Here is a 101,791-nt window from a genome sequence, read left to right on the forward strand (position 1 = left end):
TCTGGTCACCAGCAGGTGCCCCCCAGAGCTTTGCTGAAACACAACCAAATGACTCAGACCAGTTAATATCCTGGTCCTAGGAACGGGCCTTTGTGTTCCTACTGAACATGAGAGTGTTTTTCTCTTTCCTAGATTCTGGGGAATGTGGGAGTAGGGAGGCTGCTATGATGACAATGGGAGCATTGATTTTAGTCACAAGATTCCTGTGGGAAAAAAAAAAGAAGAAATGAAAATAAACTTTGGTGAAATCACATCCTGAGAAACTTGTATCAAAGGCCTTTGCTTTCAAGGAAGAGAGATAAAACCCAGGCCCAGATAACAAGGAGACCAACTGGGCACAGGGAAACTGGAAGGAAATATTCCTACAGAATTCCTCCAGGGCTTTCCCAGCAGATGCTGTTTCTGCTGTGGCCCCCTCCTCTGCAACATCACGAGTCACCAGCCCCCGACCCCTTAAACCCAAGTGGACCCAGGGATGGGCACAAGAACAAGGACCTCGCTGAGACCCCAATCAGCTGAGTAAGAAATGATGTGATGTCTGGAAACTCAAAGAAAAGAGAGACAGACAAGAGGCTTATGACAAGGTGGTCTGGTACCAGAAGACAGAGATGTTGTGTACAATCTAAGAAGATTTTTTTTAATACAGCAGGTTCTTATTAATCTATTTTATACATATTAGTGTATACATGTCAGTCCCAATCTCCCAATTCATCCCACCACCACCACCACCACCCTTCCCCCATAGTGTCCATATGTTCGTTCTCTCCATCTGTGTCTCTATTTCTGCCTTGCAAACTGGTTCATCTGTACCATTTTTTCTAGATTCCACATATATGCGTTAATATATGATATTTGTTTTTCTCTTTCTGACTTACTCCACTCTGTATGACAGTCTCTAGGTCCATCTGCGTCTCTACAAATGACCCAGTTTCGTTCCTTTTTATGGCTGAGTAATATTCCATTGTATATATGTACCACATCTTCTTTATCCATTCGTCTGTCAACGGGCATTTAGGTTGCTTCCATGACCTGGCTATTGTAAATAGTGCTGCAATGGACATTGGGGTGCAAGTGTCTTTTTGAATTATGGTTTTCTCTGGGTATATGCCCAGTAGCGGGATTGCTGGGTCATATGGTAGTTCTATTTTTAGTTTTTTGAGGAACCTCCATACTGTTCTCTATAGTGACTCTAACAATTTACATTCCCACCAACAGTGCAAGAGGATTCCCTTTCCTCACACCCTCTCCAGCATTTGTTGTTTGTAGATTTTCTGATGATGCCCATTCTAACTGGTGTGAGGTGATACCTCATTGTAGTTTTGATTTGCATTTCTCTAATAATTAGTGATGTTGAGCAGCTTTTCATGTGCCTCTTGGCCATCTGTATGTCTTCTTTGGAGAAATGTCTATTTCGGTCTTCTGCCTGTGTTTTGATTGTGTTGTTTGTTCTTTCAATATTGAGCTGCATGAGCTGTCTATATATTTTGGAGATTAAGGCTTTGTCTGTTGATTCGCTTGTAAATATTTTCTCCCATTCTGAGAGTTGTCTCTTCCTCTTGTTTATAGTTTCCTTTGCTGTGTAAAAGCTTTTAAGTTTCATTAGGTTCCATTTGTTTATTTTTCTTTTTATTTCCGTTACTCTAGGAGATGGGTCAAAAAAGATCTTGCTGTGATTTATGTCAAAGAGTGTTCTTCCTATGTTTTCCACTAAGAGTTTTATAGTGTCCGGTATTAAATGTAGGTCTTTAATCCATTTTGAGTTTATTTTTGTGTATGGTGTGAGGAAATGTTCTAATTTCATTCTTTTACACATAGCTGTCCAGTTTTCCCAGCACCACATATTAAAGAGACTGTCTTTTGTCTATTGTATATTCTTACCTCCTTTGTCGTAAATTAGTTGACCATAGGTGCGTAGGTTCACCACTGGGCTTTCTATCCTGTTCCATTGATCTATATTTCTGTCTTTGTGCCAGTACCATATTGTCTTGATTACTGTAGCTTTGTAGTATAGTCTGAAGGTAGGGAGTCTGATTCCTCCAGCTCCATTTTTTTCCCTCAAGATAGCTCTGGCTATTCAGGGTCTTTTGTGTCTCCATACAAATTTGAAGATTTTTTTGTGCTGGTTCTGTAAAAAATGCCATTGGGCATTTGATAGGGATTGCAGTGAATCTGTAGATTGCTTTGGGTAGTATAGTCATTTTCACAATGTTGATTCTTCTAGTCCAAGAACATGGTATATTTCTCCATCTGTTTGTGTCATCTTTGATTTCTTTTATCAGTGTCTTATAGTTTTCTGCATGCAGGTCTTTTGTCTCCCTAAGTAGGTATATTCCTAGGTATTTTATTCTTTTTGTTGCAATGGTAAACGAGAGTGTTTCCTTAATTTCGCTTTCAGATTTTTCATCATTAGTGTATAGGAATGCAAGAGATTTCTGTGCATTAATTTTGTATCCTTCAACTTTACCAAATTCATTGATTAGCTCTAGTAGTTTTCTGGTAGCATCTTTAGGATTCTCTACGTATAGTATCATGGCGTCTGCAAACAGTGACAGTTTTACTTCTTCTTTTCCAATTTGTATTCCTTTTATTTCTTTTTCTTCTCTGATTGCCGTGGCTAGGACTTCCAAAACTATGTTGAATAATAGTGGTGAGAGTGCACATTCTTGTCTTCTTCCTGATCTTAGAGGAAATGCTTTCAGTTTTTCACCATTGAGAATGGTGTTTACTATGGGTTTGTCATATATAGCCTTTATTATGTTGAGGTAGGTTCCCTCTATGCCTACTTTCTGGAGAGTTTTTATCATAAATGGGTGTTGAATTTTGTCAAAAGCTTTTTCTGCATCTATTGAGATGATCAGAAGAATAAAAAATATGGATTTATTCTTCAATTTGTTAATATGGTGTATCATATTGATTGATTTGCATATATTGAAGAATCCTTGCATCTCTGGGATAAGTCCCACTTGATCATGGCATATGATCCCTTTAATGTGTGTTGGATTCTGTTTGCTATTATTTTGTTGAGGATTTTTGCATGATGTGCAATTTTCTTTTTTTGTAGTATCTTTGTCTGCTTTTGGTATCAAGGTGATGGTGGCCTTGTAGAATGAATTTGGAGTAGCAATACTCAGAATTCCTTCCTCTGCAATTTTTTGGAAGAGTTTGAGAAGGATGGATGTTAGCTCTTCTCTAACTGTTTGATAGAATTCCCCTGTGAAGCCATCTGGTTTTGGACTTTTGTTTGTTAGAAGATTTTTAATCATAGTTTCAATTTCATTACTTGTGATTAGTCTGTTCATATTTTCTATTTCTTCCTGGTTCAGTCTTGGAAGGTTAAACCTTTCTAAGAATTGTCCATTTCTTCCAGGTTGTCCATTTTATTGGCATAGAGTTGCTTGTAGTAGTCTCTTATGATGCTTTGTATTTCTGTGGTGTCTGTTGTAACTTCTCCTTTTTCATTTCTTATTTTATTGATTTGAGTCCTCTCCCTCTTTTTCTTGATGAGTCTGGCTAAGGGTTTATCAATTTTGTTTATCTTCTCAAAAAACCAGCTTTTAGTTTTATTGATCTTTGCTACTGTTTTCTTTGTTTCTATTTCATTTATTTCTGCTCTGATCTTTATGATTTCTTTCCTTCTACTAACTTTGGGTTTTGATTGTTCTTCTTCCTCTTGTTCCCTTAGGTGTAAAGTTAGGCTGTTTATTTAAGATTTTTCTTGTTTCTTGAGGTAGGATTGTATTGCTATAAATTTCCCTCTTAGAACTGCTTTTGCTGCATCCCATAGGTTTTGGGTTGTCATGGTTTCATTGTCATTTGTTTCTAGGTATTTTTTTATTTCCTCTTTGATTTCTTCAGTGGTCTCTTGGGTTTTTTTTTTAATTTTTATTTATTTTATTTTTGGCTGTTTTGGGTCTTTGTTGCTGTGTGTGGGCTTTCCTCTGGTCACGGCAAGCAGGGGCTACTCATGTGGTGGCTTCTTGTTGCAGAGAACGGGCTCTAGGCGCACGGGCTTCAGTATTTGTGGCACGTGGGCTCAGTATTTGTGGTTCACGGGCTCTTGAGTGCAGGCTCAGTAGTTGTGGCGTACGGGCTTCATTGCTCCGCAGCATGTGGGATCTTCCCGGACCAGGGCTTGAACCCACGTCCCCTGCCTTGGCAGGCGGATTCTTAACCACTGTGCCACCAGGGAAGCCCTCTCTTTGTTATTTAGTAGCATATTGTTTAGCCTCCATGTGCTTGTGATTTTTACATTTTTTCCCTGTAATTGATTTCTAATCTCATAGTGTTTTGGTCAGAAAAGGTGCTCGATATGATTTCAATTTTCTTAAATTTACCAAGGCTTGATTTGTGACTCAAGATATGATCTATCCTGGAGAATGTTCCATGTGCACTTGAGAAGAAAGTGTAATCTGCTGTTTTTGAATGGAATGTCCTATAAATATCAATTAAATCTATCTGGTCTATTGTGTCATTTTAAGCTTGTGCTGTTTCCTTATTAATTTTCTGTCTGGATGATCTGTCCATTGGTGTAAGTGAGGTGTTCAAATCCCCCACTATTATTGTGTTACTGTTGATTTCCTCTTTTATAGCTGTTAGCATTTGACTTATGTATTGAGGTGCTCCTATATGGGTGCATATATATTTATAACTTTTCTATCTTCTTCTTGGATTGATCCCTTGATCATTATGTAGTGTCCTTCCTTGTCTCTTGTAACAGTCTTTATTTTAAAGTCTATTTTATCTGATATGAGTATTGCTACTCCAGCTTTCTTTTGATTTCCATCTGCACGGAATATCTTTTTCCATCCCCTGTCTCTCAGTCTGTATGTGTCCTTAGGTCTGAAGTGGGTGTCTTGTAAACAGCATATAGATGGGTCTTGTTTTTGTATCCATTCAGCAAGTCTGTGTCTTTCGGTTGGAGCATTTAATCCCTTCACATTTAAGTTAGTTATCAATATGTATGTTCCTATTACCATTTTCTTAATTGTTTGGGGTTTATTTTTGTAGGTCCTTTTCTTCTCTTGTGTTTCCCACTTAGAGAAATTACTTTAGCATTTGTTGTAGAGCTGGTTTGGTGGTGCTGAATTCTCTTAGCTTTTGCTTGTCTGTAAAGCTTTTGATTTCTCCATCGAATCGGAATGAGATCCTCCCAGGTAGAGTAATCTTGGCTGTAGGTTCTTCCCTTTCACCACTTTAAATATATCGTGCCACTCCCTTCTGGCTTGTAGAGTTTCTGCTGAGAAATCAGCTATTAACCTTATGGGAGTTCCCTTGTATGTTATTTGTCATTTTTCCCTTTTTGCTTTTAATAATTTGTCTTTAATTTTTGTCATTTTGATTACTGTGTGTCTAGGCATGTTTCTCCTTGGGTTTATCCTGCCTGGGACTCTCTGTGCTTCCTGAACTTGGGTGGCTATTTCCTTTCCCATGTTAGGGATGTTTTCGACTATAATCTCTTCAAATATTTTCTCAGGTCCTTTCTCTCACTCTTCTCCTTCTGGTACCCCTATAATGCAAATGTTGGTGTGTTTAATGTTGTCCCAGAGGTCTCTTAGGCTGTCTTCATTTCTTTTCATTCTTTTTTCTTTATTCTGTTCCACGGCAGTGAATTCCACTGTTCTGTCTTCCAGGTCACTTATCTGTTCTTCTGCCTCAGTTATTCTGCTTGTGATTCCTTCTAGTGTATTTTTCACTTCAGTTATTGTATTGTTCATCTCTGTTTGTTTGTTCTGTAATTCTTCTAGGTGTTTGTTCTTTAATTCTTCTAGGCCTTTGTTAAACATTTCTTGCATCGTCTCGATCTTTGCCTCCATTCTTTTTCTGAGGTCCTGGATCATCTTCACTATCATTATTTTTAATTCTTTTTCAGGAAGCTTGCCTTTCTCCACTTCATTTAGTTGTTTTTCTGGGGTTTATCTTGTTCCTTCATCTGGTACATAGTCCTCTGCATTTTCATTTTGTCTATCTTTCTGTGAATGTGGTTTTCGTTTCACAGGCTGCAGGATTGTAGTTCTTCTTGCTTCTGCTGTCTGCCCTCTGGTGGATGAGGTTATCCCTAAGAAGGTTTAATTTGGGTAGCCATCCGGTTTTTCAGGGTTGGGGTAAAAATCACAATGGATTTGACATGATATCATTGGATGTGTCCTTTTTATGCCTTCATCCAGACCAGACTCTCACATTGGTCAGCTGTCCTGGTGACCTGCTGAATAGGACAGGCCGAATGCCTGGAAAGTGCCCTTAAAAATGGTTGCTCTTGTTAAGAATCATTCACCAGGTTGCAAGTTCTTTGACCTACTCTTGCAACTTTTCTGTAAGTTTGAAATTACTTCAAAATAAATAGGTAAAAACTGAGTTATTCTCTTGGAGTAATAATTCTACTTCTGAATATTTAGCCCAATGAAATAAAAAATTTAAATTCCCATATAAGAAAATAATATGTGCAAGACATTATCCTGAGTATCTAAACACTGAAAATGATATATGTCCAAAAATAAGGGAAGAGTCCTATATAATATGTCAGTATAATGCAACACTGTGTAGCCATTATGATGATTATCGTGTAATTGTATAGAATATCAAAATCGATCATAAATTACCTTACCCAAAAAAGTAGAAAACAAATTTGTATGTGAACTGTGATATAAACTATGTAAGCACCACATGAGTGTCATAAAGATTGGAGAGAAAGTCAAAAGAGGAGTGTTGTTATTCCTTTCTTTTTACCTTTTAAAAAATAAACTTTACTTTTAGAACAGTGTTAAATTTACAGAAAAAATGAGAATGTATCATATTCCCTGCACCTACTGTCCCTATTAGTGTATTAAATTAGTATGGTACATTTGTAACAATGAATGAACCAAAATTGATGCATTATTTTTTTTTAAATTTTTTAATTTATTTTTTTTATTGAGGTATATTTGTTTTACAATGTTGTGTTCGTTTCTACTATACAGCGAAGTGGAGTTCCCTGTGCTATACAGCAGGTTCTCATTATGGAGTGCTGTTATTATTATTATTAATTTATTTATTTTTGGTTGCTTTGGGTCTTCATTACTGTGCTCAGGCTTTCTCTTGCTGTGAGCAGGGGTTACTCATTGTTGCGGTGCACGGGCTTCTCATTGCGGTGGCTTCTCTTGTTGTGGAGCACAAGCTCTAGGAGTGTGGGCTTCAGTAGTTGTGGCACACGTGCTCAGTATTTGTGGCTTGTGGGCTGTAGAATACAGGCTCAGTAGTTGTGGCGCACGGGCTTAGTTGCTCTGAAGCATGTGGGATCTTTCTGGACCAGGGCTCAAACCCATGTCCCCTGCATTGGCGAGCGGATTCTTTTTTTTTTTTTTTTTTTGGCTGTGCTGGGTCTGCCTTGCTGAGCACTAGCTTTTCTCTGGTTGCGGCGAGTAGGGGCCACTCCTCATTGTGGTGTGCAGGCTTCCCATTGCAGTGGCTTCTCTTGTTGTGGAGCACGGCCTCTAGGCATGTGGTCTTCAGTAGTTGTGGCACACGAGCTCAGTTGTTGTGGCTCACGGGCTCTAGAGCGCAGGCTCAGTAGTTGTGGCGCATGGGCTTAGTTGCTCTGCGGCATGTGGGATCTTCCCGGACGAGGGATCGAACCCATGTCCCCTGCATTGGCAGGCGGATTCTTAACCACTGCGCCACCAGGGAAGTCCCTGGAGTGCTGTAATTTTTGATGCATTTTTTTAATACTTTGAAATTGCTTTAATAAAAAGAGACTTACTGACTTTGCACTGGATCCAGGCTAGTCTGAGTGCGACCAGCAGTTTCTCTCTGACTCAGGCAATGAATGGAAGGGCAGGCCTGGTCAAGAGGAGGCAGGCTTGTGTGCCGGAGGGTTAGGAATTTTCCTTAATCTGTTATGGAAAGTTATGGAGTTACCCATGAATGTGTTCAAACACTCCTAGAATACATCTCTTGTTTAATCAATTCCTTCCTGGAGGGAATCGACTTGCTCAGGTTAGCCTCTTGATTCTCTAAAACAGAACTTTCTATCCCATCAGAAAGAGAAAGAAAATACCATGATATCACTTATACGTGGAATCTAAAATATGACACAAATGAACTTACCTATGAAACAGAAACAGACTCACAGACATAGAAAACAGACTTGTGGTTGCCAAGGGGGAGGGGGGTGGGGGGATGGATTGGGAGTTTGGGATTAGCAGATGCAAACTATTATACAGAGACTGGATTGACAACAAGGTCCTACGGTATAGCACAGGGAACTATATTCAGTATCCTGTAATAAACCATACTGGAAAAGAATACACAAAAGAATGTATGTATATGTATAACTGAGTCACTTTGATGTACAGCAGAAAATAACCTACCACTGTACATCAACCCTACTTCAATTTTAAAAAAAGACCGGGGCTTCCCTGGTGGCGCAGTGGTTGAGAGTCCGCATGCCGATGCAGGGGACGCGGGTTCGTGCCCCGGTCCGGGAAGATCCCACATGCCGCGGAGCGGCTGGGCCCATGAGCCATGGCCGCTGAGCCTGTGCTCCACAACGGGAGAGGCCACAACAGTGAGAGGCCTGCGTACCGCAAAAAAAAAAAAAAAAAAGACCTTTCCATCCCTAAAAAATTGAGTTTGAAACATAACCCCTAGTTTTGACCTTTCAGGAGTCTTTTTTTTGTTTTTTGTTTTGGCAGTACGCGGGCCTCTCACTGTTGTGGCCTCTCCCGCTGCGGAGCACAGGCCCCGGACTCGCAGGCCCAGTGGCCATGGCTCATGGGCCCAGCCGCTCCGTGGCATGTGGGATCCTCCCGGACCGGGGCACGAACCTGCGTCCCCTGCATCGACAGGCGGACTCTCAACCACTGCGCCACGAGGGAAGCCCTCAGGACTCTTTAAATAAGCATGTGTCCACTGTGCCCCTGTGAGCTGTCCACCCTGTGACATATGACCTGTGCCTCTGTGGAGAGAACCTGTGGGTGTAAATCAGAAAATTCACCCTTTTTCCTCTGAAATCAGTTACACCACTGTGGCCAGTTTGCCTGAGCTTTAGCTTCTTTCTGTTTCAGATGAGAGCTGTAAATTCACAGGGTTGTTATTTGACTCAAATAAGACAGCACGGGAAAGAAAAAGCTCTCAGGCCGATGACATGCTATGGGTGATTTCATAAGCCATTTCATAAACTTTTTTTTGCAGCTTCGTCCCTCTTATATCTTTCCTCAAATGGAAAACGCTTTGTAGGGGAAAACCTCTCCTACTTTTTTCTACCTCAAATTTTCTCAAACTGTCTTTGAAGCAGTAGGAGTGTCACACTTATGAAAAAAATCAATGCTAATGATGTTTTTCTTTTAAAAACAATATTACCACACTAAATGTAAGATAATAATGCAGGAAGAGAAGAGTATATGGGAAAACTATTTTCTGCTTAATTTTTCTGTAAATAAAACTTTTCTAAAAATGTTTATTAATTTTAGAAATATTTACTTGAAACTGCAAAAGATGGCCATTTCTGATATAAAATTATATAATAATATTATATGCATTTATACACTTTTGACAAATTGTAAACAAGAAATTTTAGCTCTAAGATTACTTTTTAAATTGATTTTAAATACGGCAAGATTACATCTGAAAGAGATGGATATAAAGTCTATGTTTTATCAGTTGATTTCAGTTCACCTGTAGTAATCTCTAACATTTGAATATTTTCCTCAAATGACACTAAGAATCCAGTTTTTATGGTTTTTTGGCAGAGATTAACTGGTCTGTGAAACCATCCACCGCCGTCTACTTATATGCACATCTATCCCATCTAATCCATATCTGTAAGGATTCTATCAGCATTTTAGGATTGTAAGGGTGTCTGTGGTCCATTAAGTTTACCTAAAGGAGCTTAACTTTAAACCTGAGGACACTCAGAAGTGACCGTTGGAGTCGCTGTGTAGGTGCTGCTGGGCGGTGACTTGTCCTACTATATCCAGTGCCACCCAAACCTGAGGCCTCATTGGAAGCCTACATTTGATTTGTTTCCTTTCAGCCTTTCTGGTTATTTCCTTTCATTTGGAAATAACAAAGCAGCTATAACCAAACTAAGTGGATAGTGATCTGCCCACGAGCTGACCCCATAGTGTCGGGTCCTTGTGATGTCTGGGACAGGCCCGCGGAGGGGGCCAATGCCCTCCTCACCTCCCAGGCACTCACATGACACAGTTACATGGGCGAGGCAGTCCACGTCAGTTCTGATCATCGTGGGGGAACTGCATGTGTCCAGCGAGACAGGAACCCACTGTTTCCGCTGGACCCCTCCCCCTGAAGCATCACAGGATTCCCTGCCCACGGCCTCTTCCTGAGTCGAGCATTTTTGCCTGGTGAATTCAGCTCTGGTGTGGCCTCCAGTGCCCGTCTCCTCCACCCCAGGGAAGTGATGTGTTTTCTAGGAGATGCTCTTTTAACTCATCCTGACTGACTGTACGTTTCTTTCCCCTGTGAGGCGTTAGCACCAATCCCAACAAACCTGACATCAGATTTTTTTCCCAGCTCCCCTTTATCAGTGGGGTACAGGGTTTCCTGTTTGATTTTAGACTGATGGCTTTAATCACATCCCAAATGTCACTTGTCCTATCTCACTGTGTGGTTCAGGCATGGCTTAGTCCACAGCTTTTATTAGAAATTGAGGGAAGCTGCCAGAACACAGAACACTGAACACGCACTTGTTGATTGGAATAATCTGACCTATCCTCCAATTCGGAAGAAAGACCTTTGTGAGCAGCGATCCGCCTACCTGTCATCACATCACAACTGCAACAGGTCAAGGGCAGAGACCCACCCATTCTCAAGGTACTAGCTGATGTGTTTGGGCTAACAGGGAAATTACTTTGGAAAGTGAAGAAATAATCAGGTTATAGATGTCTATCGACAGGTGAATGGATAAAGACCATGTTGTATATATATATAATGGAATATTACTCAGTCAACAAAAGAATGAAATAATGCCATTTGCAGCAACATGGATGGACCTAGAGATGATCCTACTAAGTGAAGTAAGTCAGACACTGATGCCACTTATATGTGGAATCTAAAATATGACACAAATGAACTTATCTATGAAAGAGAAACAGACTCACAGACATCGAGAACAGACTTGTGGTTGCCAAGGGGGAGGCGGGTGTGGCAGAGAATGGATTGGGAGTTTGGGATTAGCAGATGCGAACTGTTGTATAGAGAATGGATACACAACAAGGTCCTACTGTAGAGCACAGGGAACTATATTCAATATCCTGTGATAAACCATAATGGAAAAGAATACGAAAAAGAATGTATATATATGTATAACTGAATCCCTTTGCTGTACAGCAGAAATTAACACAACACTGTAAATCAACTACACGTCAACAAAAAAAATAAAGAATTTTTTAAAATTAAAAACTTTTAAAAAGAGAAATAATCAGGTTACCAAGCATTCTGATGCCAACTTTTAAAAAACACCCCCCCCAAAAGGGTTCACAGGAGAGGAGAGGTTGTAGCTGAAGAAATAATATTTGAAACCAAGTGAGTAAGTGAACCCCTCCGAGGGAGTGTTGAGATGGTCAGGTCCAAGCTTGGAGTTAGAATAAGAGCATAAGAGTTTCTAGCACATTCGTGGGCACCGTGTTTAATGGGCTGTTGGGTCCAGGCTGGTAGAGGGCAAAGGAGTCAGGGGTTGGGATAGGTGGAGCTGGAGAGGAGAGGAGACTTGAGGACCGTGAGGCGGGGAACGGGGATGGCTATGGGGCAGCATGAAGCTGGGAGGGAAGACACCTTCTCTAGCCCTAACCTTGCTGGGAAATGAAAGGTAATCTGAGTCCTGAAGGAAAGGAGAAGCTACTCCTGCAGGGTGGTGCCAGCAGTGTGGTCCCCCGCCTCACCGTTCCTGGCTGTGGTACCCAGGGGATGCTGAGTGTTTGGAGGAGAGATAGAGGGAGGAAGGAAGCTCAAACAGGGAGATGCCAAGTGCTTCCAGGGTGAGCCGGCCTTGCAGACACCACGGGATTGTGGTAATAACTAATTTTATACTGTGCCTTGTCTCTTACAAAGCTCGTTCAGGTACACGATCACTTCTGTTCACAAATGTGATCGCCTAGCAGCAAGACAGAGATGGTGTTAGATCCAATTTGCAGAGCAGCAGACAGAGGCCCAGAGAGGACTTGCCTGTGGCCACAGAATTGTTCACTGATACTGGAGGAAGCCCAGTGAGGTCAACCGAAATAGAATCTGGACTCAGCCAGGACGGTACACAGCAGAGGGCTCCAGCCACCTGTCAGTGGGCAGGCAGAGAGTCCACAGCAGCCGCCTATAGGCGGCAACTCAAGCGAGGATTGTTTGCTGATGATTTGGTCTGTCGTGCCCCCAGCAGAACCCACACCACATCAGAAGCCAACGTGCTGGCTAGAGGGATGCTCTTGTGGTAGGTGTGCCCATCAAGTGGCTTCCTGGAACCAATGCTACCTGGCGCTTTCCACGTCCTCAAGGCAGAGCTGCTCAGCTGGCTCTTGTCACCATGGAACGTTCCTGAGGCTGTGTGTTGTGTTTCCTCCTGTCCCACACGGATGGGAACAGAAGACCGCTTTCCCGCATCCTGTGACCGCCCATGTCTCCCCCTGGGCCTCTTGGCTCCCGGGAATCCCCTGGGTCTGAAGTGGCCCCAGCCTCCCGGTCAGGAGGAGGGCATGGATGCCAAAAAGCTGAGGCTGCCGCATGACTTTGCCCTTCCCATCTGCCTCCACCCTGCCAGGCCTGGGACGGGTCACTCTTTTTCCATCCCCAGAGATGCCAAAGGCGTGCCCTTGCCAGCGTCATTAAACTTGTCCCCATAGCCTGACCTCCCACTGGGCTGGGAGTCCCGCTTTGGTGGTGGTGGTGATGGTGGTGGTGATGAGTCCCCCGGCCGTGCTCTGCCAGCCAGGATGTGCTCCACCTGGGGGGATGGGGCAGCCCCGCCTGGCACTTTCTCCCTGAGAGAAGCAGCAGGACGCAGGTGGGACGGACAGGCTCACACCTGGAACACACCTGCCCAGAGGGTCTCTGACTACCTCTATTAGCAGACACGGTCCAGAGATGAAACTAAGCCCCAGGCCATTCACCAGGTGCCACTTAAGCTCTTGGACCAGTTTCCTCATCTGTAAAATGGGAATGAAATCCATCCACCAATGATCATTGGTGAGACCTTGCTATGCAAAAATAAGTTCAGTTATGACTCCCTATGAAATACCTTCATAAAGGGTACGGGTCAGAAAGGAGGGTGGGGGCAGGGCAGGCGCAGGGGGCAGTGCAGCTACCTCTGCACACCCCACCTGGCTACCCAGCTCCTGGATCTTTCTCAGGCCACCCTGGGGTCATCCAGCTGTGCGGGGGGTGGACGCCAAAGGGGGCGGATGGCTGGAACGGCTAACCCGCACCGTTTCACTTAAGCACTCTGCGTGTCCTAAACAGGAAATTGTGCCCTGCCGAATTCCTTTTAAGTGATTCAAGGTAAAGCAATAAACAAAAATGCATCTGAAGTGGTCCTATCTGGCCGGGGTTGGACAAAAAGTTAAACACAGTTGTTGATGCACGCACTCCCAGCCTGCCACGCCGAAGGGAGAACGGGTTTCCATCAAGGGTCTAAACTTCCTTGGTTGCGACAGAGATAGCCTGAGTTCCCAGGGAGAATATTAATAGCCATGTCTTACATGGCACCTCCACGGTCAGGCCCTTCACAGGCGTTCAGCCCTGTGAGGGAGATGCTGTGATCGCGCCCATTTTTCAGATGAGAAAACAGAGGCACCAAGAGTTGTGTATCACACAACTAGTAAGTGACAAACCAGGATTTAGTCCAGCCTGACTCCAGAGTACCCCTGTGCAGCCACAACACAACACTACCCAGCGAAGACTCTCCCAGAGAGAGCAGTAAGGGCATCGGGGAGGGGGCCCCGTGGGGCCCTGAGCTGCCTGAAGCGCTGTGAGAAGGCCAGGACTATGCTGTGTGCTCGGGAGGTCTGGTCCCATGCGCGGCATTGAACACAGAGGGGATTTATTGGCATAGTAGCCGGTAAACTGGCCTGTTGGGCAGCAGACACTGGTCTTTGCTCACCGTCTCTCCCCTTCTCTCTGTGGGACAGGGCCTCTCAGACTGGTGTGCCACGCGTCCAGGGGATGCAGACAGTCCTTATAGCCCGTCACCACAGAAAGATCCTGGGGACAGGCCGAGCCTGGGTCGTGTGTCCATCACTATGGCCTGAAGAGAAGCAGAGAGGGTGCAGGAAGACAGGAGCAGTGGCCAGCACGCTGCCTTGGAGATCACACACCAGCGCCCATCTGCACTGAGACCCTGGCATCGTAGTCCCATGGACGGGAAGGGACTCTTGTACTCCCAAGCCAAAGGGAGAATAAATAGGATTTGCAGAATTATGGAACTAGAAGCAGCCCTGGATTCCACTTGACTTAGCCTACACTCCACACTTCCACGTCCCTGGACCAGTGGTGGTAGGACTGGGTCCCCAGCGCTCCTTGACCGGGTCCAGGGCTCTCTCTAGAACACCACGAAATCCACCTTGCCACTCCAAAGAAACAACTAAGACAAAGTTAAATGTGGCTACAGGGTGAGGATGCCACCCCTCTGGAGAAAGGCTCAGTTATGAGCCTCCCCGGAAGTAGGTATAGACAGCCCAGGGCAGCTTCATGCGTGAAGCCATTACCACTTCACAACACGCTGATCTGATCTCCAGTTTTCCCTCTTTGCAAAATCTGACTGTGGCCTCTTCCTCGGACGGAAGCAGAGCTCCCGCCCAGCTTCCCTGCTGTCCTCCTGTCCAGGGACTCTGTTCTGCAGTCCCAGGGCACCCTGGGAGCATCCTCAGAAGCACTGGCAGAGATGGAGTTTTTGTCATCCAGATAAGCTACTTTATGTCACCATTTCATTCGGATATGCTCACTGCGGTCCAGGAGACTTCATCTCAAGCACAAAAATCCTTTGCCTCGGGCTTCCCTGGTGGTGCAGTGGTTAAGAATCCACCTGCCAATACAGGGGACATGGGTTTGAGCCCTGGCCTGGGAAGATCCCACATGCCGCGGAGGAACTAAGCCTGTGCACCACAGCTACTGAGCTTGCGCTCTAGAGCCCATGAGCCACAGCTACTGAGCCCGTGTGCCACAAGTACTGAAGCCCACGCCCCTAGAGCCCGTGCTCCACAACAAGAGAAGCCCCCGCAATGAGAAGCCCACGCACCACAACGAAGAGTAACCCCCACTCGCCGCAAGTAGAGAAAGCCTGCGCGCAGCAAGGAAGACCCAACGCAGCCAAAAATAAATAAATAAATAAATAATAAAAAAACCCCTCTGCCTCTACTTTCAAGCCACACGATGGGTCCCCAGTCCACGGGGCGATAAGGATGACAGAGGCTCACAATTCCAGTACTTATGTGCTCGCTCTTCCATCTCTCGGACACTGGCTAGAATCTTGCTACGTGCCAGGCAGGGTGCGACGTGCTGGGGATACAGAGGCAGGTGACACTCGCCCTGCCCTCAGGTAGCTGACAGTCCAGAGAGAGGAGACAAAGATGTACTAGAGAAGATGCTGGCAGATTTCTCTGCAACGTGCCAAATGGTCCAGGGCCATAGGGTCTCCACGGTGACTATGCAACACTGTCACGGCAGCATGAAAGCAGCCACATGGTCCTCACAGGAGTGTGGCTGGGTTCGGATACAACTTTATGGACCAAGCCGGGTGGTGAGCTGGATTTGGCCCATGGGCTGCGGTTTGACGATCCTGCCCCAGAGGGTGGCGCGGCAGCTAGACATGACTACCCAGTGTGGGGAGGCTCACAGGGGGGTCGGCACTTTTACTGAGGAGACATCAGGACCGAGCAGGCCTTGTGAAGGAGACCTTGCAGGGTTGAGCTGACCGAAGAGTTGAAGCTACCATGTGGGCTGGGCTGGGGGTAGCGTGGCTGGAAAAGGGAGGCATGTGGCGAGCAAAGGCCCTGCGGTCAGCGCTGCACAGGATGTCAGGCCGCCACAACCCAGGAATGTGATTAGACTGGAGGGAACGGGAGCCAGAGAGGAGGCCGGAGAAGCAGCAGGCAGCTCAGGGGGGCTCCGTCCTCAGGGCCGAGGGGAAGAGGAACAAGCAGGCCCGAGGCATCTGTGTTCAGCACACTTCCAGATAGTTTACATAAACAATCTCAGTTTCATTCTCGCAAAACACAGAGAGATAGGCGTTGTTAAGCCCGTTCTGTGATGGGAACCCTTGCCCAAAAGTCACTGCCTCCCCTGAGTGGCAGACGTGTTTGGTGCCAGACCCCTGGCTCTCTCCACGCTGCCCCTCGTGGGTCCCAGTCCAGAGGACCCCCTTCCCTTGTCCCACCCCTGTGGCCTCCCCTGCCAGCAGGGAAAGGATGCCAAGATTCCTCAGAGTTGGAAGAAAGTTAAACCGTGGGCAGTGCAGGGAGGGGATCTTAAGAAGGGGTGCTGGCCGGTCACCCCATTGGTCAGGCTGGAGCACCCCAGGTGGCTGGCAGGGAGCCAGGGGAATCCAGTGCCCTGGGGGGAGGGCAATGCCTTTGTGGTCGAGGGTCTCCTGCTCTGTGGCATCACCCTGGCCGGGGCCCACCTGGAGCCCACTCCTGGCAGCAGGCTGTGGTGCCCGAGGCCAGAGAGCAAGAAGAATTCCAGAGATTCCCACACAGCTCCTCCCTGGGCCCCGTCTACGTGGTTGCTTAGCTGCTGGACACTTTGGCTCTTTTTCGAGTCCAGCCTCTGAAATTGAGAGTAATTCTCAGGAATTTTGTCTTCTATATCTGCCAGGTGTTTGGTGGGTACCCCAGCGGACACTTGGTGAATTAAATAATTAACATCAAAGTGTATCATTTATCCAAATAACTTTTATTTGGTTCTTCACATTGGCTTCACACCAAGACCTCTGTGGCCACTTTACAGAGGTTTGACCTTTACAGAAGTCTGGCTCCTGTTTACCCAGGTATGAACTTGGACTGGAACCCCAGGCCCTTCCCTGGACCTGCTAAATCAGAATATTTATTGTAATAAGATCCCGGGTGATTCATATGTACATTTAAGTTTGAGAAACTCCGGGAATGTGATTATGCACCAGTACCCAGAAATGGTCACTAATCCCATTTCAATCCTTAAATCACCTCTGAAGAGATACTCTTTATATATTCTGAATCCAGCTATATTCTGAGTTCAGAAAACATGATCAACTGCCCCCCTGCCCAGGTTTCTTCCTCTTCCCATTTCTGTCCCTTGTGTGCCCCTGCCCCGTCCCTGCTTCTAGTGGCACTGGTGGTTGACTAGGTACATTTCCAACAGCGATGGCGGTTGGACAGGTAAGAAGGAAGTGAGAGTAGAAAACCTGTAAAGTGACACATTTGAGAGTCAGCGCCAAATACCTCAGCCCTGAATTACCATCTTACGTCTATCTTGTGTCTTACTTCTTCATTCCTTTGCCCAGCCTTCAGAGGGTTAGAGTGAGGGCAAGGCGACTTTCCCATTGGAGCACGTGGAGAAGAATCCCCTGGTGTCAGTACTAACCCTGGAAAGAGGGCAGAAACCCCACGGCCCCCGGCCCCGGGCCCGGGACGCAGCCCGCGCTCTCCTTTGCACAGAAGACAGGTCTCTGCATTGCTGGCCAGGCCCGTGCTTTCTCCACCGTCACTGCCTGGGACAGAGGAAAGCATCCAGCTTCAGAGTCAACACACTTGTTTTGAATCTTAGTTCCACAATTTGCCAGCAGCATGGCCTTGGGCAAGATACACGCTCTCTGAGCAGTTTCCTCATTTGTAAACGGGGACAGTGTTCACTCTGCAGACTGGCTGTGGGGCTGAGACGGAGAATATCCACCGGGCCTGTGCACAGCCTGGCACTTATGGGATGCCTGCAAACTAGCCGTTATCACTTCTCAAAGAGTTGTTCCCGGTCATCGCTCAACAATGCCTGCCTCACGTAGTCACCTGGCTCTAAAACATTCCCTGGCTCCCTGCTACCCACGGGAGAATGTGCAGACCCTTCAGGAAAAGCCTCCCCTGTCTGGTCCCCCCTTCACCTTCCCAGCCTTCCGTCCTTCTTATTCTTTTAAATGGACGTATGCCAAGAAATCTGATTTTCATATTTCTAACTACTATTATTTCTAATAATAAGTATTATTTCTTCTAAAATATATAGAATAAAATATATAGATAAGGGGCTTCCCTGGTGGCGCAGTGGTTGAGAGTCCGCCTGCCGATGCAGGGGACACGGGTTCGTGCCCCGGTCCGGGAAGATCCCACATGCCGCGGAGCGGCTGGGCCCATGAGCCATGGCCGCTGAGCCTGCGCGTCCGGAGCCTGTGCTCCACGACGGGAGAGGCCACAACAGGGAGAGGCCCACGTACCGCAAAAATAAATAAATAAAAATAAAATAAAATAAAATAAAATATATAGATTAGTTCAATAGTTTGTCAGGACTACTGGTTGATTACGGGAATTAAGCCACTTAAACTGATACCTTCTCTTATGCCTGCAACGAATTTTTGGTATTTTCATTGCTCAACAGAAAATATTTTCAATTTCAAAAGACCTGGGCCTCCCTGGTGGCGCAAGTGGTTGAGAGTCCGCCTGCCGATGCAGGGGATACGGGTTCGTGCCCCGGTCTGGGAGGATCCCATATGCCGCGGAGCAGCTGGGCCCGTGAGCCATGGCCGCTGAGCCTGCGCGTCCGGAGCCTGCGCGTCCGGAGCCTGTGCTCCGCAACGGGAGAGGCCACAACAGTGAGAGGCCCGCATACCGCAAAAAAAAAAAAAAAAAAAAAAAAAGACCTGTACCTTCTTTTTCTATTAAAATAAGCTTGAGGTTATTACCGCTAAAAGCATATTTAAAGTTTAACCTAAATTCCATTTTCCATAACTGACTATCTGGGTGGAGTTGGCCTCTCCCCTTTCCTAATAAATCTTTTCAAAATATTGCAACATAGATGACTTCATTCTGTTAATTGTTCATGAGTTGTTCATTTAGTTACATTTAGGATTTGAAACCCATCTTGTGCGTCTAGTGCTGGTTAATTTTTCATGCCGAAGACGTAAGTTTTGACCTTAGCTAACTTTGACTGTTTACCATTTTCTTACAGCACTTGCTTAAGATCCCCAGCGTTTCTTCCCTTCTTTAAGTGAACATGAATGTTTTAAGAAATGTGGAACAGAGTTTAATTCGACTTAGGAGAGGATTAGAGTGGGTTCAGTGTAATCAGGTGTCCCCCAAACCACCCCCAATTTGCTTGGATTGAGCTACAGTTGATTCATCCAAGTGTACCTGTCAGTCTGCTCACCATGTTCTGACCCATCTGCTCTGTGGGTTCCAATAAAATACATCATATTATGAATTACAGATCTTTCATTGAAGTTGGGTATGAGTGCTTCATAGATTTTTTTTATTAATTATTAAATCCTCTTCTGGACTATTTAAGCATGAAAACATTCACAAGCCACATACTCTATAAACTAGAGTAGCTAGTTTATGTAGCTCCTTTGTTCTTAACCCAGATGCTGCACCTTTTCTGACAGTTTTATGACCGTCCTGTGCCTTCTCTTCTACAATGCCGAGGCTCTGCTGATCGCAAGGGTAAGGAAGCTGAGTTTTACAGGAGAGTATCAGTTACAGAACAGACTCCCAGAGGGATACAACCACCACATATTATTTGGCTTTTAAGCCATTACTAGCAGTCCTCTGGCAAAAAAAAAAAAATGCTTTGTCTGTGTTAGTTTAGGATGAAGCATGGGAAAGTATCTAATTCTTGTCAGGGTCTTGACTTATATAGTCTCCAAAAATCATTTTCTTAAAATCACCAATTTGCAGTCCCACATATTCATTCAGTCAATGATCATCAACAGATGCTGAAACCATTAGGTGAAAGATCGTAGTGAACAGCATATGTTCATGGCACCAAAGTACCATCCACAGATTCATTGTGAATTGTAAAGAGAAGACACACCTTTATAACGGAGCAATCTGATAATCACCCCTTTAATCAGGTGATCAACATTAGCCTCACAGATAGTGGGACAACCTGAGTATATGTGCCTCCCACTGGGATGCAAAAAGCACCCACCATCCCCCATGAAGGACTGTCCAGAATGTCTTACTTGCATCTACCAAAGCTGTAAACCTAACCTCCAGTCCACAGGAAGTACAGGGGAGGGAGAAAAAGTTAAGTGACAAATCTAGGCAAATCCAGGCTGTGGAGCATTCCACAGGATAACAGTCCTGGACTCATCAAAAAGTCAAGGTCGGGCTTCCCTGGTGGTGCAGTGGTTGAGAATCTGCCTGCCAATGCACGGGACATGGGTTCGAGCCCTGGTCTGGGAAGATCCCACATGCCGCGGAGCAACTGGGCCCGTGAGCCACAATTACTGAGCCTGCACGTCTGGAGCCTGTGCTCCACAACAAGAGAGGCCGTGATAGTGAGAGGCCCGCGCACCGCGATGAAGAGTGGCCCCCGCTTGCCGCAACTAGAGAAAAGCCCTTGCACAGAAACGAAGACCCAACACAGCCATAAATAAATAAATTTTTTTAAAAAATTTAAAAGTCAAGGTAAAAAAGGAGTGGAAAAAAGGAGTGGGTAGACTGAAGAACATGTAACGAGCAAGTCCAAGGCAATAAAAGGTATAAAAGCGTTCTGGACACAATTTAGGAAATTTGAATATGGAGTGTATATAAACGCTATTCAGGAATGATTGTTAGTTTTTTCAGGTGTGATAATAGGACTGTGGTTACACAGGAGATTGTCCTTATTCTTAGAAGACTCATGCCGGAATATTTAGGATGACCTGTCCTCCTATCATAAGGTCTGCAACTTTACTTTCAAATGACATAACCAAACATAAACATAAATTATATAACGGTACATCTATCTATCAAACAATCTATCTACCTAGAGAGACAGAAGCAGAGAGAGTTTGGGAGAGAGAGAGAGAGAGAGGGTACACATATGGCAAAATGTTTAATCTGCATGGAAGGTATAAGGGTTTTCATTGTACCATTTCTTCAACTTTTCTGTATGTTTGAAACCCACTCCACTCCAACCGAAAAAAAAGGGAAAAAATTAAGTATCTTCATTTTTATTTCAGCTGGAATTATCCACAATGCAGTTGAATTTGAACTTCACTTTTCAATTCTTAGACATGCTTTACACGGGGGAATGCTGGTTTGGATCAACTATATGCACTCAACTGCTAGGATGAAATTTACCATTCTCAGGACAGCTTAGTCAAACCGCCATTTATTGTTCGATCATTTAAAATTATTTATTGACAATTTGATTCCGTGGGGACTTGGTCAAACAAGATGTGATGAGCTGCCTTATGGTATTCTCGGTGCTGCAGCCTTTCAGTTTTCGTAGACAAGAGCCCCTGCCCTTTGGTGTGCCAATGCTGCACGTGCAATTCTGCTGACCGCTATCGATAAAGCCAGGCCCCGCCTTTAGGTTTATGGGCCTGTAAAAGCCCACCTGGGTGTTTCCGTTGCCCAGCTTTAATATAAGCAAGATCAGCTCAGGAAGCGTTTGTGTGCTATGTCCGTACTGAAGCATAAAATCAGGTAGTTTACATAAATGCAAAACCAAGGTAAAAATTCTGTAGGCTACATTAGTAATTTTAACATTATTTATACCTAAAAATTAGTCTTTTAATACAGGATAGTAGCTATTGCTGTTGTATATACTAATCTTACTTTAGAGGTCTAACAAGATATTAAAAGTAATAGGGCTAGGTAATTCAGGAGGTAAACTAATTAATTTTGTATTTATTTCTAGCTTATGCTTAACTACCTCATGTACATTTGTGCTCATGTACAGATCTTTATTACACACTGCTTTTGATAAAATAAAGATTTATTTTATGGCTCAAACATTAAGAAGATAGCATTCATAGATCACACGCTATAAGGTTTTAGACTGTATTTAGGTTTTCATGTCATATCTGGATTATAGCATCTCCCTCACTTAATAAGATACCATGTGATCTGAGTGATGTCAAGCTGCAGGCTTACAGTTTACATACTTTTCTGTATGGATGTTAAGGTTACATTAAAACAAAATAAAACAAAAGATACCCAACTGAAGAAACGACAGTTATGTGTGACTATGGACATGAGTTCATTGTCATGATGTTTCATTTAAGAGGAATTAAGGTCAGTTTTAGATTGCATGATCTTGAAGGAAGGACCAGCCATAGTTCAGCTTAGAAATTACTTTGAACAGCAGGCCAGGCCAAGAAGAATCTTCTCCAACAGGGTTGCTGGGTTCTCATGAGTTTGCTGATCAAGGAAAAAATGTAGAGATGACATGCATGGAGATAAAGTTACAAACAGTATGTGATGTGGAAAGTGTAATGCACCTTGTCTTGTAAAGATGTTAATGAAGCAAGTATGGCAAAGTGCTAATATCCATTTTTGAAATTAATGGTGGATGTGTGGTTGTCTGTTATATTATTTCTCTACTCTCCTGAAGTTGAAATATTTCGCAATTTATAATTTAAAAATATACTAGAAAAAGCATTCGACTAAAGTGAGGCTTAAAAAAAGAGAAAACAAAAGAAAAACAAAAGAATGGGAAAAAAGGAAAAAAAATTAAGTGAGGCTGTCAGTTGCTAAAGATGCCACAGTAAAAAGGAAGGATGAGACTAGGTTTCCTGTCTCACCAACATCTGTTCATCCATAAAGCTGCGATTAATAGAGCCACGAATAAAATTGCTTTAAAAAAAAGCATGTGCTTATTGCAAAGGATTTTTAAGTACATTGGCTTCATTCCAATTGGTATATTATTACTCCTAATTGGCAGAAAGCTGAAAAAGCAACAATTTTTTAAATGTTTAAAAAGTCTTTATTTTTAGAGCAGTTTTAGGTTCACAGCAAAATTGAACAGATATGGAAAGTTCCCATGTACTCCCCTCCACCATCAATGTCCCCCACCAGATGGTACATTTGTTACAATTAATGAACCTACATGGACCCATCATTATTACCCAAAGTCTGTTGTCTACATTGGGGTTCACACTTGGTGTTGTACGTTCTATGGATTTGGACCAATATATCCACCATTATAATATCATACACAGTAGTTCACTGCCCTCAAAAACCTCTGTGCCCTACCTATTCACTCTTCCCTCCCCCCAGCCCCTGCCAACCACTGATCTTTTTACCATCTCCATAGTTTTGCCGTTTCCAGTATGTCATATAGTTGGAATCATATAGTATGTGGCCTTTTTAGATTGGCTTCTTTTACTTAGGAATACACACTTTAGGTTTCTCCATGTCTTTTCATGACTTGATAGCTCATTTCTTTTTGGTGCTGAATAAATGTCCATGTTTAGATATACCACTGGTTACTTACCCATTCACCCGCTGAAGGACATCTTCGTTGCTTCCACATTTCGGCAATTCTGAATAAAGCTGCTATAAACGTCCATGCACAGGTTTTTGTGTGGACGTTAAGTTTTCAGCTCAGTTGAGTAAATACTAAGGAGCATGACTGCTGAGTCATATAAAAAGAGTATGTTTCGTTTTGTAGGAAACTGCCAAACTGCCTTCTCAAGGGGCTGCACCATTTTCCATTCCTACCAGCAATGAAGGAAAGATTTCCTGTTGCTCCATGTCCTCACCTGCATTTGGTGTTGTCAGTGTTCTGGATTTGGGCCATTCTAACAGGTATGTAGTGGTATCTCATTGTAATTCCTTAATGACATGTGATGTACAGCATCTTTTCATATGCGTGTTTGCCATCTGTATGTCTTCTTTTTAAGTGGGTTTGAATACTTTCAATTGGTATTGTTACTGACCAAGGTTCTTGGCCTCCTTAATCAATAGAAGTTGATTAGAGTCCAGACAAGAAATTCAGGCAATCTGTATATCTTCTTTGGAGAAGTCAGAATGGCCATCACCAAAAAATCTACAAACAATAAATGCTGGAGAGGGTGTGGAGAAAAGGGAACCCTCTTGCACTGTGGTGGGAATGTAAACAACATTGATACATTGATACAGCCACTATGGAGAACAGTATGGAAGTTCCTTAAAAAACCAAAAATAGAACTACCATATGACCCAGCAATCCCACTACTGGTCATATACCCTGAGAAAACCATAATTCAAAAAGAGTCATGTACCACAATGTTCATTGCAGCTCTATTTACAATAGCCAGGACATGGAAGCAACCTAAGTGTCCATCGACAGATGAATGGATAAAGAAGATGTGGCACATATATACAGTGGAACGTTACTCAGCCATAAAAAGAAACGAAATTGAGTTATTTGTAGTGAGGTGGATGGACCTAGAGTCTGTCATACAGAGTAAAGTAAGTCAGAAAGAGAAAAACAAATACCACATGTTAACACATATATATGGAATCTAAAAAAAAATTTAAAAATTGTTCTGAAGAACCTAGGGGCAGGACAGGAATAAAGACGCAGACGTAGAGAATGGACTTGAGGACACGGGGAGGGGGAAGGGTAAGCTGGGACAAAGTGAGAGAGTGGCATGGACATATATACACTACCAAATGTAAAATAGATAGCTAGTGGGAAGCAGCCACATAGCACAGGGAGATCAGCTGGTGCTTTGTGACCATCTAGAGGGGTGGGATAGGGAGGCTGGGAGGGAGACGCAAGAGGGAGGAGATATGGGGATATATGTGTATGTATAGCTGATTCACTTTGTTATAAAGCAGAAACTAACACACCACTGTAAAGCAATTATACTCCAATAAAGATGTTAAAAGAAAAAAGAAAAGAAATTCAGGCAAGGCTTTACTGGGGTCCCTGTTGCAGCAGCGGGGAGCAAAAACAAGTAACAGGTTCCCTTACTTGCGCCCCGAGCAGGGTGGGAGGGGAGGGGGGGTGGTGCGAGCTGGTTCCTTATATGAGGTGAGGGTAGGGGTGTGTCCCGGGGTCGGGCTGGAGGCGTGGCTTAGGTGGTCTGCCCACCCCTTAGGTGGGGTTGAGAGCAGGGGGCGTGCACAGGACCCTGCTTTTGCTCCCGGCTCTTCAGAAGTGGCTGTTGGGTTTTTGGTCTTTTTGTATCTTGTTGTCCATAATTTGCTGCAACTGCCCACATACGCAGTGATTTTTAGCCCCTTATAGTTTCTTTGTGTTTTGTTGCTAGAGGAGATGAAGCCCTGCAGCAAGGACTCCCAGGTCTCAGGTCCCAGCCTGTCTCTGTTATTAGTACTCTTAGTAGGTCAAAGGTTGAAAAGCAACAATTTAAAAATCTAATGTTTTCGTGAAAATTAGATTGCTATCTGGGCTCATAAACAGAGCGTTCTGTTTTGTTTTGTTTTCTCTAAGTGATATTAGACTCAGATTAGTATAAACAAATCCTGTTCCGCTCTTGTCCTGTAATGAGGTCGGGCCGTTAGGGTGGAAGATTTCTACTGGATGAGGCAGTCATGGCCAGACCCAAATTGCGGTGGCTCCTCAGGTCTTTCAAGGAAGCCAAGTAGGGTTGATTATAAAAATTAGTTATAAGCTTATGAAGTAGAGTGAATTATAAATTTTTCAAAACCTGATTCAAAGCTGACAATTTCAACACAGTTGCTGAGAACTGCTTGGAGGGCGGCTGTGTTGGCAACTGTTTGACCATATTATTAACGAGTTAATAACATGACATGACCACTGTGCCTTCTTACTCAATAAAAAGTTGGAGGGGCCTCCCTGGTGGCGCAGTGGTTGAGAGTCCGCCTGCCAATGCAGGGGACGCGGGTTCGTGCCCCGGTCCGGGAGGATCCCACGTGCCGCGGAGCGGCTGGGCCTGTGAGCCATGGCCACTGAGCCTGCGCGTCCGGAGCCTGTGCTCCGCAACGGGAGAGGCCACAACAGTGAGAGGCCCGCGTAGCACAAAAAAAAAAAAAAAAAAAAAGTTGGAAAATATCGTTAGGCGTAAGAGTCATAGTGATCATAAATCAGGGTAAATGTTTTGAGTAACTGATTAATATTTGAGTCAATATGTACCCATTTTTTAAAATTTCAGAATTGAACATGTTCTTAAAAGGCAGGGGGAATAAAGATTACTGAAATATAATCAAATTGAACATTTATGAAGAGCCTAAATATTTGCATAGTTGGTCAATGTGGGTTTGAAATGGTAGTCATCTGACCTGCATTACTAAATGTAAGACCAAGAAGAGGACAGGTTAAAAACGCATGTGGAAGAGCTATTTGAATATTGATATGACTCGTGCAAATGTGTGGATAACGTAGGAAAAGTGACCATCAGGTTTATTACTGTTAAAATATTAGTATATTAATACTTTTTAATTTGGAGCATTACCAAGTTTTTGGCTCCTGAGCAAATGAACAAACTAAAAATTATTATCTAAAATCTTTAAAAATCCACTCTTACATAAAGTAACAGGAATTCGAAATTCTTAAAATTTTTCTTAGTAAATGAGAACTAATGAGCTTCTCTTCATAGAATCATGATCCAAGGTTTAATTTAAATTGTATTTACAGTACGTGAACCCATGAATAATTTTAGGATTAAGTTATAGGAGTGGAAGAGAGATTACATATAAGTTTATGTGAGCATGTCTATATACAAAAGATGGTTTAGTGCAATTGAAATGATAAATACATATGCTACTTTCTATTATAAAGACTGTATAATTAGAACGAGCTGTCATTACTAAATTTAGACCTATCTGTAAAGCAGTAATGTTCGATTAAAAGAAAGAATCATTAGTTACAAGTTTGCCCCAATTAGATTAATAGGCAGGGGGAAAGCTAGGCTCGTTAAGTCAGCTGACAATAATGTTTATAATCCTCACACAAATAAATAGCACTACTATAGCACTACTATAAATCTCCTAATAATTTGAATTACCAGTTAAGTAATATAGAGGTTAAATCGTGAGCGATCGTAAGAGGTTTTGCCCCTATAAACATTCATATGCTTGAATTAGTGCTACCGTTACTGTTGCTGATGCAGAAGCCATTTGTGATTTTTTAAAATCTTTTTAAAAATATACCCCCGGGACTTCTCTTGTGGTCCAGTGGTAAAGAACCTGCCTTCCAGTGCAGGGGACGCAGGTTCGATCCTTGGTCGGGGAATTAGGATCCCACATGCCGTGGGGCCACTAAGCCTGTGCACCACAACTAGAGAGAGAAAACCTGCTTGCCACAAGTAGAGAGAAGCCCGAGTGCCGCAATGAAGAGCCTGTGCACCACAACAAAAGATCCTGCGTGCCGCAACTAACACCCAGTGCAGCCAAATAAAAAAATTTAAATATATATATATACACACACACGTGTGTGTGTGTGTGTGTGTGTGTGTGTGTCCCCAAAAGGCAGTATTTTAATTTTTAACGGGTAGGTTCTTCTGCTCTGGGATGAAGGAATAAACAGATTTTCTGTATTCTTCCTGCTAAATACCACTGGAAAACCTGGACATTACACATAAAACAAACTTAAGAAGAGCCTGGAAGGTGGAAAGAAGGCAGACTGGCTAGGGGTCACAAGTCCCAGGTGGTGAAGGGGGGTGAGTTCTCTGGGTTTTCTTTTTGCCTCGTCTATTTCCCAGACTTGGAGGTGGAGAAGTGAGCCCCCTGGAAACGCCAATAGGTGCAAAAAACAAGCAAAACAAAACCCTCGAGAAAAGGCTGCTCCCTCTACCAAAGGAGCATGGAAGCGTCAGCCTAGCAAGAGAGGAAGCCTGTAGACAATACCTCTACCCTAGCCAAACATCAAAGGAAAGCCCTGGACCTACAAGCCGCCCACACCAGCCAAGGCCGAGGCAGGTCCTGGGCCTCCACCCTCCCCTGGCTGGAACCACGTGCCCCTGTCTCCCTCCTGGGGGCTGTCAGAGGAGCAGAGGGAAGAGCCAGAACTTTCTCCACCGCCCAGTGGTAACAAGGTCACCCCACACTGGGTGTCATGGAAAGCACGTGGGGAGCAGGAACTCCCCCCCCACCAACAGCAGTAACGACACCCCCCTCAGGGATCATCTCTGGCTGTGGGGGAACCTGGACTCCTACCCCTCCTGGCTGTAATGAGGTGGCACCTCCCCCCATCGCCAGCCAACTGCCCTGCCAGTGTCGTGTCAGAGGCAGCATGCTAAAACACAAGGTTTGAAAAAGATCCAGAGCCTAATAACATAATACCCCAAATGTCCAGGGTTCAACCAAAAATCACTCATCATGCCAAGAACCAGGAAGATCTCAAAGAATCAGTAGATTGAGTGAAAAAAGACCATCCATAGATGCCAAGACGGAGTGACAGAGGTGTCAGAATTATCTGATGAAGACTTGAGAGTGCTGTCATAAAAATGCTTCAGTGAGTGATCACAAACACACTCCAAACAAATGAAAAAAGAAATAGAGGGCTTCCCTGGTGGCGCAGTGGTTGAGAGTCCGCCTGACGATGCAGGGGACACGGGTTCGTGCCCCAGTCCGGGAGGATCCCACAAGCCGTGGAGCGGCTGGGCCCGTGAGCCATGGCCGCTGAGCCTGTACGTCCGGAGCCTGTGCTCCGCAACGGGAGAGGCCACAACAGTGAGAGGCCCGCGTAACGCAAAAAAAAAAAAAAAAAAGAAATAGAAAGTTAATATGGAAATCTAAGCTCGCATGCTTATAAGCGATAGTGGTCAAAGCCCTGCTGCTAACAGTGGAGGAGAAGAGAGAGAGCACGGGTGGCAGTGGTGAGTGTGGGATGTGAGCTCAGATCAGATCCCTGATGTACTTACAGCGCAGTAGAGAGGCGCATTAATATGACAAAGCAAAGAGCATCCGTTTACAGTAGGGCTGGTTTAGAGCATCAGCCCTGTGGTTGGGAGAAAATTTTCTAGGATGGGTAAACAGCCAAGATTTTGAATAGAATCAATACTGCGGATGTTAGATGCTGTTTTTAGCAAGCCTCATCTTAGAGCAGCACTGGGCAGTGAAAAGACTAGAAGAATCCGAAAGATTAGGGTAGATGTTGAGGGGACGTGTAAAGGACCCCTGTAAGAAATAATAAAGGTATAAGGAAAACTCCATACTGGTGGTTGGTCAGTGAACTCTGGCTGAGCTCTGTAGCAGGTAGGGGAGCCCTCTGGTCCATGCTGTTTTTGGCCACCCTCCACAGATGTCAACCCATTTTGCCTGGTCATTGGTCACTGTCCTCACTCTTTGCAGCATTTGTCACTGCCCACAATCCTTCCATAGCCTCTAGCATAGCATAGAAAGCCCATGCCACATCTGCGAATGCTGTCCCCCCATCCCTGCCGAGAGGCTCCTGCCGGTCATTGGACCCTCTCCCAGTCACTCCTAGTGCTGTCCAGGAGGGCTGTGGGACACAGGGGACTGGACATGCCCAGTCACCATTTCCACATCACTGCTATGGCACCAGGCTTGCTGCCAGTGGGCAGGTCTCTCTGGATGTGGGCATGGGGCTTCTGTGTCCTCCGAAACCCACACATCTCCAGGGTTTTCTGTCTCAAAACCCCCCTGAGATGTGGTCAGGATTAATAATAATAACAACCACTATTAATTAGCATGATTCACGGCATCACTTCAGATGAAATTGCTAGTGCTACTGCTCAGAGCCCTGCACGAGGCCCCAGGGTTCCAGGCTGAGTCAGATACCAGGTCTGAGTTTCAGGGAGGCAGGCAGTCCTGGCAGGAACCCCAAGTTTGTAACTGCAGGCGAGCTCGGTGGTGGACTGGTGTTCAGAGCATTAAAATAAGGGTCAACAGTCCTGGTCGTTTGGTTAATCATTTTAAGCGTATCTATAGTTGGACACATAATATGTGAGCTTTTAGACCTGTATGTTGTCTCAAATTTTGTTTATACTCGAAAAATTAGACTATAGATAGAAACTCAGCTGAACTCCGATGATGCAGGACTTTGGTCACCGAGGGCTTCTGGCTTTAGTAGCAGTGACTCCGTGAGGGGGATACTGGTATGACTTCAGGGCTGGACACCCTCTAGTCTATATAAACTCCAAAACAGGTCTCCTATGATTTGGGAGGTAACTACTTCTAGTAATTATGTTTTGGTTCCACTGATGATGTATGAACACTTTTCTTTAAATGTATTCATTATGCCATTTGGGCGTTTGTCATGTTTTGGGGTCTCCCAATCAAAATGTGGAAATCCAGGCCAATGTGTGTGTCATATTCGTGCGGTAATTTTATATGAATGGATTAATTAAACCTTCACAGTTTTCTAGTCTGATCCCTGATTGAAGGAAGAAGCTAATAAAACAGAGTCCATTCTCTTTCCTGTTTAGAAAATAAGGGGGACTGTGTCCTTGGCCATCCCAGTGCTGTGTGGCTGCCAGACACGTGATGGGACGGGCAGTGCCTCTAATGCACGCAATGCTCCAGGTGATGTTTGCAGCAAACAGGCCTGATTTAAGTGTGCCAAGTTCCTTTTGCTTCTTTTAATCTTCTTTACCGTACTCCTGTGTTGGTATAGCAATGATTTGAGAAGTAATTCATAATTAATTTCATATGTTAAGTTGTCAGCTATCAATGGATTATCCACTGACACGAGGCTGCTCTTGTGATTGGTCCAGGGATTGGAAGGCAGGAAACATGATGGGAACTATTTCCCAAATTGTACCAGGCTGGACCGCACACCAGTTCTGTCCCTGTGCTCTATTCTACACCACACGGAGGAAAGTCTTCTGCTGCATTCGAGATGCTGATCTGAGAGGGTATTGTTGCCAAAATGGTTTATTCTCAGAATTGCAAGATAATAATAATTTATATTTACATACTAATTCAAAGCAGAGTTTGTAGGCATTTCTCATTTCACCCTCACACCAACCTGGTGAGGCAGTGATCATCCCCTACTTTACCGGTTACGTCAGAACCAGGCGTGACACAGGTCAGCTGTGGACGAGGCCCCGGCTGTAAGGCCGAGTCCTGAGCCCCCAGGGAGGCAGTGCAGGCGGGGAGTTGGCTGCTCACAGACCACAGCCCTGCAGCAAAAGCAAGGTGATTTTGTGTGTCATTCTGCTTTCAAAGTCCGAGCCATCGCTTTTCCTGGGCTGAGGGGTGCTTTGGAAAGTTGCTATGTTTCCTCAGTTGGCTACTTGGTTGTAGGGAAATGGTTCGCAAACTGGTGGGCTTAGGAACCGTCTGAACTCATCCAAAGGCAGGTTCCTGGGCTTCTCTTCCTAGAGTCTGATTCCATAGGTTGGGCGTGAGGCCCAGGAATCTGAACTTTTAAGAAACTGATGGTCTCTGAGGCACACTTTTGAGCAACAAAGTGTTGCTCTCCTCCTACATTGGAGGAGAACTATTGTGAACTTAAACAAATTTAAATTGCGGTAAAGTACACATAATATAAAATTTACCTTCTTGACCATTTTTAAGTGTACAGTCCAGTGGTATCAAGTATATGCACATTGTTGTACAACCAGCACCAACATACATCTCCAGGACTTTGGTCATCTTGCAAAACTGAAACTCTGTACCCATTAAACAATATTAACAATATAAAACAAGAACTCACCATTCCCCTCCCCCAGCCCCTGGTAACCGCTATTCTACTTTCTGCCTCTATGAGTTTCACTATTCTACGCAAGTCATATAACTGGAATCATACATTATTTGTTTTTTTTTTTTTTACGACTGGTTTATTTCACTTGTCGTAATGTTTTCAAGGTTCATCCATGTCGTAGCACATGTCAGAATCTCCTACCCTTTTAAGGATGAATAATATTCCATTGTGTATAGACCACATTTTGTTTGTCCATCAGTGGACACTTGGGTTGCTTCCACCTTTTGGTTATTGGGAATAATGGTACCTCTTCAAGTCCCTGCTTTCAATTATTTTGGGTTTGTATCCAGAAGTGGGATTGCTGGATCATATGGTAGTTCTATTTTTTTTTTTTTTTTTTGAGGAATCTCCATACTGTTTTCCACAGTGGCTGTATCATTTTACATTCTCACCAGCAGTGGACAAAGGTTCTAATTTTCTTACATCCTTGTCAACACTTGTTGTTTTCTGTTTTTTGTTTTTGTTTTTTGATAACTATCCTAATGGATGTGAGGTGGTATCTCATTGTGGATTTGATTTGAATTTCCCTAATGATTAGTGATGTTGAGCATCTTTGCATGTGCTTCTAGGCCATTTGTATATCTTTTTTTGGAGACAACAGACTTCTTCAAGTCCTCTGCCCATTTTTTAATAGGGTTTTGTTGTGGTTGTTGAGTTGTAAGAGTTTTCCATATATTCTGGTTTAGATAGATGGTTTGCAAATATTTTCTTCCATTCAATGAGCTGCCTTTTCAATCTATTGATTATGTCTTTTGATGCACAGAACTTTAAAATTTTGAGGTCAAATTTATCTCTTTTGTTGCTGTTGTTGCCTGTGGTTTTGGTGTCATATCCAAATCCAGTATTGTGAAGCTTTTCTTCTATGTTTTCTTCTAAGAGTTTTATAGTTTTAGCTCTTACATTTAGGTTTACAGTCCATTTTTAAAAATCTTTTTCTCCCCCAGTTTTATTGAGATTTAATTGACACAGCACTGTATAAGTTTAAGGTATACAGCATAATGACTTGACTTTTATATATTGGGAAATAATTGCCACAATAATTTTAATTAATATCCATCATCTCATGTATATAGTAAAAAAAAAAAGGAAAAAATGTTATTTTCCTTGTGATAAGACCCCTTAGGATCTACTCTCTTAACAGCTTCCAAATATACCATACAGCAGTGTTAGTTATATTTATCATGGTGTGCGTTACATCCCCAGTACTTATTTATCTTATAACTGGAACTTGGTACCTTTCGACCCCCTTCATCCAGTTTCCCCCCCCCCAACCCCTGCCTCTGGTAACCACAAATCTGATCTCTTTTTCTGTGAGTTTGGTTTTTTGCTGTTGTTGTTTTTTTAGGTTCCACATATAAATGAGATCATACAGTATTTGTCATTGTCTGACTTATTTCACTGAGCATAATGCCGTCAAAGTCCATCCATGTTGTTGCAAATGGCAGGATTTCCTTGTTTTTATGGCTAAATAATATTCCCTTGTGTACAGATACCACACCTTCTGTATCCATTTATCTGTCAGTGCACACTTAGGCGGTCTCCATGTCTTGGCTACTGTAGATAATGCTGCTATGAACAACGGAGTGCAGATATCTTCGTAAGAGTGTTTTCATTTCCTTTGGATATAGTCCCAGAAGTGGGATTGCTGGATCGTATGGTAGTTCTACTTTTAACTTTTTTTTTTGCGGTACGCGGGCCTCTCACCGCTGCGGCCTCTCCCGTTGCAGAGCACAGGCTCCAGACGCGCAGGCTCAGCGGCCATGGCCCACGGGCCCAGCTGCTCCGCGGCATGTGGGATCCTCCCAGACCTGGGCACGAACCCGTGTCCCCCGCATCGGCAGGCAGACCCCCAACCACTGCGCCACCTGGGAAGCCCCTACTTTTAACTTTTTGAGGCACGTCCATACTGTTTTCCATAGTGGTGGTACCAGTTTACAACCCCACCAATGGTGGGTCCCTTTTCTCCTCGTTCTCGTCAGCATTTGTCATCTCGTCTTTTTGATGACAGCCATTCTAACAGGTGTGAGGTGGTATCTCATGTGGTGTTGGTTTGCGTTTCCCTGCTGATTAATGATGTCGGGCACTTTTTCATGTACCTGTTGGCCTTTTGTATGTCTTCTTTGGAAAAACGTCTATTCAGATCCTTTGCCCATTTTTTAATTGGATTCCTTGTTCTTTTGTTATTGAGCTGTATATGGCTCACTCTTAGTTAGTTTTTGTAGTATATGGTGTAAGGTAAGGATCAAAGTTCCTTCTTTTGCATGTGGATATCCAACTTTCCCTGCACCATTTGTTGAATAGACCGTCCTTTCTCTAGAGAGGCTTTTGAATCAGTAAGACCTGGGTTCAGATACTGATTCCCCACTGACTAGGCCAGAGATATATGGGGAACCCTCAGGTAAACCTCCTGCAAATGCGCTTTCCCTCTGAACGGAAGTCAGAGGGACACATAAGCTGTGGTTTGCCTTAGCCAGCTGTGCCAAGGTCTGTGTGCTCTTCCCCAGGCAGAGGGCACATCAGCCACAAGGGGTAACATCTGGAAAGCCCTGGCCTAAAGGGGCTTTTTAGGCCCTTTGTTTAGAAATCACACTTTTAATGCTTCTATACAAGTCAGGAATACCTCTCCCTTTCCCATCAATACTCCCAAAGCAGTGGGAGCATCGCGGTTGGATGAAGCCGCGGGTCTACAGCTTCTGATCTGAGGAGAGCAACGGGACAGGTCAGGACACTTCAACCCCTCAGTACCGCAGGCGGACTGTGCACACAACGGCCCAGCGACAGGTCACCAGCCATCTGTCGCAGCACTCAGGGAGCCACCCGGCTCTGGGGGGAGAAACCTTGGGCTGCTTGAGAATCACATGGGCAGGCAGAGCGCAGTGAGGGCTCCATCTGGACACCACTGGGCACGCATGTGACAACAAAGTAAAGGGAGAGGGAGCCCCTGTGTTTTGTAGCCTGTAGTTTCATCTTATTGTGATCACAAGGGAATCTAGGACCCTCAGGCTCAGAGAGGAAAGGCAGCCCTCAGCTCACAAGACACACGAGCCCTTATCTGGAGTTTGTCTGTAAAACATAAGCATTCTGCAGAGCCATTTGGCAATGACTATTACAATATTTATATGTGCATGGCTGTTGAATTCTCAGTTCCACTTCTAGGGATTTCTGTGAATTCTTGACATGTGTGCAAAGATACATATACAAGGATGTTTATTGCAGCACTGTTACAATAGCCAAAATGTGGAACACCCACCAATGGGAAAACAGTTAAGAAGTGGTACATCCATCCGATGGGATACGAAGCTGCTGTTAAAAAGAATAAGAACTGACACAGATCTATTTTCAAGACAGAGTATTAAGTGGAAAAAAAATTGCAGAAGAGTTTATCTCTGTGAGTTGCCTTGTGGGAGTTCCACTTTCCGAATTATACGTTTCTGTATTGCTCTGTTTTTTCCCCCTTGAGATATATATTTTCCATTTAAAAGGTGTTTAGATAGGAAAGGTGTATACAATAAAACTTATATTTAAGGATCCAATGAGATTTATAAAATCCCTAGCACAGATCAGGCATGAGGTGATGCTCACTAAAACTGAGCTCTGCGGTATCAGGAAACCTCTAGATAGGTACCTTCTTGATCTTGGCGCAGAAAACCATGCATCTCAGCAGGAGCGCCAGTGGAAAACAGTTTCTTCAACAGCTTTTCCACCCTTTGACTGTCCTTACAAAGCAATTTCAAATTTCCTGTCTAAGGAAAATGAACTGGTTTCTTACACCATACTATCATTAGCTTGCTGGTCATTTTCCCAGTCAACCGTTCAGTGAATTTCAGATGCGGACAAAGAAGAAGGGTGCTCTCCAGGAAACACTCATCTTTACCTTGGAGTCCAACCTCATTGCTCCTTTCACTAATATCTCTGGTTCAGGCACACTTGCCATAAGCTACTGGACTCTAAGAGGGCAGGTATGCCTCTTTTTAAGTGGTCCAAGGGCTTCCCTGGTGGCGCAGTGGTTGAGCGTCCGCCTGCCGATGCAGGGGACACGGGTTCGTGCCCTGGTCCGGGAAGATCCCACATGCTGCGGAGCGGCTGGGCCCGTGAGCCATGGCCGTTGAGCCTGTGCGTCTGGAGCCTGTGCTCCACAACCGGAGAGGCCCCAACAGTGAGAGGCCCGCATACCGCAAAAAAAGAAAAAAAAAAAAAAAGAGGTCCGAATATCTGCTCCAAATATGAATCACAAAAAGATCAGTGAAGGAGAAAATTTTACAGTTGCAAGAGGACTCTGCTGTGCTAGATCGTTGAAGTTTCTTTCAACAGAGACCCCCCTCTGGTTCATTTGAAAAAGGATTTACTTTGTAAAAATTGGTTAATATGACCTTTCGGAAACATCTGTTACATAGAGCAAGGAATATTTCTACTAACTGAGACTATCTAAGATGAACTGCAAGACCTTTGATTGTGACAGGGTAAAGCCAATGACTCTTCTGAGCCCTAGCAGGATATAAGAACCTACTAAGCCCTGCTGGAAGGCCTCGCATTCAAAAAAGCCCCGGAGAGCGATGGAGAAGTTAGGGTGGGTCCTGGGGTCCTAGTAACTTTTCTGCAGCCCAGAGCAAGCTGCCTCTCCTCTTTTCCATTTCCTCACTAGCCATGATGGGAGAAACATTTTTCTCTCTGAGTTATTTTGAGGTTTAAATGAGATCATGTGTCATCTTCCAGATAGTCAGACAGTATAAAGTACAATCATTAAAATAGTTTTTCCTCCCTGGAGAATAAAAGAGAGCTGAATGACACAAAATAGAGCTCAGAAATAGATTCAAAACAAATGAGGATGAAGTTTCTGATAAAGGTAAGCTTCAGTGTAGTGAGAAATAAGATGTATGTTTAAATAAGCATCTGGAACTAGCCTCTTGGCGGGGAAATAGTGCTGAATCCCTACCTCATTCTTTACACAAAAGGAAACTCTAAATAGACTATTAAACCTAAAAAAAGAAACCGCAAAAGTATAAAGAGAACATCTGAGTGATGTTCATTGGTAATCTTGTAGTAGGGAAGGCTTGTCTAATCAGAATATAAAGCCTAGAAGCCACAAAATGTCAATAAATTGGCTATGAGAAATGTTTTTTTAAAAAATCACACTAAGGGGCTTCCCTGGTGGCACAGTGGTTAAGGGTCCGTCTGCCGATGCAGGGGACAAGGGTTTGTGGAAGATCCCACATGCCACGGAGCGGCTAGGCCCGTGAGCCATGGCCGCTGAGCCTGCGTGTCTGGAGCCTGTGCGCCACAATGGGAGAGGCCACAACAGTGAGAGGCCCGCGTACTGCAAAAAAAGAAAAAAAAAATCACACTAAGCAGTGTCAGAAAATAAATTGGGAAAAAATTTGTCAAAAGGCTAATGTCTTCATTTACAAGGAAGGTATATATCAGTAAGAATAAAGAGAATGTCTATTTATGGGAAAAGGATTTGACCAGGCAGCATGACATACAAATGGCCAATAAACCAATGAAAGATAGTCAGTGTCACTTGTAACACAAGAAATCCATAATCAAATTGACAAAATTTAAAATTTTTGATAGTATTTAGAGTTAGCAAGATTTGGATAAATAGACACTCCATCATTGATGTGGAGTGAATCAGTATACTTTTCTAATCTTTTCAAGGGATAATTGAAAATACCTATCACATTTTTAAAAACAATTATTTTATTGAAGTATAGCTGATTTTAAATGTTGTGTTAATTTCTGCTGTACAGAAAAGTGATTCAGTTATACATATATGTGCATTCTTTTTCATATTCCTTATCACATTTTTTTCCATTTAAATGCCACCTTTATTGAAGAAGCCTCGCCAAACCTTATAAACTTGCTCTAAATTTTCAAATGTGAATCTTTAAGTGAATCTGTATCAATAAGATTTATAATTATACATTTATTATAAATAACGTGCTAGTTTTAATGGTTGCTTGGCCATTTATCCCTAAGCATTTTTGAAATTTTCATACATGTTAGTCGGATATGTTTTATTCAGTGGAATTTGACTAACTTGGTTTTTTAGTGTACATGTGAAATTAAAGATACTTACTTACTGGAGCCACTGACTTCAACCTTCTCTCACCGTGACAAACACCCAGTGGGTGTAGATTTGTCCCCTGTCCCCGTGCAGAGCACATCACTGCTCTGCTGATCTTGCTAATAGAACAAACAAACCCATTTTTCATGAGAAGTAGGTGTGTAGCTTCTTCAGTGATTAAGCTAAAAAATCAAGTGTGTGTTTGCAAGAAGTATTTTCTAGAGAGCAGCAGACTGTGTAGACACTGGACAATTTGAGGAAATCATAAAGTTTTTAAATGATCCCAAAATAGTGAAGTTCAGCACTTACTGAAATTGCAGTTTGTGGTTTGAGTGAAAGTGGTGATTTAAAAAGAATAGGGAATTCTGTGTAAACCTTAGAGACAGAAACCATCTATAAGTCCCTAGTAGCCTCAAGGACCTAATAAAGGGTCAGTATGCCCAGCCGATTCCATGTTTAATCTGATCATATAACATGTTTTCTATCCATATTTTCTTCTTAAGTTTTTTCTTCACCTTATTTATTCTACTCAATTGTACCTCTCATCCTTGTGTATTTAACTGTGATATTGTATGTAATCTAAAAATAGAAAGAATTTAGCTTAAAATAAATTGAATAAATCCTGGCACATACTGTCTCTGACTCTCACGCTTGCCTTTTTATGACTTTTCTATAACAAAGATTCTGGGGTATTATATAGGTGAATTTAGCATACTTTAAACCTCTAGTTAACCTTGTGGGTAGGGTAATGTTCATATTTTCATATAATTAAATATACAAAATTATCAATTCAAATTTAGCCTGGTCCTTCATTTATTATTTTTAGTTTTTAAGTTCTATTCCCTTACTTATGACAGCTCTGAGCAATTCAATCTACTTGTTTTCTTAATCCTTGGAATGCTTGCTTCTAATTTAATCATTCTGCTTATATTGCATTAAAATTTTTTTTTCTTCTTAGTCATCCATTTTATACACATCAGTGTATACATGTCAATCCCAATAGCCCAATTCATCACACCACCACCCTCCCCCCGCCACATTCCCCCTTTGGTGTCCATACGTTTGTTCTCTACATCTGTGTCTCTATTTCTGCTCTGCAAACTGGTTCATCTGTACCATTTTCTAGGTTTCACATATGTGCGTTAATATACGATATTTGTTTTTCTCTTTCTGACTTACTTCACTCTGTATGACAGTCTCTAGATGCATCCACGTCTCTACAAATGACCCAATTTCGTTCCTTTTTATGGCTGAGTAATCTTATCAAGTTTTTGAATGCATAAACCTGATTGAGCATTTCACTGCTAGAAATCTGCTCTACAGATATATTCCCAAATGTAAGCCAAGAGTATTCACAGCAACGCACTTTTGTAATAGCTAAAACTGATGACGCTACAAATATCCATAAACAGGTAACTGGTTATAAATCATGTTACATACATACAATAGAATCATATCCAGCTGATAAATCAAGTAGGTGAAAATGTATGTGCTGCCAGTACCCTGATCTTGGATTCCAAATATCATTTTCCACTAAAAGGAACCAGGACTCCTTGGAGAAAAGGCTGATTCCAGGACGGTGGCATAGAAAGTGTGAGATAATCTTGGAACATCTTGTTGCCAGAATGTTACCAGAATATAAGGAAGGGCTCAAAGAATGATGGGGCCACATCAAATGGACACAGGAGTCAACTTGAAGTGGCTTTCACTGGCCATTTGAGATAATTTAAGTATCAAAATTAATAAAAGTAATAACACTGGATTACAACTCATTGAATAAAATAAGAATCCAAAGGTTTATACTAATATAAACAAAACAAATACATAAATAAATGGTGGAGAAGGGAAAGCTCTTCTTTACAGTAGAATGCCAGCTAAAAAACCAAGTTCTTTACAGTAGAATACCAACTGTAAGGAACGATAGAGTTAGAACATCATCAAAGGGGACTTCCCTGGTGGTCCAGTGGTTAAGACTTCGCCTTCCAGTGCAGGGGCTGGGAGTTCGATCCCTGGTTGGGGAGCTAAGATCCCACATGCCTCGGGCCAAAAAACCAAAACATAAAACGGAAGAAATATTGTAACAAATTCTATAAAGACTTAAAAAAATGGTCCACATCAAAAAATCTTTAAAAACAAAACAAAACAAAAAATCATGTAAAGATGGGAAACAAATTGATGAACAGTCAGATATTTACACAAATTACACCTTAATCACAAAGGGAAAATAGTAACTTTACAAGTGGAGAAATCTGGCAGAAATCACCTTAACCAAGTGATTGAAGTTAAAGGCACCAGTAATGGGTAGGATAAAATGACATCACGGCCCTCCCCCACAAGATGTCTTGATGTGCCATCAAGATATGACATCATGTCAAGAAAACCCATACTGAGGTACATTCTGCAAAAGGGCTGGCAGGTACTGTTTCAAAAGGTCCAGGAAGACAAAGAAAGGCCAAGGAATTTTTCCAGATTGGAGTAGACTAAAGAGATAGGACAATGAAATGTAAGTATGATCCTGGCTAGATCCTGAACTGGGGAAAACAGCCATAAAGGACATGACCAGAACATCTGAGGAATTGCGGCATGGACTGCGAATCGAGTAACAGTTGTGAATCAGTATTAAATCTCCTGATATTAATAATTAGACCGGGGCTATGTAAAAGAAGGTCCTACTCTTGGCAAATACACACTGAGGTAAATTGGGGTAAGAGGAAGACCGTCTCTAACATACTCTGAAATGGTTCAGATAAGTAATATGTAGCAGCACTATTCACAATAGCTAAGACATGGAGCAACCTAAAGGTCCATTGACAGTTGAATGGATAAAGAAGATGTGGTACATATATACAACGGAATATTACTCAGCCATTAAAAAAGAACAAAATAATGCCATTTGCAGCAACATTGTTGGGCCTAGAGATTATCATACTAAATGAAGTAAATCAGAAAGAGAAAGACGGATACCATATGTATCACATATATGTGGAATCTAAAATATGATACAAATGAACCTATCTGTGAAACAGAAACAGACTCAAGGACATAGAGACTGGCAGTTGCTAAGGGGGATGGGTTTGAGGGAGGGTTGGAATGGGAGATGGGGATTAGCAGATGTAAACTAGTTTATATAGGATAGATAAACAACAAAGTCCTTCTGTATAGCACAGGGAACTGTATTCAATATCCTATGATAAACCATAATGGAAAAGAATATAAAAAAGAATGTATATATATGTATAACTCAGTCACTTTGCTGTACAGCAGAAATTAACACAACATTGTAAATCAACTATACTTCAATTAAAAAAAAAGAAAAGTGGGCTTCCCTGGTGGCGCAGCGGTTGAGAGTCCACCTGCCGATGCAGGGGACGCGGGCTCGTGCCCCGGTCCGGGAAGATCCCACATGCCGCGGAGCGGCTGGGCCCGTGAGCCATGGCCGCTGTGCCTGCACGTCCGGAGCCTGTGCTCTGCAACGGGAGAGGCCACAACAGTGAGAGGCCTGCGTACCGCAAAAAAAAAAAAAAAAAAAAAAAGAAAAGTAATATGTAGGTGGGTAGACAGATAAAGCAAAAGGGGTGAAATATCGATAATTGGTGAATCTGGCTCATGGGTGTACAGGAATTCCTTCTACTCTTCTTACAGGTTTTCTGCAAGTTTGAAATTATATCAAAATTAATATATACGCTGACATGGAACAGTGATAAAGGGAAGGTACACAGCCATGCATATGTTATGCTGCTTTAAGACAATATCCCCGGGACTTCCCTGGTGGTCCAGTGGGTAAGACTTCGCCTTCCAATGCAGGGGGAGAGGGTTTGATCCCTGGTCGGGGAGGTAAGATCCCACATACCTCGCAGCTAAAACACTAAAACGTTAAAAAAAACAGAAGCAGTATTGTAACAAATTCAATGACTTTAAAAATGGTCCCCATCAAAAAAATTTAAAAAAAAAAGAAAAAGACAGTATCCCCTGTTCTCCCTACAGAGGACATAAAAGAAATACTGATGTGTTGGCTCTTGGGGGACAAACTGGGAATTAAGACCTGGAGAGAGAATTTTTTTACTTTTAATTTTGTTTGTTACTGTTTGAATTTTTCTTTCCCTCTGGTAAAAGATGTTCAAGACGTGATTTTACTTCCTTTTCTTTTTCCAGTTAAAATTCAAACGCCCCTGCAAAAGGTCCCACTCACAGAAAAGGGCATGAAGCTGGAGGCAGAGGCCCAGGGGAGTGAGGAGCTGGGTAAGATGTCTTCAGACAGAGAGAGGCCCCAGCCCGAGGCAGGAAGTGGGTGGAGAGATGGAGATCCGCTTTACCTATTGGGAGATCTGGCCCCCCGGAGCCCCCCCGCAGTCTCCTGCAGAAAGGAGAAGTTGGGACGGGGCAGGCAGGTGGGACAAACACCCTTGACCAGGGGAAGTGCTGACAGCAGCCTGGGCTTGGGGTGGATTGGGGTCTGACAGTTGAATTGCAACACAGTGCAGGCCTTTAATTAAAGTTCCCACCTCTGTGGCCCTGTGGCCTTCCGCCTGCTCCCTCTGGAGTTGCCCGGCCTTTCCCTTTTCTCTCTGTTCCTCATTCCTGGCTCAGGCGGCTCAGTGGTGAGTCCTCCTTCCCCATGTGGTTGGCTCAGCCGGGTCTGGAGCTGCTGATCCGGGCCCTTCCCAGAGTGTACACTTGGTCATTTCCAGCTTCTGACTTCTCAGCAGGAGAAATCCAGCCCAAGCCAGCAGGCTGGCCACACCTTAACAGTTCTCTAGAAATGGTAGCTGCCACGAAGTTACATGAACATGGGCCAAACTGAGTAACTGCAATGACTGCATCAGTGCTGGCCGGGGGGCTGGGCCTGGAGCGGGGGAAGGGTGGACGGCAAGGGGCCCCAAGGGAGGGCAAACTTTGGGGTGATGGAGATGTTCTACGGCGTGATTCTCATGAGAGCTCTTGAGCTACACACAGTTGTAAAATAACTCCTTAAATTGTACACTTAAAATTGGTACATTTTATAGTATGTAAATGGTATCTCTATAAACCTAATTTTTTTAATGACCAAAAGTAAGTAGAAAGATTATCTATGTGTTTAAGTGATCTGACATCCTCTGGTAATAAAATGAATAGGGTCTACAATTTTTCCTCCTAAGAACCATCCCTCCGGGTCCTGCCATTTTTTGCCCACTTCACAGACCCACCCACCAGATCAGTGTGAATTAATCCAGACTGGCAGGTAGCAGTAGCAGAGAGGGGAAAATTTTTATTATTTAGGACCCAAAACGGTCTGTCGGTGTTTCTGTCTTCTAAGGGGAGGCAGAATTCCTATCGAATCACTGCAGTTAGGGAACTTAGAGGGTAGTGGCTCTGCAGGGACCGAGAGAGAAATTAGAGTGTAGACGTCCCCTGGTTCAGCCCAGGACTTTTGTCATGAAGGGGAGGCCTCCGGGGGGTGACGGAGCGTCTGGAGGAGGTGATGGCAGCCTGAGGGCAGCAGCTGGAGAGTGGGTGGGCCCGGAAAGGACAGCCTTGGGGCCTCAGCCTAAAGCGTTGGGATCTGAATCTAGTTTAGAAGCCGTGCAGGCTGCCTGAGGGCCCCTGGCTGTGCTCTGTTGGGGACCTAACTGAGGACGGGGCTGTGGCCGAGAAGAATGGGCTGCTCTGCCCGAGATGTCAGAGGGATCTGGCTCTTTGTCCACAAGCAGGAGGCCTGGAGCTGGGCGGCCAGGGCAGGTGGGAGGTGGAGGTGGGGGAAGCTGGGCCAGGTGGTGGGAATGGAAACTGCTCAAGAGAAGCTGTCTGAGGCCTATTTCAAATCGCCTGTGGTGCTGGGATGTAAATGTCTCCATCTCTGCAAACCTTTGGCAAAGTCTGCAAATACGAGTCCTGCGAATGATGCTTTGGGTGAATTTGAGCTGAAGGGCTGTCTTCCAGGTCTGGGCAGAGAACTGGATCCACAAACCCAGGGGGGCAAAAGGATTTAATTTAAATCCTGATGGGGTTTCTCAGGTGGTGCAGTGGTTAAGAACCCTCCTGCCAATGCAGGGGACACAGGTTCGAGCCCTGGTCCGGGAAGATCCCACATGCCATGGAGCAACTAAGCCCGTGCGCCACAACTACTGAGCCCGCGTGCCACAACTACTGAAGCCTGCGCGCCTAGAGCCTATGCTCCGCGACAAGAGAAGCCACTGCAATGAGAAGCCCGAGCACCACAACGAAGAGTAGCCCCCGCTCGCTGCAACTAGAGAAAGCCGCGCACAGCAACAAAGACACAACGCAGTCATAAATAAATAAATACACAATTCTGTTAAAAAAAATTGAAGTCTTTTTTTAAAGATTAGTGATAATGGCTCTTAAGGACTAGAAGAGAGTGTGGTGACAAAATCGCTGGCTGTGGTGGAGAGGAAGACCGATTTGGAAAGGACAGTCAAGAATTCAGCAAAAGCAGGAGCTCAAAATCAGAGGAGGCTGCGAAGCATACTATCTTTTAACACCGCCACCTCTTACATCAAATTCCTGGAGAGACGTGAAAGGTGAATGGACACAGGGCCTTTCACCGTTAAGTGGGGGCCTGCTGGAGCCCATTTCACTTGAATCACAAAGGACGAGGATCTCAGCTGAATTCTGGATTATTGCATTTAAAAACTAACAGTATTAGGACTTCCCCGGTGGCGCAGTGGTTAAGAATCCGCCTGCCAACGCAGGGGACATGGGTTCGAGCCCTGGTCCAGGAAGATCCCACATGCCACGGAGCAACTAAGCCCGTGTACCACAACTACTGAGCCCGCGCTTTAGAGCCCGCAAGCCACAACTACTGAGCCTGCACACCCTAGAGCCCATGATCTGCAACAAAAGGAGCCACCACAATGAGAAGCCCATGCACCTCAATGAAGAGTAGAGACCCCATTTGCCACAGCTTGTAGAAGGGTGACTGAGGACATGGGAAGAGACGTGACCCAAGATTCGGTTCACCTAGCAAGGTGGGTGCGTGCGAATGTTTCAGGACTGCAAGCGGTACTGATTGTTTTGGGCACTGACCCACGCATGTCCTTGGTATAATCGGGAACATAAGGAAATAAGGAGGTGCACTGATTAGATGTTCAAGGAAGGCACAGCCTGCACTAAACAGAACCCTTTGTATTAGATAAAGTTATAAGTAAAGTACATCTAGCTCTTAAAATGTGCTTTTAATTACAAAAAGTATAATAGAGGTAAGATAAAGCTTAAAAAAATACGCCATAGTGGACTGAGGGCTTGGCTGTTTTGCCTGAGCGAGCAACAGCCCTCTACCACTGTGCTTTAACGCGTACATCTCGTGTGTTGGACTCATTTTCGTCCCTGACTGAACAACTGCAACACAACTAGAGAAAGCCCGTGCTCAGCAATGAAGACCCAATGCAGCCGAAAAAGAAAGACAAAAAAACACAAAAAAGTATTAATAACTACTATTCAAATGGGTGTTAATAAGCACCAAGCTCTGTACTGGGCACTTTATAGATCTTATCTCACTTAAACCATATAACCATGAGGAGTAGGTTTTATTAGCCTCCAATTTATTTTTTTAATTTTATTGAAGTATAAGTTGATTTACAATGTTGTGTTAATTTCTGCTGTATAACAAAGTGACTCAGCTATACATATATATAATCTTTTTCATATTCTTTTCCATTATGGTTTATCACAGGATATTGAATATAGTTCCCTGTTCTATACAGGAGGACCTTGTTGTTTATCCATTCTCTATATAATAGTTTGCATCTGCTAATCCCAAACTCCCAATCCATCCCTCCCCAACCCCCCTCCCCCTTGGCAACCACAGGTCTGTTCTCTATGTCTGTGAGTCTGTTTCTGTTTCATAGATAAGTCCATTTGTGTCATATTTTAGATTCCACATATAAGTGATATCCTATGGTATTTGTCTTTCTCTGACTTGGTTCATGCAGTATGATAATCTCTAGGTCCATCCATGTTGCTGCAAATGGCATTATTTCATTCTTCTTAATGGCTGAGTAATATTCCATTGTATATATGTACCACATCTTCTTTATCCATTCATCTGTCAATGGACATTTAGGTTGTTTCTATGTCCTGGCTATCGTGAACAGTGCTGCTATGAACATAGGGATGCATGTATCTTTTCGAATTACGATTTTCTCCAGGTATATGCCTAGGAGTGGGATTGCTGGGTCATATGGTAACTCTATTTTTAGTTTTTAGGGAACCTCCATACTGCTCTCCATAGTGGCTGTATCAATTTACATTCCTACCAACAGTCTAAGAGGGTTCCCTTTTCTCCACATCTTCTCCAGCATTTATTATTTGTAGACTTTTAAATGATTATTAGCCCCCAATTTAGAGATGAGAAAACTAAGGCTCAGTGAGGGCCAGTGAACTGCCTGTTCACAAAGCCAAGAAAACGCAGAGCCAGGATTAGAACCACATCTCTCTGACTCCAGAGACCACTTATAACCAAATGCTAAAGGGTGCAGTATCACCAAGTCTTTGCCTTGGCCAATTCACCCATTCATTCAGTAAACTCTTATTGAGCACCTGTGATATTCCAAGCACTAGGAATGCAGCAGGGAATAAAATCTCTGCTCCCACGGGGCACAGGTAAGAGCTCAGAACTGAGGTGAGCTAAGAAACATCCTAAGGTATGAGCACACACACCCAGCCCACATCCATGGTTTCCCCACCACCACGGCCAAGGGATGGGCAGCTGTGCTTTAGCAGCTCCTTCCTCTTTAATTCGAATTTACTGGAATAAAAACATGTGCATGTACAAATGAAAGGAGCTTACAAGCTGATTTCCTCCCCCAGCTATCATCCCTCTCAGGACGGGGACTCAGGGCCCCAAATCCCCAGCTTTCCGTGTTTCACCCAAGGTTTGAGGCACGATGGCCGGACTGGCCCAGGGCTCATTCACAGAGGTGGAAGTTAGCTACAGTTTCTTCCCTTCCTCACTGCAGCCGGCTCTGCGCTGAGCCACGTAGGGTCTGGGCTGAAGTTCATTCTCACCATCAGTCTCCACCAGCCCATTCCCACCTCCCACTATCTCCCCTAGAAGAAAGGCGGGATTTCTTTATGTCCTCCAACTGAACAAGTTTTCCAACTTTTGCGACAAAAGATTTTTTGTTTGTTGAAGGAGCAGGTCCTGACTTGCAGAACTCTCTCCCTGCAGGGCTGGGATAAAACAAACTCAGAAGGATAGTGAAAGAGTTGCTGAAATCACTGAACCAGAGCTGACTCTGGGGCTGGGGGCCTGGGGAAATCCTCCCTCTGCCAAGTGGTCTGTTTTATTGCTTTCTTATCTTTTAAGCTGGCTTCTCTTACTATGACTCAGCTCCCAGATTGCTCAGAAAACAATCCTTTTCTCACTCAAGGGAGCTCAGTGCTGTTTTGTTCTCAAAGATCGAGCAAGAGGATGGTTATTTTTGACTTACCCTGTGAAGAAGACTTTTATTTTAAAATAACCCCATTGGAAACGTTACCCTTATCACCAACACCATACCGCCTCTACAGCAGAACAAATTAGCACTGGACTTTGTATTGCCTGGTCCCCATCTCTCATCACTTGGGGACACTCAGTGAGTCGTATGCCTCCAGTAAGATTCTAGGTGCCTCTAATGAGAGTTGGATACCCTAGACCAGCAGTACCCAGGGCTGTGCGGGGCACTCATGCTGCTCAGTGTTTCTGGATCACCCTAAATAGCACATTCAGCCTCAAAACAGGAAGGAAAAGGAAGACTTTTCTGCTGCATCTGAAAATATTTTTTGTAAAAAATCTGCTCAGTCATCTCTAGAACAGGATAAAGACCAGACGTAGGCAGTGGATGCGTCTTATCTGGAGGGAAAAAGGGGCTTAACATGATAAACATCTCAGGACATGATAAAACCCAGAGATTCCTTCCTGTGCCATCATTAATTTTTTTTTAAATCCAGTAATATGTGACTTATCAGAGAGATTTATATTTAGTTGGAAACCAAGCTATTTTTAGCTGAGCAAATGAGAATTCTTTTTTTTTTTTTTTTTTTTTTGCGGTATGTGGGCCTCTCACTGCTGTGGCCTCTCCCGTTGCGGAGCACGGGCTCCGGACGCGCAGGCTCAGCGGCCATGGCTCACGGGCCCAGACGCTCCGCGGCATGTGGCATCTTCCCGGACCGGGACATGAACCTGTGTCCCCTGCATCGGCAGGCAGACTCTCAACCACTGCGCCACCAGGGAAGCCCCGAGAATTCTTAAATTATAGTGGTGCAGAGTGAACCTTTGGCATATCTCTGGATGTCTCACTAAGTTTCTCAGGGACAGTGATTTTCAGTGGTGACAGGATTAAAAAGAAACCTTTTGTGATGTCAAACAGGAAACACACTCTAGAGAGGGGCCAGCACCTGTAGAACTCGGTAAAATTTTATTTATGAAAATAAATTTATTTAAAAATTTGATGTATTAAGGAGACTCTTAGGACTTCGCTGGTGGCACAGTGGTTAAGAATCCGCCTGCCAATGCAGGGGACACGGGGTCGAGCCCTGGTCTGGGAAAATCCCACATGCCGCAGAGCAACTAAGCCCGTGCGCCACAACTACTGGGCCTACGTTCTAGAGCCCGCGAGCCACAACTACTGAGCCCACGTGCCAAAACTACTGAGCCCGCGTGCCACAACTACTGAAGCCCGCGTGCCTAGAGCCCATGCTCCACAACAAGAGAAGCCATTGCAATGAGAAGCCCGCGCACCACAACAAAGAGCAGCCCCCGCTCGCCGCAACTAGAGAAAGCCCGCGCGCAGCAACGAAGACCCAACGCAGCCAAAAATTAAAAAAAAAAAAAGAGAGAGAGACACTTACATGGCACTTAGAATATGTCAGGCACTGTTCTGAGTGTTTTACAACTGTTTACTCATGTTCTTTTCTCTTCCTGCTTTGAGGCCCAGTGTGCTGTTTAGCAGAAGCAATAGGATAAGTGGAGAAACTCTGAGCATCCTGGCGTGGCTAGGGCAGCCCTCGGCACACCGACCCGTCTGCTTGGGTTGACGTCTGCTCCTAAGAGTAAACTTCAGCCTCAGGCTCTGTCCAGGCAGGAGCGTCCTCTGTGTCAGGCACGGCTCTTACCATCTTATCACCTGTCCTTCACAACACCCCTGCCCTCCCAGCCCTCCTGTCTCTGACTTGTGTGCCCTCTTACCTCCTGCTGCTTTTAGGCTGAACCAGATGAAACTGCTAATCTTTGTTGCTGATGTTTCAACTGGTTTTGTTTTATTTTAAAAAAATGATAATATCATGCAATTCACCCTTATATTGCCTACCTTTAAAAAAAATTGAGGTATAGTTGATTTACAATATAATTAGTTTCAAGTGTACAACATAGTGATTCAAAATTTTTTATAGAATATATTCCACTTATAGTTATTAGAAAATATTGACTCTATTCCCTGTGCTGTACAATGTATCCTTGTAGCTTATTTATTTAATATGTTGTAGTTTGTACCTCTTAATTCCCTACCCCTATCGTGCCCCTCCCCCTTTCTGTCTCCACACTGGTAGCCCCTAGTTTGTTCTCTATATCTGTGAGTTTGTTTCTTTTTGTTATATTCACTAGTTTGTTGTATTTTTTACATTCCACATATAAGTGATACCACACAGTGTTTGTCTTTCTCTGTCTGACTTATTTCACTTAGCATAATACCCTCCAAGCCCATCCATTAATATTGCCTACATTTTAAAGAAGAAAAATGGCTGCTTAGAATGGTCTAAGTATCAATAACTTGCCCTAAATTCTCAGAGGTTCTCAATAGCAGTACCCGGATTCAAAATCCAGTTTGCTCCCTTCTGAACTTACTAGTATGCTACTTTTAAGAGTGTGCACCCAAGAACCAGCTGCTGGGGTTTAAGCATCAGATCATCATCCTCTTATAAGGCTGTGACTTTGGGATAAAGATTTTTTGCTCTGTGCATCAGTTTTCTCATCTGTAAAATGGGGATAATAATAATGCAGTACTGTCCAATTTGTAGGATGGTCTTGACAATTGGATGAGGAAATCCAAGTACAGAATTTAGACAGTGTCAGGCACTCAGTAAGCACTCTATAAAGTGAGCTATTATCTTCAGGTTGCCCTTAATACTTTTTTTCCTGCTTGAGTAAATATACCAACACACAGAGGCCTCTCCTTTGTCTGCTAATATGAGGGCCTCGAACTGAGAAAGTCAATAGTAAAAACCTAATTATGATGCCAAGTAGGTAGGAGATGACCGATTAACAGCTGTTCTCACAATTTCCAGACGACACTGGGGCCGAACCTGCAGTTCTGTGTTACGCTACTGGATTCTTTCCCTTGTTCTTTATTTTTTAAAGGAGGAAACGGGGCTGTCACTCCTCCTAGGGACGACAGGTGTGACTTATCATTCTCGATATGAGCCAAGGAGCCTCCAGACAGGGCAGGGAGCGCAGCCCAGGAACAGGAGGCCCAGGGCAATCCGTGTAAACCGGCCCTAAACCAGTCCTAGCAGGGGCCGGGAAATTCCCCCAGTTCAAAGTCTAGGAAGCGTGTCAGGCTGACCCCAGGGGTGCCAGGTGAGGAAATCCTCATCTTCCCTGTCCCAGAAGCCGCTCAGGTCGAAGTCGCTAAGTCTAAAGAGGACTCTGGCGTTTCTTAGGGCTGGTCAACGGGCGGAGCGGGGCGGGGCCTGGACCGCGCAGTCCCTTTAAGGCCGCAGCCCACGTGCTCCATGACGTCAGAGTAGGAAGTGTTTGAGGAAGTGGCGCTCGGCTGGTGGGTTTGAGATTCCCGCATTTTAATGTCGTCTGGGTGGCGCCCGCGCCCCGCCGCCAGGTGAGTCCCTCGGGCGGGCGCCCCCGGTGTCACCTGTCCGGCGGGCTCCCACCCCTCCTCTCCGGGGCTCGCGGGGACGCCCGTGACGGGTTCTGAGTCAGGGGTTCCTGGGCGGGGGGAGCTGGGAGGCCCCGGAGCCCGGCCCCGGCGGGGTGGTGCCGGGTGGCGGCCGCGAGGCGGGGGCCCGGGACGGGGCGGTGATTCGTCCGCGCCGCGGTGACGCAGGGACCGCGGGGAGCTGGGAGGGGAGGCGCCCCGGCCAGCGGTCAGGGCTCCCGGGCGGGGTCCCGGCTGGGGATCCCCTTGCAGGTCCTGGGCAGTGGGGCGCCCCGTCCTTTGAGGGACTCTCCTCCCTGCTGCTTCCATACAGCTTGGGGAGGGGGGGGGTCGGTGGAGGGGCTGCGAAAGGCCGGAGTTGGCTACCAAAACCAAAACCAAACCAAACAACCTGGTTTATGTACGAGGTGAAAACCACTTCCGATTTTTCTCCTTTCACATGGAAGGGCTGTAGTATCTCTTGTCCATCTCCTTGCGTTCCATTCTTCCTTAACCTTCGCTTTTTGTCCCCCACCACCAAATTGCTTACAGAGTTAGCAGGACATCAGTATGAGCTGGTCACCTTCCCTGCCAACCCAGACATGCGGGGCCTGGGAAATGAAAGAACGGCTTGGGACAGGGGGATTTGGGAACGTCATCCGATGGCACAATCAGGTAGGCCCGGTGCCACTGGGAAGAGCTGGGGGCGGCGGGGTTGGGGGCAGGCTCCCCCCTCACTGCCTCTGCCCGACCCTGGGCTCCCTGGGTGAACGGGGCTCCCCTTGGCCATGGGCTTCTTGGGAGAGAGTGAGAGAGGGGGCCTCAGGGCCCCTAAGCTGACTCTAGGTTAGTGGTCTCCAAGCTTTAATGACTGTGTCACCTAAATAAATAGTAAAAAAAAAAAAAAGTTTAAGCTTTCAGCTTCAGTTATATATATTGAAAATTATATATCTATGCTAACCTTAGACTAACACCTACTAATACATTGTGTAGTAATATATTACATGTTATGAAACATGCAAAAATAGAAAAATCTACAGTGTGAAAATAATAAAATATTTTTAAATGTTTGAAAAGTTAATTTAAAAAATATTTTAAGTACTTACCAATTATGATGTCTTCCCAGTATTGTTTGCAATACTTCACAGCACGAATTATACAGAGACACACGAAAGTGAGAATTATCGTTAAGGATGGTGGGTGAACATCCGTATTTCAAATAATTTTTATAGTTCTGAATTCTTTGGACCGATTTCTTTTTAGCTCTGCTAGATCCTGATTGTTTTGTTTTAAACATCTTCACTGGAGTATGATCGCTTCACAATTGTGTGTTAGTTTCTGCTGGATAACAAAGTGATCCTCATTGTTTTTATTCCTTATGTGTCTGACGTGAGTTTCTCACCCCACAAGCGTTAGGTCTTCCATATTACTGTTTGTTTGTACTGGTGTTACATGCACTGAAATTCTCCACAGCAGTGTCTTTAAGCCATTCGTCCATTTTATGAGAGTTATTTTGTTAAAATCGGATAATACCATCCATAATTCTACCAAAGTGGGGCACACGGAACCTGCAGCACATCCTCCATCCCCTGCCTGTGGAATGCCCATTTTCCTTGGGATCCCTTGAGTGTCAGAAGCGGCACGTGACCTGACAGATGATCTGAGGACGGTGCTGTACGGTTAATATCAGGAAAGCTTCATTTGGTGTTTATTTTTTGGATTCCAGTCTTGGGAAACCCCTACATATACCCAATTTGGAGACCACTGCTTGAGGGAACCCCCTCTCACCAAATAGATAATACTAGTTTCTTGACCCAGAATTCAGACACCCCAGAGCCCCTGAGGGAAGAAGGCTCCTGCTTTCTAATCAAGGGCCGCGAGCATCTTTTTGGACTCAAGAGATGGAAAATTTCGTACCGCTTCCCAGGAGCCTGGCTGCAGCCAGCAGGGAGGGTCATCCAGGCCCCCGGCCAGCCACACGGAGGGCCATCTCAGACAGCCACCCTCCTGTATCAACTGGAAGACATTTTAGGCCCTGCCCTGAACCCTGTCAGCTCTGAGTGGATGAAGCAGCCCCTGGAGGAATGTGAGAGCCAGAGCTGGAGGGCAGAGGACAGTCCTGCAGCTGGTAATTCTCACACTCACCCAGGAGACGCCAATTCCAGCAAACCCTGTGGCTGGGACGGGGTTGGGGGAGGGGGGCAGGGGGTGCAGCCAGGGGCCTGGCATCAGGAAAGGAGAGTCAGATCCTTCCACAGCCCCACGCAGACCTGGGCCGGGCTGCTCCCAGACAGGCCAGGGCTTCTGGAGTCTTGACTACAGCACGTGTCCCGCTGCAGCTGAACTGGAGACATCTTGGTTTCCTGCGGGAAGAGTTCTATCAGGATGTGCCGAGTGTCTGCCACCTCTCCACCCCAAGTGGCCTCCATCTGCTCTCTGGGCTTGGGATACGCTTGTCAGACGGAGCTTGTTTCTGGCTTTACAGCTGCGAGCCCAAGAGTGTGCATGCGTGCGTGCGTGCGTGCGTGTGTGTGTGTGTGTGTGTGTGTGGACTTGTTTTCTAGAATTACTGCTTTCCAGTTTCTTCTCCTGTTCAGAAACCTTACTTTTTAGAACGCCAAAGGCGGAGCTCTCGTTCTCCCGTTTGCGGCCCCTCCACCCCCTGCCTTTCCCCCGTCGGCTCCCGGCTGAGCCCTGTGTGGGACGAGCCCCTCCCTCCAGGACATCTTTGTGTGCATTCTGCCCCTGCCTCCAGGACCCCGTGTAGACCACCTCCCACGGAGCCGGCAGGACCCCTCGTCCCACGGGAGCTGGTTCTCACTGAGCCCTTCACCCTCGCTCGTTCGGGCGGCCTCTGCGTGGTTTTCTGCCTAGGAGTGTTCTCATCAGCCTGGGCACTGCCTGGCTTTGGGCTTCTTTCACTCCCCCACCCCGCAGAGACTCTCTTCGTGTTACATGTGTGTTAGGTGCACAGGGTCGTCCACTCCTGGCTAAAGGCCTTTCTGGAGAAGGGAAGGAGCCGCTCATCAAGTGTTATAAATGTAAGCTCCCAGCTGTGATCACTGCGACCCAGGAGAGGGGCCCGGTGCAGTGAGACCTTGTCCCGGAGGCCGGGGCCCGTCAGGGGGTCTGGAAGGCTGCCCCAAGGAAGCAGCGCTGGACAGGAGACCTGAGGGTTGGTGGAAGCTAGCCGGGTAGAGAAGGCGGGAGGAGGATTCCAGGCCCAGGGCGCGTCCTGTTCAGAGCCCCTGCTGGAGGGTTGGGAGGGGTAGGTCATGGCAGGTGGATGTGAGCGGAAGGGCTGCTGCAGGGAGCCCCGCTTGGGCTGCAGGAACACATGGCGGGCCCCAGGCAGTGCTGGGCTGGGAAGTCAGCTGTCCGAAAAAACTCCGCTACGCCTGCAGCGGGACGGCTCCCACCGCGGCTTGTTTCTTGCCGCTGGCGGCTTAACCTCCTTTCTCACCGAATTCCTGAATATTAGCAGTCAGCTCTCGGGATCCGGTACTGGGCCCCCACTGGCACTGCCCCGTCTGTTGGGGAGACCAGTTAAGTAAGAGGTTTCCGGAGCAGTCCAGGTGCGACATTGGACTGGGCTGATGGTGGTGGACGTGGGGGGAAGTGGGCAGATTTAAGAGCTTTTCAGGGTGACATTGGCAGGACACGGCTGGAGTGGACGGTGAGGCGCTGGGGGAGAGGTGTCCAGCGTTCCCAGGTGTGTCGTGAGCACTGGCCCGGGGCCTGGCTCCGTCCAGGAAGCACTCCAGGTCCTCCGGGCGTTCCCCCCTGGGGGAAGTCCCTGGGCTGCTCTGGGTGCTTAGGGGAGGGTCTTTAATCGGTGTTCAGAATCGGAACACGAGTGTGTTCTCGGGGTGGGGACACCCCTGCTTTCAGAACCTCTGGAGGAGAGCAGCTGGGACAGGGTGGTGGTTACGTAACTCCAGTCGGGCAGAGTAATTGCTTATATTGGACATGACAACTGTGTACGTTTTTCTCATATGCCATGTACCTTGTCTACAAGAGAGAATATTTGTCCTTCGTCACAGGAGAAGCATAAAGGAGCCTAAGCCTTGGTGTGCTCAGTCAGATGAGTCAGACTAATGATCAGACCCATCATTTTTTTTTCAGGATTTTTTAAATTAATTAATTAATTAATTTTAAGTTTTGGCTGCGTTGGGTCTTCGTTGCTGCACGCGGGCTTTCTCTAGTTGTGGTGAGTGGGGGCTACTCTTCGTTGCGGTGCACGGGCTTCTCATTGCGGTGGCTTCTCTTGTTGCGGAGCATGGGCTCTAAGCACGCGGGCTTCAGTACTTGTGGCACGTGGGCTCAGTAGTTGTGGCTCACGGGCTCTAGAGCGCAGGCTCAGTAGTTGTGGCGCAAGGGCTTAGTTGCTCCGCGGCATGTGGGATCTTCCCGGGCCAGGGCTCGAACCCGTGTCCCCTGCACTGGCAGGCGGATTCTTCACCACTGTGCCATGAGGGGAGTCCAGACCCATCATTCATTGAGAACGTCCTGTATGCCAGCACGGGCGAGGTGTTTCACGTGCATTATCTCCAGTCTGCTCAGCCACCCTAAATGGACGTACTGTTGTCTTTCCTCCCTTTTTATAACTGAGGAAACTGCAGCCTAGAGAAGTCAACCCCTTACTCAGAGAGGCTAAGCTAGTAAGTAAAGGAGCGGGAATCTTCTGAACCTACATCTGTTTGAATCCCAGCCTCATGCCTCCTCCACTGGCTTGTGGCTTCTCCAAGGTGGGGATCCAAGGTCAGGGACACCCCGGAACAGGTTCAGTTGAAGCACTAAAGGAAAAACACCCCTTTGGATGACAGACTATATAAGTCTTCCTTGCTAAGCAGAGAACCCTAAAGTGAATCTTTCCCACGGAGGAAAGGCAGTGCAACAAATGACCCCACCCGTCTGCGTGAGTTTTTTGGTTCTCTTACCAAGCATGGGCCTTGACAATCCTTGCTGTGTGGATACTCCCTTAAATCTTCAGCCCAAGGGTCAGTACTTTCTAGATGGGCTGATATTTTCAATAAGGTGTTTGTCAAACACAAAGGAAGAAGAAGCAGAGGCGGGGACCTCTGTGACCTCAGCTGCAGCCCCCTTCGGGCGCGAGGGGGAGAAAACTCAGGACTCGCAGTCGCACAGCCTGAGCTTCAGGGCTCTGGGCCACAGCCTCCCACACGGATTTGAAAGAAGCTGAGATATCGATCCCCTCTGCTCTCAGCTTGTCTGGGCCAGACGTGGCGCTGCTACGCCCTGGAAGCCTCCGGACACGTCCCAGGGTACCTCACAGATACCACATACTTACTCTGTGTGCTGTGATGGGAAAGGCTGGGAGTTGCTGCCCTGGTCCCCGAGGATACGCCGGTTATCCCTCTAGAAATGGCGCTGGCTCTACTTGTCCCCTCACTGGATGACACTGAGCTCACTTTAGCCTGTCTGTGTGTCTTCAGGCCTTAAACACTTTGAGCACGGGCCTGAGGCCGTCAGGGAAAAAAGGAGGTGACCCTGACATACTGTGCTCTAGTCAAGGGGATAAAGTGAATCCTCAGGAACGTATCGAGTGTAAATATGAGCACCAAATCACGAGGAAGTAATCACAGCTCCTGTTCATCGGGAAGGTCATTGCCAGTTGTACCGGGTGCCCTACCCGCACCATCTCGTCGATGCCCGGAGGCGATCGGAGGCTTCTCAAAGCAGGGTTTCACGGGAGGTGGACTGCAGGTGGTGGGACGGGGAGAGCACCGCCTACACGGGGCTGGGAAGGGAACGGTGCTGCGGGAATGTGCACCAGGCCCTCAAGGATCAGATGCTGCGTCTCATTTAACTGAGCACCGGCAGGGGTAGGGTCGCCTCCACCTTGCGGATAAAGACCCAGAGGCCTAATGGGCTCAAGGTCGCACATGCACCAGGCGGAGTACAGGGATCATGATCTGACCTGCTTCACCCCTGAGCCCCTGTGGGTGAGTTTGGAGGCTGACGTGCCCGTTAGGTGTTTATTCCGAAGGGAGTTGGGTGGAGTCAGCCGTCTCGGCGTAGACTGGTCACCAGGGTTGAATCAGGGGTGAAGCTGCGGCCAGACCTCGGCCTTCTGACTCTCAGGCCTGGGTTCTGTCCCTAGGATCTCTCTGGGCCCAGCTTCGCACCTCCTTCCTGAAACACTCATCTTGGAGGGAGGACCTGAGGAGGAACAAGGAAGGTATTTCTAATCCCCCTCTTGGACCACAGAGGCCTGTTGGGTGGTTGCCGTGGTAACAAGAGTCGGCTTTCTGACCTGAGTGTGTGGAGGGACCTCTCGGCTTCCCGTGCATGTCCCCTTGTCGTTAGAAGAACACCATCCGATGGTCTCAGAAGTCTGAGGATGCATGCCCCCCGCCGCCCTCACTTCAGAGTATACCCCCGTTTATACGCCAGGTTCGTGTTTTCCTGCACAAAAGGCAGAGTCGCAGACACTCAAAGGACCTTCATAATCAACTGCCTTTGATGTAGGTACCACTGTGAGCCCCTTTCTCCATTTTCTCAAAATACACATCACTTCTAAATTTTGCCCCAACTTACTAGGAGTCGGATACTGCGATGGTTTGGGCCGAGTCTGGGTTTCCAGAGAACTGAGCTGAGAGAGGGAGGTTCCGAGCCAAGTGGAGAAAGTCACCCATGCCCTCGAGTGTCATTGCTGCTGTGGAACCAAGCCCCCCACCCCCACCCCCGACTTTCAAAAACATCTTTGTAGTCTGTTTACAATGAATTGAATTTCGCTTTCCGGAGCCAGTATGTTTTTAGCAATGGAAGGTCATTCTCTTTGGGTTTCTGTTTCAAGTGAAACATTACTCATGGAAAAACGGGAATGTTTTAGAGTACTTCCTAGAGGGCCACCGGGTAAGAAAAGTTGTGTCTGTGTCTGCATGGGACACTCAGGCCTAGGAAGTCAGGATATCCCCTGCCGCCGTAGGACGAAGCTGAGCTGTCCAGAGTCAGTGTTGGTGTCTGTGCCCACTTAGTCTGTGATGTGTTCCGTGTTCATACGTTAAGTTCACTCTTTAGGTTTGGTTTGGCTGTTGAGACCAATATCGGATCAGTCTTCAATATCAGAATCTATTTGTGGATTCTGGGATGGGCCAGGTGATGGCTGTGTGTTAGCTCCAGTGTTTGTGTTGGGCAAAAGACTACAGTTATCTACAATCACCCAGCATATACAGGTAAGAGTCTATAAAATATTTTCTAAGTCACTTAATAAGTCAACCCTTTGGGTTTGATTTATCTGTTATCTTTATGAAGGAAGCATACTGTTTATGCTTGGGAGAATAATGACACCTCCCGAAAAGTCTGCGTCCTGTCCTAACCCCTTGAGCCTGTGACTGTGTTAGGTTACGTGGCAGAGGGAATTAAGGTTGCTAATCAGCTGACTTAAATGGGAAGATTATCCTGGGTGATCTGGGCAGACCCACTGTAACCACAAGGGTCATTAAAAGTGGAAGAGGGAGGCCGGAGAGTCAGTGTCAGAGTGATGCAACCACAAAGACTCAGCTGGTCACTGATGGCTTTGAGCTGCAGGAAGGGGCAATGAGCCAAGGGATGAATGCAGCCTCTAGAAGCTGGGGCGGACGGGGATGTGCCTTCTCCGGAAAGGGACACGGCCTGCCCGCATCTTGATTTTAGTCCAGCGAGGCACTTTCCAGACTTCTGACCTCCAGAACTATCAGGAAATAAATTTGTGTTGTTTTAAGCCAGTAAGCTGGTGGCAGTTTGTTGTAGCAGCAATAGAAAACGAATACACTGTTCTGTGTATTGAATTTAAAGTAGGTGCAGATTTTTAAACTCTCAGAGACATCCTGAGGTAACACACCGTGCGTGGCAGTATCTTCTTCGAAATGGTTGCATAAAGCACTGTCCATCGCAACGTCACACGCTCCAGCGGCATCGCCTCCTTTTACAGCCTGGCCGTCAGTCTTCTCTCATTGGTAGATCTCGGCATCCCAGCCCGGGTTCCTGTGCGATCCCGCCCACCTGGAAACAAGCATCTAGACGCATGTCAGAGCGACTGTTGGTGAAGTTACTGGAGACCTGGGTGAAAACGTTGTAGTCTGAATGCTTAGTGGGAAGTGAAACTCGAAAGCAGATTCAAATCAGTTCGAGAGCAGAGGAAGCGGGAAGTTCACGCTGTAGAGAACGGAACATCTTGTGAGATGTAACTCAAGCCTGTTCGTACCTCGATTAAAGAAATAGTGGTCTCTTGACACACGCCGTAACTCTTGACAAGTATTAGCTGGACGTCCACCCAAGTTCACTGGTCCAGCTGCAGTGATGGGTTCAGGAGCAGCAGGGTTGACAGTTTTTGAAAGACGTCAGCTCTTCTTCAGTAGGGCTTCTGAATCCAGGCCAGAGATCAGGATTCTGAGAGCAAAGTGAGTGAACGATGTGGCACAGCCTGGCCATCAGGGCCTGCCTGGCACCAGGGAGTGTTGGCACAGAGGCAGGCATGGACCACCGCAGGGTGAGCCTGGGGAACACTGTGCGGGGTGAGAGGCCATCACAAAAGGCCACATCTTGTATGATCCCACTTAGATGAAACGTCCAGACAGCTAAATCTGTAGAGACAGAGTGTAGACGGGTGGTTGCCTGGCGCTGGAGGGGGCTGGGGAGAAACGGGAAGTGACGGCTGACGGGTGTGGGGTTTCTTTGGGGGATGAGCGTGTTCTAAAACCGACCGTGGCTTTGGCCACGTTACTCTGAATGCGCCCCAACCGTTAACGTGTCTGCTTTATTTATCTATTTACTTTTGGCTGCGCTTGGTCTTCGTTGCTGCGCGCGGGCTTTCTCTAGTTGCGGCGAGCAGGGGCTACTCTTCATTGCGGTATGCGGGCTTCTCACTGCGGTGGCTTCTCTTGTTGCGGAGTATGGGCTCTAGGCGCACGGGCTTCAGTAGTTATGGCACGCGGGTTCAGTAGTTGTGGCTCGCGGGCTCTAGAGCGCAGGCTCAGTAGTTGTGGTGCGCAGGCTTGGTTGTTCAGTGGCACGTGCGATCTTCCCGGACCAGGGCTGGAACCCGTGTCCCCTGCATTGGCAGGCAGATTCTTAACCACTGTGTCAGCAGGGAAGTAAGTCCCCACATGTGTGTTTTAAACAGATGAATTGAATGATATGTGAATTATAGCTCAGTAGAGCTGTTGAAAAAAAATAAGCATGTGAGGTGACTGCATGACAGAGGCTTACCCACAGCCACGTGGGGATTTGATAAAAGCCACTTACTTCTGAGAGTGCCCTGGAGGTGTGGCAAGTACCTGCTTCGGGCCTTGGAGCCGTCACGGTCAAAAAATGCCTCCGCCTTCTTCCCGAAGCTGTTGTTCTTGAATGTCAGCTTTAGGGACGGGTCTGTTGACCAGCGAGTCAGGGGTCTTAGTGGACACCGTCTGTCTCCGTCCTGGACTCCCATTTTCCTTTTCCTCCTGGGTGGGTCCTTGTTCACAGGGATAGTGGCTAGTTTGGTGGACGTGTGACCGCGATGCACTTCCACCGCCCTCGGGAAGCATGTGTTCCTGGGGACCTTGCCACGTCCTCAGCATGCCTCTGATAAGTCCCATCTGTACCAAATGAACTCCTGCACTTACAGAGCTTATGATTCCTTACGGTATGCATTTTCATAAACAGAGACGATGGTCCGACAGGGCCTGTAGGACACCCATCCTTCAGTTGGGAACTAGTAGGATTTTGGTACCATTCTGAAGCCTTTTCTTGCTGGATTTACACTCCGCCCGTCCCCCCGGCTGGGGCTTGTCCCAGGGCTCATGGCACGTGGGCTGTTGGGGGAAGGGGTCTCGCCGCAGGTGTGTAGGGTTCGCGGGGTAGGGGTGGAGGTCAGCTTGCTCGCTGATGGCCGGGCCAGCACCCAGGCTGCTACCACAGAGCCATGGCCAGGGCAGCTGCTGGCCCTTGGCCGTCTTGGGGGCCCCATGAGCCAGGAGGTGGCAGCTGAGCACTGTCTTGGATTCTGTCTAGACACCCAAGGGAAGGGAAGAGTTAATTCTCGGGGCCCAGGCAGTCGCCCATTCACGAGACCTGTAGTGATTGCCTTCGTTCACGGAGGCTCCATCGAGGGCACTGTGCCAGCTACTGCATTAGAGCTTAAACGCACGAGGAGGGACAGGCCCATAGTTTAACGGAGAAAAGAGAAAATAACCCTGTGACCCTACGGAAAGTAAGTCTTTGGTAGGTAAGTTCAGTGAAGGAGTCGGGGGTCGGTGCCTGGGCATCTGCACGAGCCAGAGCAGAGACCCTAGAGCACAGGACCGGGCCGATGGTCTGACCTAGACTTGGCGTCAGACGCCTGGGGTGGAGTCGACGGTGGGTGATGGAAAGGCAGGTTAGAGCGCAGCCTGGAAGGGTTTTACATGCCAGGAGTGCCTGTGTGACATGGGTCTGCCCCCAAGGGTGTTACTGAGCACCCCTAAGGGCTGGACACTGTTAGGGGCTCAGCTCCATGACAGCCCTGAAAGGTGGGTGTCAGTGTTCCCATTTTACAGCTGAAGACACTGAGCCAGACCTCGTGGTCTGCCGAGAGTCACAGAGCTGGTACATGGCTGCATCGGGATTTGAATCAGCCTGTGTTCCATCTCCTATACCAGGCTTGCATTCTCTCTGGAGAGAGAAATCCCCCAGAGGCAGAAGCATGAAGACTGAAGCCAGGGCATTAACTGTTAGGTTGAAGTGCAGGGAAGTGCCCTTTGCGTGGGTCGGAGGTCACGTCCAGCAGCGTTGGGGTCTGAGGAGTGAGGACCCTCTGGGGCAGGAGTGGCCAGCGGAGGTCTCGTGGAGGAGGTGGGGATGGAGCAAGGCCTCGGTGTGGACCTGGGATGGATAGAGATGGGGGGGGCAGGCTGGGAGGTGGGGCTGGTGGAGACCCACGTGACGGGCTGGACGTGACTGGGGGACATCTGTTCAAGTGGGCACCCATGCAGACCTCGGAAGCCTGGAGGTGACGGCGGTCCGTGCTCAGGTCCCAGGGAGACAACTTCGGATTTGACCCTCGGCTTTCTCTGATCCTCCCGTATGTGTCCTCTGCAGGAAACGGGCGAGCAGATCGCTATCAAGCAGTGCCGGCAGGAGCTTAGTCCCCGGAACCGCGAGCGCTGGTGCCTGGAGATCCAGATCATGAGGAGGTGAGGGCCTGGTGCACGAGCGGGCCCGGGGGACCGCAGGACCGGGGGCCTGGGGCGTCGGAATGACTCTGGAGGGGGCTAGCAGGCAGGCCGAGCTTTGGGATGTGGAGCAACAGCCCCAGTTCCGTCTGGGCAGGAGCCATAAATCCCAGTCCCTCAGTAAGGACCCCAGGCCACACTGTCCAGAGGGGTGACTTCTGGAGGAGTGGCAGTTACAGCCCACCACTTGGCCTTGCCAAGGGCTCTTGGGGGTTTTCTTTGTTATATTAAATTATTTAAAATGGCCATCACAGTGAATTTTCCTTTGTTGGCAAAAGTCCTTTTTTCTCCAGTGTTTCCATTTCCGAGCTGGTATGTGAGTCTCCCGAGCCCTGAGCCTGTTGCTGTCGTCCGTTCCTCCAGGCTGCCCTCAGCCAGGAAGGCATGTGGGGAAGCTCACAGGCCGACAGGCCCCAAACAGGGGCTCCCTGCTGGAGCTCAGGGAAAGGGGAGGCATCCCCTTGTTTGTAGGTGCACATGTGCGTGCGCACACACACACACACACCCCACACACACCCCACACCACACACACACACACACACCCCACACCCCCACACACCCCCACACACACACCCATCCCCGCCCAGTGGTGGGCGCCCAGAGCCGGGGCTACGGTGCCCACAGTAGCGCTGCCCGGGCCCTGGGCGAGTGGTGAGCCCCGTGTCTCCCCACCGCTCGCTCTCCAGGGCCCTCGGCGCCTGCAGGCCACCCTCCCTCACTGGTTCCCTCCCCCCAGGCTGAACCACCCCAACGTGGTGGCCGCCCGGGACGTCCCCGAGGGCATGCAGAGCCTGGCTCCCAACGACCTGCCCCTGCTGGCCATGGAGTACTGCCAGGGAGGGGACCTGCGGAAGGTGAGGCTGCGGGGGCCGGGCAGGGCGCTCGGGAGCCTCGGGGCGGGGTCGCGGGGCTGCGGGTGGACAGAGGGCAGGGAGGGGCTTGCCGTACACCCTGCGCAGCTGTCCCTGACGTGACGCGGAAGACCCACCAGGTCCGAGCGTCGGGAGAGGCCGGTCAGACTCCAGGACGGGCCTTCCTCCCTCGGCACGCTGGGGCCACTTAAGCCCTTTGGTGTTGTCGTGGCCACTGGCCTGGATCGGAGGCCTTCTCCCAGATGTGGCCGCCCGGGGTCCTGGAGCGGGGCAGGAAGGGACTGGCTCGGGCCAGCCGGGCTGGGGACCCAGAGCCCCACTGACTCAGCTTCTGGGCCCCTCTCCCTTTCTTACCGCCATGTCCACCACGTCCCCTTGCCAGAACGCATGCTGGGGGGTGGGTGTCGGGGACCGTTGTGTGTCCCCCTCCCCAGCGATCTCCGGAATAGTGTCACGACCCGCTCTTGCACGTGGCCTCGTGTGATTCTCAGCAGCCCGTGACGTGGGTAAAACGGATGGGATCCCGTGTGAAGGGTGGGCCCCGCAGCCCCGAGGGCCCACGTGGGTGTCCGGGCCTCACACAGCTGCAGCGGCAGAGGCTGGGTCACGGCCGGTGGGTCCCAGCCGCAGGCTCCCCTCCATCTGTGAAGGGAATAGCGCCCGGCACACGAGGACCGTGAGAGCTCTGGGCAGAAGCTGGTTTTGTATTGAAAAGAGGTTGCCTGTTCGTCTCCACCCCCTCACCTCGCACTCTGGACAAAGGTCTGCATTGTTCGGGGGCGCGGTCAGGATAGCCAGGCGGTTCTTCCATCCGTACTCAGCACTTTCCGGGAGCCGGCATCGCATGCTTTCCCAGCACTCTTCCGGCCCCTCCCGCCTTCCCCCTCCAAAGGAGACTATCCATGAGGGCTGGTGTGCCCGGGTGGCTCTCCCATCCGGGGAGATGGGCTCATCCTGGGGCTCAGGGCAGGATGTGAGCACAGTCATTGTCAACCCCCAGCCCAGGGACTGATAACCGATGACAAATGGGGAACTTGACAACGCTTCCGTTTTCCTCTTTTATCTTCCTAACCTTTGACAGCTGTCTGATTCCTAACTGCAGCTATTTAGGGAGATAAAGCTGTGTCATTGTAGTTGAGTGGACAGTCCTTAGAGGGCAGCGTGGGAGGGGTGGGAGGTGACCAGCTTACAGAGGCACAGGACTTTGGACGTCATCTTGTAGGCAGCAGGGAGCCGGTTGGCCAAGGAAGAAGCTGACACAGACTTTGGCGTGATTGACCTGGCACGGGGTGCAGGATGGTGCAGGGGACGCGGAAAGCGATGGTACCCCACGGGGCCTCGGTCCACACGGTCACCAGGGGACCTGGGGTGCCCGCGGTCTGTCCTCTTTGTTCTCCAAATGAGGTGGCTCGTCTTTCCCACCTCTAGAAAGTTCAGAATCCGCACCTGGTCTGGGGAGACAAGCTTGACCAGCACGGGAGCGAGGGTAAAAGCCAGAGCTGATTGAAGGAGTGCCGTGTGTGTGCCTGTCGCAGGGAGCGGCTGGCGGACGTGCACGGGTGTGGGTGTGAATTAACGACGGGGCACCCCGTCGGGAAGTTCCTTCCCGAAGTTGAGGCCGGCTTCCAGCAGCAGACGGAGTCCCTCGACAGGCTTGCCAGGGCCAGGAGGGCACAGGGGCTGAGCGTTTGGGCACGAGCCTCAGGTGGACCTGCGTCCTACGGCAGCTCTGCCGCGCAGCGGCCGTGGTGGCAGACGGATGGCTGGACCCCTCCCGTCCGGCACCCTCACCTGTGAAGTGGAAATGCCGCCAGTGCTGGCCTGGGCAGGGCAGCGGGAGAGAGGGTGAAGTGAGACGGGGCAGGTGAGGCTGCCGGGCGCATACGAAGTGCCCACTGCCCGGTCCCTGCTGTCATCTCCCCCCCACAGCGAGGCCGCGTCGGGGAAGGGGTCGGAGGGGGGTGTTCAGTGGCTCTTGCGGGCTCCCGGGAGCAGTGGACCAACTGTGGCTGAGCTCAGCTGGGCCTGCTTCCCCCAGGACCGCGGCCCAGGTGAGACTCTGAGAATGACTCAGGGTTAGGGTCACACACGGGAGCGCTTCTAGGAGCTCTCAGATGCTTCCTCCTTCCCCGCCTGGGCCGACCCTGCCAGTCCTGCCCGGGTGGGCTGTCCACCCAGGTCCCCAAGGCCCAGGGCCCGGGGAGTGCTCAGCCGGCCTCGGCTGGTGAAGGACACTTGGGGGCGCATCGGTGGCTGGTGGCCGCTCCGCTGACGCCTCTTTCCCCTTCTTGACAGTACCTGAACCAGTTTGAGAACTGCTGTGGCCTGCGGGAAGGAGCCATCCTCACCTTGCTGAGCGACATCGGTAAATCCCAGCCCTGGAAGTCAGGCCGTGCCCTCCGGGGAGAGGCCTCTGGGGGCGAGGAGGGGAGATGACTGGTCCTCAGGTCTCTACGGAGGTGGGGTTGTCGGGGACAGACGGTGGTGGAGGACGGGGGACGGTGGGGGTGTCAGCAGGGCCTGGTCGGGCCGGCGCTGGACTCAAATACCTTCCTTCCGGACTAAGTCATGAAGTGAATGATGGTGTATATAGGGTAACAGATTTCCTTTCCCATTTAAAGCTCCACTCCCTACTTTCCCGGAACAGCCAGTGATGGAGCAGGTCGTCTGTTCTTTGAGTGAATTTCATCCCTTGGCAGTGAATTTTTCCACTTCCGCACTGGCGGTTCTTTTGCTGGCCGCAGGCTTAGGAAAAACGGGCCTTGTTTATCCCGTTGGTGCCCTTGGTGTCCTCCGAGGAGGGTGTCCATGGCCCTCAGAGAAGGCCTGGCTGGCAGCCCGGCTGGCCACCCGGCTGGCCTGGGGAGCGGGAGCCTGACCTCAGCCTGCCCGGGTCAGATCCAGTCTCCTCCACCCTGGCGCCTGCTATTATTTAGGAGTAAACCTCCGAGGTTGGTGGTGCAAGGATCTAAAGTTTAGAGGTACCCCAGAGTTCATCACTGAGCCTTTGCCCCCACATTTGGGGAATGACGTCATTTTCACCCCTCTGCCACCACAACCTCTTCGAAGCTGTATTTTTCTTTTTTCCTTCTATGCGTTCAAACTTGCTTTTTAGGAACATATCAAACATATAGGAAAGTCGGAAGAGTAGTGAAACCCACACACCCGTCACCCAGGTTCACCAGTTGTTACCGTCTCGCCACGTCTGTAAAGCTGCGTTGGCTGACACTTGGCCTGGGAGGGCAGGGGGGCCTCTGGTCCCCGCGGCTCTGGGTCTGCCTCCCTCTCGCTCTGGTCAAGAAGGAAGTGAGCGGAACCGAGGGATGACATGCTTAAGGTTCGGATCCGAGCGGTCGGACATAGAAAATTCCCTCTCCCCCTGTAGCCGGTGTCCCTGTCCTGTGGATGGGGTTCACGGTGAGGGCAAGTTGACCTGGCGCCAGTTTGGGGTTTTTTTTTTTTCCAGCTCTATTGAGGTATAACTGACAGGTAACACATGTAAGTTTCAGGTGTGCAGCGTGAAAACATCGCACCGGTTTTACGTGACCAGCGTGGGCGTCCGTCACGGGCCAGACTGCTTCCCTCGTGTGGGTGTGTGGGAGGTGCCCTCTCTGACTCCCTAGGGCGTCCAGTCCTTAGGCCAAGATCCCACCTGTTCCCTCGACACCTTGCCCCACCCTGGCCCATCCACGCTGTGCTTACACATTTACCTGTTTTTTTCCCCAGTGGCCACATCATCAGTTTATTCTCTGTTGGGTTGAAGGCAGGTTAGAAGGTTGGGGAATATTCTTTTGCTCTTCATGGGCAACTTTGGTTTTGTTTCTCTCTGGTTAGAGCTGTTTCAAGTTATTTTTTTGTATGTTATTCCCTCAAATATCGTGCTTCCCCTCATTAGATTATTTGTGCATTCAGGAGATGGTTATTAAGAAAGTCTTTAAATTATTGGCTCAAGCACACGAAACTGTCTACTTCCTCATGCAGCCTTCTACTGCTTCAAGTGACTGTAGTAATATTCATGGAGCCTCTGCTGGTCACGTGTCCCTTGGTGTGGGCATGTATCACATCCAGTTACCTTGGCCTCCTGCGGCAGCTTTCCTGCGATGCATTCAAGGTGTCTGTGTGTAGGTTACATGTAAATCACAGTCATGAGGACAGGAGACAGGTTCACTCCACGTGCCTATGTGGCTCCGTTCTTCTGTCGGTGGATGAGTATCCAAGGTCTTTAGGTCGCTGATGCCCTGTCTTTCCTCTCTGTGGCCCCAGGTTGGAAATAATGAGGCTTTGAAGTATAGTCAACTAGACTTAGGTCCATGAAGGCCGAGACCTAGTCAGTGCTGTGTCTCTGGCATCTGGAACAGCAGTAGTACCTTATGTAGCAGCTTGTTTGTAAATATTTTTCAAACGAATGAAATAAATCCCAAAAGAAATCAGAATAAGGACGTATTTTTTTATTTAAAAGAACCGCTGTCCACATATAATTAAATTAACGCTCCCAGGTCAAATACCAGCGCCTCCACCTGTTGGCAGCGTGACCTAGGGCACGTTATTTAATTCTTAAGGGCTGCAGCTTTATTTGCTGTGAGGTGGGAACGTAACTCACCACGGGAGAACCGCTAGGAGGGTGGAGAGAGGGAGGTGGGACACGTAGTCCCAGCACACGCTCTGCTCGCCGCGTTAATGTGCAGTGAGCCCGTGCTCGTCCCTTCCTCCTGTCCTTCCTACCTGGGTTTGGGGTCATGGCACCCCTTTTAGAAAACCTCCGTCGCCCTCACTTGGGTTGTGACCCGAGGCTGGGATCCAGTGAGCCAGGCAGGTGGCTGTCTTCTGAGATGTCCCTCCCCGGAAGTGGCTGCCTCCGGGATGCCATCAGGCCCCCTGATTTGGAGGCTTCGGTGGAGGTTGCTGATAAGCCTGTATTGTACTTTCACTCCCTTTTCTGATTTGTGTACGAGATTCATGAAGTTTATTTATTTTGCACAGATGTCGTCACAGAGCCCAAGTCCAGAAGTTTTTCTGGGAGTTCATCTAACGTAACTCTTTTGTATTCTGGAACATTTCCTGAACCTGTTTTGTTCCAGTTTGTCCCAAGGGCCGGCCGCACGTCCCCTTTGTGGAGCTGCCCTGCTGGTCCCTGCCAGGTTGACTTCAGATAAGGGCAGAACCCCACCCTTGCCTGCCAGGTCAGATTCACGACCTTCTCCTCTGGGTGACACCTACTTGCCTTTAACCTCTTCGGAGCCCCTGGCCTCCCAGAGATGCCCACTCAAAGCAGCGTCAGGATGATAGACGCAGGCAGGGTTTTTTCCAGTGAGCTTCACATTGCCCAAGAAGATCTTGCAGAGTACGCATGAGTGAGCGAGCAGACGCCGGGCAAGCGCGCGGGTGAGCCCGTGTCCTGTGCCAGGACGGACAGGCCTGTTAGAACATGGCTCTTATGCTAGCAAGAGGTCTGGGGACAGGTGGTAGAGGCAGCTGGAAGTGATCTGTCTTCCGCATAAAGCGACCCTAAAATAGCTCCAGGAAGTTGTATCTCAGTGGACTCTATTTAAACAGTGTGCTCAGTAACCTTTGGAAAACATTGCCATGTGTTTCCCTCTGCCAGCTGACAGCAAACCCCTACACGCTCTGGAGGCCCAGGTCTCTGCCGCCCAAAGAGCGGGGACCTGCCCACACCCAGGCCAGCTGGGCGGGACGGTCAGCGATCACCACGGCCTTACCGGATCTTTGATCTGTACCCTTCTTGATTCTCCAGGTGGCCGGGGTACCGTGGTGACCGACCATCCTGTCCTGTAAGCGTTCAGGGCCCCCGCTCCCCATTTTGTCTGTGCTCCATTCTCTGAGTCACCATCTCTGTCCCTGTTAGAGCTGCTCCTAGCAGGCGTCCAGCCCTTCCACCTTACAGGACAGGGAGGGTTCCAAAGGGAACTCAGGGCTTTAGGGAATCAGAACACTGGGCTCTCTGCTTTGTGTTTATGTAATTGTGGATTTCCTTGCTTATTCTGTTGAATACTTACGTTCTGACTGCATTGCTGATTATAATAAAAGATGACTACCTGGTCTCAGCAGTCCAGGTCATTTATATATAAAATACATGGAAAGGCATAAATAACCGGATTAATGAATGTAATCATAATAAACAAGAAGACAGCTGCTCTCAGCCCTGGCCTCACTGCCTCTCCAGCTCCGCTGCCTCTGACGAGGGCCTTTCCTCTCTGGAAAACCAAGGCGACTTTCTGGGCCTGCGCATCTTCAGCTTTAAATGAGGCATTTGGGCTGGGTGACCCCTGGGGGCCCTTCTGACTCTGAATATTGCTTTTTCATTGTTCAGGTTCTGATTTTCAGAAAGGTTGCCCAGAATGTTTGACATCCGCTGCACTGCCCCAGCCTGACTGCTTCCCGCGGTCCTCATGCATCATCATCTGCCTGGAACCTTGTCTTGATGCTGTCTGTCTATTCCTGCCCCAGCCTGTGTGTCCCTCTCTGCACCTGGGTGATCGCCCGCTGCTTCCAGTATTCTGTGTGCTGGGCCATTCTCACGACATCTTTATCAACCAAATCTTTTCCGAAGTCTGGACATTGAACGCTGACCTCCACCCTCAGCTCCATATCCACGTCTACACGACATTTCTCCCCAAGTCACTTCCAAATTGAAGTCCTAGACGTTTTCCTTAAAGCCGATCCCTTCCTGACGTCCTCTTTCTTGGGTCACTGGCCCTGTCTTTCTGCCAGCTACCCGACACGGGTGCTGACCTCGAATCTCGTCTCTTCTTAGAACCTGCCCTCTTCCTGGTCCTCACCATCCCATTTAAAGAGTCTCCATCCAGGGCTTCCCTGGTGGCACAGTGGTTGAGAGTCTGCCTGCCGATGCAGGGGACGTGGGTTCGTGCCGTGGTCTGGGAGGATCCCACGTGCGCGGAGCGGCTGGGCCCGTGAGCCATGGCTGCTGAGCCTGCGCATCCGGAGCCTGTGCTCCGCAACGGGAAAGGCCACAACAGTGAGAGGCCCGCGTACCACAAAAAAACGAAACAAACAAAAAGTCTCCATCCTTTCCTTCCTGCTGAGCATCCCACTTTCCCTTTCTGTTCCCACCACCTCTGCTCATTCAGTGTCGCAGCACATCACTTACCTGGAGTCCTTATTCCCATTTTACTAACCCATCTTTCATGCTTCTGAAAGGATGTTTTCGTCATAATCCACCACTAGATCAAGGCCAAACCTCATAGCCTCCCATCTCTCCTGATCCACTCTAGGCAACTTGAAAACCCACTTTTCGATCCCCCTGCGAGCCTTTGTCTGCACGCTCCTCTTTAGAATGCTGCTCCGGTCCCTCCCCACGACCCTGCGCTTTCGACCTGACCCTCCGTGGGGACCGCCCTGGCCTGGTGAGCGCAGTGGGTCTCCCTCTCGGGATTCTTCTGGCCTCGTGGCCTCCTCCACTCAGGACTTGGTTTCCCTGCTATTGTTATGTGACCTCTGCCTGTCCTTGACAGTAAGGACTGACTGCTGGGTTTGGGGCCCATTGACCAGACTGTGCAGTAAGTGAAGAAAACGGTTCGATCCAGTGGCACATTTTCAGCAACACCTGGCACACTTAGGTATGAAGACACTTCCTGAGGATGGTTGAGTGAATGAGAGAATGATTTTGCACTTTTCGCTCAGCACTTGGTGTGACTGCCTCGCTACCTTGCTGATGAGTCATAGGGGCTCTTTTAGCCAGGAAACCATTAGCTGGACTAAATCTCCACATGTCTGCACTTGGCCTTCCAGCCTGTTTTACTTGGAAAGCCCAGTGACACCAAAGTGACTGGCACATAGTAGGCCTGCGGCCAGTTCTTACTGAGTAAGCGAACGTCCTCTTGCCCTTCTCCCACACTGGTGACTCAGACCACCAACGGGTAACTGTCTTCTTTCCCTTCTTATCCCTGCATCAGCGTTCTGGTCCATTTATCTTTCCATTTCTTCCATCGTTGCTCGGGACTGTATCCCGAGCAACAATATTCTCAAGAGAGCTGAGTAATCTCTTTCGGTTCAGGGTCTGGTCAGTAGGCTTCATGGTCACGATCCTCGCACAGCCGCTTCTCGACATGGGAGTCTAGCTGGTCCTGTCTGTTCCCTAATTTGTGGACTGTGGTTTGGGATTCTCTGGCTCATCAGTAAGAACTCCAGGGGTGCCACCATCTTCAGTTACAATGTTTGTCTCTCCCTCTTGAGCTGAGAGAAAGCTGGGGTCCAGACCTGGGTGCTGTTCCTGATAAGGACAGCCGGGGGGGGGGCAGGTGCGGACCCCTCCGAGCAGCATCTGTCCTGGGAAATGCCACTACATGGTGTAAAACAGTTCACACGGAGTACTGCTTGGTGACACTTTTCTATCACTGGAACATGAGAAATTAACCTGCAGGCTTTTCCGCTTTGTGGTGTGCTTTTCCATTTCTATACACTTGTAGTACCTCTATTGTTAGGGGCTTCATTTTTTTTTTCTTTTTTTTTTTTTTTGCGGTACGCGGGCCTCTCACTGTTGTGGCCTCTCCCGCTGCGGAGCACAGGCTCCAGACGCACAGGCTCAGCGGCCATGGCTCACGGGCCCAGCTGCTCCGCGGCATGTGGGATCTTCCCGGACCGGGGCACGAACCCGTGTCCCCTGCATCGGCAGGCGGGCTCTTAACCACTACGCCACCAGGGAAGCCCAGGGGCTTCGATTTTTAAGAAACCTTTAGACAGAAAGGTATTGTTCTTCATCTCAAATTCTTATGTTCCGTCCAACTGAAATCAAATTAGATTCTCTTGGCTTGAGACAATTCCGTTTCATGACACTCCCCTGAGGTACCGTTGTGTAAAACAAGGCACCGTCAGACTGAACTAAGCCTTTTAAGGACTGATCCCGTAAGGGGAGCTGTCTGAGAGCTCCTGCCCATCAAGGTTTTGACCGTTTCCCTCAGTCCAAGAAACCGTGTATAACAACACCTATAGGATTTTTTAAATTCCGGGCTTTATTAAGTTAACAAAAAAGCATTTGAGAATAAATGACTCCCCCGAAATGAGGACTCAAGTTTGTCACGTACAGTTGCTTAAGCATAAAAACAGACAGCTGTTAATAGTGATCACTGGCGTGGTCACCAGCTTGCCCTCTGTCCTCCCTAGAGACCTGGTGACAACTCTCAGTCTTTGTAGTGTCGAGGGCAGCACTCTCCGTGTGACCTGACTGCCCTCCCTGGGAGCTTCTTGGGACACCCCCCCGCCTGTGCCCCGTGCCGCTGGCTCTGAGAGGTTCACATCTAGCTTCAGAGGCCTTACCTTAGTCTGTGTTTCTACTCGCTCTGAATACAGTGAGTTTCAATGTTCATATATCCTGCCGTTGAACAAACTGACCCACGCCTTTATGTATTACACCCCGACACTGTGTCACATACCCAAGCGGGCCCTTGTGACCCAGTCACCGAGCAGGCATGCCTGGTCTCCCCACATGGTGCTCCCGCCGGCCATGCGTTCACATGCAGCAGTAGCAGCATCCCTGTGTGCAGTGTCGTGTCTGTGCAATTATTAGTACTTGTTATTACACATTGCTTTGATTCTTTAATAAAGATGAGTAAAATAAAAACGAAAGTGCTGATAAGAAGCATGTCTTTTAAAAGTCACCGTAACCGAGAACAATGTTTGGGGGAATTTGGTGGGGCACACTTTGAAAGCAGCGAGTGTGTTCCTTCATTTGGACATTTGTTGGACCTAAGCCAGTCACTGTACCCAGTTATGAAAGAAAAGAAAAGAGGGAACAGGTGTGAAATGTTGGAACTCTATGGTCAAAGGCTGGGTTTAAAACGGCAGATTTAAGGAGAGGTTTTACGATTTGACTTACTATGCTGATGGAACATCCCTGAGAAGATGGGTGTTTATTTTTTTACTTTTAAAATAATTTATTTATTTTTGGCTGCATTGGGTCTTCGTTGCTACGTGCGGGCTTTCTCTAGTTGCGAAGAGCAGGGGCTACTCTCTGTTGTGTTACACGGGCTTCTCATTGCAGTGGCTTCTCTTGTTGCAGAGCACGGGCTCCAGGCCTGTGGGCTTCAGTAGTTGTGGCACGCGGGCTCAGTAGTTGTGGCGCACGGGCTTAGTTGCTTCGCGGCATGTGGGATCTTCCCAGACCAGGGATCGAACCTGTGTCCCCTGCATTGGCAGGCGGATTCTTAACCACTGAGCCACCAGGGAAGTCCCTGAAGTTGGGTGTTTAACTCTCAGTTAGACCTTCTCCAGTGTTTTCAGGAAACATTCAGCATGAAGTCTTTACACAGCATATCTGATCCCTTGGTTTCTGCGGAGGGCTTCTCTCTTGCCTCCCTCCCTGCTGTGCCCTGGCCGAGGACCCGTTAGTAAACCTCTCTTAGTGTTGTGATCACTTTTGCTTTTTACCTTTTTTTTTCTAATTAAAAAAAGGTTCATACCATTACATCGTTGACATCCCTCTGAGTTGGGTAATATAAACCTAAATAATTTTTAATAATTGCCTGTTATATTATGGATCTCCCATGATTTGTTCAGCCGTTCCCTGATTGATGACTTTCCATTAGTTTCTCATTATTTCACTCCACACTATGCAGTCCACATCCGTATTTGTACGTGATAGTGCTTTTGATTTCATAAGCTGGATTACAAGAGGCGGAAATGAAGGGTCAAATGATATGTATGTCTTAAAATTTAATAGCTTTTGCCATATTTCTTTCCCCCAATTGCACAGCAGTTATTACTCCTTCCAGCAACGTAGGGAGTGCCTTTTATCTCTCATATAAAATTCCTGCCAGCTGAAGAGGTGAAAGGCATTTCGTTGTGGCTTTTTTTTAACGTATTTTTTCTGGCTGCGTTGGGTCTTCGTTGCTGTGCACAGGCTTTCTCTAGTTGCGGCGAGCAGGGGCTTCTCTTGTTGCGGAGCATGGGCTCTAGGCGCGTGGGCTTCAGTAGTTGTTGCCCGTGGGCTCAGTAGTTGTGGGTCGCGGGCTCTAGAGCGCGGGCTCAGTAATTGTGGCGCACGGGCTTAGCTGCTCTGCGGCATGTGGGATCTTCCCGGACCAGGGATCAAACCTGTGTCCCCTGCATTGGCAGGTGGATTCTTAACCACTGCGCCACCAAGGAAGTCCCTCAGTGTTGCTTTAATGTGCACTTTGTGGACGGCCAGTAAGCTTGAGCGACTTTGTGCATAATTGCATAATTGTTCACGGTTTGCGTTTCATTTCTACTCCTGTATGTAAGTTAACGCTTCACGTGTTCTTTGCCCTTTTTCCTACTGGGTTGGTTGCTTTCTTTGTGTTAAAATGGTCTTTCCTTTTTTACATTATTAATTACTAAATTACGTTGATAGTGGATAATATTTATTATTTTTAGATGAACTTAACCTGGCAGAATAGAAATATAGTAATCTTCTCTTGGACCCCATCCTCAGTTTTTATTCTTAGTTCTACTGGTCTGAATCCAAAAACTTTGGAGCCACCTATGTAACCCACCTCTTTGTTTTTTTAATGTTTTTTTAAAGTAAAAAGCTATGTATTTTTTTCATTAGAAAAGTAACATAACATTATGATTTTGAAAAATAGAGGTTCAAAAAAGGAAAAACAAAAGTCTTCTTGCTACCCTAACATCTGGGTTGCTTTTTTATTGATTTGTAGTAGCTTTTGTCTGTTAGGTATATGCTTTTTGGCATATGTGCTGCAGATATTCTTTTCCCTTTTTTTGGTCTTTTGCTTTGTGTATAGTGTCTCTTGCCATAAAGCTTTCTTTCTTTTTTTTAAATTGAAGTGTAGTTGATTTACAGTATTTCAAGTGTACAGCAAAGTGATTCAGTTATACATATGTGTGTGTGTATATATATATATATATGTGTATACACACACACACACACACACACACACACACACACACACATTCTTTTTCAGATTCTTTTCCACTGTAGTTTATTACAGGATACTGAATAGAGTTCCCAGTGCTATACAGTAGGTCCTTGTTGTTTATCTGTTTTATATATAGTAGTGTGTATCTATTAATGCCAACCTTCTAATTTATCCCTCCCCTGCCTTTCCCTTTAGTAACCATTTCTTTTCCATGTCTGTGAGTCAATTTCTGTTTTGTAAATAAGTTTTTACATTCTACATATAAGTGATATCATATGATATTTATCTTTCTCTTTATCTTTCTACTTATTTCACTTACTGTGATAATCTCTGGTTCCATCCATGTGGCTGCGGTTCCATCCATGTGGCTGCACATGGTGTTATTTCATTCTTTTTTATGTCTGAGTAGGATTCATTGTATATATGTACCACATCTTTTTTATCCATTCGTCTGTCAATGGACATTTAGGTTACTTCCATGTCTTGGCTGTTGTATATAGTGCTCCTGTGAACATTGGGGTGCATGTATCTTTTTGTTTATTTTTTAATTTATTTGGTTGCACCGGGTCTTCGTTGCAGCAGGTGGACTCTAGTTGTGGCTGCGCCGGCTCCTTAGTTGTGGCATGTGAACTCTTAGTTGCGGCATGCATGTGGGATCTAGTTCTCTGACCAGGGATCGAACCCGGGCCCTCTGCATTGGGAGCACGGAGTCTTAACCACTGCGCCACCAAGGAAGTCCCCTGGGGTGCATGAATCTTTTTGATTTAGAGTTTTTGTCTTTTCCGGGTAAGTGCCCAGGAGTGGGACTGCTGGATCATATGGTAACTCTATTTTTAGGTTTTTAAGGAGCCTCCGTACTCTTTTCCATAGTTGCCATAAAATTTTAAAACTCTTTATGTTATTTGTATTGCTTTTCTTTGTGCCATATAGTTTTCCTCACATGACACTACTTTTTTTGCTAAATTTATCCCGTGGTGTTTTAGAATTTTTGTTGCTAATGTGAATGGGATTTTATTTTCTTTTTCCTTTCAACTGGATCTATGACAGGGAGAAAAACTATTGATTTGTATATACTTGTTTTGCTTCCAGACAACTTATTAAATTTTTCCCAGTTTTTAGTCTATTGAGTCTTCCTGGCATATAGTCAGATCATTTCCAATTAAAGGTAATTTTATCTCTTTCCAATACTTCTTCAGTTTTTTTCTTTTGTAGTACAGGTTGTTAGGACTTCTGTTGAAGTTATTAAACCTCTCTTAGGGGTAAAAATCACGTCCTGCTTGGAGTCTTAGCCTTGGCCGTCCTGGGTCAGTCGCATAGTCATGTTTGCTCTTCACGGCAGAAGCTGTGGTATCAAGTGATTTCACAGCCAGGTTGTGCAGGCTCCTTCCTTGCCAGCTAGATTCTGAGGCCTTTAAAGTTGGGAACCATGCCCTCCCTGATTTTATGTCCCTCAGAACCCAGCAGAGAACAGGGCGCATAACAGGCACACGTTGGACTGTCAGATGTATTGAAGGCGCCCCCATTCTCTCCTTCCAGAGCCCCCCACTTCTTCCTTGGAGCCATCTCTGCCCTGCGGACTCTACATCAGATGACCAAATGCTCTCTGCCCACAGGGCCCTTCTCCCTGACCTGCCCAGCAGAATTTAGATTTTTTTTGAGCCTCTAGACCAGAGAAGTTCCCCTTCTCAATCTTTATCAGCATCACCTGGAGGGCTTTGTAAAACACAGCTTGTGGGGTAACCCCCAGGTTTCTGATTCACTTCGTCTGGGTTGGGACCCAAGGGTTTTGCATTTCTAACAAGTCTGCATGCTGCAGGTCCAGGCAGTGCAGTTTGAGAACCGCCACTCAAGACTGGACTTGGTGACCTCGTGGGTGGAAGGCTCAGAGTTCTTTGCGTGAACGAGGCAGATTCTGGTGCTGGTCCAAGTTCTGCTCATGTAGCTGGGTCCCCTTCCCTTCACCGGGGGGGTGTCTGCCGGTCCCCGTCCCTCCACTGTGATCCCCTGCACCAAGTCAGGGTGTGTGTCGGGGGCATGCGGTAATCATCTTTCACTGGGTAGGCGATTCCAAGTGAAAAGCATTGTCCAGCCTTAACGAAAACTCACTCCCCTTTCCACCCTGTCAGCCTCTGCACTTAGATACCTTCACGAAAATAGGATCATCCATCGGGATCTAAAGCCAGAAAACATCGTCCTGCAGCAAGGGGAACAGAGAGTGAGTGACCCTCCAGGGCCTGGGGAGGGCGGGTGGCAGCTGGGCGGGGGAGGAACCTGCTTTGTGTGTTTGCGTTTCTTTGCTCACATATTTGCTTTGATTCTCTGGGAATGCTTTTTGATTTGAAACGAAATTCAGCGAAAAGTTCTCGCTTGCAGATTGAGGCAGGTTTGAATGGACCACATTGTTAGTCATCCAAGTTGCAGGAATCTGATAAGAAAAATAATGTTTGTCTTCCAGCTGACACCCCCAGCCTTTGGGAGTTGCACTTCTTGGAAATGGACTTTTTGTTTTCCATCTGTTTGAGAGCCTCAGCTTTTGAAGCTAACAGGGAGTCCATCTATAAGTTGGTTCTGGACGTGGCTGAGAGGAGGCATTTGGAGCTGGCACCTGCCCATGGGGCCTGGTCCAGCCTGCAGTTTCCCCAGAGCTCTTGGGGACCTTCTCCAGCGCCCCCTGCTCAGGTGTGGGGTAACCTCCCGGCAGGGCTTGGCCCTGTGCTCTTCCTGGCCTTGTTTGTTCAGCTGGGTGACTGGCAGGGGCTCAGCTGAGTGGAATGCAGTAACTCAGCTCACAGACTGTCTGATCTCTTCCACGCAGCTTCCTGCAGCAGCCTAGGTGTGACCCATGCCTGTCCTAGCTCTCACCTTTGGCCCAGTTCACGCTCATTCCTGCCAGTTCTAAGATTTGAGAATTAAAGGTATTTACTGAGAAGGAACTGGCCTGGTCCTCTGCGTCTAGGTTTAGCAGTCCTGAGGGCTGGTGCGTGTTCTGCTAATTTTGACCGTCCTCTGGCAGTTGGTCACAGAGCAAGGGAGAACATGTGCCTGGCGTTTTTACATTGTTTTCTTTTGCCTAAATCTACCACGTCCAGGGCACTCTCCCGTGTAGTTGGTGGTCCTTTGGAACTTAGGGTCTTAGGATCGGGAATTCAGAAATATCCTCTGCTCTAACAGAGACGTTCAGAATTCTGGAAGGACAGTATACTCTCATAACCGTCAGGTTTCTCCTCCTCCCTTTTTTTTCAGTTAATACACAAAATTATTGACCTAGGATACGCCAAGGAGCTGGACCAGGGCAGTCTGTGCACTTCCTTTGTGGGGACTCTGCAGTACCTGGTAAGAGACGGGGTTTCCATGTTTGTGTGTCAGTTGCTGTCCGATGGCCGTGTCTGTGGGGCTCTTCCTCCACCCTTGCCTTCTGCCATCTAAGTTTGCCGGCTCTTGGATGTTTCCTGGATGCCTAGGAACTGTTGTATGAGGTCAGACTCATAATCCATTCAAGTCAGCACGCTTTGCCAGCAGAGGCCTTATGGAGGGATGTGGTCATCTTCTCATATCAGAAGGACCCTGCTCCTGGGCCCTCGCACGAGCCCCATAACCTCTCATGCTGCAGTATTTCACCTGAGGACAAAGAGTTTAAACCGGGTTCTTGCTGGTCTGTAGGGGGCCTCAGTTTCCACGCAGCATCTCAGGGGCCATGGAGGAGAGGGCTGAGCTTCGAGCTCCCACCCTTTCTTTTTGTTATTTGGTCTTCATACTGCGATTCTATTTGAGTCACTCATTCATCCAAGAAATATTGGTCAAGTGTAGTTTTAGAGTTTAGGAGGAAAGCAGGCGTCACCCTGATACACAAATAATGAAGAAATTACACTTGTGATCAGTACTGCAAAGGGCAAGTGCAGGGTGTTATGAGAATATATTTTAGGAAGACCTAGCCTGGTCTGGGACCTGAAAGATGAGGTGGGGGAAGGAGGATTGGGGGAGGGGAGAGAGAGGAAGTTCCAGGTAAAGGGATAGGACATGGGAGACCAGAAGGTGTGGCAGGAACCAGAGAAGAAGGAAGAGGGTATCTAGAGTTGAGGCTGGAGAGAGAGGTAGAGGCCAGATTATTCAAAGCCTTGTTGGCTGGGTTAGAGATTTTAAACCTTATCCTGAAACCTCTGGAGAGACATGGAAGGTTTTTAAGTGTGAGACGGATCGGGTTTACCTTTTTTTTTTTTTTTTTTTGCGGTACGCGGGCCTCTCCCTGTTGTGGCCTCTCCCGTTGCGGAGCACAGGCTCCGGACGCGCAGTCAGTAGTCAGTAGTTGTGGCTCATGGGCCCAGCCGCTCCGCGGCATGTGGGCTCTTCCCAGACCGGGGCACGAACCCGTGTCCCCTGCATCGGCAGGCGGACTCTCAACCACTGCGCCGCCAGGGAAGCCCAGGTTTACCTTTTGAAGAGACCACGCTTGGCACAGCATGAAGGGTGGATTGCAGGTAGTGGGTGAGTGGTAAGGGGGCTGTTGTGCTGAGCTGGTCCGAGCTGGTGGAGGGCCTTGAGGATGTAAAGGATGGTTCAAGAAATGCCTGGAAGAGACCCAGCAGAACTGGGTAATAGATTGTTTGCAGATGATAACCAGTACCTGTTGATTAAAGGAGTCCACAGTTTAAAAAAGAAAAACAAAAAAAGGTTGAAAGCCACTGGGCTCGACGAGCTTAATTATCCTATGTGGTTCTTATATAGAAAGAGAGAAAGCAATTATTGAGGTCCTTTTGAGTGTATCCATACTTCCCGCTAACCCCCCAACCGGGCAGTGGACTGCCGGTTTATCACCTGCCCTGGGGACTAGAGGATTCAGAGCGGGGACTCGGGGCTGTGACTCAGCACGTGTGTCCACATAACGTGACCCCGTGGGTCCTGCCCGGTGTCCTCTGGACCCCTCGTCAGCTCCGCAGCAGTTAGTGAGGACCCCAGGCTCTGACAAGGATGCTCGGCCAAATTGTTCACTTGTGGGCCCAAAACTTCTGGCCATAACCGGACACAGAGGCTGACCTGTGCGTCCCCACGTTTTTCCTCTTGGTTTGGACTCTGTGGTCCTTCGTGAGCATCATGCCTCCAGCCAGCCCGGGCTCAGTCCTGCCTGCACGCCTTCGCTTGTCACGGTCCTTTCTGGGCTGTCTGCCCTGAGGCACTCTGATCCGTTCCCGTCCCACCTGTGCTGGGAAGCTTTCCTCGGTTGTCCCAGCCTCTCTGCTTGGGCAGCAGCCATGCATCTGGCCTTTCCTACCTGACTGCAACAATCCATCCCGCTGTCCGACCGCATGCTGTGGACCTCGCCACTTTAGGGGACCAGCTGGCATGCAGTGCGTGCGCTGTGAACGGGTGTGCATGGCTGGGATCACTTCCCTTTCTTGTCCATGCCCTGTCTTCCCCTCCCTGCACAGTGCTGGGAAAAGGGTACACGCTGCCCTCCAGTTCACCTAAAATACCCCCAGGCCCTAGTTTCAGCACCAGGACTGAATGAGGTCCAGAGAGACCTTAGGTACCACCTGCTGAACACATGGCCACCTCCTCACCTGGAGCGGGGCCCAGGGAGCATATGGGGCACGATAAGAGGCTGGGTGCCCCCCCTCCGTGGTAGACCCTCAGGTGGCGAGCAGCTCAGGTATGTCCCCCCATTGTCACCGCAGGCCCCTGAGCTGCTAGAGCAGCAGAAGTACACGGTGACCGTGGACTACTGGAGCTTCGGCACCTTGGCCTTCGAGTGTATCACGGGCTTCCGGCCCTTCCTGCCCAACTGGCAGCCCGTGCAGTGGTGAGTGAGGGCTCGGGGCGGGCCAGCCGCCCGAAGCGGGGAGTGTCCCCCTGTCTTTGTCAGATGTCACCTCGCCTGTCCTGTCCCTCTGGGCGCCCCAGGCTGGGCCTGAGATACCTGTGACCTCTCGCCCAGAGGAAGCCCGTTAAGACCTGGCACGTGGGCAGTCTGAGCTCCCAAAGCCTGGAAAGATGGAAGGTTGTTAAGTGTCAACCTGGATTCTGGACCTTAACAGCTTTAAATCCAGTACTGTGTAAATGACTGCTCTATGCAGGGCAGGAGGTCATTGTGTTTACAGAGTGTGTGTGTGTAGCGTACGCTTACACTGAAAACACTGTGCATTAGTAAACAAACAAATAGCATGTTCACGTGACAAATTATGAGCTGTATTTACATGAAAATTGATTGTTGACAAATTTTACTGTTTCTAAAAGCGTCAAAAAGTGGCTTAAAATGTGAACTGAATACATTTCCAAAAAGAGATTTTCTAATAAGAAAAGTCAAAGGATACAATTAAGTTATTAAAAATTACTCTATATTTTGAAACTCCTTTTCTGATTATAATACTAACGTGTGGTTCATTGCATACATAAAAGTTAACCTTTACTGAAATGCATCATTTAAAAACTAACATCCCCCTAAATCAGTTAGGATTCATTCAAAATGATTCCTGGAGAGACCACACACTAATTGAAATGATGCTACTGTTGTTCAACATTATATTTTTATCTCCAGTTTTTATTTTTTGGAGCAGTGGTAAGTTCATGTGGTTCAAACTTCAGAGTATAAAAGTGAGAAGTCATGGTTCCTCCCCACAGGCATCCGGTCCCATTGATTTTGGGTCCTCCTCTGCGGACGTCTTGTATGTGTACAAGCAAATGGGCACGTACCTGTTTGTTAACTCATTTATGTATGCCACCCCATTTTACCTCAGTGACAGTGTAATGTGCACACTGCCCTGTACGTGCTCTTCCAGGATTTTTACACTGAGAATTTCCTCCAACTGCTGTGAACATATCTCTGTGTCTCCAGCTTCTTCACTGTGCCTGTGTTAATTTAAAAGACAAAGTAGGTTACCATACATACTCTCATAGAACCTGCCTTTCAAACTTGCTACGGAAAATGCTTTCTGGTTTTCCATGTTCTTTGTCACGTCTGTTTGCTGTTCCACAGTAGTTGGTTTAACCTGTTCCCCATTACTGGAAGAATCAGTGGTTTATAATTTTTACTTCTTAAAATAACGCCAAGAATAACATCATTGTACAGAAATCCTTGTATGTCCGCATTTATTTCCCTGGGATAAATTCCTAGAAATGGGATCAACAGATCAAAGATTATCCGCGTTTTAAAGGTCTTCCATGTGCACTAACAAATTGCTCCACAGAAAGTTTGTATAAATAATGTTTCCACCAGGAACGTACGAAGCTGCCCCTTTGTGGGTCCACACTGGCTGTTGTCACGTTTCTCAGTATTTTTCTGGAACTAGCGAAAACATTGACTTTTTCAAAGGACATCATGAGATTGTTTATTTATAAGACTACGATGTAGCCTTTGAAATCAATTCCAGAAGAATAGTTTTGTGTGACGCGGTCCAGTTCAGTCACCATTCACATGCCAAGACACTGGAAGAGATGAACCAGGCATGGTCCCAGCTCCTGAGGAGCCTGGTGACATGGCAGAGAGTGCCCTCCTGTGGGGAGTGACTTTAGAAGAGGCAGCGCTCCTAAGCTGGGTTCTGGAGTGTTGAATTAGCTCATTACATTAGTCACACCTTATCATGTAACCATCATGACAAAAACTTTAAATGTCTGTACATCTATAGTGTTTTTAACTAACCAAGGAATTACTGCATTTTTTTCAGTTCAAATGTCGAGCGTTTCCATTATTTATAACAAGATGAGTTAAAGTCCATTAGAACTAGAAGAAGAAATGCTATTTGAAGCTATCCCTAATGGCCTGGCATCTTCATAGTAAGTCTTTTGTCTGCAGAGCCAGCCTCCTGTACAGAGCCGGGAGGCCAGGTGACCACTTGCAGGTGGACATCTCTGAAACCCGGTAGCCATGAGACGTGCCTGTCTTGTCTGCCTTGTAATGCCTCAGGCAGCTTTAGCAATTTCACTCTCATCTCAGATGGCAGGTAGATAGTAATTTCAGGACAAATGCAATTTGAGCTTTATTATCCTATCACTGAGCTACTGTGAAGTACATTTTAGGACCGGCCTGAGCGGTAAGCATTTCACTTACTGTGTCCTTTTCTTTATCTGTATAGTTTCCCGTTGATAGACCGAGTTTCTATCAGAGGACCATCCCATTGTGTGTAATGACAGCCTGACGTAGATAGAGCAGGCAGGTTCCAGCTGGACCCCAGCTCTTCCAGGCTATGTGTGCTCCACATGGTCCGGTTCACCCCTCACCAGTGAGGCTTCAGGGCTAAAGCATTTTGCGTTTGAATTTCTTACGTGTTTTTGAAAAGGAAGGATGTAGACATTTAGACAGAGTAGAAAGAGCACCAGACTTTGGATCTGAGTCCCCAGTTGTGTGACCTTGGGCAGGTCACCTGATCTTCACTTCCTTACCGCTGAATGGGTGGCTGAAAACCGTCTACCACGTTGGGTCATCGGGCCGAGAAGGGCGTGTTCACAGTCAGTGCTTGGTTATCTATGAAGCAGTATTCAGACTTACGTCATCACCCTTGTCACCGAGAAGATTTGAAACCAGTTTAAAAATTTGCTTCCTTCAAATACTGTTTCAGATACATCAAAAGGGTCTCTAAGTTGGGAAATGTAACCATTCATTCGCCATCAGAAGTAACGCTTAGCCACATGCATTTAGAGGGAAGTGTGTGGCGCGTGCAGGTTTCACGTGAGCAGGACCCTCGTGCAGTAATCTTGGTGTGCACGTCCTAATTTCATCCATACCGAAACGTGAGAGTTTTGTGTTCGATGAAAAGTAGAAGAAAGATCAGGGTGAGGCCAGGAATCAGCAGTACAAGCCTGAAGGTCAGTGACACTCACCGGGCAGTACTGACGGCCTTAAACTCTCAGAGAAGCATCCTAGCAGGACGCAGACGCACTGGCCGGCATCCCAAGGGGTTAACTAGCGACCCGGGGGCATCCCGTCCGGTTGTCATGTGGAAGGCTACCGGTGTAGAGGGGCTGTTGGCTGCTGGGTGACGCAGGGTCGTCACAAGCAGCGTGACAGACCAGGCCCTGCGTCCGCAGGCACTCCAAAGTCCGACAGAAGAGTGAGATGGACATCGTGGTGAGTGAGGACCTGAACGGAGCTGTGAAGTTCTCCAGCTCGTTACCCCACCCGAGCAACCTCAACAGGTACTGCCCCGGGCCTTCCCCTCCGCGTCGTGTCCTTCCTGTTTTAGAAATGGATGTCGGAGCCGACGTCCTGCTAGCTCTGACATCGGGACATCCTGCTGTGGCCGGCACCTGGCATAATCCATCTCGGTGTTAAACTTAGAACGCCTTCCCCCCGACCCCATCTAGAAGTCATCTCTTTCCCGAGTTCACACAGCAATCTGTACCTTTCCTCACTCCAAGGAGCTTCTACCTCGCGTGACATTTGGTTTTGCAGAGGGTTTACCTTCTGGTCAGCTGTAAGCCTTTGACGGCCAGGGGATTACGCTTTATTTCTCTTTGCCTGCAGCCTAATCGTGTGTTATTGTCAACAAACAAACCTTTGCGGTTTGAACGGCACTGCCGTCTGGTCTTAGAGCCAGAATATGAGCAGTCAGGTAATCCTATCAGAATTGGGGACTAGTACAGAGGAGAGCTGCCAGGCGGCCACACACAGCTGAGGAGCACGGAGCACAGTGACTCCTGAGTGTTTGGAGGACGGGGAGAGAGGTACCGAGTGGACTAGCTGTGCGGGATGAGTGGGCGGGCTGGAACTTTCTGCAAGGATCTGGAAAGACGTGCAGGATAGGCATGGGGAAAGATGGGGGGGTGCCCAGGAGAGGCAGCTCATAGCGGTGCTGGCCTCTGCAGGGCTTTCTTGGGGGCGTGGCGAGGGCTGCTGAGGGTGCCGGCAGGACCCCGCTGGACCGGGAGAAGTGAGAACTTTGTCGTGTGGACCCCTCGAGGGGTCCCCAGGGCGACCGACAAAGCGAATCGGCAGTGAGGGGTCTGGATTGTGTGGGTGGTTCTCCTGAGGTGGGGCGGGCCTGGGAAGCACATGCAAAGCTTTCTGAGGTTCTGGCACAGCCATCTGCCAAGACAGCCCTGATGTGAGGGTGTTGGCGCAGGTCCGGGAGGGGTGAGCGCCTGAGTGAGTCATTTTGTTGGAAAGGCTCGTCTTTCCTCAGGTTAGTTCACCCTCAGGGATCACTTTGGCCCCGTCCGCGTGATGGTCACGTGCATGTGAGGTGTGAGTGCCTTTCAGTTCCCACGCGGGGCCCTGAGGCTGGCTCTGGGCCCACACGCAGGCACGCCCCTCTCTTCTCAGCGTCCTGGCCCAGCGGCTGGAGAAGTGGCTGCAGCTGATGCTGATGTGGCACCCCCGACAGAGGGGCACCGACCCCGTCTACGGGCCCAATGGCTGCTTCAAGGCCCTGGACGACATCTTAAACTTGAAGGTGAGCCTAGGCCGAGTTAGCCCGAGGCTGCGTGCTGTGGGCTGCCCGACCAGTGGGCAAACGCAGGCTCCCGTGAGGGCGTCTCCACGTGAGAGGAGGATGGGACCCCTTGCTGACCGACGTGGGTCGTGAGGTTGTAGCTGTGGACGGACAGGAGTGGGAAGACTCCTCCTGTGTGTGGCTCAGCGCTGACCTTCCTCCCCAGGCCGGGCCTCTGGGAGGCTGGGAGGTGTGGGGAGTAGCAGAGGATCCGGGCCAGCAGGTGGGAGTCTGTCAGGTGGTTTGTCCTGGGTTGTGTTGCAGCTGGTTCACGTCTTGAACATGGTCACGGGCACCATTCACACCTACCCCGTGGCAGAGGACGAGAGTCTGCCTAGCTTGAAGGCCCGGATCCAGCAGGACACAGGCATCCCCGAGGAGGACCAGGAGCTGCTGCAGGAAGCGGGTCTGGCCTTGACCCCCGACAAGCCCGCCGCTCAGTGCACCTCCGACGGCAAGGTGAGACTGGCCTCCTGCAGGCGCCCCAGCCCCGCCCGACCCCTGGAGGCTGATCGCCCGTCCCATCCCACTCCTTCGTGCCAGGGCAGTCTGTTACCACGCAGGGCAGGCGCCTGCCTGTTTTGAGGTTGGAATGCGAGATCCCGTGAACCTGATAGGAGACCTGAGTTACCCCACGCTTCACCCGTTCCTTCCAGACCACTGGGAGTGCCTTTCTTTTGCCTTTGCTGCCAAAGTGATGCTTCATTTTTCCGAGTCAACCAAAACTATTTTTGACACACCTCGTGTGTGCAGAACCGTGCTGACAGCTGCACAGAAAGAGCTGGAAAGTTAACACAGGAGAGAGAGTCACTGGACAGTAAAGCAAACCATCTAAGTTGCACGATATAGACAATCAGAGAATAGCATAGAGTAAGTTGTAGATGAGGTTTGCATTTGGGAATAAGTGTAAAAGGAGCAGCCAAGGGAAGCAGAGGCCGCGGCCCCTAGGAAAGGCTCAGTGGGCGCCCGGCACTTGCTGTCTGAGGACGGTGCTGTCGGGACCCTCCGAAGACTCCCGCCTTGTTGCTTGAGAAAAGGAGGGGCTGGGTCCATGAGGCCTCATTTTGCTCTTGTCCCTTTGCAGCTGAACGAGGGCCGCACCCTGGACATGGATCTCGTTTTCCTCTTTGACAACAGCAGGGTCACCTATGAGACCCAGATCTCCCCACGGCCCCAGCCGGAAAGTGTCAGCTGTATCCGTAAGAGCAGCCTGATCTTTTAAAAGATAATTACTTACAGTGCGTGGGACGAGGCTGGAGGGAGAGCCCTGGACCGAGGGAGGGGTTGCCCCTGAGAAGATGAGTCCCTCCAGCCCTCAGGCAGCCTTCCTCACTTGCACCTGTGAGGAGTAGCCTAGGTGAAGAGAGGAAAGGACATCCATCTTCAATTAATGTCAACCTCATTTAAACAGAGGACAGACAGTACTGCCCACAGGCTACTGAACTTGAACCACGTGACCATTTTCTTGATTCTTGAAGTCGTCTTCATATTTTAATAATCAATACGTGCACGCGATACCAAAAAATCAGAAAGATTGTACGGTAGGCGGTAAGTGCCTCCGTCTCCCCAGCTCCCCAGGGAAACCATTGCTGCCTGACTCCTGGGTCTACCTTCCGGGGTGTTCTGTGCGTCTGTAACTTTTGACGTGCCTGTGCTCTACCAGGGCACAAAAATGTCTGCGACGGTAACCAGGCCCAGCACCCGACACGGTTGTGTAGCAGCAGAGCATTACATAACGGAGCAGTGTAGACGTGCCTGCGAGCTCTGCGGGCAGGAGGCGGTCCGTCGCAGGCGCCGCTCCCTGACGGTCGTGTGTGTCTCTGGCCAGTGCAAGAGCCCAAGAGGAGCCTCCCGTTCTTCCAGCTGAGGAAGGTGTGGGGCCAGGTCTGGCACAGCATCCAGGCCCTGAAGGAGGACTGCGGCCGCCTGCAGCAGGGCCAGCGCGCTGCCATGTACGTGCCCGGTGGTTCGCCTTTGCTTGCTCAGAGCTGCCCGGTGGCCCAGCCGCAGGACGGTGGCGGAGGCGAGGGCCCAGGGGTGGCCGCTGGGAGAGCGGGCAGGGGAACGCTGGTCTGGAAGGGTGGGACGGAGGGAGGCTCCGTCAGACCCGACCGGGCCAGTGTGGTCAGCGGGCGGCACTGGGGCCGCGGAAGGGCTCGCTGCAGCGTGGGTCGGCCGCCCTCCCCTGACCGTCCTGCCAGGCTGGGCTGACTCTTGCCCCGTGTTGTGGCTGATTTGGGTCACTTTGTGTGGTACTTGGCCTAATTCACCCATTGCCAAGGGCCAGGAGCTTGTCGTTATGGTTATAGGTGGCTGCTCATGTTGCGGTTATACCAGTTACAGCAGGGGCCTGCCGTCTTGTTTGAGCTGGGTTTGCTATCGGTCCAGGAACTGGCACTTGGATGCCAGAGACACCCCACGGTTCTGTTTCTCGGGGTCCCTGCAGGATGAATCTGCTCCGGAACAACAGCTGCCTGTCCAAGATGAAGAATTCCATGGCCTCTATGTCTCAGCAGCTCAAGGCCAAGCTGGATTTCTTTAAAACCAGCATCCAGATTGACCTGGAGAAGTACAGTGAGCAGAAAGAGTTTGGGATCAGTGAGTGTACTGTCTGTGATGAGTGTCGAGAGACCGTTGCTTTCTTCTTCTCTCCGAGGTGTCTTTTGTCCCCTTGCCATTGAATCGCTTGTTTTCTGTTTGGGTTTGGGGATGTTTTCATTTTGCTTTTAATTTATTTTCCTTCCATTTTTTTTCAGCGTCAGACAAGCTGCTGCTGGCCTGGAGGGAGATGGAGCAGGCCGTGGAGCTCTGTGGACGGGTAGGAGGCACCCTGGGGTCCCCAGCCCGGCCGAGGGCGCGAGGCTCTTCCCTGCCGTCCTCCCCTTTCTCACTGTGCGCTCGGTCGAGCTTGTATGTCGAAAATGAGATTTTCCTCTCCCAGCTCTCTGCCCTCAGCTAGGACTTGCTGGAAAGAGTGGGAGAGGCAGGGGGTGGGGGACAGTGCAGGGGGCCCTGCCGTGGCAGGTCCGGGAGCTGCACAGACTGGAGTCAGGATTACGACGTGATTGTCCTCTTTCCACGAGAAGGGGCCTTGGATGAAGGAGCAACACTCCGTCTTGTCGGAGGTTGTCCTAACCTCCTTGGGACAAGAAATCCCCAGGAAAGAACGGGTCTAAGGGGCAAGTCTTAGGACAGTGTAAATCCGATGCCGCTGAAAAGTGCTGATTATGAGGCCAGGGTGTGACGTGGCGGACCTCGCACAAATGGAGGACTGTGACTCCAAGGCTGTTTCCTGGACTTTGTCACCATTTTCCCTGTGAACTGGGGCAGGGAGTTTCACCTCCGTGTCTTAACGTCTGTTTCTATAAATCAGTACCGATGTGCCTCCTTAAAGGTGGGTGTCCATCGGCGGTACCTTGTCCAACCACAGGGACCCCAACGCACCCCCAGTCTTGGCACTCGTGGGTGTAATCCCTGAGGCCATCGACGGGTTTGGAGAAGAGAATGTGCCCCGGCCGCTGCTCCACGCCAGGACCGGGCCAGGCCCCGACCTGCTCTGTCTGCTCTCACCCTAACGCAGCCCTTTGAGAGCCTCGTTTACGGTGGAGGCAACTGCAGTGCAAGGTCAGGGGACCTGCCCGAGGGCCACACAGCGGGCAGGTGGCCGACCCCAGATCTGACTGCAGGGCTCCAAGTGCGGGTCCCTTCCGGCTGGTCGGCTGAGGGTCTGCGGTGAGGCCGGAGGGCCCCCCCGAGAAGCCCGTGTCTCAGGAGTTTGCCGCCGCGTCCTTGGCCTCAGCACCGCTCTTCCTGCAGGAGAACGAGGTGAAGCAGCTGGTGGAGCGGATGATGGCGCTGCAGACGGACATCGTGGACCTGCAGCGCAGCCCCGTGGGCCGGAAGCAGGGCGGGACGCTGGACGACCTGTGAGTGTGTGTGTGTGTGTGTATGTGTGTGAGCTAGCCTGTATAGGAATGTGTATGTCTGTGTGTGAGCGTGTGTCTCTCTTTGTATGTGTGGGTATGAGTGTGTCTGTCGGGATGGTTTGAGTGTGGTCCCGGTGGGGCCCCGTGGGCCCGTTCCCCCCGGAGCTCGGCCCCCGTGGGGTCACCTCGGCACACGCAGAGATGAGCACAGGCACAGCTCCGTCACTCTGAGCCTCACAGGATAGAGAAGCGCTGTCTGACCTCACAGTTATGGGGACCAGTTCAGATAACGCCCCCAGCGGTGGCTCGTGAACTACGGAGGCTGCCGTCCCAAGAGCCTTTGCTTGACCAAAGTATCCGATTAGACGCCAGGGCCGCCCAGCCCACCCTCACTCGCCGTGGCCCGAGGAGCAGAAAGTAGAATGGGTGGAGCCTGGCAAGTCTTAGAAGGTGGGATCTGGACACTTCATTTGAGTCTTGATCAGGAACTTGGCCTTGGCTCCGGGAGTGGGGGGGCAGTGCAGGGGGGTGCCTAGGCAGAGCAGCCCCGCCTGCAGCCCTGGGAGCGGACAGGAGGGGCAGGTGAGCCTCGGGGCCCCTCAGGAGCTACCTCCTTGGGGCTCAGCCGTGTCCTCTGATGCTTCTATTAGGATTCTTAGGACCAGATGCCGAACATCAGAAATTTAGTTATTTGTAATCCTTATTTTCTCAAGTCATTTAACCCTTTATTCTCCTCTGATTTTCAAACGAAAGTCACCCCTGAAAATGTCAGCCCGTCTCACTGTGTCAGGGGCACGGGGAGGGTGTCTGTGTCTGCTCCTGGGCTTGAGTTTTCGGGGGCCACATTCTCCGGGCTCAGGTCCAGCAACAGACCGCACCCAGAGTCCCGATGGCAGGAGCCGGGCGGGCAGGGAATTCAGAGGAGACTGCTGTCCTGAAGATTCTTACTAGACCTTGGAGGTGTTTGAGTTTTGATAATGAGACGGGCCTTCCCTTGTCCTGGATTTCACCTGTAACATCACCAGGAGCGATTGTTTGCTCCAGTCGGGATGTGCTGCCCGTCTGGCTTCTAGAAATCAGTAGTCCGGACGGCAGGGGTTGGCCCCGGCGCTTCAGGTGAGCTTGTTGACCTCTGCTCGATGCTCACAAAGCTGCTGTTTCGTGTGTTTCAGAGAAGAGCAGGCGCGGGAGCTTTACCGGAGGCTGAGGGAGAAGCCCCGAGGTGAGTGGGCCACCTCCCGGGTACCTCACTACCCGGGCACCAGGCCAGCGCCCCCCGTGGACCGTGCGACCCCGTCCCTCTTTGCAGACCAGCGAACTGATGGCGACAGTCAGGAAATGGTACGGCTGCTCCTGCAGGCAATCCAAGGCTTTGAGAAGAAAGTGCGAGTGATCTATACGCAGCTCAGGTATCAGGCCGCCTTCCCTCCGGCGGGGTGGAGTGGGGAGGGGCGGTGGGCTGTGTGTGAGGCCTCGCCCACTCGCCTGAGCCCCGCGGGACCTGCACCTGCGGCGCCGAGCGGAGCCTTAACGGCCGGGGCTGCGTCCCGCGTCCTCCGACCCACGTGCCGCTGGAGCTTGTCACGTTTGTTCTTCACAGTAAGACTGTGGTCTGCAAGCAGAAGGCTCTGGAGCTGCTGCCCAAGGTGGAGGAGGTGGTGAGCCTAATGAGCGAGGACGAGAAGACTGTGGTTCGGCTGCAGGAAAAGCGACAGAAGGAGCTCTGGAACCTGCTGAAGATCGCCTGCGTGAGTGACCTCGGCGTGGCCCTGTGCTGCCGTCCCCAGCCCAGCACCCGGCGTGGGGGCCGCGGGGCCACCGCCAGCGCTCCGCTGCTGCCGCTCGCTTTCCACTTCTCTGCTCCGTGACTTGGTGTGAGTGGGGAGGGGCGGGGTGGGCGCCTGTGTCCTCGTGTTACTTGTGCGGGTGGTGGCTGTGATAAATCAGCACAGTTACTCTCACGGTCCTGGAGGCCAGAAGGCCACTATCCAGGTGTGGGCGGGGCCAGGCTCCCTCTGGAGGCTGGAGGGGAGAATCCCCCCTCCTTCGTCGCCTCTTCTTCGGTTTCTGCGGCTCCCAGTACTCCTTGGCTTGTGGCATCATCCCTGCAGTGTCTGCCTCTGTCTCCACGTGACCCTCTTCTCTGCGTCTCTTTTCTGAGTATCTCTTGTAAAAACACTTGTTGCTGGATTCAGGTCCCACCCACGTAGTCCAGGGTGATCTCATCACAGGCTCCTTAGCTACACCTGCAAAGATCCTTTCTCCAGACGAGGCCACACGCCCAGGTTCCTGGAGGTCTGCATGCAGCCCCAGCAGCACGTGCCCGTGTGGCCTGGTGGGTCCTGAGCTGTGCCCGTGCCGCGCAGCACTCAGCCCACACTTTGTGTGCCCGCCGTCTCAGCGTAGCTGTGATCCCACTGAGTTGCTCAGAGCCCTCAGCACAGAAGAGCCCAGGACAGAGGAGGGAGAAGAGCCAGGTAGAAGCCGTGTCTTGGAAGCGAGCTGGTGGGACAGACCGCGCCGCCCTGCGGGCTGCAGGGAAGTTGAGGAGATGACAGCAGAGCGACTTGGTCACGGATCAGGGGAGCACGGCTGCATGAGGTGGAGTGGCCACCGCAGCCTGGGGCGTCAGAACACCTTGGTCTCCTGTCCCGCGATGGTGCGAGTCACAGAAAGTCACTTAGGACCTTTGTGTGTCTGTCTTCTACTTGGAAAGAGTAAACACACCTTCCTTCTAATTTCCTTGTAAGAGTTTGTTAAGCGACCCAACTAATAGGGCCCTCAGATCTCTCTGTAGTTAGAATCTGGGTTTTTTTAGTAGATTGATTGATTGATTGATTTTTGGCTGCGTTGGGTCTTGGTTGCTGCATGCGGGCTTTCTCTAGTTGCTGCGAGCAGGGGCTACTCTTTGTTGCGGTGCACAGGCTCTAGGCACACGGGCTTCAGTAGTTGTGGCATGTGGGCTCAGTAGTTGTGGCTCGCGGGCTCTAGAGTGCAGGCTCAGTAGTTGTGGCGCACGGGCTTAGTTGCTCCGCGGCATGTGGGACCTTCCCGGACCAGGACTCGAACCCGTGTTCCCTGGATTGGCAAGCGGATTCTTAACCACTGCGCCACCAGGGAAGCCCCTAGAAACTTTTACCAAAAAGCACACCTATAGATACAGAAACAGTTTCTAAACTGAAATGCAAACCATCAGATAGCGATGTTGACCTATTTCTCCAGGAAGAGCCTGTGTCTCGTGGCCAGTTGTCTCATGAGAAAATACCCTGGTGTGGTGCCTGGGACTTCCCTGGCAGTCCAGTGGTTAAAGACTTCACCTTCCAATGCAGGGGGTGCGAGTTCGATCCCTGGTCAGGGAGCTAAAATCCCACATGCCTCTCAGCCAAAAAACCAAAACATAAAAAACAGAAGCAACATTGTAACAAATTCAATATAGACTTTAGAAAGGGTCCACATCGGAAAAAAAAAAAACTTGAAAGAAAGAAAAGACCCTGGTGTGAATGCAAAATGTGAAACATCTGTTTGCTCCAAACCTGCTGACTCTCTTCCTGGTTTTGTCGTCTAGAGCAAGGTGCGAGGTCCCGTCAGTGGAAGCCCGGACAGCATGAACACATCCCGCCTGAGTCACCCCAGCCAGCTGCTCTCTCAGCCTTGCCCAGCCCCTGACAGCTTACCCGGGGCCACCAAGAAGAGGTGCGTCCCTGTTCGCCGTGCCCAGTGCAGGAGTCGGGCGTGTCGGTCACCCGTCGGCGGTTCTGTGCGTGTTTGCCGGGCGCTGTGGGGACAGATGCGGCGTTTTGCTCCCAGAGCTCCTCCTGACTTGCCGACTAAGGTTTCCTCGTCTGAGGTCGGGTTGCTTGTTGCTGGACGGGAACCTTGGAAGTGCTGGCCAGTCCCTGCTGTCCGCTAGTCCACCCATCGCGGTCTGCTCATAGAACCAGGTCCCTGCGGGCGTGCCCTGGCCTCCACGCCTGAGTCGCGTGTCACTGGTCCCCCCCGTAGCTTCTCCCTGCCCCACTCATCACCTGCACCCCTGCCGCAGAGCTGGAAGCAGAGCCCCAGAGCCCTTCCAGCGAACTTCTCCCTCCCTGCTTCCCCACCCAGTGCTGCTTCCAGGCCCCACTGGTCAAATCAGTCTTCACAGGAGACCATTTTTCTTTCTTTTTTTTTTTTTTTTTTTTTTTTTGCGGTACGCGAGCCTCTCACTGTTGTGTCCTCTCCCGTTGCGGAGCACAGGCTCCGGACGCGCAGGCTCAGCGGCCATGGCTCACGGGCCCAGCCGCTCCGCAGCATGTGGGATCTTCCCGGACCGGAGCACGAACCCGCGTCCCCTGCATCGGCAGGCGGACTGTCAACCACTGCGCCACCAGGGAAGCCCCACAGGAGACCATTTTGATCGAGTTATTCCTCAAGTTATTTAGGGACCAGCCATGGCTTCCTCCTGCCTCGGGGTCCAAGCCTGAGCCTTCTCAGGCCTTCAAGCCACCTCCGCATTCTGACCCACTGCTCCCGGGCAGATTCCTGGCTCTGCCGTCAGGGGTCTTAAAGTCTGGTCCAGACCAGCAGCATCGGAGGGTTCTGGGTACTTGCCAGAAATGCAGATTTGGGGTCAGGAGCTCGGGGTGGGGCGGAGCAGTCCTGTTGAACCAGCCCTGGCTGACCCTCCTGCGCCCTGAAGTTCCAGAACCTCGGCTCCGCTGACACCTTTCCCCGGAGCCATCCTCCCTCTTCTCCCACCTCCTCCACGGCCCTGGCACACGAGCACAGGGATCCTTCTCCTCCTGGACCACCTTTGGGGGTTTTTTTGTTTCTGGTTCAGTCTCACATTTATTCAGCACCTTCCCTTTGCTGGGCCCCAGGCACTGGAGACAGTTAAAATCGGTTCCTGTGGGCAGATCTATAGAATGGAAAATACATTAATGATTGCCGAGGGCAGGGGGCGGGGCAGGAATGGGGAGTGACCGGCGACAGGTACAAGGTTTCTTTTTGGGTGATGAAAGCGTTCCAAAACTGGATTACCAGGATGGTTGCACAACTCCAAAAATGTACTCGAACTATGGAACTGTGCACCTTAAATGGGTGAACTTTATGGTTTGTAAATTTATCTCAATACAGCTGTTTTAAAAAATCCTGTTCCTGTACTTGGGGGCTTTGTAGCCTCTACAGTTTTGGATTTTTTATTTTTAATTTTTTTTAATTTTTTTTTTTTTTTTTGCCGCTTGGCTGGCGGGATCTTAGTTCCCTGACCAGGGACTGAACCCGGGTCCTTAGCAGTGAAAGCGCAGAGTCCTAACCACTGGACTGCCAGGGAAGTCCCTGTTTTGGATTCTTAATTCTCTCCCAACTTACTGTTAGCTCCTTGAGGATGGTAACCGGGTCCCGCGCCTCTCACGGGGCCTCTGGGGCCGGCCCGGAGCCTGGAGCCTGGTTAGTAGTCCATGGATGAGTCTGGGCAGCGCCGTGCTTTGTTCCATCCATCAGTGCCCCCTTCACGGTGAGGGGAGGGCATCGAGGGCCCTTCCTCCTGGATTTGTCACTCTCTTTCCATGAGATCCTCAAAGCTCTGGAGAAGTCGTCCCGGGGGCACAGGCCGCTGTCTGTGTCTCCACGTCCTCAAGCCAAGGTTAGAAAGGACAGATGCCTCGCCCTGCTCTCCTCTTTCTCACTGCGGCCGGTTCTCAGGGGGACACGTGCATTTCTCATCAGAGGGCAGGGGAGAGAGCGCGGTAAACAAATCAGTTCCCAGAACTTGCTTCCCCCAGATCTCAACGAGCTGGGGACTTCTGGGGAAATTGCATGGTGTGTATATTTTTGTCCGTTTCAAAAAGTGGAAAACAGGTGGTTTGGGAGAGATCTTCAGATTACGGCAGTTAGGAGAGAATCTAGTTAAGTCAGAAAGAGCTTTGTTATTAAGCCGGGTCGCTGCTTTTTCACGTGGTGAACAGTGATGCTCGTAGCTGGATTCGAGCTTCTGTAACAGCACTTAACTAGACAGATGAAATCACTTAGGCAATAACACGGTGTTTTAAGACACTCAGCCTCAGAATAATTATTTAATTTTTAAAACCTTTCCAGAAGCTCTTTAACGTATTTGTAAACACTTTTGAAAAGTTGACATTGACCACGTTCTAATAATTCAATCGTTTTTTTTAGTGAAGACCTCGTGGCTGAAGCACACACCCTGTGCACCCGGCTGGAAAACGCCCTGCAGGACACCATGAAGGACCAGGACCAGAGCTTAAGGGTAATGGCCCGTGGGAGCCCCCGCCGCCCCACGCCCTTTCTTTCCACAGCAAACGAGAAAAAGCAGATCGAAAGGCGATGCCGTGCTTCCTCGATCTCAGTGTACACTTAGGATTTTCTAGTACGTGTTTCTTATTCACCGTGATAGCAATGCTGATGCCTGTTGAACGTGTGCAGGTACTTTGTGCGCATTATGTCATTTCATCCTTGCTACCCTTGCTCCTTACGAAGAAGGTAACCTCATTGTGAGAAGGCCTCTCCCCTGCTGCACCTTCTGTACAACTGCCGGGCATCTGTGTGTGGGGTGCAGTGCTGGGCTCCGGGAACAAAGCAAGAGCCCGTCACCACCCCGCCTCTCAGGGACTCGGGGCTTAGCAGTCCTAGTTACAGGGAAGCTGACCTAAAGAAAAACGAGTCCAGATGCAGGTACGTTGAGACAAAGCTGAAGTTGCCGCGAGGATGCTAACTCATCCGCTCGGCTCTTCGGCCTTTTCCTGCCGATACAGTCACATGCTAGCGTCTCCAGAACTTCTGATTTTGGGGAAGAATCGGAGGGGATACTGCTCATTGTCATCACTTCTTACTTATTCAAGTGTCCTTCTCTGGTTTGGGGCTTTCTGTGTCTCTTCTTGCTGTTCTTCCTCCTCCAAGCCGTGTATACTTCGATCCTTTCACTGCCCGTTGGCACTTCTGCCAGAGGAAAAGGAAGTCTGACCAGGCCATTTCACCTGGTGAGGTTGGAGGTCGAGAGCTGAGATTAGCCCAGGGTACCAGCTGCCCGCAGTGAGCATGAGTCTGTGCTGTGAGCTGCAGTAACAATACTTAAATCACCTTCCTGGAATCTCAGGGCTCCAAGCCCATCCGAAGAAAAGGCTCCGGCACGGTTTTGCAGACGTAGCTGTAGCTCAGGGGTACCCTGCAGAAACAAGGCTGTCTTAACGAGAGGAATTCATTTTCCCTCTAAACTGTGCTGGTTGCCTCCCGAACAAGGCAGATGTCTAGGTGGCCATGGTGTCTTTAACGTGCCCGTTGACTTTCAGTCTCTAGACTGGAGCTGGTTGCAGTCGGGGGAGGAGGAGAAGCCTGGAGCGGGCCTCCTGATGGTGGGCGGCCCTGACCCTGCCGGGCTGCCTGGCCCGAGGCCCCCGGGGCCCCGCCGCGTCGCGTCCAGTGTTCTCGGCACCCAGATGGAGATCTCGCTTCCCCAGCAGCCATGACCATCACCGTGGACCGAGGATGCAGCCCTCCGGGGCAGTGCCAGCAGCTTGTCTGCACGCTGGACGTCCTCCGCCACAGAGGCCCAGCAGACGTGGACGCCGAGCACGGTGTCTGGGGAGATGGAGACACGGCAGCCACTGCCTCTGAGCGGAGAGAAGTGCTCCGAGTACGGTGGCTCCACAGACCACTGGCCACACGTCTAACTGACTTTTAGGGCGAAGTATGAACGGCACTTGGTGCTAGCTGTCCTCTCCTGACCCCTCCTGATCTCCAGAGGCCTCATCCACCTGTCTTCATAGCTAAGGTTTAATCTGGATCCGGCTTCTCTTGAAACCGTGGATTCAGCCCAGCCCGGTCCTCCCTCCTCTTCTGACTTCACGGCTGCTAACGTTTTCCTTCTGCCTTCGACCTTGGGCCAGGCTGGGTGAGTGCTGCTTTCCCCATCCGGAGTCTCTCCAGCCAGAGTGAGTCGCTGGTGCCAGGAGGGGAGAGCATCTCCCTTCCTGTGGGTCCCAGAGAGTCCCCGGGAGCAAGCTGCCATGGAGAAGAAGGAAAGAAGAGGAAGGTGTCTGTCAACCACCAGCTTGCTGACCCCTGTGCCCACACCCCCTGCCCCTGGGTGTGGCAGGGTGCACGGGGCAGTTCCCATCCCTCGTATCATCCAGCGGTATTATTAAATGGATTTCTATTTAAAAAACAGATTCTCTATTTTGTAACATGACTCAAATCCCACCGTCTATTTTTATAATACCTCTGGTTGGGACTTCGGAACTCAAAGCCCAGCTTTAATGGAAAGTTTTATGAAAGTGAATATGGTGCCGGATCAAACAGTGCTAGAGCACCAGCACCGCCTCTGTGACGTTTCACAAAAGCTGCTCCTTCCTATAATAGCAGGAGAGCAAAGTGAGTTCAGATGATAACAAACAGGCAAGTTTGGTTGGAGAAGAAAGTGGGACGAGAAGAGTTTCACAGAGTGCCTTCCGTGGAGGCGGTACAGTGGGTTCTGTGTCAGGGAAGTTTGGGAAACGCTTCATGCTTTAACTGCCTCTTGGAGATTCACCTTGTGCACTGGTTTATTAAAGAATCTGAAAGATCTATAATAATAAACTGGCTTAAATCTACCTAAATCCACTGTTTACCCAATTCATTTGACAGTAGAGCCTTTTTTTTTTTCTCCCGTGTACATGTAACATTGATTGACGTCCCAAAGAACTGAGTTTGTTAAAGCGTGATTTTGGAAACACTGGTGAGGAACACAGTGGGACATTCTACCAGAAAGGTAGCCTGGGACAGGGTCAGATTAGGGAGGGAATGAATGTGGAGTTAAGAGTCAGGGGCTGATTTTATAGGCAGTTGGGAGCCACTGAAGAATTTTGAACAAGGAAGGACATCACCAAAGCTAATGTTTAAAACGAGTGATGTAACTGGAATATGCTAATTGGTTGAAAAAGTGAAAATTCTGGAGGTAGGACTTCCACTTCCAAAAGGTGGAGCAGATGTACTTTTTTCCTGTTCCTCCTGCTAGTACAGCTGAGATCCGTGGACGTTATTTATAAACAAAGGTAAGACCCCAAAAGGCAGTGAGAAGGAGGCAGACCAGCTAGGGACCTTGGCCCTGAGCGGTGATGTGGTGGTGAGTTCCCTGGGTTTTCCTCTTGCCTCCTGTGTCCCTGACGGAAGGCTGGAGATGCCGACCAATGGCACAAACAAAGAAGCTGCTCTCCAACTCTGTTAGATTCCTAGGTCTGCCGTAACAAATCACCACAAACTATATGGCTTAAAACAGACACTTATTCTCACAGGTCTGGAGGCCGAAGTCTGAGATCAAGTCCTCCAAGGTCCCTAGGGGAGATTCTGTTCCTTGCTCCTTCCAGCTTCTGGTGGGTGCAGGAGATCCTTGACTTGGTGGCTGCAGCTCTGCCCCTGTGGTCACATTGCCACCTCTTTTTCTATCTGTCAAATCTCCCCTGTGTACCTTTCATAAAAAAACCCTCGTGATTGAATTTAGGGCTGATCTGGATAATCCAAGATAAGTGCCTAAGAGGCACATAATTTGATCAAGACCCTTAATTTGGTCTCATGTTTTACAATATAAGACGATATTTATAGATTCTGGGGATTAGGATGTGGACATTTCTTCCTGGGGGGCCACCATGGAACCCACTACAGTCCACCATCTAGCCCCCCAAAGTTCACATTCGTCACATGCAAAATACATTCACCCCATCCCGAAAAGTCTCAACCCACTACAGAATCAACACTAAGACCAAAATCTAAATATCATCAGCTCAGAAGTCTTGAATCTCATCATCAACATCAGGTTTGGCAGGCTCTGGGCGTGATCCATCCTGTGACAAAATCCCTCCATCTATGGGCCTGTGAAACTAGAAAACGATTTGTCTGCTTCCAAAATACAATGGCGAGATAGGCATGTGATAGACATTCCCATTCCAAAGGGGAGAAATTGGAAGGAATAAAGGAGTCACTAGCCCGAAGCAAGTTTGAAATCTACCAGGGTAAATTCCGTTAGGTTTCAAGTCCTGAGAATAATTTTCTGTCACTTGAGGCTCTGTCCACTGAACCCAAGGCAGCTTCATAGGCCTCTGCACCCACTGCCTCTGTAACTGCTCTTCCAGTCTCTTCCTTTGCACCCATGGCTCTGCCCTCAGAGTCATTCCTCCTTTGTCTTGACAGCTAGCACATGTTTACAACCAAGTCACTCTGTCAACCATTTCCTGGCTCTGGAGTTTTAGAAGTCCAGTAGACTTATGCCATCCTCTCTCTGTCCTTTTCAAACCAAGCTTGTTTCTGCTGATATAACATTCTTAATAATCTGGTGGGTCTCCTGTGTATGTCATGGGAGTCCACACCGTTAACAAAAGATCCACAGGTCTTTCTTGGATAACTCCACTTCTATTCCTGGCTTCTGCTGAGATGAGTGAGTGGGTCTGTGAGTCACACAAATAATCTCTTCAGCAAAAGGTTGTCCAGGTGCGCCCTTGGACTTCTCTCCAACAGTGAGTTTTTTAATTTTAGTATCCTTTGCAATATGGATAGATGGAGAATCTCCTAAATCATCAAATGCTGCTGCTTTTCTTCTTAACAGTTCTTTCTTCAATTTATTTCTTTTGTCTTGCATTTTACTGTAAGCAGCAAGGAGAAATCACACTGCACCTTTAACACTTTGCTTGGAAATCTCTGCAATAAAATACCCAAGTTCATTGCTTACAAGTTCCGCTGTCCACATAATGGTAGAACACAATGGTAGAGCCAAGTAGCATTCACATCTACCAACATTCTGTTTATGATGATGTATGTATCCTCTGAGACATTAGAAACTTTTTCTACCATGCTTCTCACTTTCTGAGCCCTCATCATCAATTTCTTTAACACTCATTTATACCAATAGTCTGTTTAAGGCAACCTAGGCTTTTCCTCTCATGCATCTCAGAATTCTTCTAGCATCTAACCATTATATAATTTGAAAGCCATTTCCACAGTTTTAGAGTTTTTTAACAGTAGCACCTCACTTTCCAGTACCAAACTATAACAAGTTGCCACAAACTGGGTGGCTTAAAACAACAGATACGTGTTCTCTCACAGTTCTGGAGGCCAGAACTCTGAAATCAGGATGCTGGCAGGGCTGTGCTCCCTCCAGAAGTTGTAGGAGAGATACGTTCCTTTCCTTTTCCAGCTTCTGGCGGCTCCAGGTGGTCCTTGGCTTGTGGCTACATCTGTTCAATTTCTGCCAATGTGATCATATTGCCTTCTCTTCCATCCATCAAATCTCCCCTGTGCATCTCTTATAAGGACACTTGTCACTAGATTTAGAGCCAATCCAGATAACCTAGGGTGAGCTTCTCCTCTCAAAGTCCTTAACTGAATCACGTATTTTGCCGTATAAGGGAATGTTCACAGGCTCTGGGAACTAGGACATGGGCACGCCTTTGGGGGTGTGCACCCACCTCACTACATCAGGTGAAGGGTCAGGACGGGGCAGCCTCGCAAAACAGAAATGGAAACGATAACCACTCTATGGCAGCCAAACATCACAAAACATACTGCCCCACCCCTGCTTGCAAAGACCAAGGGGGCAACTTAAACTTCCACACACATCAGGCCATAATTAAGTGCCCCACTGGAGTGATGGGGTGGGGAACTGGGACTTTCATTGATGCTGGACAGTAACAAGGCCTCTCCTGCTGGTATCAGGGGAGACCACGTGGGGAATGCCCAGCAGGAACGAGGCGTTCCTGCCCCCAGGTGACAGCAGGCCTACTGGGGAGCCGGGACTCCTATTGCCCCCCAACTGTGAGGAAGAGCCCTTTCCACTCGGGAAGCCTGGGCTTCCACTCCCACTTGCTGGTGATGAGATAGCACCCTGCTTCCCCCATGGATGTCGGAGGAGGCCTGCTAAGACAGGAATTAAATGAAAGCCAGAGTCTCATAACCTGAGACTCAGATGTCCAGGTCTTATTCCAAAATCACTCATCATACCAAGAGTTAGGAAACCTCAACTGAGAAAAGGTAACCCAACAGACACAGACACCCAAATGGCAGAGATTTAGAATTACCTGAAAAGGATTTCAAAGCAGCCATCATTTAAACATGCTTCAAACAATAATTATGAGCTAGCTTGAAACAAACAAACAAAAATAGAAAGTCTCAGCAAAGAAACAGAAGATGTAAAGAAGAGCCAAGTGGAAATTTTAGGACTGAAAAATAAATGAAGTAAAATAAATGAAGTAAGAATATCAATGGATAGGCTCAGCAGCAGAATGGAGGGAAACAAATCAGTGAACTTGAAAATAGAACGATAGAAATTTCTCAATCATAACAACAGAGAGAAAACATTGGGAAAAAGCAACAACAGAGACTTAAAGGCCTGTGGGGCTATAACAAAAGAGCTAATATTTATGTCATCTAAGTCCCAAAAAGGAGAGCAGAAAAGAGGTGTAGCTGAAAAGTATTCAAAGAACGAATACCTGTAAATCCTTCAAATTTGGCAAAAAATACAAACCTGTATATTCAAGAAGCTGAGCAAACCCCAAACAGGATAAACTCTCACAAAGAAAGAAATGTATATGAAGACACATACAGTCAAACCCCTAAAAACTAAAGATAAAGGGAAAAATGTGTAAAACTACAAGAAATACACCTTAGTTATGGGGGACGGGAAACTATTTGAATGATAGCAGATTTCTCATCAGAAACCATGGAAGTCAGAAGAAGTGGTACATTTTTCAGGTTCTGGTAGAAAAGAACTGTCAACCCCAAATCCTGTGTCCAGCTAAAATATACTAGAGGCATATTCAGGAATGCCTTCTGAATGAAGGGGGAAGTCACGACATTCTCAAATCAAAGAAAATGAAGAGAATTTGTAGCCAGTAGACACACCCTAAAAGAATGGCTAAAGGAAGCTCTCTAAACAGAGTGAAAAGGATAAAAGAAGCATTCTTGGGACTTCAGTAAGTTAGGAAGAATAAAAGAAAGACTAAAAATATGGATAAATATAATAGACTTTCTTTTCTGGAGTTTTCTAAGTTATGTTGGTGGTTGAAGCAGAAATTATAACATGGTTTGATGTGGTTCTCAGTGTATGTACAGGAAGTATTTAAGACAATTTTACTATAAATGGGA

General features: G+C 48.4%; 1 protein-coding gene across 2 annotated transcripts; it reads left to right on the top strand.

The window, feature by feature from the left end:
- Positions 1-50,283: 50,283 nt before the first annotated feature.
- IKBKB (inhibitor of nuclear factor kappa B kinase subunit beta) lies at positions 50,284-97,267 on the top strand. 2 transcript variants are annotated; one of them, XM_060085953.1, is made up of 22 exons: positions 50,284-50,373; positions 50,962-51,084; positions 61,471-61,565; positions 62,341-62,458; positions 64,772-64,841; positions 76,473-76,561; positions 77,590-77,679; positions 80,016-80,140; positions 83,362-83,469; positions 84,596-84,725; positions 85,029-85,223; positions 85,849-85,963; positions 86,593-86,716; positions 87,211-87,362; positions 87,521-87,582; positions 88,581-88,690; positions 89,863-89,912; positions 90,000-90,099; positions 90,291-90,438; positions 92,256-92,383; positions 94,844-94,934; positions 95,974-97,267. In XM_060085953.1, exons 2-22 carry the CDS (start codon positions 50,980-50,982, stop codon positions 96,148-96,150), a joined length of 2,382 nt encoding a protein of 793 aa, XP_059941936.1. In that variant the 5' UTR covers positions 50,284-50,373; positions 50,962-50,979; the 3' UTR covers positions 96,151-97,267. The 2 variants fall into 2 exon arrangements, with proteins under 2 accessions (XP_059941936.1, XP_059941937.1); XM_060085954.1 differs by having other exon boundaries at positions 87,211-87,338.
- The last annotated feature ends 4,524 nt before the right edge of the window (positions 97,268-101,791 follow it).

This window comes from Mesoplodon densirostris, chromosome 20 (assembly GCF_025265405.1).
Source record: "Mesoplodon densirostris isolate mMesDen1 chromosome 20, mMesDen1 primary haplotype, whole genome shotgun sequence".
NCBI classification, from domain to species: Eukaryota; Metazoa; Chordata; class Mammalia; order Artiodactyla; family Ziphiidae; genus Mesoplodon; species Mesoplodon densirostris.

What these genes read in the sequence shown, in the direction of transcription:
- IKBKB (XM_060085953.1), top strand. Translation starts at nt 50,980, where the DNA reads ATGAGCTGGTCACCTTCCCTGCCAACCCAGACATGCGGGGCCTGGGAA. An exon ending in CACCTTGCTGAGCGACATCG is followed by an intron (nt 64,842 to 76,472) that starts GTAAATCCCAGC and finishes CCACCCTGTCAG; the next exon opens with CCTCTGCACTTAGATACCTT. An exon ending in ACCAGGACCAGAGCTTAAGG is followed by an intron (nt 94,935 to 95,973) that starts GTAATGGCCCGT and finishes GTTGACTTTCAG; the next exon opens with TCTCTAGACTGGAGCTGGTT.